The 144,179-nt window shown below is 40.8% G+C and overlaps 6 protein-coding genes across 9 annotated transcripts in view; 3 read left to right on the top strand and 3 right to left on the bottom strand.

Moving 5' to 3' along the window:
- pdca (phosducin a) overlaps nt 1–2,893 on the bottom strand; it is a 6,672-nt gene extending 3,779 nt beyond the window's left edge. The window contains exons 1-2 of the mRNA XM_072691423.1: nt 2,840–2,893; nt 615–763 (exon numbers count right to left, since the gene is read on the bottom strand). Coding sequence (XP_072547524.1) covers nt 615–763; nt 2,840–2,885 — 195 coding nt within the window. The 5' untranslated portion in view covers nt 2,886–2,893. The remainder of the gene's footprint in view (nt 1–614; nt 764–2,839) is intronic.
- Nucleotides 2,894–41,815: 38,922 nt separating this feature from the next.
- Nucleotides 41,816–46,557, bottom strand: ptgs2a (prostaglandin-endoperoxide synthase 2a). The gene is made up of 9 exons (XM_072691422.1): nt 46,404–46,557; nt 45,522–45,638; nt 45,277–45,420; nt 44,632–44,942; nt 44,433–44,516; nt 44,034–44,280; nt 43,345–43,631; nt 43,079–43,226; nt 41,816–42,543 (listed from the first exon to the last, which is right to left on the bottom strand). The coding sequence occupies exons 1-9, from the start codon at nt 46,468–46,470 to the stop codon at nt 42,131–42,133; spliced, it is 1,818 nt and encodes a 605-aa protein (XP_072547523.1). The 5' UTR covers nt 46,471–46,557; the 3' UTR covers nt 41,816–42,130.
- A 2,160-nt stretch (nt 46,558–48,717) lies between these two features.
- On the top strand, nt 48,718–83,286 carry pla2g4aa (phospholipase A2, group IVAa (cytosolic, calcium-dependent)). Its single transcript, XM_072691421.1, has 18 exons — nt 48,718–48,782; nt 51,367–51,498; nt 52,379–52,460; nt 52,602–52,750; nt 53,509–53,622; nt 55,138–55,175; nt 55,731–55,875; nt 57,163–57,299; nt 60,035–60,257; nt 64,436–64,550; nt 65,840–65,977; nt 68,479–68,568; nt 71,571–71,639; nt 72,359–72,598; nt 75,486–75,670; nt 76,573–76,762; nt 78,872–79,029; nt 81,577–83,286. The coding sequence occupies exons 2-18, from the start codon at nt 51,466–51,468 to the stop codon at nt 81,739–81,741; spliced, it is 2,271 nt and encodes a 756-aa protein (XP_072547522.1). The 5' UTR covers nt 48,718–48,782; nt 51,367–51,465; the 3' UTR covers nt 81,742–83,286.
- Nucleotides 83,287–85,786: 2,500 nt separating this feature from the next.
- arpc5a (actin related protein 2/3 complex, subunit 5A) lies at nt 85,787–92,534 on the top strand. Its single transcript, XM_072691415.1, has 4 exons — nt 85,787–86,018; nt 87,699–87,770; nt 88,347–88,523; nt 89,232–92,534. The coding sequence occupies exons 1-4, from the start codon at nt 85,878–85,880 to the stop codon at nt 89,292–89,294; spliced, it is 453 nt and encodes a 150-aa protein (XP_072547516.1). The 5' UTR covers nt 85,787–85,877; the 3' UTR covers nt 89,295–92,534.
- Nucleotides 92,535–93,513: 979 nt separating this feature from the next.
- Nucleotides 93,514–122,841, bottom strand: LOC140565484 (uncharacterized). 4 transcript variants are annotated; one of them, XM_072691411.1, is made up of 4 exons: nt 122,527–122,841; nt 121,350–121,556; nt 99,327–99,383; nt 93,514–98,355 (listed from the first exon to the last, which is right to left on the bottom strand). In XM_072691411.1, the coding sequence occupies exons 1-4, from the start codon at nt 122,809–122,811 to the stop codon at nt 97,177–97,179; spliced, it is 1,728 nt and encodes a 575-aa protein (XP_072547512.1). In that variant the 5' UTR covers nt 122,812–122,841; the 3' UTR covers nt 93,514–97,176. The 4 variants fall into 4 exon arrangements, with proteins under 4 accessions (XP_072547512.1, XP_072547515.1, XP_072547514.1 ...); XM_072691414.1 differs by having other exon boundaries at nt 121,350–121,477; nt 122,527–122,600; XM_072691413.1 differs by lacking the exons at nt 121,350–121,556; nt 122,527–122,841 and adding an exon at nt 110,655–111,057.
- A 12,641-nt stretch (nt 122,842–135,482) lies between these two features.
- The window catches only part of ivns1abpb (influenza virus NS1A binding protein b), a 12,771-nt gene continuing 4,074 nt past the window's right edge, over nt 135,483–144,179 (top strand). The window contains exons 1-10 of the mRNA XM_072690953.1: nt 135,483–135,621; nt 138,594–138,741; nt 138,845–138,965; nt 139,791–139,963; nt 140,732–140,807; nt 140,933–141,106; nt 142,124–142,249; nt 142,650–142,754; nt 143,332–143,452; nt 143,950–144,174. Of these exons, the coding sequence (XP_072547054.1) occupies nt 138,855–138,965; nt 139,791–139,963; nt 140,732–140,807; nt 140,933–141,106; nt 142,124–142,249; nt 142,650–142,754; nt 143,332–143,452; nt 143,950–144,174 (1,111 nt within the window). The 5' untranslated portion in view covers nt 135,483–135,621; nt 138,594–138,741; nt 138,845–138,854. The remainder of the gene's footprint in view (nt 135,622–138,593; nt 138,742–138,844; nt 138,966–139,790; nt 139,964–140,731; nt 140,808–140,932; nt 141,107–142,123; nt 142,250–142,649; nt 142,755–143,331; nt 143,453–143,949; nt 144,175–144,179) is intronic.

The following is a 144,179-nucleotide window of genomic DNA, read 5'->3' as shown; positions in this document are numbered from 1 at the left end:
AGTATAACAGTATGAATAAAGTGGATACCGTCCAACTAACTCTAACCCTGGTCCTAGCCATAATTAGAACCCCAACCCTTGCCCTTATCCTAGCCCTAACTCTAGGCCCTAACTGTAGCCTTAGGCCTTACTTTGTACCATCATTATAACATGACTTTGGCATGACTTTCAGTTAGCAAGTGAAAGAAAAACTGTCATGATATCACATGGACACCTGTCATAACCTGTTAATGGCATGATTATGTCAGTTTTATGTAGCAGGGTTCAAGTGAAGTGTTACCCAAAACTCGATAGACTATATCCGGCCTAAAAACCTATCCACGTCTATTAATTACAAATGATCACTGCTGGGTCTTGCTGAAACTCATGTGATTTACTGGTTTATTGTGAGATTTAATTTGATAAATAATTGACACAAATCCGTTTAGCCATATTGTCTGATTCGTTTGTTTGATCGGATTTGTGCTCAGGGAAGCTTACATACAGTATAGACATGTATGGACAGTTTCAGGCATTAATGGTTTAAGCTGTAGATAAAATTAGAACTTTAGGACATTATTAAACTTTCTGAGACCACTACACCTACTTCTGTGATGTGGTGCAGGCCCACTGACCTTGCGGTTAACTCTCTCTGGATCATCTTCATGGTTGGGTCTGGGGTTGGACATCTGTCTCAGGAGCTCTCTCCGTTTCTGGGGCATGCTTTCATGGTCCTCACTTTCTAACTTAAATTTCCTCCAGTCGTGGATCACTCCTTTGGGGCCTGTAGGAGCCACAGGTTGACATATAACGTGACGTAAACCCAGGTAGGGATAATCTGTGTTTCCCTTCTGAACACTGATTCACTGAAACCACTGTGAATGAAATCTAGCCTTAAATGGTGTGTTTTGGACACTGGTATGCTGATGACACACATGATCACACCGACACGTAAGAGCTCAATCAACCAGCTCTGACCCGCATGGAATACATACTGATTTTTATGTCATTCCCTGGAAGTGAAATCACATACACCACCTCTCCAAAAATGTAAAGAATGCTTTGCTTAACATGCCAACACCCCTAGTAGTGAATACCAATGGTTGTGGAAAGCATGGACAGAGCAATGCCTCTCCAAAGTGAAGCAACCACAGGTCTGCAACCACTGGTCGTGGTATGATGTGTAGCTCCGGCCATCCCCATATGTTTCAGTGACAAAACAGTGACAAAACCCCGCCCATTTCCCGTCTCATTTCCCTCATCTAAACTGTCTTTCCATCTCCAATGTCTCCAAACTCCAACAGTTAGTCTCCCTGTGCTGATATCCATTTTTAATTTCCCCCCAGAAATCAGTTTTTAACCCATACTCTGCTCTATCATAAGAAGGCGGGGCTACACTTAGGAATGAAGTGATTGACAGACAGACAGCCTTGGCTGGAAGAAGCCGCTCGTCTGCAGCAGGACCTGCATGGCGCCCCCTTTCTGTTCAGTACATGGAGGAGCTGAGCTGAGCTGAGCTCTGCTTCAGTGCTGGAAGCTCAGTGAAGACGGTCTGAGACACTGAGGCTGGGTCTGGGTGAAGGGGGTGGGTCTACCAAATGAGTAGGCGAGTCTGGTTTTGCCTTTGGCCTCTACTGCGGAGACTCTGAGTGCTAATTTGACAAGATGGCGGACAGTTTTGGCTTTATTTCTATAGAACGGAAATGAATAGAACCACCATGTCCATGTTTTCTAGTCAATGGTGAATACAAACTACTTAGGGATTAGCATAGATAGCAAAGATTAGCTCCCCAGCATTGAGCTCTGGAGCGGTAGAACTGTGTTCTCTGGAATGATGGTGGTGGTGCTCCATCTAATACTTTAGTTGGGGAGTTGGGGAGTTGAGGATGAGATAGGGTGGTGATCAGCCAACATACTGACCTCAGTAATGCTCTTGTTGCTGTATGCAATCAATTCCTCACAGCAATGGTAGAAATCTAGTAGAAATCTGCCTTCTCCTGACAGAAGCAGGATAGAACCAATCTGTGATGTTCTAGATAAACGACCATCAAAACATCTCCACCAAAACATCACGCAGGTCTTGTGGGGTGTTCCCAGTATGCACTGGTCAGTACCTACCAAAAGTGCTCCAAGGAAGGACAAGTGGTGAACTGGAGACAGGGTCCTGGTTGCCAAAAGGCTCATTGATGCTCATAGAGGCCCTGCCCACCTCACAACATCCTGATGCCAGATACTACAAGACACCTTCAGAGGCCGAGTGAAGCCCATGCATTGACGAGCCAGAGCTGTTTTGACGGCATGAGGTGGAACAGGTCTATATATTTTTTTCCTAATAGAGGAAAATGTGGTTTCTGAAGCTCCTAATATGGTCACAACTCAGTCTGGATAATGATGACACCTATACAAAACCATGAAACAGCAATAACCCATGGGCCTTTGGACGTAGGCCTGTGTTTCAGTGAAGTGAAGGTATCCTGCAAGCTATGCTGAGATTTATCACAAGCAGCGCAGCATAGTGGAAAATAGGATTGGAGTTATGAGTAATAAAAGATAAGGCTTATGGTTGCTGTGTGTGATGTCCACACTGCAGTCATTCATTATACGTTTGTACTCTGGGTGTTAGCTAAGCACGGTAAAGAGAAGTCCAGCATTACGTAAACCCATTCTTGGTGTGTGTGATAGGCCGAGACTGCACACTTTCTTGCCTGATGGTGATGTAAACACACCAATGCCAAACCTTTGTGTTCATCAGGACCATTTGAATGCAGCAGCCTCTAATGACCTAAAGGCCGTCTGGCATGTGTGGACCTGTAGACTATGATTCAGCAAGGTTTTCAGACGTCTACTGTCTTCTTGGTACCTGTGTGTGTTGCTGGCAGTTCCTCCTCATCCCCAGAGCCTGACATCCTTATGATAAATCTGCACAGAGAAACAACAGCACTTCAGTTTTCAAGTTCCTAATGCCAGAACAGTAAAGGAAATAAATGAGGATGTTGGTGGCTGTCAGAATTTGCCCACTTCATGCAATTTCCCCTTCAGTTCCCAAAAACCAAGGAGCAGGACAAGTTTCCTTGTTGTTCTGAGAACATTGCTTCACAGTGAGCGGAATTAACCTTTATTTCTCAAGCGTCCATTTTTATCCTCTTTAGCGAGACTGCAGAACTCTGTTGTGCCCACAGCGAGTTGTTGTGTTGCTAGGTCGGATCTTACTGTTGCTAATTTCACAAGTTCAAATGAGCAGTTCAAGTACACTACATGGACAAAAGTATTGGGACACATACACATTACACCTACAGGAGCTTTTAGGACTTCACATTCTAAACCCATAGGCATTATTAATAAGGAGCTGGTCCCCCTTTGCTCTAAGCTCTACCAGCAGCAGCAGGTCTGGAGCTCTGCTGCAGTTATGGAGTCAGTTGGAGGCTTTTCTGCACTCTGAGGAGCTCAGCACTCGGCCCTGACCCCGCTCTGGTGGCTCACTGAGTTGCTCTCTGTGGTTCCTCCTAAACTCTTCCACTGTTCAATAATAACACCACTCACAGCTGATGGAGGAAGATCTAGGAGGGAAGGCCTAAATTTCACCAGCTGACTTGTTGTTGGTGGTGCAGCGGTGTCTCCTATTACATACAGAACCACGCTGGAGTTCAGTGAGCTCTTTAGAACCTCCCGTTCTTTCACTGATGTGTGTAAGAAAGGCAGACTGTAGGACTAGAGGCTTGATTTTACACAGATATGGCAATGGGATTTAATGAAACCACTGAATTCGATGACTCAGAGGTGTGTCCCAATACTTTTGTCCATATAGGGTACAGGCATGTAATGTAATTCATGGTAAACACTGGTAAATCTATTAAAAAACATACAAGGATGAACGTACAAGGATGATAGGGCCAAGGTATATACAGCTGCCCCACTTGAAAGCCCAATGAGCTATTTACTCTTTAGATGCCTGGTTTAATTAACTAACACAGTGAATAATTATTATTCAGTCCGTTTATCTGGAACTGAGCATTTCACACCAAATCCACACCCTGGATTAATATAGGCCATTTAATTTGTATATACGTTTGTGTTCAGTGATTGTTTCACTGGTATCGTTTATGCCAGGTGTCTTCAAATGGTGTTAACTTGACAACATGACAATAAGTCAAGTCAAGAGGCTTTATTGTCATTTCAGCGATATACAGAGCACACATTAAAATGTGCATACTATGTTAAAAACAGTAGAGTGCAGCACAGGTTCAGGAGCTATTTTTTTAAATAATTAACAGGTATGTGCAAAATGCAATGTGCAATTCAAGTGCAAAGAGTCCAGTGACGTAGTGAGGTAGTATGTAGTTCAATGCTTTCACATAGTCTGGGATTCGCATTGGGTGAATGAGTGTGTGTGTTCTGTATGTATGGAGCAGACCATACATTTAGTCTCTGGAGTTGAGAAGTCTGATGGCATGTGGGAAAAAGCTATTGCAGAGTCTTCTCGTATTGGACCGGATGCTGCGATACCTTCCTCCCGATGGCAGGAGGGACAACAGTTTGTGTGAAGGGTGGGTGGGATCATCCACAATGGCTGTTGCTTTGCAGATGCTACTGATCTAATTAGTTATTTTGAAATGATTGAGCCTGAGTTGTGTGCTGCTCCCTTCTGCCTGATCTTCCAGACCCTTGCAACTAACGTAGAATGCAGCGGCATGGGTCACCATGTTCAGCTTTTCTGCTGCGTTGTCTTCTCCCTGACGTCAGATTCAGAACCCTGATGCTGGCCTACAAAGCCAAGACTGGACCAGCCAGCCCCTCCATACTTGATGGCCAAAATGGTCAAAAGATCAGTTATCTGTACCAAGAAGCCCTTCCAGATTCAAGTACGGCTTGAGATGATTGACTGAAACTACTGTGAATGAAATCTAGCCTTAAATGGTGTGTTTTGGACACTGGTATGCTGATGACACACATGATCACACCGACACGTAAGAGCTCAATCAACCAGCTCTGACCCGCATGGAATCCACGGAAGACAAGCATCCAAGTGGTGGCACAAACTTTCTCTGGGTGTCCGAACAGCAGAGTCGCTCGGCGTCTTTACACTTACTGAACTTAAATCAGCCCTTATTTCACACTTAAGATTTAGGATTAAGGATGATTCTACATTCAGTCAGAGTGTGTAGAGTATGTAGAGTATTGTGGTCTCCGTGCTGACTTCTGTATTTAGTAGCATCTACACTCAGAGGGATCTTTTGGACTCTAGCGGATGCGAACTAGCTAAGGGTATTTTCTGAGTAAACAGTGAAGCACTTTTGTAAGTCACTCTGCAGAAGATCGTCTGCTAAATGCCGTAAATGTAAATATAAATGTACCGCAATGTCATATTGGGTTGGATGAGATTTAAATTTACCAAAAAAAAGACAATGTGAACATGTAATAATCAGAACATCCATGTTTCTAAGAATTTTGAGAATATTATAATTAAAGTACGAAATTAATAAATAAACCATTTCTGAAATCTTTCAATACATAATCATATATAATAAAAAGAAGTATTGGCAGCAAAACAATGCATGTGAAATTTCATTTCTAACCAGTATTTACATGTTATTGTTTTAGATTTGTCATATTAGGAAACTGTGGATTAAAGCCAAAGCAGATTTTTCCATGTTACACCTGTCCAGTCTAGCAACATCTTGGTACAAATGACTTGTGGGCAGAGCATGGGTGAATTTGACTGAAAGAAAAGAATGTGGGTTCAGTTTTTCTGTTTGTGATGATGCATGATGATGGATTTGTTTTATAAATTTAGCATTTTTTTTCAATAATTTGCAAAAAGGCCCTAAATTACTTTCACATGTGGAATTCAGAATATGTTAAATTACAGGCAAAATTGTAAAAATTGGTATTGAAAAAAAAATGGAATCTGTACTAATAAATTTGTACATGCTAAAATATAATAATATAAATAAAACTAATAAATAAATAAAAAAAGATAAATAAAATATAATACATAAAATTGCATGTCAGATTTCATATTAGATTAGTATTAGCAATGGGTCAAATTAACTGAAAGAAAAAAGTGTGGGCCCAGTTTCTCTGTTTGTGATGATGCATGATGATGGTTTGTATTTGCAAATATAGCAAGTCACAAATCAGTCTTCTTCAGTTATTTGCATTAACTTGCATGTCTTTCCAAAAAGGTCCTACATTACATTCATCTGTAGAATTTAAAACATGTTAAATGAAATTCAGAATTGTAAATCTGTACTAATACATTTGCACATGCTAAAATATAATAAATACAAATAATAAATAAAACAAATACATGTAATAAATAAAATTGCATGTCAGATTTAATATTATATTAGTATTAGCACCCAACAAACTTTATAACTATAGACTAAATAGCAAAAACCTGTTTCGACATGTTAAACTCGTCTAGTCTAGCGACAGTAGCATGGTAAGCTCTGCTATTGTGGGCAGGGTGTGGGTCAATTCGACTGAAAGAAAAGAAAGAAAAGGGTTCAGTGGCTCCGTCTGGGATGATGTAACTGCAGAGGAGTGGATTATAAATGTACTGTGCGACATGTTGAAGCTGTCAGTGTCACCTAAGCTTATCGAGTTTGAGGCAGGATTATAGGATTATACACGTGATCGAGGGTTTCAGTGGACACCTGTGGAGCGTCTATGAGTTCTTGAGCATAAACAGTAATTATGCTGGTTGGTTATTTGTCAGTTGGACAGAAATCCAAACAGGACATGATCCTGTTATGGTTATATGGAAGCTGAAGCATGTAGTAACTCTACTGTTGGGTAAAGGTGAAAGGGGAAGTCCCTGTGCATGCTGTCACATGTAAGAGGGCCAACCACTTCATGGCACGATAAACTGCACTGGCGTCTTTCTTAAAGCCACCATCAGTCATCAAAGTGTACTGACGTCAGTCTTTTTTATTGAAGCTCTTATAGACCGCTACCTCCTTTAACAATATTAGACATTTCCTATTGCGCTTTGAGCAATGCCCACAGCAAAAAGGTGCCGCTTGCAACTTGCTTTAGTAGGGACAAAAAATATGCTAAAGCAATAATAAAAAAATATTAAAAGAAAAACAAAATGTTTAATTCATTTTTTTTTACTGTTTTATTCATTTAGTTTAGAATTTTGTATTATTTATATAATAAATTAATTAATTATATATATATATGTCTTTCTTTTTAATTATTATTAGTACATGGCCATTTCCACATCCAAATGTGACATTAACATTAATAAAATATCATCAAATAAATTTGACTTGTTAATCAAATCTTTATTATTGTTAAAATTAAATTTGTGCCCTGTTTCTATACAATACTCTTATTAACAATAAAAAAGCTTATTTGTTGTGTCCCTCAGTTTGACTTACCACCCCGTCACACTAACTTGATTTGGATATAAATACTGTCCTATCGCTTTAGTAAACAAAAACAAAGGGAAAGTCACATCATTTAAGCCTCTGGAGCACCCAGGAGCAAATTCTGATACCTTTTTTGCATTGATTATTTTTCATAAGGTCAGTCAAGCTTGACTCAACCACCCCGTCACACACTATTTTTACACTATTAATGCAAAGACAATAATATTTTAAATTGATTAGCATGTGTGCTAGGTCATGAACTGGACCACATGAAAAACTGCAGCCATTTTAAGATGAGATTTACCACCCCGTCACATACCACCCTGATATGTTTTATTGTGAACATGGCTCCCATTTCTGAATAGTAATGATAATATTAATACAGGTTTTATGCATGAGATGGGGAAATATGTTCATCTCTATCATGTTGTGGATTGAAAAAAAGTGTTCTTGGTAAAAATTTTGATATGGGACCCGTTCTGTAGAGTGACTCTCCTCCCTGTTTGCTTCGTACCTACTATTATCACAATTCCATTTGTTAACTGAACCAATACAAATCCAATGTGAGTGTCTGTGTGAGTGAGTTAGCTTCACAATGTCCTGCTCTCTTGAAGACAAAGACCAGTATTCCGAGTTGCCAACCATCACAAACTTCATCACCATCTTTATCAATCAACTTTCATTAAAGTAGATCAGGTGATCAGTGACTGGAGTTCACAGAGAAGACCATCACCCAAACCTGTGTTCCTCTAACTGCGTTTTTCTAGCTGTGTCCTTTTAACTGTGCTGATCTAGCTGTGTTTTTAGCTGTGCCTTTTTAGATATGCCCTTCTAGATGTGGTCTTTTAGCTGTGCTCTACTAACTGTGCTGTTCTAACTGTGTTCCTCTAACTGCATTCTTATGCTGTGTTTTTCTCACTGTGTTCCTCTAGCTGTGTTTTTCTAACTGTTCTTCTAACTGTTCTTTTAACTGTTTTTCTGACTGTGTTTTTAGCTGTGTTCTTCTAACTATGCTCTTCTAACTGTGCTCTTCTAATTGTGTTCTTTTAGCTGGGTTCTTCTAACTACTCTCTTCTAGCTGTGCTCTTCTAACTGTGCTCTTCTAACTACTCTCTTCTAGCTGTGTTCTTCTAACTGTGCTCTTCTAACTACTCTCTTCTAGCTGTGCTCTTCTAACTATGCTCTTCTAACTACTCTCTTCTAGCTGTGCTCTTCTAACTACTCTCTTCTAGCTGTGCTCTTCTAACTACTCTCTTCTAGCTGTGCTCTTCTAACTACTCTCTTCTAGCTGTGCTCTTCTAACTATGCTCTTCTAACTACTCTCTTCTAGCTGTGCTCTTCTAACTGTGCTCTTCTAACTACTCTCTTCTAGCTGTGCTCTTCTAACTACTCTCTTCTAGCTGTGCTCTTCTAACTGTGCTCTTCTAACTACTCTCTTCTAGCTGTGCTCTTCTAACTGTGCTCTTCTAACTACTCTCTTCTAGCTGTGCTCTTCTAACTACTCTCTTCTAGCTGGGCTCTTCTAACTACTCTCTTCTAGCTGTGCTCTTCTAACTATGCTCTTCTAACTACTCTCTTCTAGCTGTGCTCTTCTAACTACTCTCTTCTAACTACTCTCTTCTAACTGTGCTCTTCTAACTACTCTCTTCTAGCTGTGCTCTTCTAACTATGCTCTTCTAACTACCCTCTTCTAGCTGTGCTCTTCTAACTATGCTCTTCTAACTACTCTCTTCTAACTATGCTCTTCTAACTACTCTCTTCTAGCTGTGCTCTTCTAACTACTCTCTTCTAGCTGTGCTCTTCTAACTACTCTCTTCTAGCTGTGCTCTTCTAACTGTGCTCTTCTAACTACTCTCTTCTAGCTGTGCTCTTCTAACTACTCTCTTCTAGCTGTGCTCTTCTAACTGTGCTCTTCTAACTACTCTCTTCTAGCTGTGCTCTTCTAACTACTCTCTTCTAGCTGTGCTCTTCTAACTGTGCTCTTCTAACTACTCTCTTCTAGCTGTGCTCTTCTAACTATGCTCTTCTAACTACTCTCTTCTAGCTGTGCTCTTCTAACTGTGCTCTTCTAACTGTGCTCTTCTATCTGTGCTCTTCTATCCGTGCTCTTCTAACTTTGCTCTTCTATCTGTGCTCTTTTAATTGTGTTCTTTTAGCTGGGTCCTTCTAACTGTGCTCTTCTATCTGTGCTCTTCTAACTTTGCTCCTCCAACTGTACTCTTCTAACTGTGTTTTTTAGCTGTGCGTTTTTTTTTTTTAGATATGCCCTTCTAGATGTGTTCTTCTAACTGTGTTCTTCTAACCAACTCTCTTACTGTTCCATGTAAATCCTAGAGTAATATGACCTCACGGTTTCAACATTGTTTGAACTGAGTACAATAATGTTTAAAAAAGCAGGTCATTCTTACCTGATGGATTTGTGTGGCTTGAGTGGACAGCGTTCGGACTGTAATGTTTTGGGCTGAGCTGGTGGAGCCGTGGCGATGGCGTGGATGGGAGTGGCCTAAGGGGCTTTTGTTTGAGTATTAGATTATTAGACATGGGCATCATGATGACAAGTCAGACATAATTTAGTGGCATGTAAGAGGATTACAGCAGGGGATTAAATCACCTTTGCGAGCCAGCCTCAGCATGGAGAGAGATGAGAGAGAGATACTGCTGTATACATCACTGTAGCTTTACTCAGAGCCTAGTGTTCAGCAGTGTTTTAGGGTAGAAAAGTGACATAGGGATGATGGGATTGCTTCATTTGTAAGGAATGTAGGGTTCATGATAGGAAGAAGGCCTCATGATAAGTGGTCCCAACCCACCTCTTATTTTCTATCTGTAGCAAATTATAGGGCTAATCTTAGGCTTAGCACATTTACTAAATATACTATAAAGTGTTTAATTGTGAAAATAAATGACATGCATTTATTATTTATTATTATTTATATATATTTTTCATTAAGACAAACAAGAATGATGTTAAAAGCATTTGAAAGCTGACCGTCCAGGTAAAAACATAACCTATACTGGTAAGATACTGACCAGCATAGTGTATGTTGCATTGGATTGGTCACACAGGTCGATCAGCTTGGTGATACTGGTGATGCTGGTTAACCAGAGTGGTGATGCTGGTCAACTAGCTTGGTCATGCCGGTCATGCTTATTACTATTGCTACTGCAACTACTACTACTACCACCAATACTACTACTATTGACACTACTACTACTACCACTACTACTGCTGCTGCTACTGCCACCACTACTCGTATCAACACTACTACTACTACAACAACAACTCTTACTACTTTTATTACCTCCACTACTACTACTACTACTACTACCACAAATACTACTAGTATTCACACCACTACTACTACAACTCTTACTATTACCACCACCCCTAATACTACTACTGCCACTACTACTAGCATCAAGACTACTAGTACTACTACAACTCTTACTACTATTACCACCACCACTACTACAACTGCTACTATCACCAATAATACTGTTATTACCACTACTACTACAGCTACTACTACCACCTATGCTACTAGTATTAACACTACTACTACTACTATAGCTGCTGCTACTACCACCAATACTACTACTATTGACACTACTACTACTACTACTGCTGCTGCTACTGCCACCACTACTAGTATCAACACTACTACTGCTAGAACAACAACTCTTACTACTTTTATTACCTCCACTACTACTACTACCACAAATACTACTAGTATTAACACTACTACTACAACTCTTACTATTACCACCACCACCACTACAACTGCTACTACCACCAATGCTACTAGTATTAACACTACTTCTACTACTACTATTACAACTACTTCTACTACTACTACTACCACCACTGTTAGTGTCAACACTACTACTACTACTACAACTCTTAATACTGTTATTACCACTACTACTACTACTACTATTGCTACCACTACTACCACCAATACTACAAGTATTAACACTACTACTACTGTTATTACTACTATAACTCTTACTACTGACACCACTACTACTGCCAGCACCTCTAATACTTCTACTACTTCTACTACTACTACTGCCACCACTACTAGTATCAACACTACTACTACAACTACTACTACTATTACTTCTACTACTACTACTGCCACGGCTACTAGTATCAACACTAATACTACAACTCTTTCTACTGTTAGTACCACTGCTACTACTAATACAACTGCTGCCGCCACTGCTACTAGTATTAACACTACTTCTACTACTACTACTATTACTTCTACTACTACTACTGCCACGGCTACTAGCATCAACACTACTACTACTACTATTACTAATACTGCTTCTGCAACAACAACTCTTACTACTGTTATTACTACCACTGCTACTACTACCACCACTAACACTAATACTACTACTGCTATTGCTACTACTGCTACCACTACTACTACTACTACCACCACTAACACTAATACTACTACTGCTACCATTACTACTACTACTACCACCACTAACACTAATACTACTACTGCTATTGCTACTACTGCTACCACTACTACTACTACTACTATTACACCACTAATACTAATACTACTACTGCTACCACTACTACTACTACTACTACTGCTACTACTTCTACTACTACTACCACCACTAACACTAATACTACTACTGCTATTGCTACTACTGCTACCACTACTACTACTACTACTACTACTGTTACTACTACTGCTACTACTACTGCTACCACTACTGCTACTACTACTACTACCACCACTAATACTAATACTACTACTGCTACTACTACTGCTACCACTACTGCTACTACTACTGCTATTACTACTACCACCACTAATACTACTACTGCTATTACTACTACTACTACTACTACTACTACCACTAATACTACTTCTACTGCTGCCACCACTACTGGAATCAACACAACTATTACTACAATTCTTATTACTGCCAGCAACACCACTCCAGTACATGCATTTATATTTTGTATAGCTGTATTTTTGTTTATTTTTTGCCATATATATGTTATATGTTATATATATGTTTTTATACAGCTCTGCTGTTGTGAGTCATCAAACCTTTTCCCCCATACCCATTTTGCCCAGAGGGTTCTTTAAAGGTTCTTTAGAAAAAAGCAAAATGATTTTTTCTATTTCACTGCTGTAAAAAACACTTTTACTGGAGGGAGGGTTTGCGCAACTCTAAAGACCGCTGCCAAGAACACAAATATAGGTCAGTGACATGTTCAGCTCAAGTGTGAAGAACGCCCAGCTTTGCAGCTTGCAGGGGAAATTCAGTGCCACTCCGTTTGCATGCCAGTCATTAGCAGAACACACAGCTGTCTCTGCCCAAAACAGAAAGCGGCCCAACCTTTCTGTGGTCTAGCAGATCCGACCACTTTCAGACCACGTCTTATGTTCCCACGCACTGTAGAAAACAAGGTGGAAATGGTCAGATACAGATAGTGGTCTAGGCTTCGTGCGGTGAGTGTGTGAACAGGGGAAGCGACGGGGTGAAGCAGCCGATGTTTAGAGAAACGCTGAGATATTCTAGTTGTCAGTAATGCATCTCTGCTCATTACTTCAAAACAAGAGTAAAAAAGGGTCTTAAGGGTCTACACAAAGGAAAGAGGCACTAACAGTGGTCCCACTAATGTTTGAGTATCAAGGAATCAGTTATACTATTATTTCTGGTTCTTATTGGTGTTTGAGCACTGTAAGCATACATAATAAGGTCATACATGTACCCTGCTGCTGTCCAACTGGTCAGAAGTAAAACATGCCAGAAATAGAGCCACTGACGCTAGGAGAGCTTTGCATGCTGCAGAATCTCACTTGTTGGCCGTGAGACTCACAGAATTAGCTGTAATCTCATGCTTTCACGTCACTCTCCCTATTTCTCAGAAATGATTCCCAGATGAATTGAACTACTGATAAAGTTTCCTACAGCTGCTGCACCAGATTTCAGTAATTACACACACTCTGGACCAGCAGTGATGGCCTTCTAAAGAAGATTAAGAAGAGCTACCCTCTCGTCCAACAACCCCCCCCCCCTCCCCACCGGTCTGTCATCCAACTCCATAATAGACAGTTGCTACCACTAGTGTACAATGCTAAGCCTACTGGGGTCGTCAAATTTAACTGCATAATTTTTTTACAAATAAATAATTACAAATTATTAAATTATTACTTTTCTCAAAAATTAGGTTCTGCCAATAAACACACCCGTTCACAGCTCCCCCTAGCACTAGCAACGCTCCCAAACGTCTCCTCCGATACATGTGAAACCAGCCACCGGCTCTTTTCAAACAGCTGCCGATGCAGCATCGCCGGGCAGCCGACACGCTCAGAGGAAGGCTCCACCGCACCAGCTAACAGACTGCTGTCCCGAGTGGCATCGTTTTAAGAGTGACGAGGGGAGAGAGCACCATCTACCCACCCTGAGGGAGCACGGCCAACTGTGCTCTCTCAGGCTCTGTCTGCTGATGGCAAAGCAGCACTGTGTAAGTGTAAGTATTTATGCTCAAAATAAATGAACAGATCAGCAAAAAATACAAACGATATAAACGATTGATCACTGACCCCAGACGATCAACCAAGACACCAAGACAGCTAAATACTGGGCTGAATTTTTGATTGGTGACAGGGTAAGTCCAGTGTTTGTTAGCAGCATTAGCCTAGCATCACCCGTTGTTAACTAAAGAAACATACATCAGATACTAAACACGTCTAGGCACACAGTAAGGTGTATTACTCAGTAACTACAGGGACGTCTGTACAAACTGGTGGGGCTATTCTCTGGTAATAGACTTTTGTAATAACAAGTTCGGCCCACCTGCGGACCACAGACTTTTTAAGGGGATAAGCCACCTGAAACACAATTGGTGGGCAGTTTTTATTGTCTGAATTCTGAAGTCTTGTGTTATTAGTTTGTGTATTTACTGTATTTGTGTACAGAGGAAGTCTGAACTGTACCCATGTAATCATACTCGAACGATAATGCTTCCACACTGCTCCACCTGGTGTGGCCCTTCTTTCTCAAGATGATCACTAGATGGAGGTAAAAGCCATCTAGTGTTTTATGGGATGGCTAGGCTTTCCCTGTGGCCAAAGAAGAGAGAGAGAAAGGGAGCGAGCGAGAGAGAGAGAGTGATAGACATCTCTCCCACATGTTTTCTGTGTTTATCTGGCCTGAAGGATCTTCCTCTGGGAGATATGAGTCTCCTTCTGAGTCACACTCACCTGCCAAATTCCTTAGAGAGTGTATTCCAAACATGCTCATTGAGGACCACCACCCACACAGTATTGCACAATCCTGCAAGATCATATTTTTCCTTCTGAGGGCGGAAATACCGCCTGTCTGTGGTCAATGCATCTGGCTGCATGTAAAGGTTTGAGTTTGGGTCTGGTCAGAGTTGAAGTTATTATGCTGTTTTTTGGCAAAGTTGTAATGTTGCTGATGTAACCCTGTTCATTCATTTATTGCTCAATCATCAGTGTATGGCTGTTGTTTTGTGCCTTTGTTTCTGAAGGGTCATCACTCTTTTCAGGTGGAAGAGAAAGTTTCTCCTAGTTTCACTTCCTCTAACCCTCTATCTGACCTGGCGTGCTTTCTGCCATTACATAAGCATCGAATAGAAAAAAATCTGTCAGCATTTAAAAATCAAAACACCAACTCTAAAAGCCCAGCATGACTGACAGTCGTATATGTGTGTTCATACTGGTTTGGTAAAAGTGATGATATTTCCACTGTGTCAGATATTCTAAACAGAATGTGCCTTTTTGCATGCATGCACAATGCAGAAACTGTACTATAGTGAAAGTATGGTACTGTATCCCAATCTAACTCAATTAAAAGAGCTGAAACTGTACTATAGTGAAAGTATGTTACTGTATCCCAATCTAACTCAATTAAAAGAGCTGAAATTGTACTATAGTGAAAGTATGTTACTGTATCTCAATCTAACTCAATTAAAAGAGCAGAAACTGTACTATAGTGAAAGTATGGTACTGTATCCCAATCTAACTCAATTAAAGAGCTGAAACTGTACTATAGTGAAAGTATGGTACTGTATCCCAATCTAACTCAATTAAAAGAGCTGAAACTGTACTATAGTGAAAGTATGGTACTGTATCCCAATCTAACTCAATTAAAAGAGCTGAAACTGTACTATAGTGAAAGTATGGTGCTGTATCTCAATCTAACTCAATTAAAAGAGCTGAAACTGTACTATAGTGAAAGTATGGTGCTGTACCCCAATCTAACTCAATTAAAAGAGCTGAAACTGTACTATAGTGAAAGTATGGTGCTGTACCCCAATCTAACTCAATTAAAAGAGCAGAAACTGTACTATAGTGAAAGTATGGTACTGTACCCCAATCTAACTCAATTAAAAGAGCAGAAACTGTACTATAGTGAAAGTATGTTACTGTGTCCCAATCTAACTCAATTAAAGAGCTGAAACTGTACTATAGTGAAAGTATGGTACTGTACCCCAATCTAACTCAATTAAAGAGCTGAAATTGTACTATAGTGAAAGTATGGTACTGTACCCCAATCTAACTCAATTAAAGAGCTGAAATTGTACTATAGTGAAAGTATGGTACTGTATCCCAATCTAACTCAATTAAAAGAGCTGAAACTGTACTATAGTAAAAGTATGGTACTGTATCTCAATCTAACTCAATTAAAAGAGCTGAAACTGTACTATAGTGAAAGTATGGTGCTGTACCCCAATCTAACTCAATTAAAAGAGCAGAAACTGTACTATAGTGAAAGTATGGTGCTGTACCCCAATCTAACTCAATTAAAAGAGCAGAAACTGTACTATAGTGAAAGTATGGTACTGTATCCCAATCTAACTCAATTAAAGAGCTGAAACTGTACTATAGTGAAAGTATGGTACTGTATCCCAATCTAACTCAATTAAAGAGCTGAAACTGTACTATAGTGAAAGTATGGTACTGTATCCCAATCTAACTCAATTAAAAGAGCTGAAACTGTACTATAGTGAAAGTATGGTACTGTATCCCAATCTAACTCAATTAAAAGAGCTGAAACTGTACTATAGTGAAAGTATGGTACTGTATCCCAATCTAACTCAATTAAAGAGCAGAAACTGTACTATAGTGAAAGTATGGTACTGTATCCCAATCTAACTCAATTAAAGAGCTGAAACTGTACTATAGTGAAAGTATGGTACTGTACCCCAATCTAACTCAATTAAAAGAGCTGAAACTTTACTATAGTAAAAGTATGGTACTGTATCCCAATGTAACTCAATTAAAAGAGCTGATACTGTGCTATGTATGTAGCACAGTATGTAATTGAGTAAAAGTAAAAGTATGCCTATTCAATTTTAGTAATACTTGTGTAAAGTACAAATCTTAAAATGTATACAAAATAAAGTACTGCAACCAGGTATTTCTACTACTTATAATAATAGTTATAATTATAATTATAATTACAATAATAATCTGGCCTTGTCCAAGGACACAACTAGGTGCAATCAGTCAGTCATGGGATTTGAACCCACTGTCTAACCTCTTTTATTGCTAGGAACTCAGCAGAAAAAGACTTGAAATAAAACAATCAGGAACAAGGCAAAAGACTGAAGCAAACAAATATGTTTTACTAAAGAAAATATGTCCATAATAAATTACCCTTTCATTTTCTGTTTAATTATTTTGATTACGTCTAATTCCGGAATCACGGAAATGTTTATGTAACTGTGGTTAAAATCCCGCTCAGGTCGGATTTGGCTGGGATTTTGCTGCGAGATGTGTTGCTCATGCCTCTTAGTTGTTTTTTGGCCAGTACCTGGCACAGCACAGCTAAGGAATGCAGGACGGTGGGGTTGTGTAAGAAAAGAAAGTCTGAGGAAGTGAGGCTTTAGTCTACTCACTTGGAAATCTTTCATCAGTCCCCTCTGTGTGGCGTGCTGGTCTGTGATGGAGTTCATACAGGTTTTGGCCCTAAACAGTTTAAGGAAATGACGCACTAACTGCGTTTTGTCTCCTTTCTCTGGTGACCTCACTGCTTCTGGCTGACTGGACGCTCTTCACCAAGCAATGATCCTGTGGTTTCTTACCGGAAATGACTGGAAATAACCGGTTTGTTGATGTCCGACATACAGCGTGGAGGAAAGTCATCTTCAGAGCCGTGAAACGTCAGCAGAGATAAATACAAACAACAGTGATGTTCTAATGCTAAATCAAGTAAAAGCCATTTGCGTCCTTACAACCCAGTACAGAAGTCTGAGAATCTGCCACTCAGCTCAGCAGCCTGGCTCTCCAAAATCAACACCTAACCATCTGGAACCAGTTCGTTCCTCATCAGCTTCAGGATATTTGTTTTGCCAGGATAGAATTAAATAACTGATACGGTAATTAATTCAGATTGTGGCTGTGGTTGCTCCCAAAGCAGTCTGATCAGACATGGCTGCAGCCCTTGTCTTGGACAGCGCTAAGGCCGACAGTGTCCAGAAAGAAACCCTAAAAAAAAAAAGCAGAAGAAACACTGAGAGGAACTGAGACTCCAAAAAGGAAACCACCCAGGCAAACACAGGGACATGGCTGCCCCCCTTAAAATCTGGGCCTTTTCCTTTATCCAAGAATACAGCTTGAGGTTTTAACCTACAGACTTCTGGTAGCAAGTTAGTCCTGGTGGCACTTAGAATCAAGTGGGTGCGCCAATCATAGACTAGCCAATCACAGAGTAATCTATTTCAGGCAAACCAATCGAAAGCTTATCAATCACAGGCTGATTACTCACAGGTTTACCAGTCACAGGGTAATCGATCATAGGCTTATCAATCACAGGCTGACTAATCACAGACTAACCAGTCACAGGGTAATCAACTAAAAGCTAATCAATCACAGGCTGACTAATCACTGACTGACCAGTCACAGGGTAATCAACTAAAAGCTAATCAATCACAGGCTGACTAATCACAGACTAACCAGTTAGAGGATAATCAACCATAGGCTAATCAATCACAGGCTCACTAATCACACACTAACCAGTTATAGGATAATCAACCATAGGCTAATCAATAACAGGCTAAGCATATCACAGACTAACCAGTTACAGGGTAATCAACCATAGGCTAATCAATCACAGGCTGACTAATCACAGACTAACCAGTTACAGGGTAATCAACCATAGGCTAATCAATAACAGGCTCACTAATCACAGACTAACCAGTTATAGGATAATCAACCATAGGCTAATCAATCACAGGCTCACTAATCACAGACTAACCAGTTATAGGATAATCAACCATAGGCTAATCAATAACAGGCTCACTAATCACAGACTAACCAGTTACAGGGTAATCAACCATAGGCTAATCAATCACAGGCTCACTAATCACAGACTAACCAGTTATAGGATAATCAACCACAGGCTAAGCATATCACAGGGTAACTAATAGCAGGCTAGATACATGCTAACCAATGCGGGCTAAGCAAGCACAGGCCAACCAACCATATAGTCATCAATCACAGGCTCAACCAGGTATAGACCAATCATAGTCTAACTGAGCATAGGCTAACCAATCACAGGCCAACTTATCACAGCTAAATCAATCATTGGCTAATTAATCACAAGGCAGCCAATCACAAGCTAACCAGTCACTCATCCAAGTTTACTAATCATAGACTTACCAATCACAAGCTAACCAATCAGAGGCTAATCAATCAATTCCCATACAGCAATAAATCACAGGTTAATCAATCACAGTCTAATCAATCACAGTCTAACCAATCATTGATCAGGAAATTACAGGCTAACAAAACACAAGCAATGATATGAAGCCTGTGCTTTGTTTGTGGTTTACTGTTGTATGGTTGGCCAGCCTGTGATTGATTTCACTACGATTGATTAACCTTTGATTATAATTATTTTGTTTATAATTCTGGGAGGCGTAGCTGATTCAGTCAGTCTGAAGGCCGAGCCTTGAGCCCTGGCAATGCTAACTGCGGCAGAAAGTGGCAGAAAGTCACGTGAGCGAAGGATAAGTCATCTCTGTCTCTGTCTGCATGTCCCAGCACGTCTGCCCATCCTTCTTAGCGAACGTAAAATAAACACATGAAGTGAACCGAGCTGGTCTGATGTATTGCGCTTATTTTCCTTCTTAAACCAAGCAAACACTCATAATCCTTACTTATATTTCAGTGCATCAGAGAAAGACAAGCCAATATTTTGCTGACTTCACTGTCGGGGCTTGAGAACGCTCCGATTTCAGATTTCACAGAGTCTCTTTATTTACCAAAAATAGGGCCTAGGGCTCAACTGAGGAACGTACAGCTTTTCTTACACACACAGACCTCATACCACCTATACACAACAGTCCACTATATGCCAATCAGCCATAACATTAGTACCACTGACAGATAAAGTGAACATATTGATTATCTTGATCTACATTGGCTCCATCTATCAAGGGTTGGATACATTAGGCAGTGAGTGAACGGTCAGTTCTTGAAGGTGACGAAGGTGCTGAAGCAAGAAAATGGACAAGAGAAAGAACCAAATTGTGAAGTTCTAGATAAATGAGTCAGAACATCTCCACTAAAACATCAGGCAGGTCTTGAGGTGGGGTGTTTTCCCGGTATGCAGTGGTCAGTACCTACCAAACATGCCCCAAATGGGTCATGGGCACCTAAGGCTCACTAATGCAGTCCATGGAGGTCCCACCATGGATCAACGTACAGGACTTAAAGGATCTGCTGCTAATGTCTTGGTGCCAGATTCCACAGGATGCTTTCAAGGTCTTGTGGAGTTCATGCCATGAATTGTCAGATCTGTTGTGCCAGAATGAGGGGGGACCAATCAGTGGACACTTTCACTTAAAAATTAAAATTACTTACAGGTACAAATATGTATAGAATTTGTATTAAGCAGAAAAACAAAAATGAAATTAGATAAGAGCAGAAAAGAAGTAATAAAAAGTAATGTAAAGTGCATTTAAATATCAGTGCAATAATTTACAGCATGTGTGACTTACAAAATATACCTACAAAATTCCTTTTAACTTTAATTTATGGTAAAGGTTTAATTTCAAGAAAAAAATAACTTTTTTAACCATTTTCATTGGTCCGCACATCACAAACTATAAGAGCGATCAAACAAATTCCCAAAGAAAATTTATTTTTTTTAAATTTGCCATTTTTTCCCATTATCCACATTCCCTATCAAATTCAGAAGACTAAAATTAAAGCTACAATAAAACTAGAATAAAACTAGAAGCTAGATTTAACGTCAGAGTACTCTACAGTGAATCATTTCACACCAAACTCACTTGGAATTTTTGCATTTTAACTAAATTATAAAGAAAATGTGACAATTCGCCAGCTCAATAAATATGAACAAATTGATTGTGTACAATACATAAGACATTGCTTTGCAGTAGTTTTACCTAATAACGTAATAGAGTAGCGGTACAGGCAGGGCGTTGTATGGCGAAATTGTCCGCAAAGAAAACCTATTTCTTTAGATGTATCCATATTTTAATAATAACAAGAGCAGCTGGAGGCGTCAAATGCTGCAAATGAATGATGATGTATTGATATGACAGTACGTGGCACACCTCGAGGTGCGAGTGCAACCGAATGCATTGCTTCAACTGTAAATAAACAAAGATGTAAACGTGTTCTGGCCTGTTCCATTACGCAGTTATTAGGATGTACCCTGTAGACAGTATTGTCAAACTCCAGCCGTGATTAAAGTATGTCACTCCTGCCCAAGAGGGGGTGTCATAGTCTGCTAATGCAGAGTGACTTGTTGAGCAGCTTGTTGAGCAAAGTGACATCCGTAAGGGTCAGGTGACGTGCGCCGGTAGTTCTGATAGGGTGGTATCGCTTTCCCATGGGGAGTTTCAGTACAGGTGAGTGTCAGGATGTGGTCACTCTTTCACAAAGTACTGTCACTCTTTCAGCTGTACAGTCATGCTGTACTGACGTGAGGCCTTTACTGTTGAAACTCCTGCAGTGTACTTTCATATTCTAGCATTATGTGAGCATTGGTGTTTTTTCTCCTGGGCTCCCCCTAGAGTTGGGGCGTGTAATTCACCTTTACTCCAAAGCAATAAATACAAATCACGCTGTGAGTGCCCCCTCCTGATCAGCTGTAGACATGCCTTTCTGGACAAGCTGAGGACTCCAGAAGGGAAGAGGTGATATAGTAATACTACAGGATTTTACACTAATATGACTAATATGAATAATATGGGTTACGCAGCGTTACGCTAACAGTTCTGGAGAGAGGTTCTCCTCCTGCAGCTCCACCAGTGCAGCTCCATAGTGCAGTAGCAGCAGCATTCCAGCCTATAGTGGGAATGACGGAGACGCCGTTCTCCACCTGTTACAGTCAGTGGAGCATCAGCATGATTTTGAAGGCAATACTTTAAGGTAAATTGCTACACTATATGGGCAAAAGTATTGGGACACCTGCTTATTCGTTGTTTCTTCTGAAATCAAGGGTGTTTAAAAGATTTTATTCTGTCTCTACTGTTCAGGGAAGGAGGCGGTCTACTAGATTTTTAAGAAGCTCTGCTGTGAAGATTTGGTTTGCGTTGAGTGTTAATGAGGTCAGGATGTTGGATGATGATCATCACCCCACCTCATCAGTCCCAACTCTCCAACTCATCCTAAAAGTAAAGGATCGAGGACCGCCATCATTCCTGAAAAGCAGTTCTTCCACTGCTCCACAGCTTAATGCTGGGGGGCTTTATACCCCTCTAGCCCACGCCTGGCATTAGGCAACATGGTGCCAATAGGTTCATGCTCATCTGCTCCAGAGAGTCCTATTCTATTAGCACTACTTCTTTACAGGGACCAGATAAGCTACATTTGTCAGCAATGGGTGCAACTTAAAGAAGCTGAATGCATTGATTAGAGGGGGTGTCCACAAACATTTGGACACTTAGTGTATAAAACTGGTTTCATTCACCACCACTGTAAAGAAGTTCATGTTGGTAAGTTTTTTCTATAATGAACCATTTCATGACTGAATGACCACTGATGGAACAGTGGTCAATGATGAATTTCTCTTTAAGGTAAGCGAATAATAAGCTTGGAGGTGAAGGGGTCAACTATAGAGAGACTGGTAATTATTTGTAATAGTGGAGACTGGCCTATACTGGTCAGTAAATGCCATTTTAAAGTAAAAGTCAACTTTATGATTTGAGCTTGACTCACTTAATGATACAAACATGACTCACAGCAGAACATGCGTCTATCTCAGTGGCTATATTCATTAAAGCTGAACTCCTGCACAGTATTTCAGCATCATGGACATTCACAGCACGGCTCCACTGCCTTCTGTATGTTTTCTCCTTTCCGCTTTAGCTCCTGACTCAGGGAAAATCGGAAGCCCAGCTGTGAGCCAGCTGCTTTTCCACTGCCAGCTATTTGCATTTGCGCAGTTAGCAGAATTCCTACGGTGCATCCGAGCATTCCGGTTTCAGACAGAGGAGGAGGCAGGGCCTTATTCAGAAGCTCAGATAATAGAAAAATAAAAAATAAATAAGAACCAAACACGGCAGGCCTCAGTGAATCAGCCGGCCTGCTGTGACGGTACTGTTTCAACAGTAGAGCTTTACTCACCCCTTCTTTACAAACACACAGCTGCTACATGGCTGTGACTGGCAAAAAGCTGAGGTGACCGATGAGTCAGTGGGAACGTGCAGTTGTGGTTCAGGGAAAGTGATTGTGGGTTTGGTTTCTCTGGGTTTTTACTGGTCACCATAAGATTTCACACACAGTAAGTAAAAAAGCCACGTCAATAGAAGTTACAGTAAGGCCTTGTCCACATTTTGTCCACGTATTTGGATACCTTTGGACACCACGTATAAGGCCCTAAAACGTTCCAATCCCTGCGGAAAAAACAGCCTGGCCAGCTCAAGCTGGTCAAGATAGTTAAGCTGGATGGGCAGCTTAGCTCTTGACCAGCATAGGGTATGTTTTTGTTTGTGTTTGATGGTTTAGCTGGTCTACAAGCATGATCAACCTCACCAAGCTAGACCACCAGTATGAACTAGCTTAACCAGCATGATCATCATGACCTAGCTGGTTGAGTAGCATTACTAGCATCACCAAACTGGCTGACCGGCATAGCCAGCAAGTTCATACTGAATGGCCACATGACCAAACATGAGCAAAATCAAATGCAACACACACTATGCTAGTCAAGAGCTGGTTAACTATCTGGATTACCAGCATAAGGTATGCCTTCATGTAGATAACCAGCTTTTAACCACCTTGACCATTAAAGACCAGTTTGGACCATCTCAAACCAGCTACCAACAAAAGCTGGTCTTGAGCTGTTTTTTTTTTTTTTTTTTTTTAGCAGCGATAGTATATTGTAGTGCAGTGGGTAACAACACCACCTTTCCAATGGCAGTCTAGGGTTCAGTTCGCTGGGTGGGCAAATACAGCACTCTACAACAGTAAGAGTTTGTTAGTAGCAATAAAAGTAAATTAAGCTATAAAACTTTGATACAAACAACTTACAATTTACAAACTTTATCTGTATAAAAGCAGTGTTGAACAGTGTTGAAGTGTTGTGTTATTGCACTTTCGTCTGCAAAAAGTCCCTATAAAGCTTTCCTGTTCATGCCAGCCCAGCAGGGGACACTAACAGCTCAAGAAGTTTGATGTCAAATTCCACAAGAAGCAGCGCCATTGGCCAAAACAGACCTAAATACAGCAGAAACATTAAGCTACTTTTTCTATGACGCTTTCACACTGTTCAAACAGCAGGTCTCAACACTCCATCTCACACACACTCAAAATTCGGTTTGTACAAAGAAAAATCAGGGGGAAAAAATCTACGGTGAGGTTTTTACACTGGCGTGGAGAGTACAATCAAACCATGTACAAGTCAAAGCAGCATTATGTGAGAATTGTGTTTTTTGCTTCCAAGCTCCCCCTGCAATTGTGGAGTGTAATTCACTTTCACTCCTGAAGCGGCCCCTTCATGGACAAATGTACAACAAGATGCTTGATCTGAAGGTGGAGAAGCATGTGGACTGTTGAGGCAGTAGAGTAATACTACAGGATTTTACACTAATATGACTCTATGGGTTACGCAGTGTTACACAGCAGCAGTTCTGGAGAGAGGTTCTCCTCCTGCAGCTCCACCACCAAAGCTCCATATAGTGCAGTAGCAGCAGCAGCGTTCTGGCCTGGGGTAGGCCCTGTTACAGTTAGTGGAACATCAGCATGATCCTGAAGCGGCTGATTTAAGAGACAAATGCAAAATAATGTGGTTCTGAAACATTTTTCAGTTCTGAAACATCTCTACTCTGGAGAGTGATTTATATTTGGGATTCGGGTGAAACAGAAAGAATAGTATGAGTGTCCAAATCTTAGAAGGGCAGATCATGTAATCTATGAATCCAAAGGTTTAAATAATTAGAAAATGTAATAAAAGCTTAAATCCTTCAATTCCTCTGAAATATAAGTAGATCATTAACTAAAAGGCTAGACCCAAATGGGTGAACCTGGCGTGGAGTTCACTTCATTCGTCCTACAATCTACGTCGTCCAGAGAAAACAAATAAACAGAGCTGCTTAGCAACCAGCTCCAATTTCAAGAGGAGGAAAGCCCAAAAGTGGGTGTCCCCATAAAAGTCCCTCACATCCGCTCTGAACTCATCCAGCTCCCGCCTCTCACCACTGCTAGTGCTTTAGTAACAGTATCAAATACTACTAAATATTTACATACCCTGTTAACAGTGGGCGGCGTATAGAGTAAGACTTTACCCTGAAAGCATGGATATTAAAAACCTCTACCTTTTATTTCCATTGACTGGCCACTTTATTAGAAACCCCTAGTCTGTGCTTCCACTCTCTGGCCACTTTATTAGAAACCCCTAGTCTGTGCTTCCACTCTCTGGCCACTTTATTAGAAACCCCTAGTCTGTGCTTCCACTCTCTGGCCACTTTATTAGAAACCCCTAGTCTGTGCTTCCACTCTCTGGCCACTTTATTAGAAACCCCTAGTCTGTACTTTTAATCTCTGGCCAATTTATTAGAAACCCCTAGTCTGTACTTTTAATCTCTGGCCAATTTATTAGAAACCCCTAGTCTGTACTTTTAATCTCTGGCCAATTTATTAGAAACCCCTAGTCTGTACTTTTAATCTCTGGCCACTTTATTAGAAACCCCTAGTCTGTACTTTTAATCTCTGGCCACTTTATTAGAAACACCTACCTTGAACTTCCACTCTCTGGCCACTTTATTAGAAACACCTACTATGTACTTCCACTCTCTGGCCACTTTATTAGAAACCCCTAGTCTGTGCTTCCACTCTCTGGCCACTTTATTAAAAACACCTACTATGTACTTCCACTCTCTGGCCACTTTATTAGAAACACCTACTATGTACTTCCACTCTCTGGCCACTTTATTAGAAACCCCTAGTCTGTGCTTCCACTCTCTGGCCACTTTATTAGAAACCCCTAGTCTGTGCTTCCACTCTCTGGCCACTTTATTAGAAACCCCTAGTCTGTGCTTCCACTCTCTGGTCACTTTATTAGAAACCCCTAGTCTGTGCTTCCACTCTCTGGCCACTTTATTAGAAACCCCTAATCTGTACTTTTAATCTCTGGCCACTTTATTAGAAACACCTACCCTGAACTTCCCTCTCTGGCCACTTTATTAGAAACCCCTAGTCTGTACTTCCACTCTCTGGCCATCTTATTAGAAACCCCTAATCTGTACTTTTAATCTCTGGCCACTTTATTAGAAACACCTACCCTGAACTTCCCTCTCTGGCCACTTTATTAGAAACCCCTAGTCTGTGCTTCCACTCTCTGGCCACTTTATTTGAAACCCCTACTATGTACTTCCACTCTCTGGCCACTTTATTAGAAACCCCTACTATGTACTTCCACTCTCTGGCCACTTTATTAGAAACCCCTAGTCTGTGCTTCCACTCTCTGGCCACTTTATTTGAAACCCCTACTATGTACTTCCACTCTCTGGCCACTTTATTAGAAACCCCTACTATGTACTTCCACTCTCTGGCCACTTTATTAGAAACTCCTAGTCTGTGCTTCCACTCTCTGGCCATTTTATTAGAAACCCCTAGTCTGTGCTTCCACTCTCTGGCCACTTTATTAGAAACCCCTAGTCTGTACTTTTAATCTCTGGCCACTTTATTAGAAACACCTACCTTGAACTTCCACTCTCTGGCCACTTTATTAGAAACCCCTAGTCTGTGCTTCCACTCTCTGGCCACTTTATTAGAAACCTCTAGTCTGTACTTTTAATCTCTGGCCACTTTATTAGAAACCCCTAGTCTGTACTTTAAATTTCTGGCCACTTTATTAGAAACACCTACTATGTACTTCCACTCACTGGCCACTTTATTAGAAACCCCTAGTCTGTGCTTCCACTCTCTGGCCACTTTGTTAGAAACCCCTGGTCTGTGCTTCCACTCTCTGGCCACTTTATTAGAAACCCCTAATCTGTACTTTTAATCTCTGGCCACTTTATTAGAAACACCTACCCTGAACTCCCCTCTCTGGCCACTTTATTAGAAACCCCTAGTCTGTGCTTCCTCTCTCTGGCCACTTTATTAGAAACACTTACTATGTACTTCCACTCTCTGGCCACTTTATTAGAAACTCCTAGTCTGTGCTTCCTCTCTCTGGCCACTTTATTAGAAACCCCTAGTCTGTGCTTCCACTCTCTGGCCACTTTGTTAGAAACTCCTAGTCTGTACGTTTAATCTCTGGCCACTTTATTAGAAACACCTAGTCTCTACTTCTACTCTCTGGTCACTTTTTTAGGAAACACCATAGGATATTGTTCTTCCGCTAACTGGCCACTTTATTAGAAACCCCTTCCTTCCTTCACAGTTTCTCAGGTGCACCCTACTTTCTGACCACTGGACCATTGCTGACCAGATATTATTTGGGCAGTGGACAGGTCAATGTCACTGCTAGGTTGAGAGTGGTTCCACCATCCAAAAATATCCAGACAAGAGTTGTTCTGTGGTCAGTAAATGACCTCTGATAAAGGGCTGGAGGATGACTAACAGAAAATGCATCAGCAGATGAGCTACAGTCTCTAACTGCACAGCTGCAAGGTAGAGCTTCATTGTAGGTGTTTCTAACAAAGTGGCCAGTGACTGTAAGTTGTGACAGTTTTACAGTATGACCCATTGCAGCTGGTGTGTTGTGTAGTGTACAGCTACATGATTCATGGTTTGACTCATGTCACACTGGCTGTAGAGTAGAGTGATGTGACACCTTAAAAAAGGTGAGAATCTGACGTGACCCATTTAATCACACGCCGCGCAAACACACTCTCCCTCGTCCCGTTTCCTGTTCAGTTGTTTTGTATTGGGTGTTCGACCGGTTGCCATGTAGGACATCAGTCACAGTGACAGTGACAGACGTTTTGCTCAGAATCAGCCCATGTGCCACCGGCTGGGTTCAGGTAGAGGTGATACCTGAGCTGGGTTGTTCCTGGATGACTGTCAGAGGAACTGAGTGGGTTGATTTATTGAGTCTTAAGGGCAAAACAGCAGCCTGCCCTCCTCAGGGTATTATTGCATTATGACTGTGCATATCTATACTGGGATATATGGGGATGGAAGGGGCGAATGGAATTTTCCAAGGGAGAGGCTTTCAGCCTATTTTTTTTTTTTTAGCAGGGTGTGGTGTCCCATCACCTCCACCTTCAAATCAGTCCTGGGATGTAATGCATTTTAAATAGTTTATCACTTACCCCAGAGGCAGTAGATCAGCCAGGAGATGTTCAGTATCTTCCTCTTATTTATACCAGGCTACTAGATAAATACTATATACTGTATACTGTACACTGTAAAATGCAAACTAAATCAAAGCCAAACAGACAATATGGTTCCTATCAGACAAATCAGACACTGATATTGAATCTGGCTGGTCTTTCATCGCACACAGTGGTAGCGTTTCCCAGAGGGCAGGAGGCTGAACAGTCTATAAGTAGGATGGGTGGGGTCTCCTGAGACTATCCTGAGAGCTCTGCTGAGGCAGCGTGACCTAAAGCGTCTATATCAATATAAAGGTCTTTAGGGAACTACATATGGTTCTTCTATGGCAACATGCACCTTTAGCGGTTAGAGCGCCGGGATATCGATAACAGGGTTGTGGGTTCGATTCCCGGGTTTGGCAAGCTGCCACTGTTGGGCCCTTGAGCAAGGCCCTTTACCCTCTCTGCTCCCCGGGCGCTGGAGTTGGCTGCCCACCGCTCTGGGTGTGTGTGTGTACTCACTGCCCCTAGTGCACTAGTGTGTGTGTGTTCACTACCACAGATGGGTTAAATGCGGAGGACACATTTCGCTGTACAGTGTACACTGTACAGTGACAAATACGTGCACCTTTACCTTTTACTTTACCTTTATTTTAACAGTGTATTCCATAGCAACCACCTGGGATACCATAGCAACTGCTTAGAAACAGAACTGCAACCACTTGAATCACAGCATGAATGACTAAGAACATAAGCATGTTGCAACTGCATAGCAACCACCTGGGGTACCATAGCAACTGCCTTGCAACAGCATGGAAAAAACTTGAAACAGCAGTGCAACCTGCCAGCAACCATCTAGAAGCCTCCTGCCTGGGAATTGCCAAATTGCTTCAGCTGGGCAATCACTCTTTTCTTCTTCACCTCCAATCATTTCAGGCTTTTACTGACAGCCTGGCAGAACTGCATGACCCGGGACGTTCTTTCTCTTTCTCTTTGTAGCTTCATAGCAGAACATTTCAGTTCTGGTTCATTTCAGTTTATAGCCAAACAAAATATTAATAAGTCATGAAAGTGATTTATTGGAGAAGGTACAGTGTGGGAAGTTATCTACTCTTCTTGCTGAGAACATGGAGTTAGCTTACTTAACAATGAACAATAAACAATGAACGTATCTCTGTGTGTGTGTGTGTGTGTGTGTGTGTGCATGCATGTAACACCAGCAGTGGTTTAACCCCCTCAGTGAGGTGAAGCTTGCCCCATAAGTGACCTCTACTATAAGAAATCACTATTTTTCTCAGCTATTCTGAGATACAAGTTCTTACACTGAGGTTTACCTGAGGGCGTCTAGGGTCATAATGCTTACATTGGCATCCTCTGTGAAGGTAATCATCATAATCATCATGATCTTCAGTTGGACGTAGGCGACACATCTCGAAAGATCTTTTTGGAGCAAAGTAAATGACTCTTTATGAAGCCATTGTGAAACGGAAGGGAGAGGGGGAGGACTAGTATTTGCAGCAGCAATCTTTATCAGAGTACCAATCCTTCCTTATCTTTGGACAAAGTTGCTCCATGACCACTAGGGGAATGTAAACAAAATGAGTCACATTGTACGTGAACATTTGGCTCTTGTTTGACGTTGAGTCGTGCATACATGCACACAAAAGGCCTGGAAAGTAAACTGGCAACTGCCAAAGACAGTTATGATCTTTGATAAACATCCAACAATCAGTACAAACAGGACATAAACATGTTTGAGAAGTTGAGTACAGGTTGGTGTGGCTGGAACCAGAATTGCGTCTTTTTGACCTATACAGTGGTTCCAACAGGGACCTCCCATACCCCGTACCTCCTATATTGCAGTTAAGGCACACAAAAGCACACAAAGTATAGTCATCTATAGATCATACTGCAACCAACCAGCAGAGGTGCTAGACCTGTGGTTGCTTCAACTTCTGTAGATTGTTGTGCTGTCCATGCTTTCTACAGTCATTGGTACAGATGCATGTTGAGGTATTTACAGTGCCAGTGCAGTATTACAGTATTTTGTATTAGTACAGAAGACAGTACAGTACTGTTTGTAAGTGCATGTGATCTGTGCAACATAAAGCAATACTAAAATAATGAGTAATAAGTGACTACAGACAAGAGTCCGGCTCAGATGATGGTACAGGCGATGATGCATGGATGAATAAATGAATGGAGGCAGGCTTCCATAGCTAAAACGCTCCCTGAGGAGGCCTGATTGCTCTCTTGTGTGTAAGAGATGTTTATGTAATACACATGGCTGGCAGCACGGCAGCACGTGAGTGACGGAGGGTCAATCAAATCAAAGCATCCGTTGCCACTCCTTGCTAGTGCTGAATCAAGCCATTAGTGACTCACGTTTTTCTTCCTTTCCCTTATAATCCGACTGATCCCTCCGTCCCTCCCTCACTCAGCCGGCTTTTGCATGCAGCATCTCTATTATATGATTAAGGGCTTTGCAGCTACACCTCTTTATAAGCTTCCCAAAAGTGGTAAGGGCTGTAAAGGCTTGCAGCATACAGCAGGCAGGTTAGTGCATGCATTGTGCAGGATGGTCTGGGCTGGGCCCTGTAATTTTAGTTACTTATGAGAAACTCTGCCTAAGCTCCTGCACTGAGGAGCCAGGCATGCCTTCGCTTTAATGGACTGTGTCTAACTGCAGTTTCTGGCCAGAAAGGCTTCTGAACACACCAAATCTTCTTTATTCTTCTAAACACTTGGCCCATGACAGCGCTATTCTGCCTGACCTGTTTGTTTGGCTGTTATGAAGCCACGGCCAGCCCTTGTTGGCTTCACAAAGCTGTGATTAGTTCTGTCACAACAGGACTGTGGAAAACCTAGCAGAGCATTAGGTTTGCATTTGGTTCATCACCAAGCCGTCCTTTTATTGAGATTTGATGAATCCCAAACTGACAAGCTGTGAAAAGATGTCTGCATACATTAATCTCTAAGTTCCGCCTCATATGCAGCAGAGAGTGACCTTCAGTGAGTTCATCTCCAGTCAACACAGCCACGAAGTCTAGGTTCTTCACTGTTCAGGTAATATTTCTGAGAAGATCAGAAAGAAGATAATCTTCTTGAGTGGATTTCACAGAGAAGGTGGGACTCCTACGTCCATGGAAGACCTGGTAGACCACCATCAATGATGCCCCCATGCAACTTTCATCTTTGAAATGAGGTGAAATATTACAGGAAATGATGAAAAATCCTGCACTGGCTACAAATAGGGCTCAGTCCATACCCTTCACCCAGCATTCTAATCACCCACTACATTACAACCTCTTGACCAGGGTAATCAGCATGACATGTCCTTTTGTCAGTGCTTCGCTGAAAGAAGCCCACCTCAACCGCCAGGTACTTAGACCAATTTTGCATTTCATGAATAAGATTTACATCATTATTACAGTTCTTACTAGATTCAAAGTTATGGTCTGAGACTGACTTGACAAATATCCAGAACGGTTCAAGGTCCATTATCTCTACCACTAAGTAGTAAGTAGAAGACGACTCAGTGCTGTGAGTCTGAAAGTCAATGAGAAGCTCTTACTGAGAAAATCACACTGCTGAAGCTGCTGTTGCTGTTGCTGCTGTAGCTTCTGAGACCAATGGACTGACCACCCTAGACTCCAGACCTCAACGTCGTTGAATGTGTCCAGAAGGCCTTAAAAAGTGAGAAACAGAAACTGCTCCCACTTCTAAGACTGAACTTTGCAGGTGTGGAAGAATCCCCTGCATATTTCAGAACACCCCCACCACCATGTTTAACAGATGAGGTGGTGCTTTGGATCTGGGACAGTAGGGGGTGCTTTGTATCTGTGAGAAGATATACTGAAAGTGAGTCTTCTGAAAATAAAGACAACGGTGGAGGCTCTAAACACTCAAACTCTACCTGTGCTTTTTCTCATTGGTTTATTTGACTGGAAATGAAAGAAACCAATGGAGAGCTCTGCCTTTCGCGGAGGAAGGTATGTGTAGATGTAATATATGATATATATGGAGGTTATGTCCACATCTCTGGATCAATTTATCACTTTGTATAATATATACTGGACGTTTCTTGTGCTTTTATAGTTAAGGTGTGTAGTATGAGCTGTGATGCTGTTTAAACCCTGCTTGGCCAGAGATCGTGTGGAATGGAAAATGCAGTATTAGCGCAGGCAGCTGTTTCCCCAGTTACAACAGCAGCACTTACCACACTTGGAAATGCAAAAAGGCTCGAAGCCAGGCAGGCCCAACCCTGCAGATCTGCCCTTGATTAAAGTTTACTTCTAACTTTCACACACTTCCAGTTTTGTAACACCTGGTGTTTTTGATTACGGCTGGGAAAATGACCTGAAATGAACTGGTTCTCTGCACTGACACATGAAAAAGCACCGTACACTCTAAACCTAGTTTTTAGACTGGAATCAACTCAAAACTTACTGTTGAACTGATCTGCTTAGAAGCTAAAAACAGTAAACACCTATTTAAAAGAATAGTTTGATATTAACATGTTGTTCACTTATTATAAACGATTGCATGCAAACTGCGACCTCATGAGATAATGCTAATCAGTGATTATTCAATATAAAATGATGATGCAACCCAGTTTCTGCACCCTCAATCCGATCTAAGTGTATTATTGCTGAATCCAATCCGATCTTTGTGTTTTCATAAATAATATGATGTGCGTATAATAAATACTGAATTAAAAGTTTTAGTAAAAAGTTAATGAAATGAGACTTATTATGAGATTTATTTAGTATTTTTTAAGTGGTGAAGCAGCTCTGCTGGTAAGTAACAGGGGAATATGGAGTTTAAAACAGTACATGTTGAACTGACGAGGTGTCTTGGTCAGTAAATATGTAAATTAAAGTAGATGTGTGGTAACTCTTGTGTGTATTGGGTCAGTTGGAAACAAGTGCAGCTTTACTGTGGAGCTCATTGAGGCAGTTTTAGGTCAGACTACTGGAGCAAACTGCTGAAGGCTGGCTGTGTCCAAATACTTTGCCGAATTGTCCTCTTCTAGATTCTGCTGATCTGGAACTCATGTGGATCCATAAGCTAGTCAGCTCTGCCAGTGCATTTACTGATGCCATAAGATTCAGATCAGCAGAGTCAAGGAGAGCAGACAGGAAGGGAAGGGTCAGTGAGAGTTTTCAGTCGCAGACATGAGAAAGCAAGTGGATGTTATGGGGAATCTGTTGTGTCTGGTGTAAACTGAGATGTTTACAGATCCAACTCTAAGACATACACAGAGAAATGTGAATAGTGCTCATACTATTAGTGTCTCAATTTGTATCTGTGAAGCCAGGCATTCACTGTGTGATTTGGGCCTATTTGTAAGACATGATTTTGGAATTTCAGGATTGGTCAGAATTTTAGCTGATGTGCGGTGTGAGAGAGGAAGTGATGTCCGATTAACTACCCAAATGAGCTCTGATTAAGCAGTCGGACAACTGTACGGACAACTGTTTTTTTTATCTCCAAAATTTTTTATCAGTTTTCTCACAGTCTGAGCAGTCTCCCAAAGCAATTTCTTACCATTAAAAGCTGTTTTCCTGAAATTCACAGACGAAGTCCATCGGTCACAATGTACACAGAGCGAGTAAAAACGCTCTGGACACCGCTAAACATGCATGCAGACAACCTCCAATTCTCTCTGCAAAATGGACAAACTGTTTGGGGCAGTTGTGACTCAGTGGTTAGAGCACTGGGCTGTTGATGACGGGGTTGTGGATTTGATACCTGGGCTCGGCAAGCTGCCACTGTTGGGCCGTTGACCAAGGGCCTTCACTCTCTCTGCTCACTGGGTGCCACAGTGATGGCTGCCCACCGCTCTGGATACACAAGATAAGATAAGATAAGATAAACCTTTATTAGTCCACAGTGGGGAAATTCACAGTGCCACAGTAGCAAAGGGATAGCAAGTCACTCTAAATTACACTATATACCCAATATAAATATAAATATTGTAAATAATAGAAGTCAAGGCATGTACAATAAGACAAGACAAGACAAGCATTTTAACTATTTGTGTTGGACACAGATGGACACATGTGCCCATTGTCACTGTGTGTGTTTGATGACTAGTGTATGTGTGTGTGTGTGTGTGTGTGTGTGTGTGTTCACTGCATGGATGGGTTAAAGGCGGAGGCCAAATTCCATCTGTGTCCAACACAAATAGTTAATATGCTGTCTTGTCTTGTCTTGCCTTATTGTCCATGTCTTGCAGCCACCTGCGGGTGCATGTACATCTCCTCTTTTCATATGCAGTACCATATTCTGCCATGTTCTGCTGAACTGAGTGCTTGTATTAAGGCAGAGGTTCGCCTGGGGGGCAGGGACACTGTATGGGGAGAAAAGTTAGGACCATTTTAATGGCCTGTGGTGGACAGGAGCCCTAAAAATGTAATAATTGAGTTCTTATTTAACAGAACTGTTAAAGTTGTGGGGCACAGTGTAACTACTTTTCATATGGCCCAAAATCCCAAGCGGTGCATGGACCACCCAGGTTGCAGCATATCAGTCGAACTACTTTCGTACAGTGGAAGCATATGAATCACCTTGGGAGAAGAAAGAAGATTTCCAAAATTGCACAGTCTACGCGTGCCTTTAAGTGTATTATCTGTTCATTCCTAATGTGGAATGGATATTCGCTCATGTGCCTCATTTCCGGTGGTCTAATTCCACCCTGTCCTGTTTCATTATAAAAAATCAGATTAAACAGATGCTGGTTCGGCCTCCTTCAGTTAACATCCAACTCGAGCCGCGGGCCAAGCTACATTAACAAAACACAGGTTCAGAGTGGCTGAGGGGGTTAAAAGGCTCCTCATATCAGCGTGGAATGCTGCCACTCCCAGTGAGCTTATTTCTACATGCTACAACTCTCCCGTGGTCCCGGCTTTGTTTGGCCCAGGAACAAAGTTCCAGCCTCTTTTTTATTCCTCCCCTCTTCCAGTAATTCATACATCCTAAAGTCTTTCCCAGAAAGTAATGCCTGTCTCGCCTAACGCAACACACACACACACACACACACACTACAGGTTTATTCACAGTGTTTTGATTTGCTTTTCAATTATATGGAGGGTAACAGGATCTCATGAGTCAAGCCAGCTCAAAGCTTTGGGGAGAATTCTTCTGAGTTTTCACATTAGGTAAAGATAAAAGGAGGATTCTTTATTTCCAAGCAGCTTAATGTTTTTAATATTCCTGCTCAGTCATGGTGCCAGTCAGCGAATGTTCCTCAGAACCTCTCTAAAGCTCACAGTGTTGCAGCATAGAGACATCTGTGATGTTGTTTGTTAGACCGTTTTGGGAGTGGGTTGCCCAATTTTCTCCCTCATGTAGCTGTGTCCATTTCCACTCACTAGGTCCAGAGTCTTCTCACTGCCAGGAACAAGGCCTGTAGGAGCTCAGAGACTCAAGATAAACCACTGTAGATTAACTGAACAGGCCCATTAATCTGTACAGATGATAGAAGAAATCTTATCTGTCCATTAGCCCACTAGACTAAACTCGGGGGACCACCCAGAGGTCCAGGAACCAAGCTTGCAACAATCGAATCAACTTCCATTAAAGGTTAAGAGTTTTTTTTTTCACTCCTGCTGTAAAGTTGCTGCTCTGGAGTTGCCATTTATACTATATGACAAAAGTATTGGGACACCTGCTCATTTATTCATTCGTTTCTTCTGAAATCCAGGGGTATTCAAATCAGAGTTTATCCTGCTTTTGTTAGGGTAACTGTCTCTACTGTCCAGCAAAGAAGACTTTCTGTGAGGATTTGATTGCATTCAGCGACAAGCAAGCATTTGTCACGTCAGAATGTTGGATGATCACCATGGGCATGATGATTTGGATCTCATCCCTAACTCTCCAGTTCATCTCAAAAGTATTGGATGGAGCACCACCATCATTCCACAGCTCAATGCTGGGGGGCTCTATACCCCTCTAGCCCACACCTGGCATTAGTCATGGTGCCCATATGTTCATATTTATCTGCTTCAGGGGGTCCTATTGAATTGGCAGTACTTCTCTACAGGGACTAGACAGGTTGTGTGTGTGCATTTGCACATCTAAGTGAGCAATGGGTACCTTGAAGTAGCTGAATGCATTCATAAGAATGGGTGTCCACAAACTTTTTTTTTTTAGCCAAATGCTTTTGCATTGTGTCAAATCTCCCTAACAAGTGGACCAGTGGAATTCGAACCAGCAATCCTCGGATCATAATCTGCTCCGGGTTTTCTATGACAGTGTAAAGAGCTTTAGATGGAAGGATCTCGTTTGGAGAGTGTAAATTGTCCAAGCAGTGTCCCAAAGAAAGCTGAACTGAGGTCATTAGAAGTGGTTTAGACTTGCACCTTATCTACGTTTTCGAATATGCATGCTTTCCCTGCACCTTGTGAGTAAACTTACATAAGACACATCCTAGTCTGCCTGTCTGCTGTAACTGAGTGAATTTTCCAGCCTCAGTGAACTTGTAAGTCTGGGTGCTTGAATATCCCACTGTATTCTGCTGTTTTGGCTCAGGAACAGAGTCCTGGTTTCTGGTATATTCCATCCCTCTTCCAGTAATTCCTGTGGCAAACGTGTGGTTAGTATTAGTATGACATTTATAATGGCCCTGTTTCCAGCCCTTCTACCTTCTGTACTTTTCCATTCCCTACTACATCCACTCTACTAGGTGCACCAACCTTCACCTAAAGTACCGAAAGTCACTGGCCAATCTCATACCCATTGTGTTAGTTGTGTGTTTATTCAACCATTTCCAGTGCTCTCCAGGATAAAGGCCACTATTTCCAGTTCCCATTCAACACCTACACACTTAAAAATAAAGGTGATGCCCGAGAAGCACCACTTTTGGTTTCATAAAGAACAATTTTCAGAATATTTTGGAACTTTTGAAGGTTCTTCACACTCACTCATCTCTATCACAAGCATAAAAAGTGGTTCTTCAATGGCATCACTCAAAGAGTTTATCTAATCAGCCCATCATTACAGTACATTAAATGAGATGCTGGTCGTGCAGTACTGTGCCCCGGAGTAGAGTTTTAGGCTTTTCCACCACCCAAGACTATTGAATGTTACCGCAAATCTCTAAATGTGATGTGAAATTCTTTATTTCCATTCCTCTGCAATTCCGACAGCAATTTTGGAGCTCTGACAGCATGGAGATTTCCAGTAGGTGCTGAAAATGAAATGTGGTTTATACTCATAATGCATCATTTCAGGCACAGACTGTAATCCTGCATGCAGTTTCTCATGTCTTCTATCACAGGGTTAGACTGTAATTGGATGTGAAAGCTGAGTTCGGAAATAATGTTGTGGCACTTGATTTGAAATGGTGCCTCAGATTTACATGGTTGCAAATGAATATAATGATTTAGCAACGTGTGTCTAACCAAAATATAGAAACTAAGCAATTTTGTTGATGTAAAATGTCTTATTTGTGTGCATTTAATGAAATACAGATATTCTGGATTTTAGTGTCTGTATTCAGTTCCAGTAGCATTGTAAAAGGCCAGTATTCAGAATTACAGTTACATTTACCTTTCATTGGTGCATACTGTCAGAATATTTTAATATTTACTATTTACTCACTAAATTTAATTTTAAAAAAGACTATCATCAAAATGAACACCATCAGCACTGGCCTATTAACTGTTTAACCAGATTATGGTCTGTAGGAAACTCATTTGTTAGATAGACCCTAAAAACAAACAACCAGTTTCCGGTTCCAGTTATTTATTTCTTTATGTTTTACTGAACTCTACTAAAGCCTGAGTAGACTGATAAACCACTGTGCTTCCTGTAGTTGATCAGTTATTTATCTCAGTGTTACTGAGCTCTACTAAAGCCTGAGTAGACTGATAAATCACTGTGCTGATCAGTTATTTACCTCAGTGTTACTGAGCTCTACTAAAGCCTGAGTAGACTGATAAATCACTGTGCTGATCAGTTATTAATCTCAGTGTTACTGAGCTCTACTAAAGCCTGAGTAGACTGATAAATCACTGTGCTGATCAGTTATTAATCTCAGTGTTACTGGGCTCTACTAAAGCCTGAGTAGACTGATAAATCACTGTGCTGATCAGTTATTGATCTCAGTGTTACTGAGCTCTACTAAAGCCTGAGTAGACTGATAAATCACTGTGCTGATCAGTTATTTATCTCAGTATTATTGAGCTCTACTAAAGCCTGAGTAGACTGATAAATCACTGTGCTGATCAGTTATTGATCTCAGTGTTACTGAGCTCTACTAAAGCCTGAGTAGACTGATAAATCACTGTGCTGATCAGTTATTTACCTTAGTGATACTGAGCTCTACTAAAGCCTGAGTAGACTGATAAATCACTGTGCTGATCAGTTATTGATCTCAGTGTTACTGAGCTCTACTAAAGCCTGAGTAGACTGATAAATCACTGTGCTGATCAGTTATTTATTTCAGTGTTACTGAGCTCTGCTAAAGCCTGAGTAGACTGATAAATCACTGTGCTGATCAGTTATTGATCTCAGTGTTACTGAGCTCTACTAAAGCCTGAGTAGACTGATAAATCACTGTGCTGATCAGTTATTAATCTCAGTGTTACTGGGCTCTACTAAAGCCTGAGTAGACTGATAAATCACTGTGTTGATCAGTTATTTACCTCAGTGTTACTGAGCTCTACTAAAGCCTGAGTAGACTGATAAATCACTGTGCTGATCAGTTATTGATCTCAGTGTTACTGAGCTCTACTAAAGCCTGAGTAGACTGATAAATCACTGTGCTGATCAGTTATTTATTTCAGTGTTACTGAGCTCTGCTAAAGCCTGAGTAGACTGATAAATCACTGTGCTGATCAGTTATTGATCTCAGTGTTACTGAGCTCTACTAAAGCCTGAGTAGACTGATAAATCACTGTGCTGATCAGTTATTAATCTCAGTGTTACTGGGCTCTACTAAAGCCTGAGTAGACTGATAAATCACTGTGTTGATCAGTTATTTACCTCAGTGTTACTGAGCTCTACTAAAGCCTGAGTAGACTGATAAATCACTGTGCTGATCAGTTATTGATCTCAGTGTTACTGAGCTCTACTAAAGCCTGAGTAGACTGATAAATCACTGTGCTGATCAGATATTTATCTTAGTGTAAAAATAGGCATATTCCTGATTATGCCTATTTTTCTATTTTTAATATATAATAAACATATTATAATTGCATTACTTTTAAGTATTGTATTGGAATGTTTCTGAATACTTTTTGGACAGTGTACTCAGTATTCAGCTATCACTACTCTTGCCTGATTCATGTGCTACCACTTGATACATCTGATTTATAAACATTTATTTCAGTGTATCAATGTACATGAGCGACCTCTGGTCACTTTATTAGAAACCCCTTGCTGGTGTAGCGTAAGAAACTGCTGCTCCTATGTTGTTTTAGCCATCCTCCAGCGATTTCCAGTAGGTTAAAAAAGTACAAATCTGCTGTTTTAATTGTCATATATGTCTATAATTTTCAGTGTTTATACCTGAAGGCTCAGATGCAATTGGACATAAAAGTGAGTCTGGAGTTTCCAAACAAACAGGCAGTTTTTAAGTGCATCATCATACTGTAAATACCTTAATTGCTACACACAGTGTTTCAAGTGATACCTTTCTCTCCTATCTAATTATGGTCATTGTGCTGCAGTGCTTTTCCTGGTGAGTTTTGTAATGCTTTGTTCTCAGATCTGTGGAGTAACTTGCTCCTTTTGCTCAGTTAGTCCCACGTTCTCGAGTAAAATGTTTGATTGTATTTGTACTTTCCTGAGGGTTCTTAGGTGCTAACACCTTTACTTGTAGGTACATTAGTGAATGAATCCCTCATCAACTTTAACCTGAAGGAGCTTGCAAGGATATGCCAAGAGGAATGGATGAAAATGTCCAGAAGCAAGTATTTCAAGCTCATAGCTTCTTTCCCAAGATGCCTTAAAGCTGTAATTGCTGCCAAAGGTGCATCAACCAATAATTAGGCTATTAATATTAGGATGTGTATAGATATGTAACCCTTAAATAACTCACTTTGTAATTATTGGCAGGTGTGTATAGATGTTCGTAGATGTTTAAGGCAAAAAAAAATAACCTCAATCTATTATAGAAGAAAGGGGTGTGCAGACTTTCCAGCTTGACTGTACATGAACTGCGATAGACAGACATTGATGTTTGATGAATGTCCAATCACAGGTTAACCAATCACAAGCTAGCCAATATAGTGTAGATCCCCCTTGTGCTGCCAAAACAGCTCTGACCCATCAAGGCAGGGCCTCCACAAGACTTCTGAAGGTGTCCTGTGGAATTCTGAATGCCAAGAAGTTAGCAGCAGATCCTTTAAGTTCTGTAAGTTGTGTGATGGGACCTGCATGAGCATCAATGACCCTATCGCAGATTTAGAGCACTTTTGGTAGGTACTGAGCACTGCATACCCGGAACCACCCCACAAGACCTGCCTGATGTTTTAGTGGTGCTGTTCTGGCTGAGTTGTCTAGAACATCACAGTTTGGTTCGGGTCAAAGTTTGTCCATTTTTCCTGTTTCAGCACCTTCATCATCTTCAAGAACTCACTATTCACTTGCTGCCTTGACAGCAGCCATTGTAAGCATGGTCATTCTGGTCAGGCTGGTCATTTAGCTTGTTCATGCTAGTCATACCAGTCAAAAAAATTGGTCATTCTGGTTATTTAGATTGGTCAGGTTAGACATGCTGGTAGATCGGTTATATCTGCAAACATACCCTATATGCTGGTCAAGGTCTTGACCAGATTAACCAGCTGGAACTGGCCAGGCTGTTATTTTTTTCAGCAAGGATCTTTTCAATTGGCTCCTGGCATCCTCTATTGTTTTGTTTCTCTTATTAGCTGTGAGGCTGGGTTAGTGAATTACAAGTGATTTATGTAATTTATGCAAGTCACTTTGATGTGGTTTATGTTAATTGGTAAATATTGTTCAATCCAGTCTCTTAGAAGCTACTCATCACAGTTGTGTGGGACCACTTTACATAACCTGATGTTTCCCAAAACTAAACAAACTGTGTCTAATGCCAGAGGCCGGTGGTTTGGAGCTCTTCTAAAGGGTTGGGTAATCACAGCAGGAGTGAGTGCATTAGCAGGTCATAAACAGCATCGCTGTTGTTTATATTACTGTGAAAGCGTCTTTTAGTAATCTTTTCCACATTTTGTTGTTTGTGTACAACTCATCAGATGTTGGATCCTCTGAAGCAGCAGCTGGATCCGATCAGTACCCATACTTTCACTATAGTACAGTTTCAGCTCTTTAATTGAGTTAGATTGGGGTACAGTACCATACTTTCACTATAGTACAGTTTCAGCTCTTTAATTGAGTTAGATTGGGATACAGTACCATACTTTCACTATAGTACAGTTTCTGCTCTTTTAATTGAGTTAGATTGAGATACAGTACCATACTTTCACCATAGTACAGTTTCTGCTCTTTAATTGAGTTAGATTGGGATACAGTACCATACTTTCACCATAGTACAGTTTCAGCTCTTTAATTGAGTTAGATTGGGGTACAGTACCATACTTTCACTATAGTACAGTTTCTGCTCTTTAATTGAGTTAGATTGGGATACAGTACCATACTTTCACTATAGCACAGTTTCTGCTCTTTTTGTGTTAGATCGGTTAGATTGATTGATACTCTTTATATAAAAAACAAAAAGACATTTTTATTGAAAAATTTCAGCTGGATTTAATAACATTAATGAAATGGTCTTAAAAAATTCATAATGCATATATCAGAACAGTACATATCATGAACTTGCATGTCGCAGAACTTCCTTTAAACACTTGCAACACAGAACCCAGAAATAATTTAATAAAATAAAAAAAATAAATAAACAGGAGGTTCTGTCTGTCAATAAATAAATAAATAATTACACAAATAAATAATATAATAAATACACTTAATCATACATTTAGGAATAATGCCATCATTAAACAACCTGTGTAAAATCCTGCAGGGTTGTTGTTCATTGTTTTTACAGCTCAGAAGTCCGTTCTTTCAGTAAAACAGTGGGACTGATCTCGCTGTGTCCGGAGGGGTCTGAGCTGGCATTGCCACTCGCTGCGCTGGGAAACTTTACATCAGGCACTTTGAAGGACACCATAGGGCAGGGTCCTTTAACATTGAGGCACACCAGCTTCTTCAGCGAGGCACTGTTGACTATATCAAATCCCACTTTGCCACCAAATGTGCTGGGCATCCAGTACTCAGGGGAGCAGATGGGATTTCCCAAAAGGCCTTTCAGGGAATAGGGGGCACCCATCTCCACCATGGTCTCTCCGAACACGGCGTTGGGCCTGGGCTTTTCCACCAGCAGCCCAGAGTACAGCTCCACTGAGTCTATATCTCCATATAGTTTCTCCAGCTCTGCTGCAAGCTCCTTATTACCTAAAAACAACAAAGATATAAATGCAGATTATTATTTAGGAACCTTTATAGTTTTACGTTTTATGCACTAAAACAACTGACCAGATGGGTGTAAGATGGAAAATTGGTATATGTTATGGTATTTATTCATATGAGAACCTGTATGTGGACCTAGATTGCCAGTTATTCGCTACATATGTTAAATATTAGTTCCATAGTGTTTCCAGTATATTACACTTTATTAAATCTACTAAATAATAGTAGATATTGAAAATACTGGATACTTAATAGTTCATAGTAGACAAAGAATAATTCATACTGGGAACTGAATCATTCTTAGTAGATACTGAATCATTTAGAACAGATACTGATAATTCATAGGGGATACTGAATACCATATAGTAGATACTGAATGGCTCATAATGGATACTGAATAATTTAGAGTAGACACTGAATAATTTGTGGCAGATAGTAAATAATTCATAGCGGATACTGAATAGTTTATAGAAGATACTGAAAAATGTATAACGATACTACATAATTGGCCATGTCTCACCTGTCATGTCTTCAAAGGACGTGTAGGGTCTCAAACCGAAACGTTTCCTGTAAGCATTGAAGGACTGATAGCGCATCTGTCTGCTGTGTTCCAGAACCTTAGTTGCCATTACCTGCACTGGAGGAGGCAGGTTCCATCCACCAGAAATCTGAGGAGATACAAGGTCAGGTCTGATGAGTATATATGAATGTGTTTGTCGTAATGAGACCTGCTAAAGGAATATTTCCGACTGTGAAGTCGTAAAAGACACGAGCAGAGGTACTCACCCTGCCAGCAGTTTGCTTGGTGAAGGACTCCACCAGGTTACTGATGCCGTGCTCGGTCACTATGGAGTTGTTGAAGAAGAACTGAGGGTACGAGTAGACCTGATGCTGGATGTGAAAAGTGTCAGGCATCAGCGGGTGCCAGTGGTATAGCGTGTTGAACTCAGAGGCGATGCGGTTCTGGTACTGAAACCTCTGGCTGAAGAGGAGCTCTGGGTCGAACTTCAGCCTAAAGTGGTAGCCGCTCAGGTGCTGGACGTAATCCTCGATCACGATTTTGATCGTCTCACCTGGGGGAGAAGGAAGGAGAGCATTAATCTCAGTATTGTTACATTATTAAAACCTTGTTGTTCTAGTCTTATTGGATCCCAGTGTTTTATTCATTCTCATAAGCGATCATCATAAGAGAGAGTTCTTCCCTACTGTAGTCTGAGCTTAAACTGAGGCTTGAATTACTCTGAATCATTGCCAATTTGAAGGATCCAGCACATATTTTGCAGATAATCTGTATGTCTGTATAATTTCGTATTCTGTATTGTAGCCAGATTTAAGAGAAAAATGGCAAAAATGGAGATATGAGGTTTTTGTAGTTATAGTATATAGGAATAGTTATTTCCAGTGTCCTTTACTCATTTATCTTTGTATTTTATTAAACATAAAAATTTCCCAATGGTCTCCAGAGGTCTCCTCACCGATCAGAATTAGCCGTGTGGTCTGGAAGATGCGCTCATCTTCCCAGTCAGGATGCTCCTCCTTCAAAATGTCACACACACGGTTGTGTTCCCTGAGCCAGATGGTGGCATACATCATCAGGCCAGGGACCAAGCCGAAAGCCTCGTGACCCACAGCGAAGCGGTGCTCCTCAGGAACATTCGGAGGGTAATGCATCTCCACCTGGACATCTTTAACCAGCGGGGGGTAGACCTCGCCATCCACAACCTGCGTGTCCAATACAAAGTCATTACAGTCAATACACTTTCCCATGGTTACACTATAACAAAAGATCACACAAATGAAGACCAGGTGACATCTCATGATGAATGGACCAATCGAAATGTTATAAGTCATCTGTTAAGACCTAAGTTTTATACCTGAAATTTCATCTTTCCGTCTTTAAAAAGCCTCAGTTTGTGCTGCCTCTCCAGAGATTCTCCATACACATGACTCAGATCCACCTGAAACGGGTCAGAACAACCAGGTTAGATAACTCAGCCCCAAAGAACTGCAGCAGCCACCTGAAACAGGTCCATGTTTAAGGTCACTCCCCATATATATGTACACGATACTCACTCCATGACCCAGAGATCTGGTGAAGGCTGCTCCTTTCTTCAAGTCGGATTTGAAGAACTGGTGGGTGAAATGCTGGGCGAAGAAAGCGAACATCAGGCTCGTTCCCTGCGGATCTGGAACGAACTGCCGTCTCAGGAGCACCTTCTCCACCACCTGCTTGGCGTCCGGAAGGGCTGCGGTTCCACCAGGGCAGTGTGTGGGCAGTGGGGGCAGGGTGCGGGTGTAGTAGGACAGGTTGGAGTAGGCCTCCCAGTTTTTGTAGCCATAATCAGCGTTGTATGTTGGCGGGCTGTCGACCAAATTCGACCTTGCTGCAAATTGAAAGATCAGGAGAACAATTATTATTGTGTATGCTTAGGATACATTATTCCATAGATTTTCCAGAGTTTTCAGATTTTTCCATGTTTTTCTATATAATTCAGACATAAACATCAGTCATAATGTCATATACTCCTGAGAAACTACAGTCAGTGGTGTAGATACCTAAACCAGAGATCTCCAAAAGCTACATTACTCAGGCTTACTATACGCAATTTATATGGAAACACTGCCTGAGACATTTTTTACACTAGTTTTTAGATGAATTTAGTCTAAAATAGAAACAACAGCCACCACATTCGCATACTCTGCAATAATTCAACGTACATGTGAGCACGTAGCGCATTATAGCGTCCCTCAGGAAGGAGATGTTGTTGATGATGTCCCATATCCATTTGTAATGCGTCAGAATGTGATGCACGGTGTTCGGACTTGGCTTCAGGATGGACCTGATCCTCGTGGAAAGTTCAGCTAGAGACAACAGTCAGGCAAACGCAGCATTAGTGTCAAAAGCTGTGGTGTACAGGGGACAGCTGACCATCAGTGGACACAGAATGCAGATGGCTACTTACGAGTGGTGCAGTTTTCTCCATAGTACCCTGTTCTGGTACAGTCACACTCATAGGAGTCTGAACCTTTGGACACACACAGTCCACTGTTCTGACATGGCTGGGCACAGCAGGGGTCCACTGCAAAAGTCAAACACAGAGGAAATGACTTATTTATGTATTCAATATAAGATACAATAACAATCAAATTATGAAGTTATGTTACAAATTCATATTTTGGGTGTGTTTGAGGTAACAAGATGGAATACAATATATTATTTCTGCAATATAATATAAAATTAGCCATTTGGATGTAGGGGAAACAGACATAAACGTATGCAAAATTTTAAAACAACATAAATAAGAAAAATAATAAAAAGAAAAAAATATATACATTTGGTATATTATAAATATTTTTCTTACGCTTTGTTTCTACAATATAATATACTTTGAAGTTTTTTATAAAGGTTTTTTGAAGACTATGATATTTCTACTGTATAATATCATAGTATAATATATAGTATAAGCTTATTTCTACAATGTCAAAAGTTCTTACATAAAGGTTATTTGGGACAATAAAACATATTTCTACTATTTAATATCAATTTAAATGCTTTATAACGATTTTGTTTTGTATGTTCTACTACGTATAGTAAATATAGTATTCATACAGTAAAATATATTATATACAAAAAGTAATATGTATAGTAAAACAGTCTATATAACTATATATCAATATATTTTTTGAAGATTTTAGGAAAATAACTTATACAATATAATGTACATTCAGGTACACACATCCTGAAACTGCTGACAATATCCTGAGCTCCAGCAGCGTCAGTGCTTGGACCCCTAAAACTGCCCTGGTCTCCTCTACAGGTTTTTAAGCACAGCCGTTAAACTTACGTCCACAGCAGGAGAAGATCTGCAGGTTCACAAGAAGAAGCGAGAAGAAGCAGGCGGCCTTATTCATCCCTCTATGAGCTTTAGTCGAGCTGAAGAGCTGCTTCTCTGGGTCTCTGAGCTGGGTCGAAAGTTGCCTTGCTGCTCTCTCTCACTCTCTCTCTCTCTCTCTCTCTGTCTCTCTCGCTGGTTTTAAATCTCCAGAAAGTGGTGACGTCATCGGCGTGAGCTCACTCAAAATTCTGGTATGTCGATAAACACCCCCCTCCCCCTCCCCACACCCCCCCCCTTTTATCCTCTCTCATACACATTTACAGCAGTGCAGTAATAACTGATTTCACACCAGAACAATGTGATGATGCTGATGATGATGATGATGATGATGATGATGCAAATGATGATGATGAGGAGGAAGAGGATCATCATCAGCATCATGATAAGGATATAATAAGACATGGGGGTGCTGCCTAAAATGTATTGTTCTCCCAAAGTTTCCTAAGCGACTGGAATTTTAATAGGATATAAGGAGATGTCAGCACTGTGTCAGACGGGGTGCGCCTCACTGTGGTGAAAAGGTGAGGTGCAACCAGGGATGAGGCCATTTATTTATTTATTTATTTATTAATACATAATGTACATTTAATGACTGCTGTGAATGTTATACATTAACATAGCCAAGCCTTACTGTGCATTAAACACACACATATATATATGGACAAAAGTATTGGGACACTTACTCATTCAACGGATCTCCTGAAATCAAGGCTATTAAAAAGAGCTGATCCTGCTTTTGTTGGAGTAACTGTCTCTACTGTCCAGAGAAGAAGTAGAGCTTTCTGCTAGATTTTGGAAGAGCATTGTTGTGTGGATTTGATTGTATTATGTGACAACAGCGTTAGTGAGGTCAAAATCGGATCAGTAGGCCCGCCTCATCCCCAACTGCCCAGCTTGTCCACTATCTATCATTCCAGAGATCACAGTTCTTCCACTGCTCCACAGCTCCTCAATGCTGGGGGCTTTATACCCCTTCAGCCCATGCCTGGCATAATTAGGTTCATGTTGCTCTGCTCCAGAAAGTCCTATTCTATTGGCAGTACTTCTCTACAGGTGCTAGTCAAGCTGTTTGCATGCATTTGCACATCTGTGTCAGCAGCAATGGGTGCAACTTAAAGTAGCTGAATGCATTTATTAGAAGGGGTGTCCACAAACATGTGGAGTTGACTAATGTAACCTGACTATCGCACCACTATCCCACAGTTACTCAGCTGTTTTTACGCCCCCTGGTGTTCTTGTTTTGTGTAAAAAAATCCCCTAAGTTCAAAGCTGATAAATAAAAAATAGCCGGCAAAAATACAGTCAGCAGTTAAAAGAGGTGTAGTGCAAAATCCTGTTTCCTGTCATGATATAAAGACTGGGTGGTGCGAGGGTGGAGGCTTTTCCTAATCAAAACATTATTTTCCCCATATCAGAGTTTTTTGGAGAGTGTAATCTACAGTGTATTACATTGTTTTATATTTTGCACAATTAATATTATATATATTATTATATATTATATATATATCATTCTTATTATTGTAGTTTGTTTTATGTTTTGAATAATTATATATATATATATATATATATATATATATATATATATATATATATATAGAGAGAGAGAGAGAGAGAGAGAGATAGATAGATAGATATAATTTTATATTTATATATATCCAACCAGGGATGAGGCCATTTATTTATTTATCTATTTATTGATACATAATAAACATTTAATGACTGCTGTGAATGTGAAACATTTTATTTTATTTCTTAGTCACTAATTTAAATGAATGATGAGGCTATTATGAATGAGGCTATTATGAATTTACCTCTCTTCTGATTGGCTGCCTCATTCAGAAAGCACTCAGAGCTGAAACACTGCCTATAACTTCAGCATAAATGGGCGGGGCTAATCTTCCATAGACTTTAATAGGCAGATATATGCAAATACATCGTTTTCTATTTCCCATTTCAGTTTAAAGTCATTCAGCTTTATTGCGGTGGTATCTAGCATCTTATTGGTATCTTATTGTGGTGGTATCTGTGAACCAAGACCACACCACAAGATTGGTATTGGAGATGCCCTGATCCAGAAGCCTAAAAACACACCAACTTCATCAGTGGTTGGTTTTAATGGCACCTATTCCTTTAACAGGAGTGTGAGGAGTGTTGTGAGGAGTGTCATGAGTGTGGTAAAGAAGGCGGGTGAAACAGGGAGGGAGGAGTTAGAGTCAGGAGAGGTTTTTTTTTCTCTCTCTCTCTCTCTCACACTCTTTCTCCAGTTTGTGAGAGAGTGCTGAGGGGAATGCTGTCTACTGCTGGTCATGCTTTCACCCTTTCATAAAGGTAAGCTTTCTTAGGGTTTCTAAGAGCTGGATGTGAGTGAAGTTTGGTAGAACATCTGTGTATGACCACTGGGAGCTGTGTATGCTGTTTCGAGGAGGTTAGGATAGCCAGAAAATGAGTTAAACATCTGGACGAGGCTGCAGTTAAGATGTTCTCCTGAGAATTTCCCGTTCCACCTTAAATGGTGCAGCAGTTAGAATGTAACTTAAGCCAACTTAAGCTTCAAGAAAGCAGTTAACCTTAATAAATGACACCAGAAACATTCCCAGAAGTGAAGTTGAACAGCTTCTTCACTTTATGGTCCACTCTAGCTTCTCGTTTCTCTGCTTGGAGACCTTCTGCCTGCTCAGTTCCGCACTGAACATGCCCACCAGCAATTATTTGCACCTACTTTACTGGCTCACTGCTCCCCTCTGCCTGCAGTGAAACACACTGAAAAACAACAAACCCTGAATTTCCTTCACAACAACAGCCTTTGGTGCTCATGAAGGCTGTTTAGAGTAGTGCATCTCAGCAGGGAACATGTTTAACCTGTAAATCCTGTAGCTAATTTCTGTAAACCGGCCATTCTGTTGTTTTCTGGAGATCTGGAGATATAAGGTAGAAGATCCACTTCCAGAAGAAACCAAAAGTCAAAAGAAACTTTACCTTTTACCAACAACTTAGTAGACCACCAACAACAACAGTACTCCTCGTCTTTTATCTTTGAGAGAGGACAAAGTCAAGATCTTGCTTCAGATCTGGGACAGGTCTTTGCTTGTGTCCATGCCTCCTCTGTGAGAAGATAACTCAAGCAAGTGGAGCTGATCAAGAAAAGCCACTGCTGTTCCCGGAACGATGGACTGACCATCCAGAACCGCTCCAGACCTTAACATCATTGAATGTGTTTGGATGACTTGGCCGGTGAGAAGCAGGAAATGCTTCAGAACTTGGAAGACTGAACTTTGGAGGTGTGGGGACGTTTCCCCCCAGATATCAGAACACCCCCACCACCATGTTTAACAGATAAGGTGGTGCTTTGGATCTTAGACAGGCTGGGTATGATCTCTGGCAGATTTCAGATTTCCTGATGAGACTGAATTTTGGAGGTGGATTGTTCAGAAGCTAGAAAGTGAAGAAGCTGGGCCTAGTGGCTGTTTTGGCTGGAGGTGTTATTACAGTAAAGGCCACTGCAGTAATTGTAGGGTATTAAAGTTACAGTACAGGACTGTAGTGTAATTTCCAGTACTGTGCAAAAGCCTGAGTCATGAAAATGATACTGTATGTAAAGCTATTTACTGTAGTTGGGTTTCTGGAAAGCGCCCTTAAAACAAAGGATTATTTAAAGTGCTTGGTCTGCCAGTGAGCGTGGGAGACTGGGGTTCAATTCCCGGCCTGGGTGACTGTGCCGAGCTACACTAATAAAAGTCCTTGGGCAAGACTCCTAACACTACATTGGCCCAGCTCTGTAATACAAGTAACCTGATCTAACCCTCAGATGATTTCTAGGGGACTGTGCTTAAGCAGTAAATGTTTTGAGATATAAAATACAAGTCCATTGTGATGGTTTAGGGGATAACCGTCTTAGCTTAACCACTTCCAGTGCTCTCCGTGAGGAAGGCCTGTTTTCTCAGTTCCCATCCAACACCTAGTTTATCTAATTAGTCAATAGCTGGTGGTGGAATCGAATAAATCCAGTGTCTGGAGTTTGCGAAGAAGATCAGCAACCAAACCTATGTTTTGGCTGTGCTTTTCTAACTGTGTTCCTCTTCTTGCTGTGCTCTTCTGCTCTATCTGTGCTCTTCTGACTGTGCTCTTCTGACTGTGCTCTTCTGCTCTATCTGTGCTCTTCTGACTGTGCTCTTCTGTTCATTTGTGCTAATCTAGCTGTGTCCATCTTTGCTCTTCTGACTGTGCTCTTCTGTTTTATCTGTGCTATTTTAACTGTGTTCCTCTGTGCTCTTTTGACTGTGCTCTTCTAAATTTGTACTCTTCTGACTGTGCTCTTCTTGCTGTGTTCTGTTCTGCCACCGGTGTTCTTCCAACTGCGCTCTTCTACGCTCTTTTAACTGTGCTCCTCTGTCCTTTAACTGTGTTCTGCTGTGTTCCTCTAACTGCATTTTTCTAACTGTGTTCTTCCAACTGTGCTTTATTGCGTTCCTCTAACTGTGCTTTGTCAATTGTGCTCTTCTGTGTTCCTTTAACTGTGTTCTTCTAACTGTGTTCTACCAACTGTGTTCTACCAACTGTGTCCTGCCTATTGTTCTGCCAACTGTGTTCTTCTGTGTTCTTCTAACTGTGTTCTGTCAACTATTCTGCCAACTGTGGTCTTCTGCATTCCTTTAGCTGTGTTCCTCTACCCTCTAACTGTGTTCTGTTGTGTTCTTTCAACAGTGCTATTCCAGTGGTGTTCCTCTTCCCTGTCTTCCTTTAACTGTGTTTTCTGGTGGTCCTCTAACTGCATTTTTCTAACTGTGTTCTTCCACCTGTGTTCTTCTAACCAACATACCAATAATTTTGCTGGGTCATGTTACACTATGCAAGTTTTTTTTTTCTGTGAGAATTTCCTCTTCTCCAATTCATTGCATAATCTTCTCTTTTTCAGCTTCTACAGAGCTCACAGATGCATCCCAGGACAATCAGCGGGGGGCTTTTCTGACCCCTAGATGTGTTTCCTCGCTGTGATCTCTCATTTCCTGACAGAATGTCTGCCATAGACCCCTATCAGTACATTATAGTAAGTTGACATTGACCTGACATTTTCTTCATGGCCTGCTCAAAACTTTCCCTGCTCTCTGACTGATTGTGGAGTGGACCTAATTTCACTGGAAATTAGGTTGTGTGACGTTGTTGTGGATTAAACAGCGTCCAGACGCACTCAGAAGGACAATGCTAATTTGCATATTTGATTGTATCGCTGGAGTGCGTAATGTTTACCACACTATTGGGTCTAACACAGGACAACAATTTCCTATGAACTTGGAGTAGATAAACATAGAGACAATGATCTGCTGGCCGGTTCCCTTGAATCGGCTGTCATGTGAGTCCTGATTAATTCATTGTGACTTCTTTCCTTGGTAGAAGAGGTTGCTGAAAAATGCTTGCAACACACACACACACACACACACACACAGTTGTATTTTTATACAGTCTCAGAACCATATATGTGTCTCATATGTATGTATATTATCGTCATGCAAAAAACCTGTATCTCCATTTTTGCTTCATTTTTCACTTGGACAAATTTAACCAGGCAGTTGGTCTTTATATTGTATCAGAATTTTATGATGAATGGACCAATAGAAATGCTCCAAAATAACAAAATATTGTCTTCCATTATATATATGCATATATATATATATATATATGAATGTAGTACTAATAACTTAGGCCCCTAATCCCATCACTCGAACCCCCGTCTCTCAGCAGTGAGAGGGTTCTACTGTAGAAGCTCCAGATCCCATCAGAACAGATAAAGCGGACTGTACGAACTAGTTGGGCTATTAGCACTTTTGGCCTGCTGCCCGGCCTTTTCTGACCATTTCTGTGTCTCTATAGTTTCGGGTATCTATAGTTGAATTCAGTAATTCATTAATGTGTGTGTTGTGTGTTTCCAGGTAGAGCACCAGTATTCTCACAAGTTCAGAGTGACCGTGGTGAGAGCAGAAAATGTCACAAAAGGAGCGCTCGGGGACCTGTGTAAGTGCACACATCTGCTTTTTGTTAGTTTAATATTTTGCAGGTGTGTAACAATGATGTGTGTGACTTCATCAGACTTTGGTATGAATATATATATATATATATGTGTGTGTGTGTGTGTGTGTGTGTGTGCGTGCACAGTGGACACGCCAGACCCATATGTGGAGCTGTCGATTCCGACTGCTCCAGAGTCGAGAAAACGAACACGGCACATAGACAACGACATCCATCCGAAATGGAACGAAACCTTCGAGTTTCTGCTGGACCCCCAACAGGAGAATGTGCTGGAGGTGGGCAGATCACACTCAGGCCGACACATGATGAGAAACAGGGGCTTCACATGTCAGCCAGAGCATTTACAATACAATAGGGATGAGCTAATGGAACCATTTCTTCACTGATGCCGATAATATACTCATAATTAGGAGGATTTATAAAACAATATGAGCTGATACAGTGTTATTAAGTCAGTTTTACTGACTGATCTGGAACCCATAAGGTCTGAAAACAATGCTGCTGCAAATAACTTCAGAATTAATATTTTTGCTCTTGGGCTCCCCCTACAGTTGGGTAGTGTTATTCACCTTTTGTGCTGAAATAACATTTACCAATGCTTTATTCATAATGTGTAAACATTATATATAATATCAGCCAGCTTAATTGATCGAGTGATCAATATCGATTGGGCTGTGTAACTACTGTGACAGTCATATAGATAGACATGCAGCATAAGGCTGGGCGATATGGTAAAAATACTACATTACGATATTTAAATTATTTTTAGCGATAGTCCATATTCATCACGATCACAGACTAAAAACGTCAGTAATGACAAATTCAACAGCTGCTGAACTTCATCTAATTAAACCAGTCTAATGACACTGTTAGTAATGAAACCTGCAGCTGATCAGTGTTCATTAAGCACTAACAGTATTAATCTTTAACTGTATCACGATGTGATAAAATGTATCGTCATATTGCCCAGCTCTAATTCATACACTACTGCCGATGTGGTCCTCAACGCGTTCTCACTTCTCTCTCCTCTCAGATGACGTTAATGGACGCTAACTATGTGATGGATGAAACTCTGGGCACGGCCACTTATTCCACCAACAAACTCAAAATAGGGCAGCCTGAGATGGTGACGATGTCTATCGGCAAGGTAACCATGGGGTTTCTGAAGGGATTAAACAGCCTGAAGTGGTGCAGTGGTACTAAGTGGTAATCATGATCAGTTGCCTGTATTGTTGTCGCTATTTTATTAGTAATTGGGTAATCATCTGATTTTTTTAACGAAAAATGGTGTGATTGATTGTCGCTTTTTTAAGTAGTTGGGTAATCAACTGGTTATTTTGATGAAAAATGGTGTGATTGATTAGCGATTTTATTAGTAGTTGGGTAATCAACTGATTATTTTAATGAAAAATGATGTAATTGATTAGCGATTTTATTAGTAGTTGGGTAATCAACTGATTATTTTAATGAAAAATGATGTGATTGATTAGCGATTTTACTAGTAGTTGGGTAATCAACTGATTATTTTATTGAAAAATGATGTAATTGATTAGCGATTTTATTAGTAGTTGGGTATTTATCTGATTATTTTGACGAAAAAATGGTGTGATTGATTATCGATTTTATTAGTAATTGGGTAATCAACTGATTATTTTTATGAAAAATGGTGTGATTGATTATTGATTTTAGTAATTGGGTAATCAACTGATTAATTTGATGACAAATGGTGTAATTGATTATCAATTTTATTAGTAATTTTGTAATCTGCTATTATATTGACAAGTAAAACCATGGCCAATCTGTCCTTATACTGAACAGCAGGTAAAAACACCAAAGCAGGCTGAACATGAGATCGAAAGTAAGGGTAAATTAATTTCTAGGGTTAATTGTCTTTATTGTTCTCAGCTGAAACGGGACAGTTCTGGGACAGGATTTTTTGCTGATAGAAACAAATAATAGGCCTACTGAGTACAAAGCTGAATAACACACTGTTCGCACTGATATCGGCATTGGTTTAGAACATCTTAGAAGTTTCTCTCAGCAGTTTGAACACAGTAACCTAGAAACGTCTGTCCTGATGTTCTTCAATGGTTTCAATAGAGAGTAAAGGCCTACTGGTTAAGTCTGCCCTTTTCTACTACGGGCTAGTGCATCACCTCAAACATGGCGAGTGACCAACAATAGAGGCATGTGGGTGTGTTGAGGCGAAAGATGACGTACTGACTGATCTTCTGTGTTTTAGTGGGTGGGGGAAGGGTCTAGATTCCAGTACAGAGCTGTTTTTTATGAAGAACAGTCTGACAGTCTGTGCGTTTGCTAGAGGGTAGCTGGTAGTGGGCCTAAGACATTGCTTTCCATTTAGTTACTGGTTAAAAACACTTAAGGAGTGATAGGCCTGTGTAAGTCAATCCAAGTTCATTTTGGAGCATTTCTATTGGTCCATTTATCATGACATTTGAAGTATAAAGAAAAACTGCCAGATACACCAATGCCACACAACTAAAACAGTGTTGGTATATACATAATGCCTATATATGCTCTGAATAATACTCTGAATAATTCATGTTTATTTCACTTACCCAGGTATTGTTTTTGAGTCTAGCTTGGCTTCGAATCTCCATAGTTTCCAAAAACCTAACTAGTATTTGTTATTACCCACCAGACCACCAAGGTGTACCTAGAGCTGTTGCTGGAAGTGTGGTAAGTACATCATAATAACAGTACTGTACAAAGTTTTAGGCTTCTGTAAAAATCAGATTGTAAGAGCTGTTCATCTAAGCAGCACTAATAGAACTTCTACAGAAAGTGGTGGTGGTGGTTCTCCATCACTGTGTTCATCATTAGAACATCTCCAAAGTTCTCCTCATGGAGTCTAGTATTATTTAGAGTTCTCCTCAGATCAACACCTGGTTTGGTGGTAAATCAGGGCTTAATGATGGTAAATCAGGTGAGCTGCTGCTGCTGCTGCTGCTGCTGCTGATGGAGGTGAACACATCCTCCACGCTGTGCTGGCTGGACTGGGGGGAACCAGGAGAAACCTGGAGGAACCGAGCTCTGTTCTTCAGACTAGCTCATGGATTTATGTTCACCTGCTTTATCTGTTCTGATGGGATCTGGAGATCTAGGTCCACTGAGAGAAATAGGTTTAAAAGTACTGTATGTCATAATCAGAGAGGCCTCGTGTAAAACAGGCATCAGTGAGGTTGCTGTCATTGTATCATTGCCGTTATTAATGGACTCTCTTGCCTGCTGTAGTTCGTCCACTGACCTGCGCTTCAGCATGGCCCTGTGTGACCAGGAGAAACTCTTCCGGCAGACCCGAAGAGACAGAGTCATGCTGGGCATCAAAAAACTCCTCAACATGGAGAATCCTCGCTTCCTGCCCAGCTCGCAAAAAGAGGTGAGCTCAAGACGTGTGCCGGTCAGTCTGTGCATGCATGCGTTCGTTATAATTGGTTATGTAATATTTATTAAAATAAGACAACAGTTAAAGCAGCCCTATGCAAGAATTTATGTTTTTGCTCCTGGGAGAGTAATTCACTTTTGCTCCACTGCTGCAAATACAAATTGCACTTTGAGCGCCCCCTCATGGACAGCTATACACATGCATTTCTGGACAAGCTGAGATTGAGAAGCAGCATCCGAAGGTAGAGAAGCATGTGGACTGATGCGGTACAGTAACACTGCAGGATTTTACACTAATATGAATAACTTGGGGTACGCATCTCGTGCAGCTCAATCAATTTTATGATTCTGAAGATAATATTTTGAAATAAATTTGCTAATTAATGGAGCTTTATGGTCTGTTATTTACAATTTACAGTTGATGCATTGAATCATTTCCTAAAGAATCATTATAAAATATAATCATTTAGAGATCAACACCATATTTGCAACATGTTTGTATCAAACTATGCCAGAACATTGGGAACATGAATTTCCCCACTGCGGGACTAATAAAGGACTATCTTATCTTATCTTATCTTATGAATGGAAAATTGCATGGAATCTCATGAACGTGATAAAACTTCTGCGATATAAACGCAGTTGCTGTATGTCTCTCTGAACAATATACACATTATATGTCCAAAAGTTTGTGGACACCTGCTCATCTGTTCATCTAGGTTATTAATTGATGTTTTGTTCCATCTCTGCTGCAATAACAGCCTCTACTCTTCTGAAAAGTCATTACACTAGATGTTGGAACATTGCTGTGAGGAGGATTGATTTGATTGCACAGAGCCTTAATTGAACCTCAAGGGTATCAGTGGGGTCAGGTTCTGATGTTGGATGATTAGTTCTGCCGCTATACTCATCCTAAAGAACTAGTTCTACTGCTGAACAGCCCAATTCTGGACCCCTCTTTGGGCACGCTGACCTTAGACTCCAGGCCGCTGTTTCAGAGTGTCCTTCTCAGTGTGCAGTTATTTTCAATACAGATAATACAAGCTGTATGTGCACACCTGAGTGTCTGCACCTCAAAGCAGCAGAATTCACTAATGTGAAGGGGTGTCTGGATACTTTTGGACACGCTATACAATACTTTGCAATAGATGAATCATCCCTGTTCTTCCTAATAGTGAAGAATTATGTAGATTCTTAGTTATTGCATGTTTTGTAATAAAGGGAGGAAGTTGCGTTTGCAGTTGTGTGGACCGTGGCTTATTGCAGCTGTCTGTGTACTCAGGTTCCCACCATTGCCATTGTGGGGTCAGGAGGAGGTTTCAGAGCCATGGTGGGCTTCTCTGGGGTCATGAAGGCTTTGTACGAGTCTGGAGTGCTGGACTGTGCGACCTACGTGGCTGGACTGTCGGGATCAACATGGTCTGTATAGTGATGTTCATGAGGCCAGTTTCCCGCACCAGAGCTCTTTTTATTTGCTTACACAGTAAACACAGTAGAATACAAACAGACTGTATTTGGTGTAACAGCATAGGGGAAACCGAGTGTATAGGGGATGGAGGGGGGAGCCCCTAGGGGCTCTTACAAAGGACTTTGACCCAAGCATTGAACATTTGAGGAATAACAACACTAAACAATGACGCATTCATTAATGAAGGATTCATATTAATGCTAAATCTGAACTGGCGGGGCTGAAACTGAGCGGGGCTGAAACACCACTGATATTCTGGTTGGTCCCGGAAACCGTCTTAAAAAGTCAGAGAGTGTGTGTCAATGCTCAGCCAGATAAGTGTGAGAAGACATATTCTGCCTCAGTCCTCAGTCGATAAAGGTGATGTTATCAGTGTTGTTACTGCATGTAGCCCTGCAGCTTACTTCCTCTTTCTCACCAGTGTGGCGATAAAATAATGATGTTGCGTAATCCTCTTTCGTCCCTTAGGACATTATTGAACCAAGCTGACAGACTGCTGTTTCAGATATATCAGAATCAGGAATACTTTATTGATCCCAGGAGGGAAATTGCAGTAGTTAGAGTTGCAACTGTTCGTGTAGGAATAAACACTTTATTAATAAAAATAAATAAATAAATTAAACAAATTAAAATACAAAGAGAGACAAATTAAATATATATATGTGTTTAAATGTATGTATATATATATATATATATATATATATATATATATATAGGAAATTAATGCACCAGAATTATTGCACACATATTAAATTCAATTACAATTTCATATTGAGTCAAGTTTTTTTTATTATCTGCCATGTATTGACAGTTGTGTCATATGGCAAGCTATTTTAGCCTAAAATGCCACCAGTGGTACAACTAATTCAATTGCAGAATTTAATAGTAGATATTTTAACTCATTTCTGTGACATTTTTACTACTAATACTATAAAGCCATTCTGAGTGGTCATATTGTCAGGACAACATATCCATAAGGTCATTTTGACTAGTCGTATGTTTAAGTTGATTAATGTTAAATAAAGTTAAATAAAGTACCTTTCTAATTTCCATGGCATTCATAATCAACCAAGACAGAGAGCCAATCCATATCTGGCCACACAGACAGACATGCATTCACACACACCAGGGCAAATTTTAAGTCAATTTAGAGTACCCAGTTCACCTGATCTCCATGTTTTTGGAGTGTGGGAGGAAACCAGAGGCAATGTAGGAAACTCACACGGTACGGAGACAGGGAAAACATGGAAACTCCACCCAGAAAGTGTGGAGTCCTGAAAACAAGACTCCATCACTGAGAGATGAATTTGCTAACAATCAAGAACACTGTGCTCCATTAACTGAACATAGAATCTCACGCTATCTTTTCTACAACTACATTTTACTGGTAAAACTCTAATTACAGAGATCTAAAAATACAGAGATCTACAATTCCTTTTTTACTAGTAAACATTGTATTGCATATTTCAGATAAACTGTATTTGTGACTAATAAAAGTCCAGGTCCACATATCTGTAGATAAATTCTGACCAGATTTGAATTTAAAGTGTCTCTAATTTAGTTTTGACTGGTTGTGATATGGATTTTGAATATGTGCAGTTTCAGATCTGTATGTAAAATTTAATATATGACTAGTCAGAATAGTCTAAAATTATTATCTAAAATGTTGTTCTAGTCAGAGTAAAAGTGTAGATAGCATTGCAGAATTGATAATAGTACAAAATAATTGTAGATATTTGTAATTGAATGTTTTAGTATAAAATGTAATATCTAAATATAGATCAGAGAGAGTAGTGTTCCTAGTAAATCAATGGTAATATGACCTGTCAGAATTACATTAAGGATTAAGTTGTTCTGGCAATATGACTACATTGTTTAATAGATCTGTAGATATGATATTATTACTATATGGATTTTATTGAATTATTTTATATAAAATATTGTATATACGTATTATATATAATATATATGAATTTTTATTACTATAAAAATTCATAGTTTTATATTTTGCTACTAAAAATTATGACTTACATCACTGGCGGACGCTCTGACTCTAGTGTTTCTTAGAATTCACACCTTTCACACATTTGTAGGGAGCTTCAAAAACTGAATGTTAGACATAGAGCTAGGTAAATTTTGATAAATTGCGATAAATTTTCTTATTGTGATACCCAATATGTTTTTTTTTTGATTAAATAACACTGATCAGCTGCATGTTTCATTAAAAACAGTGTGATTAGTCTGTTTTAACGGAATAAAGTGCAGAACATTTCAATAAAAATCACAGTACTAAATATGTTTATGTGTTTGGATGGTAGTTTTTAAAAATCCATCACTACTGATGCATTTTGTCTGCGATCATGTCTATCCTGATGAATATCACGCATCATAAAAATATCTTTAAATATCGTGATACAATATTTTTACCATATCGCCCAGCCCTAGTCTGATGTGTACATGTGTTATTGAGAAAAGCTGTAATACTGTAAGAACTGAGTTTTAATATTTTATATTTATTTAAAATCCAGAATTCCTTGGATTTAAAAAGTGGTGATAAAATATTGAGACGTATAATAGCAGGAGATAGCTATAACTACGTAACTGGTGTCTATAAATGCATTTTTAATAGTAGTTTGCTATTATTTAATGGTACTATATTTCTGACCAGTCCTGGCTGTGTTTACAGGTACATGTCCACTCTGTACTCACATCCCGAGTTTCCAGCCAAAGGCCCTCGAGAGATAAACGAGGAGCTGATGAAGAGTGTTAGCAGCAGTCCGCTCAAACTGCTGCTGCCCCTGCACATCAAACGCTACATTAAAGCTCTGTGGAAGAAGAAAGCAGGCGGACAGCCCGTCACCTTCACCGATATCTTCGGCATGCTAATTGGAGAGACACTCATGCCAGGGGTGAGAAATGCACACATATGCACACATATATATGCACATATATGTGTGTATAAGTAATAAGCTCTGGGTCACAAACAGCACTTCAGCTCATCCTAGAGATATAGGGTGCAGCTCCGTTGCTCCACAGCCCAGTGCTTGGATACTTTATACCCCTCTAGCCCACCCCTGTCATTGAAATTATGTGTTACCACGATTTTATCAAGGGAAAGAAAGTTTAACTGACACTGGAACCAAATAATCAATGCTATTTACTTCACCTGTCAGTGATTTTAATGTTATGGCTGATCTGTGTATAGTGACCTATAGCTAGGTGGAGCTCACCAAATGGCCAGGGAGTAAACGTACAAGGTAGAGAAAGTGGGCAGTAAGCATTGCAGTAACGTACAGCCTTTAATGGCGTATTGCTTTAAAATATAAATAATTAAAATGAAAACTACAGAATACATTACAATTAAAATTCAACTAGTAAAAAAGCAATAGTATTGTCAAAAGTAAATGTAGAAAAAGAGCCCTGTGGAGCCCTGTAGAGGATCTTTTTGAGCAGTGTGTAGAAGCGGTGTAACGGCCAAAACAGACCTAAATACAACGCAAAGCTGTAGCCCATTTTCCAACTACACAGATTAGCTCACTGTGTTCAAACAGCAGGTCTCCATAACTCTTTTAATCACAGATTAAAAACCTTGATTCATACCAGGAAAAAAGGTTTAAATCAGGAATGGCATTGTTGTGATGAAGCCGTTTTCTTGGAATCAAGAAAAAAATACACATATTTTGTAATACTGAATATTTACACATTAACTTATACTATACATATACACACATTATACACACTTCATACACACTCTCTATTTACAATATTGCACTGGTTTAAAGCAGTTTAAATATACAGGTTTAATATAATCTGAATTTTTATATTATTTACAAAAGACACTGGATGGGTGAGAATATAGATGTAGTGTGGGTGGGGGAAAGTCTTTGTGGGTGCAGTGTGACTGTGCATATGGTTTCCAGTCATAAGTGCAGGGTGTAGAGTGTGTTTGTATGGGGAGGAGGTGTGATGATAAAGATGAGGTCCACAGTCCACAAAGTATTGTACATTCAGCAGCCTAATTGCTTGAGGATAGAAGCTGTTTCTGAACCGACTGTCACTGATCGACTGTCACAGTCTAATGAAACAGCAAACCCAGTTGTTAGTCGTTAACAACAGTGTGCTTAAGTTAACCCTGTGATTTCATCATTTTCAACAATCTGCATCCTGGAGAGCGTTTTTCATTAAAGTGTGAGCAAACGCAAACTTCACAGACATACTCCTTGCTAGATTTGGCTTAAACAGGTGATTTGTCTGACATAAAAACATGTTATGTCAATAAATGACGCTTTTGCGGTTGAAACCTGGAAAGTGCGCCCCCTTGAGGTTGAAAATTCAGTTCTGCTCCACCACAATTGACAATAAACTCCGCCGTAGTTGGCAGTTTTTTCTCCAATCAATTATGTAGCAATTAACGGCGACCTTCCAAATGTTAGCGCTCCCACCGACCACTGTTTATTATGCATTAAATGCATTATTATGCATTTTTCGAACTTACTGAGAGGGCGGGACACCTGCTGATATCGGGATGGGTGTACTTTTTAATGTGGGATTAATGCACACATTAAAATCCAGCAAATTTACTGCAGCAATTTTTCCAGTTGAACAGGGAGACGTTAAAAGACACTTACATGAGGAACAGACAGTAATCATTAGAGAAGCAAAGTGTAATGACACTAATAAATCTAATAGGACTGTTATGTTATAAGTTATGGCCCAGTCTGGGATTGAATCGAGGGAATGCTGCTGGGCAGGATCTTTTTAAACAGGATTTATGGATTGAGGAAGTTTGGAGTGAAGTGGGAAGAGTTATGAAGAGGGCGGAGGGGATTGTCCGGGATTGTCTTTGTCCGGGATCGCTGACAGCTGTGCTGTTAATCATGAACCGGCCCTTTGCTGTGTTTGTTATTGTAAGGTGGTTTCGGGTGGTCAGGGTGGTTGAAGCACATGTTCGGTAACAAGTAATGAAAGCTTGTGCTCAACCAATTATCATGGTGGCATTAGCAGGCCTAAAGCAGCTCACACTATCTCCAGACTGTGTGGAGCAGTTCAGTCAATTCTAATAGACTTGCTTATGTGGTTTCCGACTGTAGTCCATAGATGTAGACTAAAGTACATTGTATAGCAAATACTGCTATTAAAAAAGAAATTAAAAATGGCTAATACATTATACTATCATAAACTGTTCTAAAAAGTGAGGTAATTATTGTGAGTTTACGTTTTTATGAGCCCATGTCTAGCCTCGTTGCTACAGTGCAAAACTACTGAAGCAAATTTTAGAGGCCACACCTGTCTTAGCTGCATTAGAAATGCCCAAACTGATCCACTACATCCAGCATTGAGGAGCTGTGGAGCAGTAGAAGAACTGTGTTCTCTGGAATGATGGATGGTGGAGCTCCATCCAGTACTTTTGGGATGAGTTGGGGATGTGATGGGGTGGTGAACATTCAACATTCTGTCCTCACAAATGCTCATGTCACTGAATGCAATCAAATCCTTACACCAATGCTCCTCCAATATCTAGCAGAAAGTTTTTTTCCTTGTAGAGACACTTACAACAAAAGCAGGATCAGCTCTTTTTTAATATCCTTAATTTCTGAAGAAACCGTGAACAGTGAGCAGCTGTCCCACCAAAGGTTAGAGATACAGGCTTGGCCGACAGGTATTGGGTCAGTAAGGGGAGTGAAGGAGCAACACTTTCTCCTCCCTCAACATTCTTCGTCTGAAGGGCCTGTGAGCAACGTACTAAGCCCCCCAGTTGCACCCCAGACGCTAATCTGACACAGCGGTAAAAACAAAGGGTCGGAGCTGGACCGATCTTAAACTAGCTGATATCTGATTTATTAGAAATGCCCCAAATCTGGGGGGCTTTATACCCCTCTAGCCCACGCCTGGCATTAGGCAGCATGGTGCTAATAGGTTCATGATGTTTATCTGCTCTGGAACTCTGGAAAAGTAGCTGAAGGGGTGTCCACAAACATTTAGACATCTAATGTAGACTGTTTTCATCCAGCCTGTTCATCCATACCCTGGTAATGACGGCTACATGTGTTGTCATTGCTTTACAGGTCTGACAGCTATGAACTATGATTGTTGCAATCTGTACCAGGTCATTGTTTCATCATCATCAGGTCAGAAGAAGGGTTTAGATGTTTTCTCTCCTGGAACTTGAGAAAAAGAGGCACACCCATGACGTGAACTTATAAAACCATGTGCCACAAGGGCTGTCTTCTGTGTGTTTAATTAGAGCTAGAAAAACATTCTGCATTCCTGCCCTTCACCCATCCACAGGCTGAGGTTAGCAGATGCGTGTGCTTTAGGCCGTATCTCTCAGCATTGCTGGCCCACACTGTTAATGTTTCCTGCCATTTAATGCCCTTGCACAACACAAAGTGTGCTTATCGCTGCCCTCCACCAAAGGAAACCCTGTATCTCCAGAAGAAAGCGCAGTGTGCTCTGCTCTGACATGTTCTTTAGGAAGCGTTGAGGTATTTTGAGTTTTCTTACAGCCGTAAATTAACCAGAAACCACAAAGTGGAATGCTGCTTCACTAACGATGGAAAAATGTGGTGCTTATGAAACTGGAATGACAAAGTGGAGAGGTTATGCTTGTGTGTATGAGAGAGAGACAAGAAAAGCTGAGGAAAATGGGTCCACATTTTAAAACATCCAGGTTTTATATGCAAAAGTTTGTGCACATTTTAGTACACCATATACTGCTTATTTATTTTATTTACTTATCACCACCTCACATCACCCCCAACTCTCCAATTCATCCCAAAAGTACTGGATGGAGCTCCACAACCACCGCTGCTCCACAGCTCCTCAATGCTGTGGGGTTTTATATACCTCTAGCCCATGCCTGGCATTAGGCAGCATGGTGCCAATAGGTTCTGCTCTAGGATCCTATTCTATTGGCAGTACTTCTCTACAGGTACTAGACAAGCTGTTTAATCTCACCGTGTTTATAGCTTACCCAAATGACCCTAATTCACCTATATATATATATATATATATATATATATATATATATATAGCATGACAAATTTACTGTTACACATAAATACTAACACGTGTGTTGTTTTGACAGCGTATGGACACGACATTGAGCTCCATGCAGGAGAAGGTCAATGAGGGTCAGTGTCCCCTGCCTCTGTTCACCTGTCTGCACGTTAAACCCAGAGTGTCTGAGCTCATGTTTGCCGGTAAGAAAAGCACTCTTGTACAGAACTCACTCTACAATATACACATGCTTTTGTGGCGACGTTCACTTTTATGGCTCTAACAGGCCACAGCTATTATTGTCATGTTTAATGCATATAGTTTATCATATTAAGTCATTTTGCATAATAGCATATCTCCTCTTCCACTTAAAAGACTCCTCCACAAAAGGTAACGCTGTACTGTCACTACATGTGCATTCAGTATTTATGATATTTTGTAAACAGTAACACTACTGTCCCGTTACATCAGCATTTGGAAAACTTCATTAAGCACATTAATATTAATAGCACATATGTATTTGAACTTAATTTCTTTGAAATGTTTACTACATTTTAAATATGTGGTGTGCATTATAAAGTTTTTCATCTCACTGTGTTTATAGCTTACCCAAATTACCCTAATTCAACTGGTTAAGACACAAAACTGACATAATTTATTTTATAGTTTGTGAATACTGCATAAATTCATATATAAGTACACCACATATTGTAATTTTCACAGATTTCACATCGGTTCTGCGTATTTTATGACCATTAACACTAAGAACAGCGATGAATTGTGAATATTATAGGTTATCCATCATTGTATCTAGACGTATACACAATGCACATGAGTGCACTTTGAGCTCATGGCATTAAATACTCAGTGGAGTGACTGTAGTGGAGTGTCACAGTACTGACTATTCTTTAATATAGCATTAAAGAACATGAAAGAGAGTGCAGAACAGCATTGTATGTAGTTACTTGATGCAAATAACTGTAATTACAGTACTGGAGAGAGCTGCAGAGAAGTCACAGAAGCCATTGCTGGGAGCTAGGCATCATTTGCATTGTTAGCGCACACTACAGCCATGCACAGCGCAGCGAACAGCACCCTGAAGTGAAAGTCACTGGTGAAATAGTCAATGTTTATCCAGATATTCAGCCGTGTATGTGGGGATATGGAGACGCAAGCCAAACACATTTGTTTAGATTTGTTTAAAGTGGTGGCAGATATGCAAATGCTGTTCCCGGCTGCAGGTATAATGATTGGCCCTGTGTCTCCATTAAGATCCACTTCAAACCAGGATTGTGTTTTAGGACTATATTTAGTTTGGACAGTTTGTCACACGTCACTTCTGCCTAAACAAAGCGGATTGTTACGAAACAGTGCTTTAATATCCAGTGATTCATGAAGGTCTAGTTCTGGTGAATTGAATATTTCTGTGTCAACGAAGCGAAGTGAGGAGTCAATGAAAGGCTTATTCAGACCCTGTATTTCTCCGGAACAGACTGGGTGGAGTTCAGCCCGTATGAGATCGGCATGGCCAAGTACGGCACCTTCATGCCCCCGGAGCTGTTTGGCAGTAAGTTCTTCATGGGCAGCGTGGTGAAGAAGTATGAGGAAAACCCTCTGCACTTCCTTATGGGTAAGAGTCCAGGCACATCCTTACAACAATGGCGCTCATGTTTGACCTTTTGTTTGCTGGTGTCCTGACCACAGTGTATGAAACTCAAACATTGGCCTTGATAAAGGGCCCGTATCCTTTGTATTAGTATATGTAATTTCCCTCCAGTGTTCACTCATAACATCTGTGCACTGATATTAGAATAAACACTAATAATAACACTCCTACAGAAAGTGGTAGAGGTGGTTCTCCATCACTGTGTTCATCATTAGAACATCTCCAAAGTTCTCCTCATGGAGTCTAGTATTATTTAGAGTTCTCCTCAGATCAACACCTGGTTTGGTGGTAAATCAGGGCTTAATGATGGTAAATCAGGTGAGCTGCTGCTACTGCTGCTGCTGATGGAGTTGAACACATCCTCCACGCTGTGCTGGCTGGACTGGGGCAGGGGGGCGTCCAGGAGAACCCTGGAGGAACCGAGCTCTGTTCTTCAGACTAGCTCACCGACAAGATCTCACTACTTTCTTTCTTCAGAATGTGAAACTCTTGTTTCTCCTTTTTACTGGATTTATCTTCACCTGCTTTATCTGTTCTGATGTAAGCTGTGTGTGCAATGGGTGCTTTGTAATGTTGCTGAATGAAAACACCCATTTATTATATATTTATAATATAAAATATATATTATATTAAAAAAATATATATATACTTTTTTTAGGGTAAAAGTAAGGGTAAAAGTATGTCAATTTAAACGTGTGCTTGTCCTCACACCTCCCCCCTTAGGCCATCAGGTCGAGGTGTTTGGACATCCTGCTGCTTTAGGAGCCATTTCTTCTGCATCCTGTAAAGACATACAGAAAGCATGTTTATAAACAGCCCTCAGCACCAGCCATGGTCGCATTACCCTGGACTAAACAAGGCCGTCCAGGTCTGCTTTCAAGGCGCCCGTGCCCTGCAAGTGTTTGGTCCAGCGGTACACAATATTACCTGTCTGACCTACGTACCTCAAGCTTCAAGCCTAGGACGGTGTTCTAAGTTTAGCAGATGTACAAAGGAATGTACAGTTTGCTGTAGGGTGAAAGGAGAGCTGCTACTGTACTGATAGTGTACCTGAACCTGAAGGGCTAACAGGTATTAATATGGTAAATGCGCTGGTCCAGCGCTGGTAAATGAGCTCCCTATTGAACGCTGTTTATTTACAGTACTGATTCTGTAATGCTTCTTCATTACAGCACATTCGGAGGTCAGTAATGTCTTCAGTATGATCATAAAATTATTTTCTAATTGAGATCAATTATTTTGTAAGCACACCTTATACCCAAGACATTATAGCAGTTATGCTTGCCTGCACCTGTAAAACAGAAAGTTGGCAACGATCCAGCATTTGTATTAATGTGATACGATGGGATAAACTGAAACACCAGCTTGGTTGACATGACAAATGGCTTAAGGTTGCGCCAGTAAAACCCCTGTGGAAGAAGCTGTATGTGAAGCAATACAGAACAATACTATACACAATCATATCCATATAATCTAAGGGTAGAAAGTAAAGACAACATGCTATTTTATGCAATGAGAACTGTGTCTAGACACATGTTTGTGGACACCCCTTCCAATGAATGCATTCAGCTACTTTAAGTTGCACCCATTGCTGACACAGATGTGCAAATGCACGCACACCAGGTGTGGCCTAGAGGGGTATAAGGCCCCCCAGCATTGAGCTGTGGAGCAGTGGAAGAACTGTGTTGTTGGTGCTCCATCCTGTACTTTTGGGATGAGTTGGAGAGTTGGGGATGTTGAGGTGGGGTGGTGATCATCATCCATCACCCTGACCTCACTAGCACACTGAATGCAATCACATTCTCACAGCTATGCTGCTCCAAAATCTAGTAGAAAGCATTATTCCCTAGAGAGTAGAGACAGTCACTTCAACAAAGCATGATTAATATAATCTGTGTATGTAAATTATTAATTACAAAGAGTAGTGTTTTTGAGAATTGGTTACAGTAATGTATTAATTAATATTCAATATATTGATATTTTCTAACACCCATTTTCTTCCAATTAGCTACTGTATTGCTGTGTTTCATTCATATTTAATTCATACAGAAGCTTAATGCCAGATTTCCACTGTACATTTCTTTTTTTGTGCAGTAAACTCACTGTTGTCAGTTCTCTCTATCAGTAATAAGGCATCTAATTTTAAAAATGGTGTATTGTTGATTAGAGGGAAGTTATTATTAAAGGTCCATTAATTCATCAGCAAGGCATCAATACTTGCTAATAGTGTCGAACACTGTTACTGTTCATAGTTTGTAATACTGTAATATTATAATAATCAATACAGTAATCTACAGCATTGGGTCCCATACACAGTGTCACTCTCATGTATACTATTTACATGCTCTGGTCTTTCAGTAGTGCACACTTTCAGTAGGTGTTGTGTAGAGTTGTAGATGATTTTTTTTTAACTGTTTGTGGTATGTGTGTGTGTGTGTGTGTGTGTGTGTGTGTGTGTGTTGTAGGTGTGTGGGGCAGTGCTTTCTCTATCCTGTTTAACCGGGTGCTGGGAGTGAAGGAGACTGCGGACTGCAGCACTATGGAGGAAGAGCTGGGTGAGCAGCAGTTTGATCAGGAGTTCTTGTCTTTTTGGAGTTGTTTAGCTTTCTGGTCTAAACTGGAATCCTGTCTCTGAGATGCCAGTCAGTAAAACACTCCTGCTTGTTACTCCAGCTGGCTAATATCTAGGATGCTTACAGTACATAATAAAATATTATACCCCCCAAAAAATTATAATTTAAATATATATATACACATCCAGTCTAAAACACTCCTTATAACTTTAGAGTGGATAGGCGGAGCTAAACCACTGTAGGCCGATTTTAGCAATATAAATCTTTGGTCGGTAAACGGATGAACATGTGGAATTGTACGTGTTTTTGACGCTTTATAAAAGAAGCTCCATGCTGCATTTATTGTTGGATGCGGTGTGAAATTTTCTAACAAGTGTGAACAAACATTCAGAACGCAAATTAAATTGCTATGGAAAAGCTGTTTACATAAAGATATGTATTTAATTAATACCATAGTAACCATAGTATCTTTTAATCATAGTAACAATAGAACAAACAAAAAAAGCTCCATGCAGGTGGACCCAATGGTAAATTCCCTGGTTTACTTTAAGTAAACTTCTTCCCCCATTGGGTAACACTGTTAGAGCAGTATTCTCTAAATATGAAACATTTGGCAATATAGATGCTCCTCATATCACTGTGTGTTTATAATAAAGTGGTATCTGTGTGGTATGTACATGTACAGGAATGCACAGACATGCAGCTTTTATGGCTCGTGTTAGACCTCAGGTGTATATCTGTACTCCTGAACATGCTCGCACCCCTTCCTGGGTCTGTCAGGGAAATTCATTAATGTTTATGGCTACATTAAATAAGCTGAAAATCCACTGGTTGAATGTGAAATATTGCAAAGGTGTGTGTTTGCAGGTTTTACACGGCCCTGAGGAATTCCTGTTCACGTGTTTGCATGTTTAAAACATACATTTTTGACACAGACTAACTAAAAATGCATAAACTTTCAAAAATACAGCAATAACAGCATCAATAAATCATATTAGAAATCAAAATCAAATCATGTCAAAACGTTTATTTGTCATATTTATAGTCATACATGGTAGAACCACCACCAAAATGCTTTGATGACTGTCTGATCATCAAGAAAATGAAAGTAAAAAAGACTTATTTATTTATGTAAAAAAACACAAAAGAAAATTAACAGGGAATACAAAATTGCAATAATTAATAAAACATACACATTAAATGTATAGAAAATAGACATATAAGTATATAAGTATAAACAAGGAGCAGATTAGGAAGCTTTGTAATGGCCTTAAAGACTTTAAGACACTGCTGTACTGTTCAGCCCTCTTTTGGCTTTTACTGCAGGCAATCAGATATAATCAGCTGTCTATGAAAACTCTCCTGTCCTTCCTTTTATTCACACTCTTCTATACACTGCTGATACTGGTTCTGCAGGAATGTCCCATTGACAGAGATAGCAATGTGCTCTTTTAAGCAATGCTTTAAAAATAGCATGGGTGTGAACAGCGCCGTAACAAGTTCCTCATGAAAGCTTATTATTACACTTATTAGAAAGACTAAACACACACACACACACAAATGTATTCATTTATTTGTTTCCCCCATGTTATAGTAAGTGTCTTTAATAACTGTGTAATTACACACTACAGTCCGGATAGCCAGCACTGTAACTACTGGAGGTGTATTTACTGTTACAGATGGATTACAGGAGTACAGTAGCTACTTCAGATATCAACTTCAGATTTACTCATTTTATTAAACAAGTGTATCTCGGTAGCTACAACGGCATATTCTCTCTTATGTGGTTATAAACGTGTAATAAGATGAAGGCTTTTATTATATTACATATATATGTCATAACTAATAATGACATACTGAGACTGTATTTACATCTTAGTATTCACTTTTTGACAATATCAGTGTTCCTCAAGTTGCTGTTGTTGACATTAGAAGACCTGGTGCTTTACTTTCCCTCACGGGGTTCAGCTCTACAGCAGCACTTCTGCTTTTGGAATCTGGAAAATGGGACGCACTTAACCCCGATCCATTCTGCACTGGAGTACACCTCTATAAAGTGCTGAAAATGGGTTCTTTGACCATTTTGGGTTGTTTGTAGAGCCCTTTTTTTTAAAGTTCAGACAAATAACCCAGTTGAGTGCAGTTGAATGGTTTGCTGTGTGAACTACTGTAATCCATCTGTAACAGTGAATCCATCACCAGTATTTACAGGGTTGTTATTACATGGATTGTTAATGTGTAACTAAGGTAAAGGTGCACGTATCTGTCACTGTACTATATGCAGCGAAGTGTGTCCTCCACATTTGACCCATATGTGGTAGTGAACATACACACACCCCTAGTGAACTAGGGGTAGTGAGCACACACACACCCAGAGCCTTGCTCAAGGGCCCAACAGTGTATCGAACCCACAACCCTGTCATCAATAGCTCGGAGCTCTAACCTTTGAGACACCACTGTCCCACAAAAAACTGCACTAAAGAGAATTAGAGAAGCGCTGCTGGGAGCAGTGGCTAATTTACTGGGGGTCTCTGCAAAAGACAATACGATGATAAAGAGCCGATTAAAAGCAAGTGTAAATGTGTAAAATCCAAAAAAAAACTTGCCGGATTCATAAAACGGACAGCTCTGAAAGGGATATATGGTAACCATTTATAAACTAAGAACACTGGTGTGCTTAACTGCTTGTTTACAGTCTGGCACTACTGCAAATTCTCCTCATTTGCATGCGACATTACTGATTCATAAACCACACCGTCACGCCAAAAACATGTGGGAGGACCTGATGGTAAATTACATTTTCCAGTAAGAAGCTGAAATGGTGTCACAAGCATGTCTTGTTACACGTACACACACACACACATGCTGACTATCCCTATATATTTAAAAGTTCATTCTGATCTGGAGGAGTCAAGGGACTGAATCGTTTTATAGGTTCTGTAAGAACAGTGTTGATCTTTGTTCTGTCCTGTGTCTCATTTTAGAGCAAATTAGAGCAGATTTGGACCAGATTGTTGGAAATGACGCAGATAATGAAGAGGAACCTCGTAGGGGTGAGTCAGTCTCTCTCACTTACATTGTAGTTTCTGGCTCTATTGTATGAGCCTGCACTGCATTATAGAATTATTCACTGTATTATATTATATGCTACAATATATATATATATATATGTAGTTAGTACACACTAACACACAGTAGTTACACACTATATTATATAGTTTTCATAGTTAGGCACTATATGAAATATTAATATGCACTATATTGTAAAATGTGGCACTATATTCTATAGTTATTTGCCATTTACTTATATAAAAATGGCATTTTATTATATATAAAAGGCATAGATCTCACATTTTGCTCTCTATGCTGCCACAGGAGGTCATTCTTATCTGTGGCCATCAAACCCTATAACTCCTCCCTTAATGTGGCACTATGGTTCATCTGTGAAATACTGAAATTATCCTGTTCATATGTGAAATAACTCAAGATGTCCAATATTCAAACTGCTTTACACAGCATTTTCTATATTCACACAGTTACTGACACTGTGCCACTTTATTATATTCATATAATTTATAAACATGCACATATTTCATTCTTTCTCATTTGGTTTTACATTTTTTAATAGAGTGTTTATTTTCTAGAGTGTTTATTCTGTAACTGTAACCTCTGCAGTTTCTCTCCTGTGATCAATAAAGTAATTCTGATTCTCTCTTCTTATTTTCCTTTTTCCATCATTTTTCACATTTGCTTCTATATTTCTTTCTCTCAGCCGGTACAGAGAGTGCGGAGGTGGAGGACGAGCGTCAGCGTAACGCTCAGGCCAGTTGGGTTCAGCGCATGTTCTCCTCTATGGTGGGCGACTCGTCTCTGTTTAACACGCGCGAGGGCCGAGCAGGGAAGGTTCATAACTTCATGCTGGGCCTGAACCTGAACTCCACCACGCCCTTCGCAACCAGCGGCTGCCTGATGCGTGAGACCTCCATCGAGGAGGAGGTGGACGCCATCACAGGTGTGAAACTCTAACGTTAAGAGAATCTCGCACTGATAATTAACATGAAGAGCACAGTTCACATCCCTATGGAAACGCTCACTGATCTTTCTGTTTCATCAGAGTCAGAATAAAAGACCTATCTGTCCAAATGTTTGTGGACACCCCTTCTAATGAATACATTCGGCTGCTTCGGCTGCACCCATTGCTGGCATAGATGTAAATGCACACAAATGAAGTACTGCCAATAGAATAGGACTCACTAGAGCAGATAAACATGGACCCCTCGGCACCATGCTGGCTAATGCCAGGTGTGGGCTAGAGGGGTATAAAGCCCCCCAGCAGTGGAACTGATTGTGTTCTCTGGAATGATGGTGGTGCTCCATCCTTTGGGATACTTAAATACAAAAATCTAATAACATGGCTGCAACACCCATGCCTTTATATTATCTGTCAGATCAGACTAAGTTACAGAGTTTACCAGTACGTACATCTAAACATTAACAGTGACATTAAAAATATATATATATATTAAAAGGGACTACAGCAGCAAACCATAAAACACAACTTCAGTCAATCATAACCTGTCCAGTTTAACCACAATGCAACTCAATAAGGCTGTCCAGTCTTATCCACAGAGGGCCGGCAAATTTCTTTTTTTTTAAATCACACCTGACTCCACCTGTTTAATGATTTGAGCATAGTTTTTAAACTGCAGTCTAATTATATGAGGTGGGGTCCTGCTTAATTGTAAAAAAGGCCTGCAGCCATACTGATCTTTGCAGATAAGACTGGACACACATGCGTTACACAGCAGTGGAAAGTAGACAGTAAATGCATGCCACCAAGCTTTACTTTGTTGTTTTGTGGCAAATATTTCACATATTTTATTATTATACTCAGTTCTAACATTCCAGCACTGATACCACAAATTCACCACTGCAAGGTGCACTTGTACTGCCTTACATTATGATGTTGGAGATGTTTTAGCATCACAGTGCATTTTTCACCCCTCATTAGCACATATAGTTCAGGTCCAGAAGAGCGTAGTATTTGAATAGGTGGGTTGAAGCAGGCGTGGGTGAAAAAACCTGAAACGCAGCTTTCGAGGAATAGAGAGATACAAGAGCAGATTGTTGGTAGTGTCATTACTGGGTGGGTCAGTATTTAAAGGTCAGTCTTTGACTGTGTGAACTGACACATCTAACCCCTAATGCTTACTCACAAAGCTGACCTTTCTGCTGTTTAACCTCTCCTCCTCTTTTAATGACGTGATTTACACTCACAGAACATGATCAGTCACAAATATGTAGATTTTTATTTTGTGTCACAAACTGCCTTTTAAATCAAGAAATTCATGAACATCTTTTCATGCAGATCTGTGGCCTCTGATGAAGCAAAAATAAGCGTTTCCATAGAGAGCAGAATTGTTCTGATTGTGTGTACAGCATCCAATCACAGGGTATAGATAGGTATGGGTGGGCATTTGTTTTAAGGGTATAAATAGGAATGGGTGGGCATGGGAAGGTATAGATAAGTATGGGTGGGCGTTGGAGTGTGTAGATTGGTATGGGTCGGGATGGGAGGGTGTAAATAGATATGGGTGGACATAGGAGGATGTAGATAGGTATGGGTGGGCGTAGGAGAGTGTAGATAGGTATGGGTGGGCATGAGAGGGTATAGATAGGTATGGGTGGGCATGGGAGGGTATAGATAAGTATGAATAGGCGTTGCAGGGTATAAAAAGGAATGGGTGGGCGTGGGAGGGTGTAGATAGGTATGGGTGGGCTTGGGAGGGTATGGATAGTTACGGGTGGGCGTTGGAGGGTATAAAAAGGAATGGGTGGGCATGGAAGGGTGTAGATTGGTATGGGTGGGCGTTGGAGTGTGTAGATTGGTATGGGTCGGGATGGGAGGGTGTAAATAGATATGGGTGGACATAGGAGGATGTAGATAGGTATGGGTGGGCGTAGGAGAGTGTAGATAGGTATGGGTGGGCATGAGAGGGTATAGATAGGTATGGGTGGGCATGGGAGGGTATAGATAAGTATGAATAGGCGTTGCAGGGTATAAAAAGGAATGGGTGGGCGTGGGAGGGTGTAGATAGGTATGGGTGGGCTTGGGAGGGTATGGATAGTTACGGGTGGGCGTTGGAGGGTATAAAAAGGAATGGGTGGGCATGGAAGGGTGTAGATTGGTATGGGTCGGGATGGGAGGGTGTGGATAGTTACGGGTGGGCGTTCGAGGGTATAAAAAGGAATGGGTGGGCGTTGGAGGGTGTAGATAGGTATGGGTGGGCGTGGGAGGGTGTGGATAGTTACAGGTGGGCGTTGGAGGGTATAAAAAGGGTGTAGATTGGTATGGGTCGGGATGGGAGGGTGTAAATAGGTATGGGTGGGCATAGGAGGGTGTAGATAGGTATGGGTGGGCGTGGGAGGGTGTAGATAGGTATGGGTGGGCGTTGGAGGGTGTAGATTGGTATGGGTCGGGATGGGAGGGTGTAAATAGGTATGGGTGGGCATAGGAGGGTGTAGATAGGTATGGATGGGCATGGAAGGGTGTAGATAGGTATGGGTGGGCGTTGGAGGATGTAGATTGGTATGGGTCGGGATGGGAGGGTGTAAATAGGTATGGATGGGCATGGAAGGGTGTAGATAGGTATGGGTGGGTATGGGAGGGTGTAGATAGGTATGGGTGGGCATGAGAGCATATGGGTGGGCATGAGAGCATAGTGGCCAGTCATCATGGCCACCATGGCCATCATGGCCATCATGGCCACTATAGGTATGGGTGGGCATTAGAGCATATGGGAGAGCATATGGGTGGGCATGAGAGCATAGTGGCCAGTCATCATGGCCACTATGCTGGTTCCCCTTCACTCAGTGGAGTGTGTTTCCTTGTCTCGTAGACCCAAATGAATTCAAGGACATCTATGAACCTCTGGACGTCAGGAGTAAGAAGATTCATGTGGTGGACAGCGGTTTGACATTTAACCTCCCCTACCCCCTGATCCTGCGTCCACAGCGGGGTGTCGACCTCATCATTTCCTTCGATTTCTCAGCCAGACCTGGAGACTCCAGCCCTCCATTTAAGGTCAGGGCAAAGCCTTAAGAGCAGTGTCAGCTCTTTTAACTGAGTTAGATTGGGATACAGTACCATACTTTCACTATAGTACAGTTTCTGCTCTTTAATTGAGTTAGATTGGGATACAGTACCATACTTTCACTATAGTACAGTTTCAGCTCTTTAATTGTGTTAGATTGGGATACAGTACCATACTTTCACTATAGTACAGTTTCTGCTCTTTAATTGAGTTAGATTGGGATACAGTACCATACTTTCACTATAGTACAGTTTCTGCTCTTTAATTGAGTTAGATTGGGATACAGTACCATACTTTCACTATAGTACAGTTTCAGCTCTTTAATTGAGTTAGATTGGGATACAGTACCATACTTTCACTATAGTACAGTTTCAGCTCTTTAATTGAGTTAGATTGAGATACAGTACCATACTTTCACTATAGTACAGTTTCAGCTCTTTAGTTGAGTTAGATTGGGATACAGTACCATACTTTCACTATAGTACAGTTTCAGCTCTTTAATTGAGTTAGATTGGGATACAGTGCCATACTTTCACTATAGTACAGATTCAGCTCTTTAATTGAGTTAGATTGGGGTACAGTACCATACTTTCACTATAGTACAGTTTCAGCTCTTTAATTGAGTTAGATTGGGATACAGTACCATACTTTCACTATAGTACAGTTTCAGCTCTTTAGTTGAGTTAGATTGGGATACAGTACCATACTTTCACTATAGTACAGTTTCAGCTCTTTAGTTGAGTTAGATTGGGATACAGTACCATACTTTCACTATAGTACAGTTTCTACATATCACAGTTAAGCACTGTGATACATATCTTTTATGGTAAAAATGTCTTCAAATGTTTGATCTGTGTTTTGTCTTTGTCATATCTCTCACTGTTCATATCAGGAGCTGCTGCTGGCAGAGAAATGGGCGCGCATGAACAAGCTGCCATTCCCCAAAATTGACGTAAAGGTGTTTGACAGGGAAGGGCTGCAGGAATGCTACGTTTTTAAACCGACGAGAGGGGAGAAACACTGTCCCACCGTCATCCACTTTGTCCTGGCCAACATCCACTTCAGAGACTTCAAAGCTCCAGGTGAGGAAACTGTTTGTTCCTTACGAACACTGATGTTTTACATACATAGTCTAATATAAAGTCCTTTGTTTTAGGTACATACTTATATAATTAGGGCTAGGATTTATTAAATTCAATACATAAAGGACAGATGGTCTAAAAGTACACATAATCTACACTTATCACACTTAACCTACAGTATTTCAGTACCTTAGGGCAGTGGTTTTTAAACTGTGGGACTCAACCCATTGGTGGGCTGTGTAGGAACAAGTGGGTCTCAAGTAAGCTGCATAAGAGCACAGCTAAAGTCAGGGTTCCCACATTTTTCAGAAAAGTGGTTCCAGAACTTTTCCAGAACATTTTCCAAAACTTCCATACGTGACAACATACAATTAGCGTCTTCAGCTTTTCAGTATAAACTGCTTCCACCTCCATGGCTACTAGATATACTATTCAACATATTATACCTTCACAAACAAAGTATCTTCACTTTTGCCATTTGTAACTGTTTTAATCTGGAGTGATGTAAATCTGGCAGTTGTTCTTTATATTGTGTCAAAATGTCACAACCAATGGACCAATAGAAATGATCCAAAATTACTTGGAATTAAATCTTTTTACATTGACTTCCATTGAAAGTCTCAGTTTCAGCAGATAAAAGGTTTTAGCGTGACAGGAAGGATGTACAAACTCTTGTCAGTTCTGGTTTTAGGCTCAGTAATCAGCAGAGATCAGAACACAGAAGCTTGTGAGAGGTTTTGAATTTGTAGTAAACAAGCGTCGCTGTTAACAGGGCAGACAGAGCCTGAGGACACGTTTCCATGGGATAGCAGTTCAGCTCAAACATGCAAAGGCAGGCTTCTGGATTTACAACAGCAGCTCTGTCTGCACGAAAAATGCTGATCAGGGTGCAACACATTCACTTTCCCACAAATTCACTAAACCCCACAAATCACGACCTCTCAAACTGGTCATTTGTGTGTGGGCGTGTCCATCGCAGAAGCCACGCCTCCTTCTCACACAGCACTTGTCTGACGCTCTTATCCAGAGCTTCTTACATGTGAATCATGTTAGACACGTAAGAGAATGGAGAGTTAGGAGAACTCTTATGGGTGTAGAGTGGTGTTTATCTTATCTTATCTTATCTTATCTTATCTTTCTTGAATTGAACCCTAGTCAGCCACAGGGGAAGTGATCTTATTACCCACTACACTAAACCACACCAACCACCAACACCAAGATACCTAGGTTAGATCGCTGACGGTGGTTTCCAAGACGGACAGTAAATGAGTGGCGCTGGGAACCTCGATGTTGCCCAGTGTATTTACTTTCCTGTTTGTTTCCGTAAGAGGATCAGCAGCAGTATTTTAGCCAGTCCTGCTCTCTGTCGGAGGCGGGACTCAAGTCTGTGAGCAGCAGCGCCACCTGCTGTGTAGAAAAAGAGTGCAATGTGTGCAATGACCGATGCATCAATACCGAACATGCAGAGCAGACAGGTGAAGACGTGTTACTCGAGGCTTAATATTCCAGCCAGACAGTTTGGGTGGACTTGGTTCCACAGCTGTGGGATTATTTTGGCAGAAAGAGCACATTAACGTGAAGAAGCCGTATGTTGACTTTGTAAAAAGCAGTGATTTTAATTGTATCATTTTATTATATTACATTTTATTTTAATATATATATATTTTTTATATTTACATGAATATATATTTGAATTGTCTTCAAATTTCCAATGTCAGAATGTTTGTAATAATTAAAAGTGCATTGCACTCGGTGTAAAAAGTGTAACTATTAAAGGGTTTTATAATTATTATATGATACTTTTTTTTTTTATCATTATATTAGTGGCATAAAGTGGTCCTAAAATAACAATAACAACTTTTATCGCAATCATTTCTGGGACATTATGTTGACAGGCCCATAGCTATTAATGTAGGATAGCTTTAAATAATAGCTATAGTCTACCGTGTTCTTTTGGGAGAGGGTTATTGGTTCATGTGTGTGAGAACACACCTTTTCTACAGCAGATTAAGTGGTGTCTTATCCCTAAAATCTTTTATTTTGAAAAATGCCTTTAGAAACTTTTCTAATGTTGTTTTTTTTCCTCTGTGACCTTTTCCGTAATTATAGGAGTTCCCAGAGAGACGGATAAGGAGAAGGAGTTTGGTGAATTTGATATATTTGATGATCCTGCGACTCCTTACTCCACCTTCAACTTTCAGTACTCCAACCAGGCCTTCAAACAGCTGCATGACCTCATGGAGTTCAACACTCTCAACAATATCGAGGTTTGCTCATCTCCACATTCATTTCTTAAAAAGAGGAATAATTTGAAGGAAATTATAAATAATAACCATAAGCCCTAAGCCTTTATTAAGTTCCACCCAAAAAAGCATCCATCCATCCAAAGACATGACTGTGTTTACTCTAATAGCATGTACCGTGTACATGATGGTGTAGGCTGAAAGGTCATAGCCTTCACAAAGGTCAAGCCATAGCCACAGGACTCAATCATTACCCGTTTCAACTCAGTGTAGATTCATACTGGATTAATATCACTCCACAGTTATTACTGTCAGACTGTACACACTACTACACACACACTGCAGATTCATACTGGATTAATATCACTCCACAGTTATTACTGTCAGACTGTACACACTACTACACACACACTGCAGATTCATACTGGATTAATATCACTCCCCAGTTATTACCGTCAGACTGTACACACTACTACACACACTGCAGATTCATACTGGATTAATATCACTCCACAGTTATTACTGTCAGACTGTACACACTACTACACACACTGCAGATTCATACTGGATTAATATCCCTCCACAGTGATTACTGTCAGACTGTACACACTACTACACACACACTGCAGATTCATACTGGATTAATATCACTCCACAGTGATTACTGTCAGACTGTACACACTACTACACACACTGCAGATTCATACTGGATTAATATCACTCCACAGTGATTACTGTCAGACTGTACACACTACTACACACACTGCAGATTCATACTGGATTAATATCACTCCACAGTTATTACTGTCAGACTGTACACACTACTACACACACACTGCAGATTCATACTGGATTGATATCACTCCCCAGTTATTACTGTCAGACTGTACACACTACTACACACACACTGCAGATTCATACTGGATTAATATCACTCCACAGTTATTACTGTCAGACTGTACACACTACTACACACACACTGCAGATTCATACTGGATTGATATCACTCCACAGTGATTACTGTCAGACTGTACACACTACTACACACACTGCAGATTCATACTGGATTAATATCACTCCACAGTGATTACTGTCAGACTGTACACACTACTACACACACACTGCAGATTCATACTGGATTAATATCACTCCCCAGTTATTACTGTCAGACTGTACACACTACTACACACACACTGCAGATTCATACTGGATTAATATCACTCCACAGTTATTACTGTCAGACTGTACACACTACTACACACACACTGCAGATTCATACTGGATTAATATCACTCCACAGTTATTACTGTCAGACTGTACACACTACTACACACACTGCAGATTCATACTGGATTGATATCACTCCACAGTTATTACTGTCAGACTGTACACACTACTACACACACACTGCAGATTCATACTGGATTAATATCACTCCACAGTTATTACTGTCAGACTGTACACACTACTACACACACACTGCAGATTCATACTGGATTAATATCACTCCACAGTTATTACTGTCAGACTGTACACACTACTACACACACTGCAGATTCATACTGGATTAATATCCCTCCACAGTTATTACTGTCAGACTGTACACACTACTACACACACACTGCAGATTCATACTGGATTAATATCACTCCACAGTTATTACTGTCAGACTGTACACACTACTACACACACTGCAGATTCATACTGGATTAATATCACTCCACAGTTATTACTGTCAGACTGTACACACTACTACACACACTGCAGATTCATACTGGATTAATATCACTCCACAGTGATTACTGTCAGACTGTACACACTACTACACACACACTGCAGATTCATACTGGATTAATATCACTCCACAGTTATTACTGTCAGACTGTACACACTACTACACACACTGCAGATTCATACTGGATTAAAATTACAGTTTGTAAAAAGTTAAAACGATCAAACTAGTCCAGCTCCAGCAGAATACCACAGAAGGGCAGTATTCAAAAGTTTGGGCACCTTTGGTCAAATGACATCTACTGTAGTGTAAAAAAAGTCACGTCCTGTACAGAGACGCAATTAATGCATAGAACATGACGTGCAAAGATGTGACAAATATTATATGCTGTGTTTAATTGTTTTCCAAATAAATTGAACTAATGAAATAGGTAACGTAAAATATTTACATTAATTACACTTAACAGAACGTCAACAACACTTTCACTGAACCAAACGGACTTGACTGATATATCACATGCAGAACATTTGCACTATGATTATTTGCACAGCTGTACAGATGTTAATGTTCTATAAATATTTATATTATTATATCTGTACATAATAGTTTTTATAGCTCTTTATTACTACTTTTTTAACTTATTATTCTTTATTCTATTTATTGTTTAGTGTATTTTTTTATCTCTCTCAGTGTAATACTTGGTAACAGTCTGTGTGTTTGTTACTTGTGTCATACTTGTGTCTGAACATGAAGGAGTGCTCAAACTTTTGCATATGAGTGAACTGACTGTCTGGATTTTAAAGGGTTAAAGAGCTGAGTTTCTCTTTGTTATTCTGCAGGTTATAAAAGATGCCATCAAAGACAGCATCCTGCAGAGGCGAGAGAACCCGGCCCGCTGCTCCGTTTCTCTGTCCCTCAACGAGCTCAACAACAAGAGGTTCCTGAAATGCGACACCAACAGCGTTAAAAGGTTTTGCCGCAGAGATAACCCGAAAAACAGCTAAACCGCGGCCTGCAGGGGGCTGGCAGGGGGGCCGGCAGGGGGGGCCGGCGGTGGTGCATTAGCCTTCACTGGACAAGAACTTAATGATGTACATTCCAAGCATGACTGGATACACTCCCTTCAGACGGAGTTTTACCTTTTTGTGAATTTGTTGGGGTGATGCAGCCTCTCCCAGATGTCATTACCCTCCTGCTTTCATGTTCCACATCTGTAAAGCCATTCCTGGACATGACCAGACATACGCACTGCACTGCACATCTGTGTGAAGACATACAAGGACATTTAAGAGAGAGAGGGAAGAAAAAAAAAACTTGTTTTAATGTTTTAATGAGTTTTAATGACATGGGTGGGGGTTCCTAAAGGGCTGAGCGCTCTCTCTGAGGCAGCGTATATAAATACAGTTTATATACGCTATATGGACAAAAGTATTGGGACACCTGCTCATTCATTGCTTCTTCTAAAATCAAGGGTATTAAAAAGAGCTGATCCTGCTTTTGTTGGAGTAACTGTAATCTCTACTGTCCAGGGAAGAAGACTTTGTACTAGATTTTGGTGGAGCATTGCTGTGAGGATTTGATTGCATTCAGAGACAAGGTCAGGATGTTGGATGATGATGATTACCACTTGATCCCAAAAGTACTGGATAGAGCTCCACCATCCATCATTACAGAGAACACAGCTCTTCCACTACTCCACAGCTCCTCAATATTGGGGGGGCTTATACCCCTCTACTAGCCCACGCCCGTAGGTTCATGCTTATCTACTCCAGAGAGTCCTATTCTATTGGCAGTGCTTCTCTACAGGGACTAGATAAGCTGTGTGTGTGTGTGTGTGTATATCTATGTCACTAATAGCTGCCATGTAAAGTAGCTGAATGCATTCATTAAAAGGGGTGTCCACAAACATTTGGACATGTGGTGTATGTTAATCTGGCCACTGATCCCAAGCACATGAACAGTAGTATATCTTACAGTCTTCGTTTTCCTTTACCTGTTGAATCACTGGAGCGCCGTCGCTTGCTTTGTGTTGTGACCTGGATTCTGAAGAGAAGAAAGGATTGAATTACCCCTACACCCACACCCACCGCCCCCGAGGGATGACTGGGTGAGAAGAAATGCAGACGGACACTGTGAGCACCACCCCTTTTTGGGATGGGTCGAAAGTGATGGCGTGATGTGGCATGTTTTACACACTTCCCCGCCTGCCTGCTATCCTCCGTACTTCTCATATCTCATATCCTCACACACTGACGCTGCAGTTACGAGACCGGTGGCTGATAACGTAGCGGCTGCATGTCACCTTTTTATGATTAGTTTTATGATTTTTCATTTAATTTCATTTAGTTTCCTAGCGACGGAAGTTGGTTGATACTGTAGACTGTTACTGAATACCCTCGTGTATGTACCCTAATTAATAAATTAGTCCTATTTATGAATCAAGCATGTTTAATATTATCTGTTAAATATTTAAAATCTGTCTGTGATTATTTTTTTTATGTTTATTCCATGATCGTATTATTAATGACCAGAATAAACTGATGTATGAAGTCGTGTTTTCTTCTTCTTCCTCATGGCAGAATGCTCTGTCTAAATGATCCAAGGCTCAGTCAAGCCCCCTTTAGGTACGAAAATTAAGATGTCTTGTGTCAAAGGATGTAACCGTCACTGCCCACATACTTCTATGCGTCCTTTACGCTGGCATGAATGTTATGCAATACAGCAGTGCATCCACTAGAGGGCAGTTCAGAGTCAAAGATTTCTGACAAAGGTGACAAATACAGCTGAAAAACGCTGGCTGCGTCCCAAATGCGTACTGCACACTAGGCACTTGTACTATATGGTCTAGACTATATACTAACAGGAAGTGAGGAAGTGCTGCTATGCTATGCACAACATACCAACATCGCTGCAGGTTCTCCAGCCACCATTGTCACTGCACTTGCATGATTATCCACCATTTTTAATAATAAGGTCCATTGGTTCTGAGTGAGTATACTACACACTTCATACTAGGAAACTACTTGCGGAACAAGGTGCGGTCACCATGACCAGAGGATCGCCAGTTCAAATCCTGGTCATGCTGCCTTCTATCAGCAGCCGGGATCCCGAGAGAGTACACTTGGCCTTGCTCTCATCAGGGTGGGTAGATGCCACTTTCTCCGCACATCATTCCAGTGCAATGGTGGCCGGCGCTGGCTGGTTCGGGTACACAAGGCTTTCCTCTGAGCGCGTAGGTTGCCTGGTGATGGTGTGTCTGCGGCAGTTCGGTAGAAGAGACTGGCTGCTCACATGTCGGAGGAGGTTAAAAATGGTTAAAAATCTGAAACAAACACTATTATTAATAAATAATAATTAGTCATTAGTATGCACTTAGTTTTCTGCCTGAGCTTTTTCTTCGTGTCTCTATGGAAGTGGTCCTGTCTCACTTGAAATATTGGCAACACTGCCCCCCACAATTTCCTCCGGTACTGTTCTGTTCCATCCGTATCAGTAAGCTTTCAGAAAATGTGCACAAATACGGACAAAATGAACAGAGAATACGGACAGAGGGCTCCGGCCGTATCCATATGAGCATAAATAAGCCTTTGCAGTCTAGACCACACTGCAGTAATGCTAGCTAAATATTAAAATTTACATATAAATTTACATACAATCCTTAAAACTTAAAAAGTCTACTGCAGCGTATCGATTTTATACTACTGTTAGCAAAGAGTGGGGCTTAAAATACTTGCACACAATACTTAGGAAGTCTGTCCAGATACCTTTGGCCTTCTAATGGGTCTTATAGAAAGATATATCACTATTTGGACGTAGAAGCCAGTTTCTACATAGTGTACACTTCAATTTAGGCAGTATGAACCCATTCAGATTCAGCCACAATCACTGGTTGATGGTTATTAGTAATTATGAAGCTAAAACACTAAAACGGAAAGGTGCTGTTTAAGAGACCCTGGAAACCAATGCAGCTTAAATGTACAGTCAGCTGTACTGCCCCTGATAGTGAACAAAAGCGCTTTAGCACAACCCAGTGGCCAAAGAGTGGTATTGCAGCTGCGATACCGATAAACAACCAGCAGATGGCGCCTGGTTGTCTGCGTATCAGCCTGTGTAGCAGCTTAAATTCAATAAAAAAAAAACACCTCACATCTGATAATGATGTGTCTTATTGATGATTGAGATTAAAGAGCATTCCAAATGAAAGGATTTAACCCTTTAAAGTCAAGTGTATCATATTTATACATATTTGAGGTTTTGAGACATCTGCAAGATCAGTGTGATCATTAAAGGATCATCTTAAATTATAAATGGACTCTTAAATATTTGCCACTATTAATATCACCACCATTAACCATCATTACTCTGTCAATCACTGCCATGACTATATTAAGTTCTACTACACCATGATTATCATATTATGATTATGATCAGAGCAGTTCAACAGTTTAGATGGTTTGGTAACTGTTATCAATAACGGGTCAGAACCCCCTTGTGAGTCTTGGATCCTCCCAAGGTTTCTTCCTCCAGCTCTGAGGAAGGTTTTCAATGCCACTGTCGCCGTTGGGGTCTGCTCACTGGGGGTCTTTTTTTTCTGTCTTTTACTAATTACTTATTATATAAGGCTGCCTTGTGACAACAACAGTTGTAAAAAGTGCCAAACAAATACATTTGACTTGACTTGATAAACCATATATAAATAAATTCTAATTAAATACATAAATAAAGAAATAGATACACATTTCTCTATTTGTTTGAAAGTGGTTAAACAATTTAATGTTTAATGTTTTAATAGTTGGTCAGAATGTCAGAATAGAATTATTGGCACTTATTTGAGGGCTCATGTACTAAAGGATTTATCTGTTGACGTTATGATCAAGTATGTATGTAGTGCACAGAAAGGTAAGGGGAACAAACCCAGCCACGTTTCACACTCAGCAATGAAGCAAAGCGCTTTAGCACCGCACAGTGGTCAGCATGTGGTATTGCAGTTGCGATACCACCAAACGGCCAGCAGAGGGCGCACTAAAGGAAACTCATTGCGGAAGCGCCCAGAGGAAGAGAAGTGAAAAGTCCTGCAGGCCCGGCGTCCGCGCTCAGACTTACGAGGTTTTTATTCAACATATTTATAAAACATTTCATCATGTCGAAGAACACGGTGTCGGACCGCTTCAGGAAGGTGGACGTGGACGAATATGATGAGAACAAGTTTGTGGACGAAGAGGACGGCGGAGAGAACCAGCTGGGTCCGGATGAAGCGGAGGTGGACTCGCTGATCAGACAATATCCTTTAAACCGGGGCGTTTCTGCTCCCAGTCCGACCTGGATTCATTGTGATTTCAGTTGATTGGTGATTTTCTGTGATTATTCAGCTGTAATACGTGTTTAAATGCAGTGCGGCTGTGATGGGTGTGGGGGAGCCGCCCTCATTCATTCACTGCCGCTTCCTGCCGCTTCCTGTCGCGCCCATGTGGCGCCGATACAGACTTTTATTGTGTAAAAGGGAGAAACTGTGAGTTAGCGGGTTTGTGCAGGCGGTAGAAACGGGCCCTGGTGTTTATTTCGATGCTGGTGTTCAGGTTTCTGCAGTGTTTTGCGCACCGGCGGTGCAGCAGGTTGATTAGCCGTGACTCGGTTATAAACAGGGCTGGGCGATACCGCGGACTCTCGATACGATTCCCCGATACCTGATCCCGATACCTGATCCCGATACTGATCCCGATACTGATCCCGATACCTGATCCCGATACCTGATCCCGATACTGATCCCGATACCTGATCCCGATACCTGATCCCGATACCTGATCCCGATACTTGATCCCGATACCTGATCCCGATACCTGATCCCGATACCTGATCCCATTTACATTTACGGCATTTAGCAGACGCTCTTATCCAGAGCGACTTACAAAGTGCTTTGCTATTTACCCAAGAAAAGCCTCAGCTAGTTAGAATAGGCTAATAATACAAAAGATACCTCCAAGCTTAGACATTGCTAAACACAATACAATAAGGCGATCCCGATACTGATCCCGATACCAAATCCCGATACCAAATCCCGATACTGATCCCGATACCGATCCCGATACCAAATCCCGATACCAGATCCCCGATACCACATCCCGATACCTGATCCCGATACCTGATCCCGATACCTGATCCCGATACCTGATCCCGATACCAGATCCCCGATACCAGATCCCCGATACCAGATCCCCGATACCTGATCCCGATACCTGATCCCAATACCTGATCCCAATACCTGATCCCGATACCTGATCCCGATACCAAATCCCGATACTAAACTGCATGGAGCTGAGCTGGATTAATGTATAAGGAGAATGTCTGCTATATATATAATAGCAGACATATATTATATTATATTTTATATATAATTATTTTTTCACGTCTCATCAGGAATAATATATAAGGAAATGCAGAAAGGCTATGAGTGAATCTCAATTTTCATACAACACTGGAGTAAATACGTAAACACTGGATGTTTTGGACGCTGCCATTTTCACAAGCTGATGATTTTATCAGAATAATTATTTGTATTTATTTCTGTGACCTAAAAAAACCTCTCGGCCGTTAATGGTCAGACGGAAGCTTGACCGTATCTCTGTCTGTGTAGTGCTTCACTCCCACTGTACAGATTACAGCTCTTGCAGCACGATGCTGCTATAAAACACCAAATAAACCAACCAAATAAATCCATATGATCTCGCTCTGACGCCAGCTGTGACTCCATCAGCATTTACTGCAAATTACAAACTATAAAATACAAACGTAAATATTCAGAATTACTCTTTGGGATAAAAATACTTTTTAATGATGTCATTTCCTGCAAACGTACTGATGGTTATTACTGAAGAGTGGATGATGAATGTGTTCGAGTTTAGTTTTAAAGATCGTAAATCTGTACTTGCTGTTGGATTTGGGTTTTTCCTGAGTGATGCTCACAGGAAACCTGATGGGGGCGCTGCAGGCTGTGCTGAAAAACCCACCAATCAACACCAAGAACCAGAATGTGAAGGTGAGTCAGCGTCTAGAGCAGAGCAGCAGGATCACCAGAGAAATCTCACTGGTCAATCGTGATGAAACCTTGTATCTCCAAAACAGCAGCATTACAGCTTCATAACTTTCAATGGAAGTTAATGTAAAATATTTTATTCCAGGTCATTTTGGAGCGTTTCTATTGGTCCATTCATCATGAAATCCTGATTAAAACAACTGCCAGATTCACCACAAACAGCAGAAATGAAGATACTAGGTTTTTTTACATTTAAGAAATGCATCAAAAAGTATAAAATCAAGTTCCTTTAGTTATAATCCAACTCAAAACACAAGAGATTAATCTTCAAGAGCTTGAGATTAGGCCTTTAAGCATGACATGGCCACTTTATTGGAAACTCTGATTCAATGGAAGGAACAACCAGATTCACACAAAATTGAGATACAAGGTTTCTGCAGATCAGCAATGATTTCTAACATTAATTCAGTTGACATTGAAGTTGTGTGGTTACGTAATGAATTGCACCGGATTGGATTTACTTAATTAGAAATGCTCTTAATTTCCAAATCAATGAAGTCTGTGTGTCTGTGTGTACAGGATCGGGCTGAGGGTCTGGTATTAAAAGTGCTCACAGCCTTTAAGAGCAGTGATATCGAGAAGGCAGTGCAGTCCCTGGACAAGAACAAAGTGGACCTCCTCATGAAGTACATCTACAAGGGCTTCGAGCGGCCCTCAGAGAACAGCAGTGCGGTCCTGCTCCAGTGGCACGAAAAGGTATCGCAAACTGCGTGTGGTTAGACTGGCGTACAGCATCAAATATGAAGTACACTATATGTCCAAATGTTTGCGGACACTCTCTATTTGGACACATTGCTGACACAGATGTGCAAATGTGCACACACAGCTTGTCTAGTCCCTGTAGAGAAGAAGTACTGCCATTAGAATAGGACTCTCTGGAGCAGATAAACATCATGACCCTATTGGCACCATGCTGCCTAATAATGCCAGGCGTGGGCTAGAGGGGTATAAAGCCCCCCAGCATTGAGGAGCAGTGGACGAACTGTGCTCTCTGGAATGATGGTGGTGGAGCTCCGTCCAGTACTTTTGGGATGAGTTGGGGAGTTCATCATCTAACATCCTGACCTCTCTAAAGCTTTTGATGCTGAATGTAATCAAATTCTCACAGCAATGCTCCTCCAATATTTAGTACAATGCCTTTCATGGACCGTAGAGACAGTTACTGCAACAAAAGCAGTCAACTCTTTATCCTTGATTTCAGAAGAAACAAAGCATGTGTAGGTGTCCCAATACTTTTGTCCATATGGTGTATAATAAGAGCCATGTTCTAGTAATGGACTGTGTTTTTCTTTAAAAATGTATTTAGACTTAATCCCTCTTTGGAATGATATTAATAACAATAATAATTTATTATTATTATTCTTATTATTATATTTTTAACTCTTATGCCCTTTGTGTGTGTAGGCTCTCTCAGCAGGTGGCGTGGGCTCTATTGTCCGTGTGCTCACAGCCCGGAAAACCGTTTAAACCCACCTCACCCAAAACACCTTGGCAGCGCTGGCACAGGGATTGGCTGGCACAACCCCAGGCAGCGCCTGGCCCCCACCTACACTGTGGAGGACGTCCGGTCTCACATCTCTCGCTTTCTTTCTTCCTTCTCTCCTGTTGCATTGCTTTCGTTTTGGGTTTCTCACAGACAGACGACAAACGGCTGCAGTTCATATCTCCGGTCCAAACGCAGTGGTCTTCGTCCCTGGACAGATCTGTGGTCCGTCTAGTAAACCAACATGCTCCACCTCTCACTCTGCTTACAACCCGACGGACTGTTAAGGTGGCTTTAGATATATTATGATCATCATGATAATACAGTATTGTAGATATGAGTATGGACTTTCTTCCAGTGTCGCTGTGTACAACGATACACCCCTACACTCTTCATCCCTCAAACTACTGTCTGGTGCAATTTATCAGCTGACATTGGGTCACTTATCAGTGTTCGCAGCGCCACAGCTCCTTAACGGTACGGGATTACCCTTATTTCAGCTGTCCCACTGTCCCAGTGAGGAATACTCCAGTGTTTTTCAGCTGCTTCCAAACCTGCCATTGGCTTCTACTGTAGGTATCGGTATCAATGGGTCATCATTGGTCTGTAGTAATCAATCATACACCAGTGAGCCAAAACAGTTATGCCTAATATGCTAATATGCTGACCGCTTGCTCTGAGGACCTCTGAAGGTGGTGTCTGTGGTATCTGGCACCAAGATGTTACCAAAGTCCCCTCCAGTTTAGCATTTGTCCTCCTTGGACCACTATCAGTAGGTATGCGCAACTGCTGACCAGGAGACCCCACATGATTTCTTTGAAAGTCTCCAGCTCATGGTCATCTGACCTTAATGATTTGGGCCGTGTCCAAGAGACCCAGGTCTCCCACATGCAACACCCCTGAAGGTTGGTTTCTGTGGTATCTAGCACCAAGGCGTTACACAAGATCCTTTGAGTCCTGTAATTCCTGAGGGGGACACCCTGTTGCCAGTTCATGGCACCACTGCCTATAGGTCATCTCCACAAGCCTTTTGGAGAAGGTCCAACCCTTGGTCATCTGACCATAGTGATTTGGGCCTCGCTAAAGTGGCTCTGGTCTTTACGCTTGCCCATGTCCCCCACAGCAAACGCCCCTGAAGATGGACACCCTGCTTCCAGTTTAGGGTTTGTGCCTATTTGGACCACTGCCTATAGGTAAAGGCTCTCCATAAGCCAAAACAACGTGGGCCCAGTGGCTCAGGTCATCACCACCTCAAGTTTAGAACATCACATGTGCCAGTGTTCCCAGATAATCCCTGTTTGCTTCATCTGTGGGTGGTCACAGTGTTTTGGCTCATTGGTAGACGCAGGCTGAAGGTTGCTGGAGAATTCCTTTATCTTGATGGTCAATGTGGATAAAATCTGGCCTGAATCACTTTTGTCCAGAAATCCTAGATGCCTTGATTTGTCCAGATCTAGAGCTTGATATTGTGACCAGTAACATAAGACATGTAACATAAGCCATCGGCCACCTGGCAGGCTTTTAAAGCATGTTGGCACGTGTTGTGACCCTGCAGGTTCCCGTGCCAGCTTTATGTCTTCGAATACAATGAATCAGTGGACATCTCACACCTGGTTCCCTGCTGAACATGCTGTTGGCATTCATTATGCATTCCAGATCTTAACCACAGGCACTGCTGTGTGTGTGTGTGTGTGTGTGTGTGTGTGTGTGTGTGTGTGTGTGTGTTCATTCTGCCTTAGCACCGCTTTCTGTCTGACAGTGTCCATCTTCCGAACACAGACGAAGATTACCTTGTCTTCTGCCACACTTCCTGGGCTTTGCTGACCACTTACTTTCTCCCCTCCCTTTCTTCAGACCAAGGTTTCGCTCAGCTGCTGCCAAAAAGCAGCTACCTGACTACAAACATACTCACTGGCCACTTTATTAGAAACACCCACTTTGTACTTCCACTCTCTGGTCACATTATCAGCTCTGCCAACCTACAGCCTACATCTGTTGCTGCACTGTTTACCAGCTCCCTTCTACCCTGTTCATCACAGGTCCGTTCCTGACCACCTGACTGCTGTTGACCAGTCATTGCTAGATTGAGAGGAGCTACTACATCCAAAAATATCCACTCGAGAGTGGTTCTGTGGTCAAAAATCGACCACTGCTGAGAAGCTAGAGGTTGCTTAACACAAACCGGGCATCAACAGAAGGCCTACTGTTCGTGATATACCAGCAGAGTGGAGCTACGAGGGAGGAGGGGTTTCCGATAAAGTGGCCTGTGAGTGTCTAGTCATGCTTAAAGGCCTAATCGCAAGCTCTTAAAGACGTAAAAAAAAAAAAAAGGGAAAGCTTACCTTGTTTTTTCTGCCAAAAATGGTTTGATTATAACTAAAGGAAACTGATTTTATACTTTTTGATTCATTTCTTAAAAACGTACGAGTGCTGATCTACCGCCGTCACAGGCCCGCAAAAACCTAGTATCTCCATTTTTGCAGTTTTTCATTTCACAGTATGAACCTGCCAGTTGATCTTGACATTGTATCGGAATTTCGCGATGAACGGACCAATAGAAATGATCCAAACTGACATGGATTTTTACGTTGACTTTTTCTTCTATCTCCTGTAAAGCTGCTGTTTTGGAGATAAGAGGTTTTTGCGACTATAATACTGTTCATCAGGACGATCCAAGATGAGCACTACTGTCTCATCAGTTGAGGCCACTAAGCATTGTGCTGAATGTTGACCACAAGCTTCTACATACTGTATCTTCCTCACTGTTTAGGCCACTCTTCTGTAACAGGGTTGGTACTTCACTCGTTTAAGGTCCAGCTGGTCACAGCTGGTCACTGTTTCATGTGTAGTAGGTTTAGCAGCCTCCTAAGAGGCCTATTTCAATTGGAGTGGGTGTATGCGTGCAGTTTTTCCATTCGTGTGCTGCAATGTAGGGAGGGCCCGACCTCCCTGACCCAAGTTTGTATAACGGTGGAGCTGACGTGGGGTTTCTCGCAGCGTAGTGCAGCCTCTCGGTGGTCCACTCAACAAGCCATACATGACTAACTGACTGAGGCGGGCAAATCTGAGCGATTGTCACTGTTTGAGAGTGTGTGGTGATGTGTGCATATTACTCATTCGATCAAGTGCAAATATAACAAACCAGTTTACCAACTGCCTTATGAAATATTCCTTTTATAATGTGTGGTCCATTTGGAAGCAATAAAAAAACTGTTATGATTGAATTTGGTTTGTTTTTCTGCAACAGTAACATATTCAGCAATATGATGAATAAGAGCACCTGTAAAGGTAAGCCATAATAAATGGAGAATTAAAAGGACAGTTCATAGCATTAATGATGTTTATCGTCCCATTTAAGCTACACTATATGGACAGAAGTATTGGGACACACCTCTTAATCATTGAATTCAGGTGTTTGATTCAGTCCTGTAGCAAAAACAAGCTCCTAGTCCTGCAGTCTGTCTTTCCTCCACACACCAGTGAGAGAACGGGAGGTTCTGAAGAGCTCACTGAACTCCAGCCTGGTTCTGTATGTAATAGGAGACACCGCTGCACCAACAACAAGAAGTCAGCTGGTGAAATTTAGACCTTCCCTCCTAGATCTTCCTCCATCAGCTGTGAGTGGTGTTATTATTGAACAGTGGAAGAGTTTAGGAGGAACAGCTCACAGAGAGCAGCTCAGCCACCGAGTGTCTGTCAGACCACGTAAAGTTACAGAGCGGGGTCAGGGCCGAGTGCTGAGCTCAGAGCAGAGTGCAGAAAAGCCTCCAACTGACTCAATAACTGCAGCAGAGCTCCAGACCTGCTGCTGCTGGTAGAGCTTAGAGCAAAGAAGGGGACCAGCTCAATATTAATAATGCCTATGGGTTTAGAACGGGACGTCCTAAAAGCTCTTGTAGGTGTCCCAATACTTTTGTCTGTATAGTCTCCATATTAGTATGAAGCTGGATGTGACCATTAGAGGACTAAACTAATTAGCCAGATGATTTGGTCCCAATGTCAAGCCTGTCCAATCAGATGAGAGCTTAGGATAATGGCTCAGGTAGGGGTGTGCAATATTAAACTCTTAAAAAATATCATCACTATGATCATCATCATCATCAAGATAGAATTACACCTCAATACATTTCTCAATGCTGAGCATACGGCACACTTCAATTGGTCAATAAAAAAAAAATAGTATTAGGATTGAAACCGGTTTATTTTCTGCAACAACAAATGTGTCAAGAACTGTAAAAAAAAAAAAAAAAAAAAAAAAACGATTTCTGAAAGTGCACCTTTACAGGTAAAACTAAAGGCCAGTCCGTAGCACCAATGACAATGTGTCTCTCCCACATGTAAAAACAGAATACCAGGGTCCGGATGTAGTAGGGATATCAGTTGTAGGCTGAGATCAGATAATGATATCGGCTACTGAAGTGCTGGATGGGATATCGGAGAGGGGGGACCAAAAAAAAATTAATTAATTAAAAAAAATAAATTGAATCCGATGGACCTGATGGACAAATCCATCCTAAAACGGCAGGTGCTCACGCTGTGGTGAGAAGTTACCTGTGGGTTTTATACTGTGTGAGCTAGACGAGTGTTTAAATAGTTAAGATGCTCATTTTAAGCAAAGTGCTTCAATTAAAGCCAGCTCATTTCAAAGCTTACTAGCTTATAAAGGAAATAGACAAACAGACAAGTATCAAAAAAGGAAAAGTGGTACCGTGCCAACTCTAGAACAGATACTACTGATAAAGCAGCTATGAGCAAAGATTACAGCTCTAGTATATAGATTTGCTCATGTAATGATTGCATACACAAAGCAGGAAAGGTAGAGTATAGAAGGACACCTAGAAAAAGTCAAAGAAATGCAAACGTTACCATTCAAGAGTCACTGTTTTAAGGCCACAACTGATTTACAGTTTAAAAATGGTTCAGAAACATCAACAGGTAACAGCATGCAAACTGCATCTACAACCGGGACGTTCATGGCACTCAGCCACTCGGCCCATTGGTCCTTTCTCGTACTGGACGAAACACTTAGTTTAAGCAAATAGCAAAAAGTGAGTCATTCTGGGCTCTGGGATCGTAACTTCTGCCTAATTGCCCATAAGAGGCAGGGTTGATGATTCGATCCAGGACTTAGGACAAAGGATCGGTCTTAACTTTTGGCTTGAATCATCCAGGTGACGGAGATCATGCTCTGCAAAATGTTCCTCAGGTAGGGATGGGCAGTATAGGACAGTCCGATATCACAATGTCATGCTGGGGTTGGCAATGGACCATCACCAACCATGGTGCTCTCAAATAGTTCGAGATAAAGTAGCCACTTTTGGTTCCATGAAGAACCAGGTCTGTATAAAGAACCTTGCATTTAAACCTTTTAAAGGCCTGAAGAACCATCGTCACTGATGTGAAGATGCTTCCCACTTACAAACAAAAGTGGTTCCTCTATAGTTCTTTGGGAACCCTTTTAAAAGGTCTGATGAACATCAGGGTCTTTGAAGGGTCTTCACACTTAGATCTCCAAGACAAAGCTGGTTGTTCATGAACTCAAAACTCTGGTTGTTGTGGTTCTGTACAGAACCATTGCCTTTACTAAAGAAGGTTCTTTTTTGAAGAGTGTAGCTCTAAGTACAATCTTAAAACTTTTGCGTGCTACCATAGAAAAAACACTTTTGGTTTCATAAAGAACCATACTTGTAATTAAGAACATTTTCTTTAGACTTTTTAAAGGTCTAAAGAACCATCATGTGATGTAAAGGTTCAAAAACTGTACTTAATGGATTTTTTTTTTTAAAAAAAAGGTTCTTCTAAAGGTTCTTTAACTTCTTGTGGTTCTAGACAGAACCACTGCCCTCACTAAAGAAGACTAAGTGCAATATTAAAAATAAAGGTGCTACAAAAGGTTCTCTGAGCGATGCCATAGAAGAACCACTTTTGGTCCCATAAAGAACCATGTTTAAAATAGAGATCTCTACCACAAACATGGTTCTTTATGGAACCAGTAGCGTTTCATCTACGGTTCTGCAAGTTATGGTTCTATATAGAACCACTGCCTTTACTAAAGGAGACCCTTTTTTTAAGAGTGTTGCTCTAAGTGCAATCTTAGAAATACATTTAAAATGTTATTTGAGCGAGACCATAGAGGAACCACTGTTGGTTCCATAAAGAACCATGTTTTTAACAGAGATGTTTGAGTGTCAAGAGCCTTTTAAGTGCTTAATAAATCTCCTAATCTCCACCTAGCTTCTACACCTTCATACATCTCTACCACAAACATGGTTCTTTATGGAACCAGTAGTGTTTCATCTACGGTTCTGCAAGTTACGGTTCTCAATAGAACCACTGCCTTTACTAAAGAAGGCCCTTTCTCAAGAGCTTAGCTAGTTTTTTTTTAAAGTGCAATCTTAAAATGGTTTTGGAGTGAGACCATAGAAGAACCACTTTTGGTTCCATATAGAACCATGTTTTGTTTGTTACAACGGACCTTTTCTTTGGACATTTTAAAGACAGGTTCTTCACACGTTCTTCTGCCTGTTAGAAACATGGGTCTTCATTGCATTATGTGCACTCTTGAAAATAAAGGTGCTACAAAAGGTTCGAGTGACGCCACAGAAAATGAAAAAACACTTTTGGTTCTTGCATTTCTGTAAGTGTGACATGTCAAAGTGAAGACCCTTTTTAAGGCTTAAAGAACCTTCTCCTGATGTAAAGTTTCTTTACCAATTTAAGTTCTTTAAGTTCTTCACACACACACACACACACATCTCTCCATTACAAAAATAGAGAGGTTCTTTATGGAACCAAAAGTGGCTCTTCTATGGCATCACTCAACAGAACCATGTAAAAACCAGCTCTGCAATACATCCAATTACACATTCAGCCAAATTAATTACACAATGTAATTAAACATTTAGTCAATTAGACATTGATTGACTAAGTGTTTAATTGGACGTGTTGCAGAGCTGGTTTTTACAGTATTTTTAAATGTGGCTGATTCTTTTTGGCAGCTCAGAAAAAATAATTATGCAAACTGTGCATCATTACATCGGCCCTCATTCACCAATTATTATCTAATTTTCATAAACTTTCTTAAGGAGAAAGGTCCAAACAGAAAGTCTAGGTCAGACTGATGATGTGTTTAAAGAGCCGACTTGTTTACAGCTCTGCTCTTCAAGGTAAAGGTAAAGGTGCACGTATTTGTCACTGTACAGCGAAATGTGTCCTCCGCATTTAACCCATCTGGTAGTGAACACACACACACACACACACACACACACACACACACACACACGTGTTAGGGGCAGTGAGTACACACACACACACACCCAGAGCGGTGGGCAGCCAACTCCAGCACCCGGGGAGCAGAGAGGGTAAAGGGTAAAGAGCCCGGGAATCGAACCCACAACCCTGTTATCGATATCCCGGCGCTCTAACCGCTGAGCCACCACTGCCCCTCACTATCTTATAGTGATGAATCCCACTGTCCTCCTAAACTGAACACATCCCACATAGGAAAATACTGGAGACTGTCAGAACCTTTGTGAAAACTGGGGTTAAGAACTGTAGGTGAATAAGGCCCATCAAGTCTTGCGGTTGTACTTTGGCAAAATGACGTGTGGCGCTAAGCTTTTCTGAGCATGACGCATGTATCTGCAATACTCACAATGCAGGGAACTACATGCTTCGTTAAAGAGAGCGTAATTGGTCCCCGAATTTGTTGGATGACATTGTTTTCATCAAACGTAGCACTATTAATGCGTTGTGTTCGAACCAACAAATTTAAAATATATGGAAATAAATTGTGACGTGTACCTAAAGTACCGTGATATCGTATTTCTACATGCTGCCCAACCCAATCCTCAAGGCTCTTCACAATCAAGACAACTCGCGGCTTTCCCCATTTTCCTGCTCTTCATTCCCCAAAACTCGTTTGGGACGACCCCTAGGCCTTAAGGGGTGTAGCTTCTTTTTTTTAGTTTTTGGAACAGAATTTTCCAGAGCGCCTTCCACAGGAGGAGCAGCTTCGGAGCTGTGGTAGCGCAGGACGTGGCTCTTGAGGCTGACGTTGTGGTTGAAGCACTTCTCGCAGAACGTACACTTGTAGGGCTTTTCTCCCGTATGCAGACGCATATGGGACTTGAGATGGCCATCCTGGCTGAAGGAACGATCGCACACCTCACACCTGAAAGGCTTTTCTCCGGAGTGGATCAGTTCGTGCCTCTCTAACCGGTCCAGGTGAGGGAAGCCCTTCCCGCAGGTCTTGCAAATGTACTTCCAGGGGCCTCGGTGAGATCTCAGGTGGCGGTTGCGCTTCACGATGTTTCGGAACTTCTCGGGACAGTCCGGGCACAGGTACGGCTTTTCCTCTTTCGGGTGATTCTCCTCGTGCTCCAGTTTGGCGGGCCTGTTGCGGAAAGGCGTGAGGCAGTATTTGCAGGGGTGCACCATGTTGCCGTGAAGTTTCTGAGTATGAGCTTTTAGGCCTTTCTCAGTCCTGAACCTTTTGTCACAGTTCGAACAGACAAAGTGTTTCGTCTTGTACTCGCATACATGCTCCTTCTTTCCGTTCGCTTCTGTGGGTTTCATGTAGAAAACGCCGCACTCCTGACATAGCACGCGTTTGGTCGTGACTCCGTGCTCCTGCTCGGCGTGAATCTGAAAGTTGTTGTAGTCGGCAAAGCGAACCAGCAGCTTCTCGAGGCAGCGAGTGTCTGCGCCGTCGCCGGAGACGCACTTTGGGCAGGCGAAGACTTTTTCATGCCGCAGTAACGAACACTGCAGTCTGGCTTCGGAGCCGCATTCTTCACAGCCCACCACTGGCATACTGCCGTCATCTGCCAAACCATTGGAACCATCAGATTCTTCATCCTCCTCCTCCTCTACAGACATTTCGGAGTTTTCAGAATCCTTAGCGGTTCCTTGTGCTGGCGGCTCCCACTCGTCTGAGCTGCTGTTCCTTTTGGTTTTTTTGGTTTTCTTCTTTTTCTCCTCCTCTTCCGGACTTTCATATTCACTTAAAAAGTCATCAGAGGATAAAATGACTTCCATCTCCTCCTAGGAAACAGAAAAAAGACCTTTTGGTTAGAATTTAAAAATTCTGATGTGACCAAGCATCTCTGGACTGTGGTTGGAGTGGCGCAACAAATAACACCACTACCTGCCTGTGGGAGACTGGGGTTTGGATTCCCGGTCTGGGTGCTGAGCTACACCAATAAGAGTCCTTGGGCAAGACTCCTAACACTACATTGGCCCACCTCTGTAATACGAGTAACCTTGTAAGTCGCTCTGGATAACAGCGTCAGCTAAATGCCATAAATGTAAAGGTAAATGGACTGGGCCCCTGGGAACCTAAATTACTTTTCTTTCTAACAAAGTGAATCTGGCTCCTCAGGGCCTCCAGTGTAAATGTACAAAGTCTGTGTACTAAATATATCTTCCCAAAGTCTAACAAATGTCTGCTGTATTTCACCAGTATTGCTCTCCTCTTAATGTGGAATGGGCGGTCCTAAAAGTGGGCGGCTCTTCACAAAATTAGCATAGCTCCACCATCTTTTCAAGTCTGAGCAACCTGGAGAACTAAAGCTCGAGCCGTGACTGGGGGAGCACTTCACCACGGGGCGGACAGGAGCCGGGGACTTCCGCTGACCACCACCCACCCATACATCCAGTTGCGGCTCGAGTATATCTGTATACGGGCTGGTAGCTTGGTTAGAGATATCAGAACCTCTGTAAAGCCTAAAGGTCTTATCTGTGCCGAGTTTCCAACAGCTTCCAATAAGGAGAGACGGTTTCTTGCGATGCTTACTCTACTATTTATCAATGTTTATTGTGCTAGGAGGTTTATGGGAAACCCTACTATGGATATCTGAGAGTAATATAGTATTAATTATATAACACTAATATGCTGAGTCAATACTTTTATTTTTCCTCTTGACTAATGCCTTACAAATCTGAATGCTGAAATGCTCATCTCCATTGGGTTAAATATAAAAGGAAAGTCAGAGGGTGAGGAAGGCAATGCTTACATATGCTGGATCTTCCGAAGGCTCGTCTTTGGTGGAGAAGTCAATGGGTTCCAGAATCTAGAAATAAACAGGACATTTGGTCAAATTATGAATTACGACCATGTTAGTTACGACCATCTGCCAGATCACACTGACCTCACGATTCATTGTTGGCAAACATTGTTTAATAACAAGCATTCCAACTTAATATAATCAAAGGTATCAAACGTATTGACATTCATTTCTCAAGTAAAAGTGGATATAAAAGGTTTTAAGAGACTTCTATAGAAGCTGAAGCATCAACTTAAGCTTTTTACTCCAGTAAAAGTGTAAAAGTACTGGTTTCAGAACCACTTCAAGTAGAAAAGTAAAAGTAATGTATATAGTGTACTATAGTGCACTACCCCCCTCCCCAAAACCCCATTTCTCTAAAAGTCATAATGAGGAGAATGATCTATTAAAATGTTGATGTTAAAAATGTTGGGCTGCACTAGGCTCCTGTTTCAGCTGCAGATCTGCCCATTGAAAATGAAGCATTTCAGTAATATCAGCTCTATTAAAGGAGCGTCTCTGTGCTCTACTGAGCATTAACATGAGCTTCATGGAGGAAAATATGAGGAGTCGTTGTCTAGAAGTTCTGTAAAGCTGCAGAAAGTCAGACTTCAGAGGCGTGTGATCAATAAGCTTTATTGGAATGTAAATGTGGGGCTCAGTCGGGACGTTTCACTGCAGCTCTCTTGAGTCTCTGCCACGGACACAGTCTTCATACTAGACTACAGACGTCTGCTGTGAGCTGCTGGAGAGGGACGGGACGTGTGCAGGTGTGATGGATCTCTTATAAACCAATAGGGAGTCAGAATGGTGTCTGTTTATACTTCCCATCCAATCAGGATCAGACTCACAGGATTTATCTGGAGAGGGTTTTTTATTGATGACGAGCCGGAATGAAAACTAAGGGAAATGAAATAGGAGGAACGAGGCTGTTTTTAAAATGTAAGGAGGAGAAAGTTCAGATAATTGGGGGAAAATGTAAGAAGTAGAAGAAAAAAGTCTGAAAAATAAATAAATACTCCAGTAAAGTTTAGATAACCAACATTTCTACTTAAGTAAGATACAGAAGTATTACATATACAATACATATATAGAAAATCCCACTCTACAGGAAATACAGACTGGCGCGTAAGAGGCCTTTGCTCACTTCTGCTCAAGAATGAGGAGAATCTCCTCTAGGCTGGGATTTCTGCCACTGCTAGTAGACCCGTATGACCATATGCTTCTATACACCTGCAGATTCAGCTACTTCCTTCACACTGTGGTCTTCGGCCACACTTCACTTTTTTTCTAGAATTCAACATAAAATCTTTTAATGACTACTGCCTTTTGCTGTTCTGACCTGCTGCAAACGTGACGCATAGCCAGACCCCAGCTTCTTGTAGGGTTCCTGAGGAGTCTCAGCCCATTCCTCATGGGCAGTGGCCTCCAGTTCACTGATACTCTTGGATTTGCTGCTGCTGCTGCTGCTGCAACTGTCTTCCTCAAATCCCACCAAAGATTTTTATGGGGTTCAAGTCAGACGACTGTGACGGCCACTCCAGAATCTTCCAGGACTTCTTCTGAGATATGCTTGGGATCACTGTCCTGTTGGAAGGTCCAATGATCCATCTTGCCCTTCCACACACTGCAGGTTTCCAGTGGCAGAGGAAGCAAAGCAGCCGGATCCTTCTCCCTGTTTGTGGAGGCAGTGATCTCTTCTCTGAACTTTCTGGACAACTGACTCTTGATCCATGCAATCAAACGTCACAGTCAGCAAACCCTGAGGTTTTTTAGGGGTTCTACATCAAACACAACAGATGCAACTAATGACCGGCTTGATTTGCCACCTGAGTTGCAAATGTGTGCTCTTATTAGAGATTCTATTCTACAAGTTTCGATTTCAATGGCATAACATACTAAATAACACTGCTGTCCAATAAAAGCCATGTATCTCCACCTCTCTCCATTTGTCCATGGTTTAAACCCTGTAGCTTCTCCTGCACATTATCTAAATAATTCTGGATGAATGGACCAATAGATGTTCTAAATTACTCGGAATAAACTCTTATTTTACATTGACTTCCATTCAGAGTTAAGACCATTTTTAACCTTCTATAAAGTCACAATTATGGAGATACGCGTTGTTCATTGGACAGCGATGATATATTTATATTTTATTTAGCTCAAACCGGCTACGAGAGGGTCAACATGACGTCACTACAGGTTTGGTACAACCCATATAGACGTCATTCTCTCGATATGCAGAAAACACAACAGCAGAAAAGGAAAGTCCCCGACAGCACGTCCACGCCATCTTCAGCCACAGGAGTTTTTGTAGAGTTCAAGTTCAGGCTTTACTGTTTCAGCTACAAGAACACAGTGAAGAAACCATGCTGGACCCTCACACACCGGCCAGGACCATCACGCACCGGCCAGGACCCTCACGCACCGGCCAGGACCCTCACGCACCGGCCAGGACCCTCACGCACCGGCCAGATGTTCTCAATGAAAAAAAATACAAACCCCACAGACAGAGATCAACACACTGAAACTCACTGCCATGGATGAGACTGCAGTCGAGGTCACTAGGGTGAGAGTGTTTTCACTTGGCGATTGCTATCATGTTGCTATCAAGTGGCTGCCATTGTGTTGTTTAGTGGTTGGTTATGGTATCCCAGGTGGTTGCTAGGCAGTTGCTATGGTGTTTGCTATGGTATGGTGATTGGCGAGTGGTTGCTAAGTGGTTGATTGTTTAGGTATTCCAGGTGGTTGTTGTCGTGTTCCTACGATATTGCTTAGTGGGATGCTGCTGTTGTGTTACTAAGTGTTTGCTAGCTGGTTGCTATGAGGCCGATTAGTGGTTGGTTATTGTATCCCAGGTGGTTGCTAGGCAGTTGCTATGGTGTTGCTTGGCGCGTGGTTGCTGTTATGTTGCTAAGTGTTTGGTAGCTGCTTGCTACGGTGTTGAGTAGTGCTGGTTAGTTATGGTATCCCAGGTTGGTTGCTAGACAGTTGCCATGGTGTTGCTTGGTGAGAGGTCACGGTTATATTGGTATTTCACGTGGTTGCTACAGTGTTGTTAAGTGAGTGGCTGCTGTGTTTGCTAGCTGGTTGCTATGGGGCTGATTAGTGGTTGGTTATTGTATGCCAGGTGGTTGCTAGGCAGTTGCTATGGTGTTGCTTGGCGAGTGGTTGCTGTTAAGTTGCTGTGGTGTTGCTTAGTGGTTGATAGTTATGGTATTCCAGGTGGTTGTTGTCATGTTCCTACGATATTGCTTAGTGAGTGGCTGCTGTAATGTTGCTAAGTGTTTGGTAGCTGGTTGCTATGGTGAGTAATTGAGTAGTGCTGGTTGGTTACGGTATCCCAGGTTGGTTGCTAGACAGTTGCCATGGTGTTGCTTGGTGAGAGGTCACGGTTATATTGGTATTTCAGGTGGTTGCTGTATTTTTGTTACGTGGTTGCTACAGTGTTATTAAGTGGGTGGCTGCTGTTATGTTGCTAAGTGTTTGCTAGCTGGTTGCTATGGGGCTGATTAGTGGTTGGTTATTGTATCCCAGGTGGTTGCTAGGCAGTTGCTAGGTGTTGCTTAGTGGTTGTATTGTTAAGGTATTCCAAGTGGTTGCAGCATTGTTGCTACATGGTTGTTCAATGTTAGTGCTTAGTCAGTCGCTGATCTTATATTGCTAATTGTTTGCTAGCTGATTGGTATCCCTGCTATCCCAGATTGGTTGCTAGGCAGATGCTATGGTGTTGCTTAGTGGTTGATAGTTATGATATTCAAGGTGGTTGATGTATTGTTGCTACATGGTTGCTACGGTGTTAGTAAATGAGTGGCCGCTATGTTGCTTGCTAGCTGGTTGCTATGGATGTTAATTAGTGGTTGGTTATGGCATCCCAGGTGGTTGATGTATTGTTGCTACATGGTTGCTACGGTGTTAGTAAATGAGTGGCCGCTATGTTGCTTGCTAGCTGGTTGCTATGGATGTTAATTAGTGGTTGGTTATGGCATCCCAGGTGGTTGCTGTATTGTTGCTAAATGTTGCTACGGTGTTGCTTAGTGAGTGGCTGCTGTTATGTTGCTTGCTATGGTATTGATTAGTTGGTTGGTTATGGTACCCTAGGTGGTTGCTAGACAGTTGCTATGATGTTGCTTGGATACTGCTGTTATGTTGCTATAGTGTTGAGCAGTGGTCGCTCAGTGGTATTTCAGCTGGTTGGTTGGGTGGTAGAAACACACACACACACACACACACACACACACACACACACACACACACACACACACACACACACACACACAGAGCGGTGGGCAGCCCACACTAGCAGAGTTGCCGAGCCCGGGTATAAAACCCACAACCCTGGCACCAACAGCCCGGAGCTGTAACCACTGAGCACCACTGCCCCCTACTGGTGCACTCTAATAATTGCAGTGGGGGTAAACAGTTGCTATATATATAAGCTTTGACATAATATATGAATATTTTTTAAGTAATTAGATAGTCGTATATGTTATTTATTTTATTTAATAATTACAGATAAGATGTTGGAAAGATCCTCACCTCACATTTGTAATAATACATTAAATGAAGGTTAGATACCTGGTTTTCGCTCGGGTCCGTTTTCCGTTTCTTAATGAATAAAGAAGGGATCGCGGGTTTCTTTAACATCAGTCTGGGAGGATAACCCAGTAATTCTGCTTTCAGGTCTCTCTCGTAGTCCTCCGGGGTGAAGTGCTGGCTGCACACCCGCAAATACACATAGTTTTTCCGCGGCGTGTTGACATCCCGTCCTATCGCCGCTAGCCACTTTCTACACAGCTCGACATCTTTCTCTGGAAACCGGTGGAAAATGACACCTTTAGCTCTCGCCACTTCGTATTTCTCACACCCGGGCACACTACACTCTGCGGGCATTCTTCCGCCGAGCTACGAGCTTGATAAACAGCGTAGAAGAGAGCTCCAGGCCGGTTAGCAGCTCGGATGTAGGCTTGAGACTACAAATGAGAGGACACGATTGGTGGATCGCGGCGAGGGGTGTATGGCGTGCTGCCGCAATGCACGCTGGGAATTGTAGTTCGCTATGCGAATACAGCTTAATACCGACCGCTGTTCGAGCGCGGAGAGATTTAAGTTTATATTATTAAAATTAACAAGCATATGAGTATATGAAACACTAGTATAACAAAATAAGGTATTTTTTTAAACTTTTTTTGTTTACTTAAAAATACCAGAGATCAGCATTGTAAACATTAGACAAACCCACATTCCCAGAAATAAATTATTTTATTTATTTAATTTTAAGTATATTTATCTGTTCCTTCAGAACATTATAAAGAAGAACAACATTACATACAAATAGCAGGCAAACAAATGTAGTGGTTGTGCAGCTTAAGTGATTCCCACATCCAGTGGGAGCAGTTGCTAGGCTGTTGCTATGTGCGGACTAGGGTGCAAGTCTATATAAGCTATAGTGCTGCTAAGTGGTCACGAAATGTGCTGTGTTATAGTGCTGCTGGGTGGTTGCTAGCACATTGCCAAGTGGATGCTTCTGGTACCCCATGTGGTCGGTCGGGTGTTACTACATCTTGGCATCCAAAAGCTGCATACAGGCCCGAATCGCCCAATCTGTACAACTGCGGCGAGCAGGAAGCATCTCAGAATGCTCAGCATGTCCAACCTTGAGGAGGATACTGAGCTACAACAGCAGAATACAATGCCATGCTCCACATCTTTCAGCCAAGAACAGAAAGCTGAGGCTGCAGTGGCTCAGTACAGGCTCACCAACACTGGACAGCTGAAGGCTGTAGAAAGGTGGTGCAAGTCTGCAAGTGTTCTCCCTGTGTGTGCACCAAACCACTTATCAGAGCACACAGCAAACCTGTCTGTATATATCTTCAATTCAGAGCTGTTAGAATAAGGGCTTCATTTATTTAAAATGTAAACATAGACTAAAGTAACTTACCATTGAAACAATGTCAAAGATTACAAAGCATAAAAATAATGAAATAAATAAATGCACCTATGATGCATAACATTAAAACTACTGAGAGGTGAAGTGAATAACACTGATGATCTAGTTTCAGTATCGCCCGTCATCGGGGTGAATATATTAGACAGCAAGTGAACAGTCAGTTCTTGAAGGTGATGCTGTTGGAAGCCGGAAAAAAACGAGACCAACAGTGATGTTCCACACAACTGAGTCAGAACATCTCCAAAACATCAGGCATCAGTCTTGTGGGGTGTTCCCGGTATAGAACCCAAGCACCCAAGGTTCATTGATGGTCATAGAGGCCCTACCTCACAACGTACAGGTGCCAGATACCACAGGACACCTTCAGAGGTCTTGTGGAGTCCATGCCTCAACGGGTCAAAGATGTTTTGGTGGCACGAGGGGGACCTACACAATATTAGGCATATTTCAAGATTTAATGAAAACATCAAATTGACAGTGGTGGTTAAAAAAAAACAACACATAGTAACATAAATTAAGAGTATAAATGATGCACAATTTCACACAGTGCACCAAATCCTCTCAACGAGGACTAATGACGGTCCCTCTGTACTGAAACATGTTATTAAATACTGACGATATCTACGATACGATACACACGATACTGAAGGAGGGCTGGGCGATATGGTAAAAATACTATTTCAAACTATCTACATGATATTTATCACAATACATATAATCACAGACAGATTCTTATAAGCTACTATTCAGATCCTCTCCTGTACTGAATACAGTGATTTATACTCAACATCTGCTGCTCTTCATCTAATGAACCCTTCAGTCTAATTACACCATTACCATAACGAAATTTATCACGATACGATAAAATATCGTCATATTGCCCAGCTCTACAGTGAAGTCATTTTAATATGATAATGTCGAAAGGTCTGTCTGCCTTTACTTCTTGCTCAATGAGCACCACTGCACCAAAATAGCATCTCCTAACAGACTCAGGCTCTCCTAATGGGAATTATGAGGGCCGTACAAACGTTATATGTACAGTTCCCACTTGTAGTAATAGTGTTCAGGCCAGAAAGCTCATTTAAAGGCAAATTCCTTCCATTTCGCACGTCTGCATACAGCTTAATCATCCAGATGTAAACAAAGTCATTCGGAGTGCAAGACTGGTTTGATGTAAAACGCTCCACTATAGTGAAAAATTACCATGTCTGAATTGCTCGCAGTGGTGGTGTTAGGAATCAGACATCTGAAGAGTTTAATGGCTCTAAAAGTTCCCTCACCGAAAGTTATTACAAGAAATGCTCGAACATGCTGCCTGACCAGAATCCGAATCACTTTGCTTGGCTGTGTGTAATGTAATGGTAGTTACTGAGTGAATCCAGGCCCATAAGGATTTGGCCTAAAATACATTTTTAAATACTTTCATGGTCAAGTTGTATAAGAATGACACTGAAGAACAAAACTAGGGATGCACCGATACCACTTTTTCTTTTCTGATACCAATACCAGCCGACACAGAGCTAGGTCATATGCAGTTACTTACTATGGTATTCCAGGTTGCTAAGGTGTTCCTAGGTGGCTGGCTGGAATGTATAGTATATTTCTATGACATACCAGGTGGTTGCTAAGATGTCACATCTACTAGGCAGCTGTTCCAGGTGGTTGCGAGGCAGTTGTTGCAGTATACCAGATGCCTGCTACGGTGTCAGGTGGTTCCTGTGGATCCCCATGTGGTCGGTTGGGTGTAACTAGTGTATTTGTATCACTGGTTGAACAGCTTAAGTGGTTCCCACGTCCAGGCAGCGGCTTTGTGGTCACCAAGATCAAAATGTTTTTGCTAAGTGGTTACTGTGGTATCTTAGGTGGTTGCTAGATTGTTGCTAAGCAGTGTTATGGTATTTCTGGTGGTTGTTAAGGTGTTCCATCTGGTTGCTAGGCAGTTGCTATGTTTGTTTGCTACAATGATGATTTGCTATAGTGTTTCTATACTATACATGCTTTCTATGACATACCAGGTGGTTGCCATGGTACTTAAAAAGTTTGCTATGTTGTCACCAAGTAACCCCATTCCATTCCAGGTGGTAGCTAGGCCGTTGCTATACAGTTACTTACTATGGTATTCCAGGTGGTTGCTAAGACGTTCCTAGGCGGCTAGATCACATGACATACCAGGCAGCATGCTATGTAAGGTGGGATTACTAGTCGGTAACTAGTGGGTGCTCTGGTGTTGCTTAGGTGTTCCTGGATGGTTGCTCAGGTGGCATCTCAGGTTGGCCAGCTGCTATGGGATCTCGGGGGGTCGCTATGGCAAGAGTACTGATACCAATGCCAACTCTGACTTAAATACTCGATAGATGGCTATAAATCCTGATACTCCTTAAAAAAGAACAGCATGTACTGGTTGAGAAACTGCACATCTGAAAAGTTTCAGAGCTGTGAAACGATGAAAATCGCCTGAATGCAGTAATCAAGTAGGGAAGCATAATATTGCTAAGCTCAACCAAACAGCTTTTTATCTAGTGGTTAAAATTCACATTTCATTACAAGAACACGTCTCTATGTACAAAGATACTAAACGTCAGTGTGTGGCTTTACAACAAGCTGCTTAAACACAACACCACAAACATCACAGAACACCACAAAACGTGCCAAAAGTTGCATTAAATGTCTGTTTAATGGTAATAACTATTAACTATAACTATTAAACTATTAACTATAAATATTAAAGACTGTCTGTTTACTGGTTGCTTAAACGTTTGGCTTCATAAAGTATGCAAACCAAAATTTTCAATGTAAAATAAATAAATAAATAAATAAATAAATAAAGTGCGGCTTCATAGTATCGGTGCTCTCTATTGCCGATACCGATACTGTGTGTAAGTGCCAATATCAGCGCCGATACTGATTTAGTATTGGTGCAACACTAAACAAAACAGTCCCCCAAAAATTTCCACTATTTTACCCTCAACAACCTCACATATTAACCTCGGTCAGTTTACTGGTGTGTTTGGACATTAAATAATAAATAATAAATGAATGTAAAAAAGCTGGTTGTGCAGGCTGTGGTTCCCACTTTCATGCATTCGCTTAGTGGTCACTGCTGTGAAACTGTTTTTGCCCAGTGGTCGCTATGGTATCCAAAGTAGTTGTTAGGTTGCTGCTGAGCAGTTGCTATGGTATTCCTTGTGGATGCTAGAGTGTTGCTCTAGCATTTTAGACGTTTGCTAAGGTGTCCCAGGCGGTTGCTATGCAGTTTCTGTGGTATGCAGGTGGTTGCTATGGTGTCTCAGGTGGATCCTTATGTACCCATGTGGTTAACTGGGTGTTACTAGTGTATTTGTACCACTGTGACATAAGAGGGGTGCACAAGTGTTTGTACCCCATTCATTCCTATATCAGTTAATTATGTGTGCTTTGCAATGTGCAGCCAGAATTGCTATATTTGCACTGCAGACGTCATATCACCACCGCAAGGGAATCTGAGGAATACCATAGCAACTGCATAGCAACAAGCTCGCAAAGGCAGTTTCCAGAAGAAATCACAAAATGGTTGTACAGCCTAAGTGGTTTCAGGCCGTTACTTTTTGAAATAAAACCTGATTTTGGTGGTTACTACGGTATCCCAGGTGGTTGTAAAATTGTTGCATGCAGACGCTTCGGTATTTCTGTTGCTTGCTGAAGTGTTCCAGGTGGTTGCTATGGTATTTAAAAAGTTTGCTATGGTGCATCAGGTGGTTGCTAGGGTGTTGGCAGGTGGCTGCTGTGGTACCCCATGGGGATGTGAACTCTGCACCCCGTTCTATCCTGTCCTAGGTGCTTGCTCTATCGTTACTATGCAGTAACTATAATATTTTAGATGTGCTAAGTGCTAAATGGGTGTTTGGGATAAGATGGCATTGCTAAGGTATTTCAGGTGGTTGCTAAGGTGTCACATCTACTAGGCAGCTGTTCCAGGTGGTTGCGAGGCAGTTGTTGCAGTATACCAGATGCCTGCTACTGTGTCAGGTGGTTCCTGTGGATCCCCATGTGGTCGGTTGGGTGTAACCTGTGTATTTGTATCACTGGTTGAACAGCTTAAGTGGTTCCCACGTCCAGGCAGCGGCTTTGTGGTCACCAAGATCAAAATGTTTTTGCTAAGTGGTTACTGTGGTATCTTAGGTGGTTGCTAGATTGTTGCTAAGCAGTGTTATGGTATTTCTGGTGGTTGTTAAGGTGTTCCATCTGGTTGCTAGGCAGTTGCTATGTTTGTTTGCTACAATGATGATTTGCTATGGTGTTTCTATACTATACATGCTTTCTATGACATACCAGGTGGTTGCCATGGTACCCATTACCAATCCATTCCAGGTGGTAGCCAGGCCGTTGCTATACAGTTACTTACTATGGTATTCCAGGTGGTTGCCAAGATGTTCCTAGGTGGCCAGATCACATGACATACCAGGCAGCATGCTATGTAAGGTGGGATTACTAGTCGGTAACTAGTGGGTGCTCTGGTGTTGCTAAGGCGTTCCTGGATGGTTGCTCAGGTGGCATCTCAGGTTTGCCAGCTGCTATGGGATCTCGGGTGGTCGCTATGGCAACCCAGAGTCAGTCAGCCAGCCTCCCCACAGAGAACCGGCTCACTCCGAATGCCATGGTTTACATCTCATGCGGCAACTGATGGGGAATCCCACCACTTTTCAAAGCTACAATGAAACAGCTCATTGTGGAGCAGCAGGACTGACTCAGATTGCTTTACAGTGGTGCTGGTGATGGGAACCATGTGGCACCGCTCCTGAAACGCAATATAAACACCACATATATATATAACACAGCCATTTTTTTATAGGAAGAGTTTTTGTATGAAATATTAATAATAAATTGGGAAAAAATTAGAAATATGGAAAAATGTAAGAATATGCTATGTTTGAGCCGTATTGGGGTGTATTATATAGTTGGTTTTCTGTGTGGAGCTTTTTCCGAGAGGCTTGCACATCTGGTTCCTATCACCGGCGCCAATTTGCGCAGATCTACCCGCTTTTAACGACTTTGTTTACATCTTAAAACACTTCCAGAAATCGGTGGAATTTCTTGTTAGATATGGGAATGACTCCCAAATGAACTGGGTTTAGCGAATGGTTGGGTTAAAGGAAGAAACTGAGGTTTAAACTGGCTTCGCGTTCAGAACTCTCCGTTCCACCTTAAATAGTGCAGCAGTTGCATTCAGGCGCCTGAGGCGCCTGAATGCAACTGCTGCACTATTTAAGGTGGAACGGAGAGTTCGAACGCGAAGCCAGTCCCAGCCGCGTCAAACGAGCTAACGGCTAACCCAAGATGATGCACCGCACCGTAAACGCCTGCCTTACCTCTCTGGGTGAAAAAGCCAAGGAAGGGACGGCTGTTTTCTTAAGCAACCTGCACTGCGAGATATCCGCGGTGGGGTTTTTGACGGGCTTATTGTAATCGTCTTCGCAGAAATGGTCGCTGCAGACCCTGACGTTGTAGAGTTTCTCGTACGGTGTGTTCAGGTCCATGTTCAAAACGACCAGCCACTGCTTCAGGATCTCGGTCTGCTGGATCGGTAGACGGAAAAAACGGACCGGCCTGTACTTCTTCCATTTGTTTCCACAACACGGCACGGCGCAGTTCACTCCCATTTTAACTACTGCGGGCTAATATTTGTGATTTAGGGCTGGTGCCTCTGCCTCTGCCTCTCTGCTGATGAACACCAGCAGCCTCAACTTTCACGCGAGTTTCTTGACACCAAGCCCCGCCCACAAGGAAAAATAGCTCGCGAACAACTGTTTAGATAAGTGTAGTGCAGACATTCAGCATCCACTATGAATTATTCACATGCAGCAAGTATTCAGACTACACTGACATGCCAGGTATCTGCTATGAACTACTCTGTATCCAGTATGTATTAGTTAGTATCTATTATCAATCATTCAGAATCTACTATGAACTATTCTGTATCCACTATGTATTAGTTAGTATCTATTATCAATCATTCAGAATCTACTATGAACTATTCTGTATCCAGTATGTATTAGTATCTATTATCAATCATTCAGAATCTACTATGAACTATTCTGTATCCACTATGTATTAGTTAGTATCTATTATCAATCATTCAGAATCTACTATGAACTATTCTGTATCCAGTATGTATTAGTATCTATTATCAATCATTCAGACTCTACTATGATCTATTTAGTATCTGCTATCAATCATTCTGAATCTACTATGAACTATTCTGTATCCAGTATGTATTAGTTAGTATCTATTATCAATCATTCAGACTCCACTATGATCTATTTAGTATCTGCTATCAATCATTCAGAATCTACTATGAACTATTCTGTATCCACTATGTATTAGTTAGTATCTATTATCAATCATTCAGAATCTACTATGAACTATTCTGTATCCACTATGTATTAGTTAGTATCTATTATCAATCATTCAGACTCCACTATGATCTATTTAGTATCTGCTATCAATCATTCAGAATCTACTATGAACTATTCTGTATCCACTATGTATTAGTTAGTATCTATTATCAATCATTCAGAATCTACTATGAACTATTCTGTATCCAGTATGTATTAGTATCTATTATCAATCATTCAGAATCTACTATGAACTATTCTGTATCCACTATGTATTAGTTAGTATCTATTATCAATCATTCAGAATCTACTATGAACTATTCTGTATCCAGTATGTATTAGTATCTATTATCAATCATTCAGACTCTACTATGATCTATTTAGTATCTGCTATCAATCATTCAGAATCTACTATGAACTATTCTGTATCCAGTATGATTTTTTTAGTATCTATTATCAAGCATTCTGAATCTATGAACTATTCAGTGTCCAGTATGAATTAGTTAGTATCTACAATCAATCATTTAGAATCTAAAATGAACTATTCTGTATCCAGTATGAATTAGTTAGTATCTGCTATCAAACATTCAGAATCTAATATGATCTATTTAGTATCCACTATGAATTAGTTAGTATCTGCTATCAATCATTCAGAATCTACTATGAACTATTCTGTATCCAGTATGTATTAGTTAGTATCTATTATCAATCATTCAGACTCCACTATGATCTATTTAGTATCTGCTATCAATCATTCAGAATCTACTATGAACTATTCTGTATCCACTATGTATTAGTTAGTATCTATTATCAATCATTCAGAATCTACTATGAACTATTCTGTATCCAGTATGTATTAGTATCCATTATCAATCATTCAGAATCTACTATGATCTATTTAGTATCTGCTATCAAACATTCAGAATCTTATATGATCTATTTAGTATCCACTATGAATTAGTTAGTATCTGCTATCAATCATTCAGAATCTACTATGAACTACTCTGTATCCACTATGAATTAGTTAGTATCTATTATCAATCATTCAGAATCTACTATGAACTATTCTGTATCCAGTATGTATTAGTTAGTATCTATTATCAATCATTCAGACTCCACTATGATCTATTTAGTATCTGCTATCAATCATTCAGAATCTACTATGAGCTATTCTGTATCCACTATGTATTAGTTAGTATCTATTATCAATCATTCAGAATCTACTATGAACTATTCTGTATCCAGTATGTATTAGTATCCATTATCAATCATTCAGAATCTACTATGAACTATTCTGTATCCACTATGTATTAGTTAGTATCTATTATCAATCATTCAGAATCTACTATGAACTATTCTGTATCCAGTATGTATTAGTATCTATTATCAATCATTCAGACTCTACTATGATCTATTTAGTATCTGCTATCAATCATTCAGAATCTACTATGAACTATTCTGTATCCAGTATGATTTTTTTAGTATCTATTATCAAGCATTCTGAATCTATGAACTATTCAGTGTCCAGTATGAATTAGTTAGTATCTACAATCAATCATTCAGAATCTAAAATGAACTATTCTGTATCCAGTATGAATTAGTTAGTATCTGCTATCAAACATTCAGAATCTAATATGATCTATTTAGTATCCACTATGAATTAGTTAGTATCTGCTATCAATCATTCAGAATCTACTATGAACTATTCTGTATCCAGTATGTATTAGTTAGTATCTATTATCAATCATTCAGACTCCACTATGATCTATTTAGTATCTGCTATCAATCATTCAGAATCTACTATGAACTGTTCTGTATCCACTATGTATTAGTTAGTATCTATTATCAATCATTCAGACTCTACTATGATCTATTTAGTATCTGCTATCAAACATTCAGAATCTTATATGATCTATTTAGTATCCACTATGAATTAGTTAGTATCTGCTATCAATCATTCAGAATCTACTATGAACTACTCTGTATCCACTATGAATTAGTTAGTATCTATTATCAATCATTCAGAATCTACTATGAACTATTCTGTATCCAGTATGTATTAGTTAGTATCTATTATCAAGCATTCAGAATCTACTATGAACTATTCTGTATCCAGTATGTATTAGTATCTATTATCAATCATTCAGACTCTATGATCTATTTAGTATCCACTATGAATTAGTTAGTATCTGCTATCAATCATTCAGAATCTACTATGAACTATTTAGTATCCACTATAAATAAGTTAGTATCTGCTATCAATCATTCAGAATCTACTATGAACTACTCTGTATCCACTATGAATTAGTATCTATTATCAATCATTCAGAATCTACTATGAACTATTCTGTATCCAGTATGATTTTTTTAGTATCTATTATCAAGCATTCTGAATCTACTATGAACTATTCAGTGTCCAGTATGAATTAGTTAGTATCTACAATCAATCATTCAGAATCTAAAATGAACTATTCTGTATCCAGTATGAATTAGTTAGTATCTGCTATCAAACATTCAGAATCTAATATGATCTATTTAGTATCCACTATGAATTAGTTAGTATCTATTATCAATCATTCAGAATCTACTAGACTATTCAGTGTCCACTATGAATTAGTTAGTATCTATTATCAATCATTCAGACTCTACTATTATCTATTCAGTATCCAATATGAATTAGTTAGTATCTGCTATCAATCATTCTGAATATACTATGAATTATTCAGTGTCCAGTATGAATTATTTAGTATCTATTATTAATCATTCAGAATCTACTATGAACTATTCTGTATCCAGTATGAATTAGTTAGTATCTACAATCAATCATTCAGAATCTACAATGAACTATTCTGTATCCAGTATGAATTATTTAGTATCTATTATTAATCATTCAGAATCTACTATGAACTATTCTGTATCCAGTATGAATTAGTTAGTATCTACGATCAATCATTCAGAATCTACAATGAACTATTCAGTATCCAGTATGAATTATTTAGTATCTATTATTAATCATTCAGAATCTACTATGAACTATTCAGTGTCCACAATGAATTAATTGGTATCTATTATCTACAATGAACTATTGAGTATCCACTATGAATTAGTTAGTACTTATGATCAATCATTCAGAATCTACAATGAACTATTCAGTATGCACTATGAATTAGTTAGTAACTACTATTATTCAGACAGTGAACTACTGTGATCTACTGTGAACTATTCTGTATCCAGTATGAATTAGTTAGTATCTACAATCAATCATTCAGAATCTACAATGAACTATTCTGTATCCAGTATGAATTATTTAATATCTATTATTAATCATTCAGAATCTACTATGAACTATTCTGTATCCAGTATGAATTAGTTAGTATCTACAATCAATCATTCAGAATCTACAATGAACTATTCTGTATCCAGTATGAATTATTTAGTATCTATTATTAATCATTCAGAATCTACTATGAACTATTCTGTATCCAGTATGAATTAGTTAGTATCTACAATCAATCATTCAGAATCTACAATGAACTATTGAGTATCCACTATGAATTAGTTAGTACTTATGATCAATCATTCAGAATCTACAATGAACTATTCAGTATGCACTATGAATTAGTTAGTAACTACTATTATTCAGACAGTGAACTACTGTGATCTACTGTGAACTATTTTGTATCCAATATGAATTATTTAGTATCAATTATCAAGCATTCTGAATCTACAATGAACTATTCAGCATCCAGCAAGTATTCAGACTATACTAACATACCAGGTATCTGCTATGAACTATTCAGTATCCAGTATGAATTCTTTAGTATCTATTAATAATCATTCAGAATCTATTATGAACTATTCAGTGTCCACTATTAAATTATTTGGTATCTATTATCTACAATGAACTATTGAGCATCCACTATGAATAAGTTAGTACTTATGATCAATCATTCAGAATCTACAGTGAACTATTTAGTATCCACTATGAATTAGTTAGTTTCTGCTATCAATCATTCAGAATCTACTATAAACTATTCAGTGTCCACTATAAATGTATTGGTATCTATTATCTACAATGAACTATTGAGTATCCACTATGAATTATTAAGTATCTATTATCAATCATTCAGACTCTACTATGGTCTATTCATGATCCACTATGAATGAATTAGTATCTATTATAAATCATTCAGAATCTACTATGAACTATTCAGTATCCAGTATGAATTATTTAGTATCTTTTATGAACTATTCAGTATCCACTATGAATTAGTTAGTAAATTCTATTGTTCAGAATCTACTGTGAACTATTCAGTATCCACTATGAATTATTAAGTATCTATTATCAATCATTCAGAATCTATTCATGATCCACTAAAAATAGCTTGCGAACAACTGTTTAGATAAGTGTAGTGCAGACATTCAGCATCCACTATGAATTATTTAGCATCCAGCAAGTATTCAGACTACACTGACATACCAGTGATCTACTATGATCTATTCATGATCCACTATGAATTAATTAGTATCTATTATAAATCATTCAGAATCTACAATTAATTATTCAGTGTCCACTATGAATTATTTAGTATCTGCTATCAATCATTCATAATCTACTATGAACTATTCTGTATCCACTATGAATTAGTTAGTATCTATTATCAATCATTCATAATCTACTATGAACTATACTGTACCCAGTATGGATTAGTTAGTGTTTATGATCAATAATTCAGAATCTACTATGATCTATTCAGTATCCACTACGAATTAGTTAGTAACTACTATTATTCTGAATCCACTATGAACTATTCAGTGTCCACTTTGGATTATTTAGTATATATTATCAATCATTCAGACTCTACTATGAACTATTCAGTACCCACTATGAATTATTCAGCATCCAGCAAGTATTCAGGTTCTACTGACATACCAGGTATCTGCTATGAGCTTTTCATTATCTACTATAAGTAATTCAGTGCATACCATCATTCAGAATCTACTATGAACTATTTAGGTATCTAGTATGATTTACTATCTACTTTGAATAATTTAGTATGTACTATGAATTATTAATGATATGATATGAATAATTTATTACGTGCCATCATTCAGAATCTATTATTGATTATTCAGTATCTGGTACTTATTAATTATTCAATATCTACTTGGAATTATTAAAGTCATACAGCATCAGCTACGAATTATTTAATATCTACTAGGGATTGTTCATTATCCACTATGAATACCTCAGTACGTTTTCAGTATTTACTATGAATAATGTTTAATGAGAGTTTAAAGGGTTAAAGCAGCTTCAATCGCTGTTGTGTCGTATTTAAAACAGGAATGGTTAAGTAACAACATCTACTCCAGAGAAAACGAAAGTGAGGCTACAGGAGCTAAAAGTGAACGCTTGACCAAGCGGAGAAAGGCAGACCCGAACTAGCTACCCGGAGAAGCTGGGGGACTGGAATCCTGAGGGAACCCTAGTTCTGGAGAGAGGTCTCATGCAGCTCCACCAAAGTTTCATAGTCCAGTAACAGCGTTCCTGCCTGGGGTGGAAATGTCAGTGGCACATCAGAAATATTCTGAAGCTGCTATTTTAATAATAATAATTTAAAAATTATATAAAATAATAATAAAAAATTACCAATTTTGTTTAAAATGTGATTATTATTTTTTCCCTTTTTCAGATTTTAAATGTTTCTTTCAAATATATTAAATTTAGAAAATAATTTAAACTCCAATAACCTCCAAGATATGGCAATATTTCAGACCATACAAGCTCTGTGTGTGTGTGTGTGCATTTGCACATCTGCATCAGCAATGGGTGCAACTTAGCTGAATGCATTCATTAGAAGGGGTGTCCACAAACATCTGGACATATAGTGTGTGTGTATGTGTATGTGTGTGTGTGTGCATTTGCACATCTGCATCAGCAATGGGTGCAACTTAGCTGAATGCATTCATTAGAAGGGGTGTCCACAAACATCTGGACATATAGTGTGTGTGTGTGTGTGTGTGTGTGTGTGTGTGCATTTGCACATCTGCATCAGCAATGGGTGCAACTTAGCTGAATGCATTCATTAGAAGGGGTGTCCACAAACATCTGGACATATAGTGTGTGTGTGTGTGTGTGTGTGTGTGTGCATTTGCACATCTGCATCAGCAATGGGTGCAACTTAGCTGAATGCATTCATTAGAAGGGGTGTCCACAAACATCTGGACATATAGTGTGTGTGTGTGTGTGTGTGTGTGTGTGTGTGTGTGCATTTGCACATCTGCATCAGCAATGGGTGCAACTTAGCTGAATGCATTCATTAGAAGGGGTGTCCACAAACATCTGGACATGTAGTGTATGTGTGTGTGTGTGTGTGTGTGTGTATGTGTGAGTGTGAGTGAGTGTGTGTGTGTGTGTGTGAGAGAGAGAGAGAGAGATACATACACACATACACCTCCACCCCTTAACCCCTCACTGCCTGCATGGCTGGATGCCTGAAGGTGGGCGTTACCTCAGCTCCAGCCTCCCGGGCAGGACGCAGCAGCAGCAGCGCCGGTTTAGGCAGGGCGGATTTCTTTAAGCACTGCAGTTTGCGGGTGGTTTTTCTCGTCGTTTCTGATAAATAATCTTCTTCTGAGAAGTGAGCTCCACACACCCGTAGATCCGCAGCGCGCAGCGCGCGAACCGGAGTGTTTACATCCATGCACAGAGCCGCCAGCCACGCACGCAGCATCCCCGGCGAGTGGAAAGGGAGGCGATGGAAGCTAATTCCGCCTACCCTGTTATTCTTATTAGTGCAGTTTGGGAAAGCACACGGGCGACCCATGATTTATTCTTTAACTGAGATTTCACAACAAATAGTTTAGCCTTAAGACCCGTCCCGCTCATCCCAGGCTAAAGCAATCGAGCTCACTCGTGTGCGCGCTGTGTGCGCCCGGGCCTGACAGTCGATAGCAGATACAGCGATGTGTCATCTTTGAAGAGGCAAATTAAAAGCCCCAGAAGAAGCGGGGCAAGATACATTTCTAAGGATCAGAGATGAACATATATGAGAAATATATGGGGGGAAAAATATATATATATATAAAAAAAATAAATTGCATATAAATACACACACACACACACACATATATATATATATATATATATATATATATATATATATATATAAATAAATTGCAGTAAAATACACTATCATTAATATAAGCCCACTACATGTATTGCTGCTATAGTTATACAAATGCTGTTTACGTTTGTACTTAAACAAGGCTCTATATATATATATATATATATATATATATACACACATATATACATATATATGTATGTATATGTGTGTGTGTGTATATATATATATATATATATATATATTTACATTTACATTTACAGCATTTAGCAGACGCTCTTATCCAGAGCGACATACAAGGTTATTCATATCACAGAGGTGGGCCAATGTAGTGTTAGGAGTCTTGCCCAAGGACTCTTATTGGTGTAGCGCAGCACAGTCACCCAGACCAGGAATCGAACCCCAGTCTCCCACATGGTGTTGTAACTCAGTGGCAGGTAGTAGTGTTATCTGTTGCGCCACACCAACCACCAAGTATTATTTTTAATACTTATTCTGTTTCTCTCTATTTATAGTGATATTTATATGATTATGTCGGTAAATAGAGGAACCTCAAAGCAAGAATTTCATTGTACAGTATTAACTGCTTGTTTCTACTGTGCATATAACCATAAACTCTTGAATCTACTTTATAGATGTCTGTAAGAGTTTGAAGAGGGGAAAGCAGCAGACACTAAAAATATTGTACAGCATATAATCAAAGCTCTGTAAATCATTTTAACATTCAACAAGCCCCACAACAATCTAATTTAACCCTGTCCTAACATTATAAAATCATATCAAACCTGGAAATATGTGCAGGGCAATGCTCCTAGTTTGCATGCATCAAAGTTGTGCAAATCATTGCCAACATTACCAAGCTTTCTTTAAATGTATGAATACAAAGTTTGGGCACCCAAGTTTGAGTTCAGTTGATTTTGTAAGTAAATAAAAGTTGATAAATCCTCTATAGGAACGTTTAAAATAGTAAAAAATGCAGTTAATGTTCTGAACTTAACATATTGAAAATGGTGTGATAAATAAATTCAACATAAAAAAAACAACATAATATACTTTACTGTTTTTTCACGTCACATTTTTGCAGCATGTTAAATTAAGCTGTAAAAATGTACATTAGGGAACATGTAAATTGGGACCAGGGTACCCAAACATCTGATGTATCATATAGAGACACCAATAGATTATATATAACAAAGTATTCACATTTATGCAACTTTTCGACGCTGTGACGCAAAAATCCTGCATTTTATCTTAGCTTTACACTTTACAGATTTTAAATAGTGGTTATTTAAATTGTGCCACAATCTCATGATTATTGGACCAATAGTACTTAGTGCTTAGTACTTAAGCATTGCTAGACTGATCATATTTCTGGAGATAACAAACCCCAAAATATCTTTCTAAATGGCTTAATGGGTAAAATTAATTGGGAAATAATCTGCTAAAATACTTGATTTCAGGTCACAAGCAATAAATAAACAGAATAAACAGAATCTGAGACAAGCAGCAAAAGCCCAGTCTGAAATGAACTAGTGCTAAAAGCCTCTCCCTGTGGAGAACAGTAAGCTAGCAGGTTGTTGCAGCGCAGTGTGCAGTTAACTGCATTCACTGGACTTCAAAATAAAGAATATCACTGTCCAATGTAAAATATCCCACTGCAAATGATGTTTTTAGCAAAATGTTCAAACATTCAGCAATGAATGCAATAAACCAATCAAACCTGACCAACTTAAATATCACCAAAATTAATCAAATGTGATTTCTCCAAATTCAACACAAAATCCCACTTTTAATGACCACTGCAGTCTCTGAGTTATTCAACCCCTTCATCACAAGTGTCTCTAATAACTAATAGAACCCCCCAGCTGCTGCAAACAAGATGCACAGCCAGACATCAGCTCCTGGTGGCGTTCCCAAGGAATCTTAGCCCATTCCTCATGGTTAGTGGCCTTCAGTCCACTAGCTAATATTCTTGGGTTTGCTGCTGCTACTGCTGCTGCTGCAACCGTCTTTCTCAAATCCCACCAAAGATTTTATTATGGGGTTCAAGCCAGGCGACTGTGGCGGCCACTCCAGAATCTTCCAGAACTACTTCTTCTGAAACCAAGCCTTAATGGACTTTGAGGTATGCTTGGGATCGTTTTCCTGTTGAAAGGTCCAATGACACTCAAGCTTCAGCTTTTTCCTAGAATCCTTCCTTCAGATTCTCCTAGACTTTCCTGATACAATCAAGTATCATCATGCCTTCTGTGAGGAAGCTGAAGCTTGAGCGTCATTGGACCTTCCAACAGGACAATGGTTTCCACCAGATTGTAACTCTATGCCCTCCATCAGCAAATATCATCTTAACATCGAATTAAAAAAACATCTGAAGGTCAGAATATCACCATTAAATCCACAAAGACACACTAGACAGCCGCCTGCTGGATGCTAAACGAGTGTGCAGGTGTCCTTCAGTGTAATATTGTAGTACTTATAGTACTGGTGTCTGGTAAGACTTCTGGTTTTCCTCCAATTGTACATGACGTATTTGCTTGCTTACCTCATACTGACTGAGCTTGGCTTGTGCAGCTGGTCTGGCAGAGTGGGTTCCAGGAAGTGGCCTTCTGGAGGTGCTTGTCGTTGGCCTTTCTGGGCTTATCAGCATTACAGTGAGTTGTTGGTCCCAGTCTGTTGGGTCACAATCTGTCTTTTGTGGGGGGGTCACAGGCAGCGTCGCTGAAGTACCATATTCATCACAGGCTTGGACCTTATCAAATTAAGCAAATAATGCTTAGTCAATGTTGTACATTATGGAAAAGCAATGGGTCATGCTCTTATAGCAAACAGGATAACAATTTTTAATTTTTTTAATTAAGCATGTTTATCAAGCATGTTAGCGGCATTAGGAGAAATACCAATTGATAATGTCTTCCACTTTCCACTGCAGATGAAAATTCAGCTCCAGAGCAAGCCCCAAATAAATGGGTTAGTGTGACTCTATATAATACACTATACAAAAGTATTGGGACACCTACTCATGCATTGGTTGTTCAGAAATCAAGGGTATTAAAAGAGTTGGTCCTGCTTTTGTTGGAGTGACTGCCTCTACTGTCCAGAGAAGAAGACTTTCTACTAGATTTTGGAGGAGGAGCATTGCTGTAAGGATCTGACTGATTGCATTCAGCGACAAGAACCTTAGTGGGGGACGATTACCAACCCCGACTCATCCCAAAAGTTTTGGCTGGCGCACCACCATCATTCCAGAGAACACAGTTCTTCCATACCCCTTCAGCTCATGCCTGGCATTAGGCAGCATGGTGCCAAAATATGTCCATGCATATCTGCTCCAAAGAGTCCTATTCTATTGGCATTACTTCTTCTCTACAGGGACTAGACAAGCTGTGTGTGCATTTGCACATCTGTGTCAGCAATGCCACATCCATCAAATCACAGAAAGGCTTCTTCCCAGGACAGTAGAGACAGTTACTCCAACAAAAGCAGAATCACCTCTTTTTAATACCCTTGATCTCTGCAGAAACTTTAAATGAGCAGGTGTCCCGATACTTGTGTCCACGCGGTGTCCCTCAGTACACGTGTATTTGTTTACAAGCGGGCCTTGACCGTTCCAAGATGGAGGACGCGCCGACGCACAGCAGCTAAGGCTGCGTTTACGTACGGATACTTCTGACCAGCAGAGCCCTGCTCGTGAGGCCGGAGAGATGTGACCTAGACCTTACCTCGAGTTCACTCTTTATCGTGGGCAGACGTTTACTTGGAACAGCTGTAGGTTTCAGAATATCCCGCTTTCCCCCCTCCTTGTAATCGCCCAGGGAGAAGTGGTCACTGCACACACGCAGGTTCTGCACGATGGCTTTGCTGAACGGCACTGCTGCCAGCTGGTGGTTCATCACCAAAAGCCACAGTCTGCACGTCTCTGCATTCTTAGGGAAGCGGTGGTAATACACCGGGCTACACGTGGAGGTCCTCGTCCTGTTTACACACAGCGGGACGCAACACCTCATTCTCCTAGCTGTAGTCCAGATCTACAGACATGAAGCCTCAGCAAAGCCAACAAACAAACTAATGTGATCCTCTAGTGGATTTGCAGGAGGTTGTCAGATCAGTCTCGGTGCATCACTGCCACTTACTGGACTGGAGAGGAGAGCACTGAAAGCTTACAAGGAAAGGTGCTAGAATGGGTTCTTTGGTTTAGAGCCCCTGATGGATCAATGTCTAAAAATAATATTTGGAGATTTGAAATGTTCCCTCGATTTAATCACTTGTTCCCTCACGTTATTTAAACTGTTAACGTAACATGACCATGCTGGTCCTCCACACCAGTCAACCAGCATGACCAACATGACCATGCTGGTCCTCCAGTATGACCAGCTTGACCAAACTAGTCAACCAGCATGACCATTGTGACCATGCTGGTCCTCCAAAACTAGTCAACCAGCATGACCATTGTGACCATGCTGGTCCTCCACACCAGTCAACCAGCATGACCATTGTGACCATGCTAGTCCTCCAGTATGACCAACTTGCCTTGACCAAACTAGTCAACCAGCATGACCATTGTGACCATGCTGGTCCTCCAAAACTAGTCAACCAGCATGACCATTGTGACCATGCTGGTCCTCCAAAACTAGTCAACCAGCATGACCATTGTGACCATGCTGGTCCTCCACACCAGTCAACCAGCATGACCATTGTGACCATGCTAGTCCTCCAAAACTAGTCAACCAGCATGACCATTGTAAACATGCTAGTCCTCCAGTATGACCAACTTGACCAAACTAGTCAACCAGCATGACCATTGTGACCATGCTGGTCCTCCAAAACTAGTCAACCAGCATGACCATTGTGACCATGCTAGTCCTCCACACCAGTCAACCAGCATGACCATTGTGACCATGCTAGTCCTCCACACCAGTCAACCAGCATGACCATTGTGACCATGCTAGTCCTCCAGTATGACCAACTTGCCTTGACCAAACTAGTCAACCAGCATGACCACTGTGACCATGCTGGTCCTTCACTACAGTCAACCAGCATGACCAACATGACCATGCTAGTCCTCCAGTATGACCGCCCGCATTGACCAAGCTAGTCAACCAGCATGACCAACATGACCATGCTAGTCCTCCAGTATGACCAGCTTGACCAAACTAGTCAACCAGCATGACCAACATGACCATGCTGGTCCTCCACACCAGTCAACCAGCATGACCAACATGACCATGCTAGTCCTCCAGTATGACCGCTAGCCTTGACCAAGCTAGTCAACCAGCATGAGCATTGTGACCATGCTAGTCCTCCAGTATGACCAGCTTGACCAAACTAGTCAACCAGCATGACCAACATGACCATGCTAGTCCTCCAGTATGACCAGCTTGACCAAACTAGTCAACCAGCATAACCAACATGACCATGCTGGTCCTCCAGTATGATCGCTCGCCTTGACCAAACTAGTCAACCAGCATGACCAACATGACCATGCTGGTCCTCCACACCAGTCAACCAGAATGACCAACATGACCATGCTAGTCCTCCAGTATGACCGCCCGCATTGACCAAGCTAGTCAACCAGTATGACCATTGTGACCATGCTGGTCCTCCAGTATGACCAGCTTAACCAAACTAGTCAACCAGCATGAGCATTGTGACCATGCTGGTCCTCCACACCAGTCAACCAGCATGACCATTGTGACCATGCTGGTCCTCCAGTATGACCAGCTTGCCTTGACCAAACTAGTCAACCAGCATGACCATTGTGACCATGCTGGTCCTCCACACCAGTCAACCAGCATGACCATTGTGACCATGCTAGTCCTCCAGTATGACCAACTTGACCAAACTAGTCAACCAGCATGACCATTGTGACCATGCTAGTCCTCCAGTATGACCAACTTGACCAAACTAGTCAACCAGCATGACCACTGTGACCATGCTGGTCCTCCACTACAGTCAACCAGAATGACCAACATGACCATGCTAGTCCTCCAGTATGACCGCCCGCATTGACCATGCTAGTCAACCAGCATGACCATTGTGACCATGCTGGTCCTCCAGTATGACCAGCTTAACCAAACTAGTCAACCAGCATGAGCATTGTGACCATGCTGGTCCTCCAGTATGACCAGCTTGCCTTGACCAAACTAGTCAACCAGCATGACCATTGTGACCATGCTGGTCCTCCACACCAGTCAACCAGCATGACCAACATGACCATGCTAGTCCTCCAGTATGACCGCCCGCATTGACCAAGCTAGTCAACCAGCATGAGCATTGTGACCATGCTGGTCCTCCAGTATGACCAGCTTGACCAAACTAGTCAACCAGCATGACCATTGTGACCATGCTGGTCCTCCAGTATGACCAGCTTAACCAAACTAGTCAACCAGCATGAGCATTGTGACCATGCTGGTCCTCCAGTATGACCAGCTTGACCAAACTAGTCAACCAGCATGACCATTGTGACCATGCTGGTCCTCCACTACAGTCAACCAGCATGACCATTGTGACCATGCTAGTCCTCCAGTATGACCAGCTTGACCAAACTAGTCAACCAGCATGAGCCAGCTTAGTCAGCTTGGTCATGCTGGTCAACCAATTAAACCAATAAATGAAGCCTCATATGAAAACCTATGCAATTCTGGTTAGAATCTAAGCTGGGTAAACCTTATTAACCACTTTGCTTAACAGCATTGGTTATGCTTTCATCTGGCTGACCAGCTTTTCGACCACCTTGGCCATCAGAGACCAGCTAAGACCATCAGCAGGGTACGGATTAAGTCAGTGCTAACTGTCTGTCAAGTCTAAAACCAAGCAGGTGTTCTTGCATCAGATAAACGACAGATGGCGCTATTGTGCCAGTTTTATGAAGTCTGCCAGTCGTGACCCTGCTGGAAAATCTCAAGCAGGTTAGGAGCTGGTTAACCAGCTAACTTACCAGTATAGGGTATGTTTTCTTGTGGGCCAGCTTTTGAACCACCTTGACCATCAAAGACCAGCTTAGACCATCTAAAAAACAGCTACTAGCTAAAGCTGGATGGTCTAGAGTGGCAAAAGTAATCATCATTCAGCAATCAACATCAGTACCTGACCTCACCGGTGCTCTTGTGTGGCTGAATGCAATCAAATCCTCCACCCAGCAATGTCCCAAGAGTGTTAAGCATTCCCAGAAAAATGGAGGCTGTTGCTGCAGCAAAGTGGGACAACATCTCTGGAAATACCCCTGATTTCAGACAGAACACTGGACAAGCAGGTGTCCACAAACATCTGGCCATTTAGATGATTCAGTTATGACTCATTATTTGCTAGTCACTCTCTCACAGTGAGCCATAACATTAAAACCACCGTCAGATGGTTCTGATGGCATCCGTCAAGGGGTGGACATATTAGGCAGGAAGTGCACAGTCCGTTCTTGAAGGTGAAGTGTTGGACCAGGAGAAATAGGAACCCAAACTGTGATGTTCTAGACAACTGGGTCAGAACCTCTCCAAAACACCAGTCGGGTCTGGTGAAGTATTCTCGGTATGCAGTGGTCAGTACCTACCAAAAGTGCTCCATGGAAGACATTGGGTCATTGGGGCCTAAGGCCTGTTGATGGTTGACACGTACAGGACTTGCAGAATCTGCTGCTAACGTTACTCTTGGTGTTCCAGATACCACAGGACGCCTTCAGAGGTCTTGTGAAGTCCATGCTTCGATGGGTCAGAGCTGTTCTGGCAAAACAAGGGGGACCTAAATACTCATTAGGAATGCTTTGTAAACACACACAGACGTGTGACCTTCAACACTGAAACTAAAGACGGCACTACTGACACTTTTAAGGCTCGTACTACTAGGACCACTCTACTAATACTCGGCTGGGCCTCCTTTTGTTCTTAAAACTGCCTCAATTCCTTGTGGCATGGATTTCACAAGCTGCATTGTTGGATCTTACTGCCAATCTCCCGTTCTACTATGTCCTGACGATGTTTGAGAGCCCTTTGCTTCGAGACCCAGTGCATAATCATGCTGGTAGTAGCCGTTAGAAGATCGGGTCAGCTGTGGTCATGAAGGCATGCACATGATCAGCAACGATACTCAGATAGTCTGTGTAGTCTTCACGTGATGATTGGTTGATATTAACAGACCTAGTTAGTGTGCCAAGAAAACCCTCCCCACACCATTACACCACCTCCACCACCAGCATCGGACCAGGCTGCGGCTCTTTAGTCTTCAGCTGTCCAGTGTTGAGCTGGTGAGCCACTGCAGCCTCAGCTTTCTGTTCTTGGCTGAAAGAAGAGGAACCTGCCGTGGTTCTTCTGCTGGTGGAGCTCTGTATCCTCCTCAAGGTTGGAGGTGGTGGTGGTGTTCAGTCTGAGCTGCTTTTCTGCTCTCCACAGTTGTACAGAGTGGTCAACTGAGCTACTGTAGCCTTTCTGTCAGCTCTAACCAGGAGTTTTAACCAGAAATGAGCTTATAGCCGTCCTATAGATGTCCTGATGCTCAAAATGTGATGCAGATCTCAGCCCTGTTGTCCTGGTTCAGCTCGGTTCAGGGCCTCATTATAAGGACTTGGATTCAGAGGTTTATTCACCTGTCAAAGGCAGCCGTCAGCTTGGTAGAGGCTGTTGTGTTCTTTAAGTGCTTGCTTATTGTGTCCTAAGCACTATTGCTATGTCCTCGATTGTGTTCGCTTAGAAACCCACCATGGAGACACTGGGTGAACACAAGCTTCACAGGTCGTCTACCCACTTCATCTTAAACAGTCTTCACAGATCTGATGACAGAACCAGTTCAACCGCTCTGATGTACAGGTATACAGCAAACGTAGACTGCTGTCTTGGAGAGAGGAACATTAAAGGCCTACAATGTGCATACGCTATATGGACAAAAGTATTGGGACACCTGCTCATTCATTGTTTCTTAAAGGGCATTAAAGAGAGTATCCTGCTTTTGCTGGAGTAACTGTCTTTCTACTAGACTTCTACTTCCACTCAGTGGATGAGGCCATGGCTATAACGTCACGTGCATACCCTCTATTACAGGATTTTACTGAAATATGACTCGGGTTATGCAGCCTAACGCAGTACATTTACATGTACTTATCTAGAGCGACTTACAAAAGTGTTTTGCTATTTACCCAAGAAAGACCTCAGCTAGTTAGAATAGACTAATAGTTCAAAGATACCTCTAATCTTAGACTCTACTAAACACAAGTCAAAAAGGTGACCACTGTACTATTCGCCCAAGTCCTCTCAGAAGAGGAGGGTCTTCAGTCTGGGTTTGAGGACAGCGAGTGTTGGACTGCTGTTCGGACACCCAGGGGAAGTTCGTTCCACCACTTCGGTGCAGGACAGTAAAAAGTCTGGACGCTCGTCTTCCGTGGATCTTAAAGGATGGCGGGTCGAGCCGAGCCGTACTTGAAGCTGGAAGGGCTCTTGGTGCAGATCGGCTTTTGACCATCGCCATCAAGTACGGAGGGGCTGGCTGGTCCAGTCTTGGCCTTGTAGGCCAGAGTCAGGGGTCTGAATCTGATGACCTGGGCAGCAGCTACAGGAAGCTACAGTGAAGAGAGAACACAGCAGCAAAAGGAGGAGCTGAACATGGCATTGAAGATGACCCGACCCGTGCCGCTGCATTCTGGATGAGTTGCAGGGGTCTGATGGTGCGCAGAGGGAGATCAGCCAGAAGAGAGTTGCAGAGGTCAATTCTTGAAGTGACGAGAGACTGAACGAGCACCTGGGCGACTCTCTAGAGTCTGCTGTCCTGTCGGCTTCACCAGAGTTACATAGTGCAGTTAGCAGCAAGCCTGGAGTAGCAATGATAGAGACGCTATTCTCCCTGTTACAGTCAGAGGAGCATCACACTGATTTTGAAGCTGTAAAGGTAAAAATGTTATATAAAGTTGGTGACATTTCAAATGCAATGAGCTAAACAGTGCTGAAGTTCATTTTAACTGTTGAACTTTTCTTTATAAGTGTCCGTAAAACTGCAAGCAAAGAAACTAAATGAAATCCAGTATGATCCTATTCCTATTATAGCTTTGATTCAGTGTGCTTAATTCCACATGGACGTGAAAATAGGGGACATTTAGGAGCCTAATTGTTTTATTATGCGTAATTGATTCATGTGCTGCTGATAATTGGATAAAAATAGAACAGAAATTTAAAGCTCCTGGGAACATCATATCTCTGAGCATCTGGACTTTGTCACCCAATGTTAGAAGTAGTGTTGTTGATATGTTTGAAGATAAAAGCTTCAGTAAGATCGTTTATACCTTTTATACCTGAGGTTTGATTGATCTTACAGCAGAGTTATTAATACATTGTATAGTGCCGAGATCACCTTCAGCACATTCATTGATTAGAAAGTAAACAAGTCGATTAATTAATGAATTAAACTCGATCTTCTCTATAAAACCTGCAGCCACTAGTTTGGCAGTTTACCTGATTTTTGAAGCATATTCTAAATTAGTTTATCAGTTTCTCTGACAGTAAGAAACAGAGCCTGATTTATACACTCAGCAATATGCATTTATTTTTATACATTCTTTTATACATTCCTAGTTTTTACCCACCAATAAATGACTGAACGTTCTGCATGAGTTATTGTTGCTCAGTTAAGTCTGTTTTCATTTTTAAAAAACTGATTAAAGTGATTTGTCAAAATAAATTCTAGATAACCAAAGAATAATAACTAATATAACTGATAGTGACAGCACTAGTGTACACACATGCAGCAGCTCATGACCATGGTAATTATAGGAACATTAAAAACATCAACAACAACAAACACACATACAATGAGAGCATATCATAATTTTCCCCCTTTTGACATAATGTGAATCTGGCTGTTTTCCTTTATATTGTGTCAGATGATGAACGGACCAATAGAAATGCTCTAAATTAAATCTTTTTACAGTGACTTTTATTGAAAGCTATTTTTAAGATACAAGGTTTTTGTGCAAAAGCAACAATATGTGGAATTTCATTCCAATTCCATTTATTACAACATTACAAATAAAAAAAAAATCTATCTATCTATCAATCTATCTATCTATCTCTCTCTCTCTCTCTCTCTCTATATATATATATATATATATATAGAGAGAGAGAGAGAGAGAGATTTTTATTTATTTATTTGTAATGTTATTAAATATGTTACAAATATTTTGTTGAAATGTGGAAGGTACAGTTGTATTTGTTGTGATGTAAATATAAAGATGGTTTTAAATGTTAAATTCAGTAAATAAACTGAAAAAAAAAATGTGTTGGAAAATGTTTCAAAATATCCCATATTTAAGTTGTTTTGTTTAAAGGATAACTATCAACAAAATGTGTCATTTGAACAAGGGCACCCAAACTGTGGATATATGTACTGTATATATGGAGAATACATACACAATACATACAGTACATGCAGGTATACTGTGTATATTTCTGTACAGCTACATACAGCAGACATGCATACTGTACATTTGAAAGGCTGTGCATGGTTTGTTATTGATCAGTTAAGACTATTTTAATTATGACCTTTAAAAAAACTGATAACATAATTAATCATCAATATTGCCTAATTTACAATTATAATCAATAGTGACAGTCCTGTTATAGTGGCATGACCTTCACCTGCCGGTTCAAATGTCCTTTCTCTGTTTGCTTTGCAGGCATTTTTACCATAAACACGTAGGCTAGAGCCGCTCAAACACACACACACACACACACACACACACTCTCTCTGAGATAGCACACCTCAGTGAAAAGGCAGGACAGGTTGAGGCTATTAATATACAGTATATTATGCTGTATATATTATACAGTATATTGTGTAATAATGTTTTGTGTGTATGTGTGTGTGTGTGTGTGTGTGTGTGTGTGTTGGCAGGCTGTTGACTCAGTAAAGCTCATTAGATCTGCTCAGTCTAAACGCTGGCTTTGTGCTTCAGAAGGCCTTTGCCACAGCAGGCCCTGAATGACAACAATGAATCTGCTGGCGATAACAGCTAATACTGGGAAGCTGTCACATGGAGCTGCTGGTCAAACAGCGCTGGACTCTGGGAAGCGTCGAGATTTTAGAAAGTGCAGACAGGTTGCTCTGACCAGCAAAACAAAGCAGTGGTCAAAGCAGCCACAGTGATCTACAGAGGCCTCAAACTCAGATGATAAAAATAAAAATAATACATATGTTATTGTAGATGTATAGTTGCACAGGGCGAACCACATTTTCATTATTTATTTAGATATTTTTCTGACAGATTTTTGTCTGCTAACTCACCTGCAGTTTATCCTGAAGAAGACTTTCTACCAGATTTTGGAGGAGGAGCATTGCTGTGAGGATTTGATTCCATTCAGCTACAAGACATTAGTGAGGTCAGGATGTTGGATGATGATCACCACCCCACCTCACCATCCCCAACGCCCCACCTCATCCCAAAAAAGTACCGGATGGAGCTCCACCAACACAGTTCTTCTACTGCTCCACAGCTCCTCAATGCTGGGGGGCTTTATATATACCCCTCTACTAGCCCACGCCTGGCATTAGGCAGCATGGTGCCGATAGGTTCATGATGTTTATCTGCTCCAGAGAGTCCTATTCTATTGGCAGTACTTCTTCTCTACAGGGACTAGACAAGCTGTGTGTGTTTGTGTGCATTTGCACATCTGTGTCAGCAAAGGGTGTGACTTAAAGTAGCTGAATGCATTAATTAGAAGGGGTGTCCACAAGCATTTGGACAGATAGTGTTTTTATGCGCATAGTGTAGCTCAAGCTCCCTTTTTAATGCAAGGGCACATGTTATTAATGCCAGGAGGCCTTGGGGTATTCAGATATTGGGCAATTTGGTGAGAAATAGGAAAGACGCCCACTGCCTTTAAGGTGTAGCAGCATAACGAAAGGCATGATAGCAATGGATAAATAAGCAGGCAAGTCTGTGAGGCTCTCTCACTGTTTCCCATCAATAACAATACGTACAACAGGGTCACAGGAAGCCACATATGGGTTCAGAGAGTGATAGAGGCAATAAACTCAGCTGGAGGTCGTATAAACGTCTCAGCGTGGCCTTATCTAATGTTCAGAACATCTCCCGGGACAATCTTATAATGCAATCTTTCTGAAGGAGCATATTCATGAAATTGGTCCGTAGGCCGTGATCTCTTGTGTGTGCTGTTCTCTTCGCTCCTACTGCTCTGATTCCTGGAAGCCTGTCAATCATTTCAGATTTACAGCCTCGCTGACATACTTTACTTCTGCACTATTAAAGCTGTGAATAAACCCTGTTCAACTTCAGCAATGTTCGCAGTACTCTGTCCATCTGATGTGGTTCAGCTACATCTGTTGCTTTAGCAACAAGTGGGTCACTTCATAACAACTGTTGCTAGGTTGGGCAAGCTTTACAGAACTTTGCCAGCAATCCCAGTCATCCCGAGTCACCCGAAACTATGGCACATGGCATGTTTGCAAACCATGGCCATAAGGGCCATAACCGTGGCAGAGGCCTTTAAGGGTCATTTTATGGGTCATACTTGCACTCTTGTAATTGGTCAGTTACCATGGCAGTTGCTAGGCTGTTGCTATGTGGTCACTATGGTCCAGATGGTTAGTATGGGATTGTTAGATAGTTGCTGAGTGGTTATATTGGCATTGCTAGGTGCTTGCTATGATGTTGCTTCATGGTTGCTATGGTATCCCAAGTGCTATGGCTTCACAGGTGGTTTCTATGGTGTTGCTAGGTGGTTGTGAGGTGGGTACTGTAGTGTTGGTTGGTATGGTGTTGATTGTTGCTTGCTAAGGTGATGCCATGTGGTTGCTATGGCATCCAAGGTAATTGTTATGGAGTAACCAGGTGACTGCTGTGGTGTTGCTAGGTAGGTACCATGGTGTTTCTAGGTTGTTGCTAGGTGGTTGCTTTGCAATGTATTGCACCTTTTATACAGAAAAAGGAGGGCTTGACAGGGGTGAGGAATGGAACCAGGAGAAGGTAGTTGCTTGGTTGTTGCTAGGTGGTCACTAGGGTGAAACCTGTGATGTTTTTTTTCCAGATGGTTACTATGGGGTTGTTAAGTAGTTGCTGGGTGGTTATATTGGCATTGCTAGGTGTTTGCTATGATGTTGCTTCATGGTTGCTATGGTATCCCAAGTGCTATGGTTTCACAGATGGTTTCTATGGTGTTGCTAGGTGGTTGCAAGATGGGTGCTTTAATGCTGCTAGGTGTTTTTTTATGGTGTTGCTAAGTATTTGCTAGATGTGTTGATTGTAGTGTTGGTTGGTATGGAGGTGGTGGTTTGGTGGTGTTGCTAGGTGGTTGTTTTGAAGTTGCTAGGTAGTTGCCATGTTGTTGCTAGGTGGTTGCTTTGCAACAAATATGACATTTTATACAAAAGGGGTGGCAAGTGGAACTAGGAGAAGGCAGTTGCTTGGCTTTTGCTACATGGTTAATACGGTGTAAGTGTTTTGGATAGGTGGTTGCTATTGTGTTGCTAGGTAATCACTATGATATGTGCTAGAAATGACTATCCAAACCCACCAGTCAACCTCACACGTGTCTTCTGAGTTTTATATGTGATGGTTATGATGGTAAAATAGTGGAAGATTAAAAAGGAAAAAAAAGAAAACATGTATCGCTTGCTTTGTGAAAGGGTGTCTCCTAAAGACATTGTTTACTTCTTCCTATTTACAAACAAAGCAACTGTAAACAGTGGTGGTTGGTGTGGTGCAACAGCTAACACCACTAGCTGCCTGCGAGACTGGGGTTCAATTCCAGGTCTGGGTGACTATGCTGCGCTACACCAATATGGGTCCTTGGGAACAAGACTCCTCTGTAATACGAGTAACATTGTAAGTCGCTCTGGATAAGAGCGTCAGCTAAATGCCATAAATGAAATGAAATAAATAAACACATCTAGAACTGATATCTGTCCTTCATTACTCATCTGTTATTAATTCACTGAACACTAGTTAAAATATAAACCTCAGCAGGGCATCGCCCTTCCTTCCTAAACCACTTCCTTCAGTGTTATTCAGTGCCAGCGTTGCCATGCTGTTGTTCTGAAATCTCATGTTTTGGCTTGAATGACCGGACGGCGAGCATGAGAGAGACCATAAAAGTATAAAAAGTCTTCCAACAGCACATTCCAGATAGCGAAACAACCCTCAGAGTGAGTCACGGCCTGGCTGCTAGTAAACCCATACATTCCTTGGCTGAAATATTTGTGTACACACTGCCAGGACTCATCTGTCCTGCATGAATGGACCAACAGAGGCAGCGTGGCTTGTGCATTGTTCATATAGGCTGGAGGGTTTAGTATAGAATAACATGCTTATATGAGTAAAAGTATTACATAACCACCATTGCTCCAGGCATACATGACTTTAATGACTGTATATACTGTATCAGACTTTGTTGAGACACTTAATCATTATAGTTTGCAAGCAAAGCAATTTGCACCAAAGTTGTTAAGAAATTGCCACCCTTCCAACCTACAACAGATTGTTTGGTCTTACTGTGTGATTCGAGCTTGTGTACTGCCTGGATGTACAGATTGTTTTCCTTAGGAGTGAATGAGGGGGCAAAAGAGTACCATGGCAATTGCCCAGGAGCCACCTAGTACCATCCTGGCATTCACTAAGCCGCTCCATAGCAAACATCAATGCCTATTATTTATTTGTCAAGCAGGATTTCTCAGTTTAGCTGAATGCATTAGCCTGCAGTTAAGCTTAAAATATAATATTATATTAAATAAATAAATTTTATTATTTAATTATTGTATTAGTATGTGTATCTGCATCTGAATTAGAGTCATGTCTACTTGTTTCTATAGTATCTGTCTATCCATCTATCTATCTATCTTGACTATATGTGTGTGCGCCCTTTCTGAGTACCCTAGAAATAAATCAGGGCTGCGTTCCAATCTGCACAGTTGTGTTGTAATGACATTCTACATTTTTGTCTTATGAAATATAGCTGAAAATACATTTTCTATGCCAATATATTATTGTCACTATGTCTGTCTACTATATATCTAGTATGTAAACAAACAAGATGAGACTATACGTAAAGCAATATTCTCTAGCTAGCATACCATAGCAAATAAGATAAAAAAAATAAAAACAGAAAACACTCATTTAAATCTTCTAAAGCACTTTATTAATAATATATTATTGATGAAAAACCATGGTGTGCAGCGTTTACTTTTCCACAGAATCTAACTATCCGTCCATCTATCTATCTGGACTGTATTTGAGTGCGCCCTTTCCAAGTACCCTAGAAATAAATCAGGCTGTGTTCCAATCTGCACAGTTTTGCTGCAATGACGTTATAATTTTTATTCTACATTTGTTTTAATGAAATACAGCTGAGAAGACATGTTCTATGCCATATATAAAAATAATACAACCCTGCTATATTTAAAAATAAAAACAGAAAACACTCATTTAAATCTTCTGAAACACTTTATTAATAATATATTATTAATAAAAAACGCTTTTCCACAGAATCTAGCTAACTTCTATATTGTAGGATAACATCATCCCAAACGCTTTACTAGCAAGCTTGCTAGCTACTTGGCTCGGCTCCGTCCCTTTTCACTGTCTACTTCTAGCTAAAGTCTGTAGTGTGCAGCGCGCTAGTGGCTAGATACATATTGGGACACGCCCCAAGCTCCTCCCCTTCCCGGCTCTGCGTCGATAAACGCGGGCTGCTGTTCAGCTGGCGCGCAGAGCTGTTGGAGGCTGGGGTCGGGGAGAGGGTGTTGGTCTGCCGGTTTCTGTGAATTTTGAGTTTCTATCGCATTTCTGGGATTATTAAATCATGTCTGCCGCCTCAGAGAGTCAGAGATACCCGGTAAGATGTCTGTTAAATGTTAGACGTGCTGAGTGACCGTCTGTGTGTGTAGCTCAGCCGGGTTTAGTGATTTTAGGGGGGTATTAGGCCAATATTAATATCATTAGATATTAAATAATTCTTCAATATATTACAAATGTGCTGACAGATAATTTATAATTTATTAGACAGGCAAGATAAGGTGTTTTTAATTATATTTATTTATTTTATTAACATTATTATTATTATTATCACTAATATTATTATTATTATTATTATTCCCATATCACACAGATACAGACATATCAGACAGGGTTACTAACAGGTGCACACACAAATAAAGAAAATGCCTGTACACCTGACTAGATATAATATAAATATATTATATATTATATATTATATATAATTATAAATATTATAGAGTTGTCCAAAAGTGTATGGACACCTTTAGACTAATCAGATCCAAGTGAGAAACCTGGCCTGACTGAATGAGTGTATGAGCAATAATAATCAATAAGGGCAAATTCTTATTTTTTATTTGATGTGGTTAAATATTGGCCAGCTTTCTCTTAGACTTAATTAATTGACTTACAGGTTTGCATGCATACATGTTGGCATACCCCACAAATGCTCACCCAGAGCTGTGATTGGTCTGGGCAGTCACAGCGCTGATTGGTTAGGATGATTCTGTATTTGCATATTGCATATTCTGTAATATCAGTATTGCCAAGGCCAGCATTACAGTAACAATGCACTGCACACAATGTGCTAGATCGGCCCTTTCAGCATGTAGATCACCGTATCTTTGTTTATTCGGCTCATTGTGATTTACAGTAGATTTAAATGGGTGTAAAACTAGTGGACAGTTAAAAGGAATGGGGCTAATTAGTTTCTGCAGTGTGTAGATAAATACATGTCGTTAGGAGTGCTTTAGAGGCGTGAATTGAAGATTTGAGTGCCTCTAGAAATTCCTAATGGAAAGGTATTACACTAAAGGACTGTAGACGTGCTGTCTGGTACCTGGTACCTTGTTTTATGATATTTTTAGGTTAAACCTTCTGAAAACTGTGTTTTTTAAGGTTTAAATGGTGGAGGGAAGCATGCAAAACGTTACGAGGTAAAACAGTCCCCAACTAAAACTCTTATTTTCACCAGAATTTCTGCTATTTAAACCATCAGCATTCAAATAACATATCTGAACACCTGTAGGTTGACTGGTGGGTTTGGATAGTAAATAAAATGGCTATATTTGTATATATTTGTATATTTGCTATAGTTGTAGGTTATCTGCATTCATACAATACAGAACATTTAATGAAAACGATACAATAAAATATTAATTTCATAAAGAAAATCTACATTATTGAACTGTTAATACATGAACCTTACAGAATTATTCTAAGTCTAATGCATCTAAAAGCTGAATTAAAGAAGGTTGGCGTCTCCATTTCACCATTTCACACCAACCCCCAATCTAAATTATTTTAATTATCACTATACAGAAGTTTGGATGACTGAAAATTTGTGGGATTCCTCCTTAATTATATTCCTTTATTACATTTCCTGGGATGTTCGAGCTGTGTAATGATGGAGCGTTCCAGGTAGAGGTCCAGTTAATGCTGTCCTCTGGGTTAAATCCATAAACCAATTGACCTGGATCCTCACGCCTCCAGTCGTGTGCTGATAGTAGACTAGTGACGTTGGCGTTCAGCTTCAGTACCTGTAATTAGTGAATGGACTGAGCGCTGTCTGGGATGCCGCAGTGAGCAAATCCGTTTTTTCACGCTTACTGTTACTCTTCTAATAACGGTTAAGACTAAAAGTAACGAGAACATTAGTCATTCGACCGAAAAGCTAAATTAGGAGACCCCTTGAAAACCTACGGGTACTATTATCCCACAGTACAATGTGAAGTGGAAAGGGAAGAGCCAGTCACATATGGGAAAAGTATTCGAAAAATTAGCTGCTAACAATTTAAGAAAGCTTGCCGTGACAAATGGCCAGATCTGAAGAGCTCTCTGAGGCCTTCAGAAAGATGGATGCAGAAATCTCACATTTAGAAATCGTCCGTTTCACTGTACTCATTTCATTTACAAGTGGAACAGCGGACCAACACGGCCAGGTCAGGACGTCCTAGCAAGTTCAGTCCAACGGCCTACAGCGTTTAAACGAATATCTCTACGCTGATGGGCGCAGTGGTCTGGAAATGAGGGGTGTTCAGGTCAGTTTCTGGAGTATTGCTGTGTATCTCAGCAGAGGAAAACACAGCAGGAGCTCCACTGACTGAAAACAGTCTAGACAGACGTCCGTTCGTCTACAGTCAGACGTCCGTTGCTATCTCAGCAGTGAATTGTCAACACCGGTGCGTGCAGCCTTTTGAAATAGCAATCCGCCAAAGTCAGACCGCACCTGGCTCTCAAAGAGAATGGGGAGCGTCATGCTGATTGCGCCCAAAATAAACACACCCATAATTAATTAAGAGACTTAGTACATGACTTTTGTGCGTTTTAAGCCGCGCAAGGTGAACTTTCCCCGTCGTTACCATAGCAAAGACGCACTAAGACGCCCTAAATCAACAACTTGTCAATAGATGGCTAAAATAGGGCCCTCATGATTTTCATGGGGTCTTTTTTCACAGGACTGTACGGACGTGGCTTATAAGTAAGGCTGGGTCTTTTTGTGTCACGATACCTGAATACGTGTTAATGATAAATAGTATTATATTCACAATATTGAGTTTTTCCAAGCTTCACGTTGGAACAGGTGAAAAAGTACCACTGGACCACATTTGTAAACATATAAATGATCAAAACTGCCTTATTATGTTCTATTTGTCATAAAACAAAAACATGCAGTTGGTTAGTATTTGTGTTCTAATCTCCACAACATTCTCAGAAACCTGTTATGATAACATCATTGCATTGTATATGTATAAGTGTGCGTATTACTTGAAGACCGATGTATTTTCAGCATGCTTCTTGTTTTATTTTCAGGTCATCTTACATAATCAAAACTCTAAAGGCTGTGTTCTTTAACCTACGGAGTTGAAGTGCTGGTGCTGACGTTGCCTTTGGACCACTAGCGCCACCTTTTCCGTGCCTTCGCAAGAGACTAGACCACTTAGACTTCAGTCATTACTTGGTGGGTAATCGGACACTCCCAAAACTCTCAGATGTTGTGTATTTGTGGATTGTGTAGTTGTCTAGTATGGTTATCTCACACTGCTTGTACTTGTCCATTACAGAGCCTTCAGAATGATTCCCAACGGCTGTTTGGTTTTTGAAGATGAGAGCTTTCTGGACTCCACTGTGGCGAAGATGAACGCCCTGCGGAAGAGCGGCCAATTCTGTGACGTCAGGCTGCAGGTGAATGGCACTACTGTGGAACAGTGGAAGTTACACTATGCAGGTGTATCCGGCACAGCAGGGTTGCTAAAGCTATGGTCACACTGGGTTTCTGTCTGCTGATTTTCTTGCATTTCAGTGAGATTCACAGGGACCGGGCAAATAAATTTGGACAAAGTTCATTTGTGTCCTCGACCAGTAGCACTGCGGTTCTGGCTGTGTGACCTATGCTGCATGCTGTATGTCTCTGCTCTGTATGTCTGAGTCAGTATGGAGGAAGCGCTGATTATTGCAGTTTCAAAACAGGAGATATTAGACAACTCTTTCCGTGTGGATTACAAAATACAACCCTGTGTGAGATGACAGTGTGCTTATCTCTTCTACTGTTTTTGTTTTTTTACCCCGCTGATTTCCGGCCCATCTCACAGCCATGCCCATTTCATGAGGTGACGCAGTTGGTCCACCCCCCACAATATCCATGCAGTCGCAACCTATGCATCAAAAATAAGTGGGCTATCTATTAAAGTGGCAATAACACCACTGTTCCTTATACGCTCGTACCAGCGACACACACAATACCATGTCTTACCATATCAGTCCCAGAGCTGAAAGTGGTCTACCACTCAAATAGTATCTGGGCAGTCATGGTCGTATGGTGGTCCCTTTCCATTGATGAGCAGAAGCTCAATTAATTTAATAGTCATTAGCTTCATACAGACTTAATGAACCTGTATGTTTGGTGTTTCCGATAAAGTGACCGATATGCTGACAACAGTAGGCATATCCATCAAACTGGTAACTCTTGTAAGATTCACCACCTACTTGTGGTTGTTTGTTATTGTTTAGGTTTGTGGTCATGAGCTAATGGCCCACCGTGCAGTCCTGGCCTGCTGCAGTCCTTACCTGTTTGAGGTGTTTAACAGTGAAGCGGAGCCTCAGGGGGGTGTTTCTCTGGTGAAGTTTGATGACCTGAACCCAGAAGCTGTAGAAATCCTGCTTAACTTCGCCTATACTGCACAGTGAGTCTTAATACGTGCACAGTATGTTATGTAAATTGCTGATTAAAGAGGTTTTTGATATTATTATTAAAATTATTGGATGATTTGACGAATTCATCTAGCTGTTTATAGTGGCAAACAGACAAAAACTTTTTAAAACAAAATTTTATGTCTGAAAATAGCCACAGAATTAAATTGGGATTTCATGTGCACACTCTCATTACATTTATTTACATTAAGGCTGCATGATATTGGGGGAAATTACATTGCAGCAGTTCTTTTTCTGCAATAAATGTATATCAATATTAAAAATATACAGGAATATCAGATTTGCTGGATGATCCAGCATGTCACAATATGAATAATACATGTATCTACGTACCGAAAATTTAAGTAAAAAGAGTAATTAGAGTATTAGGCAGAGATGTTCCATCTCTGGTAGATATATTGTGAAAATTGAGAACTATGAATTTTCCTTTTGCATTGCACAGCGAAAAAGTTCTTATTAAATATTATTAATTCATATTAAATATTATTACATTAAACTTGCCTTACATGGAATTGGGCATACCCACATTATGATGAAGATGCTAAAATGCTATATTTTGCAGCCCTAATTTACATGTATTTATAAGTATTTGTTATAATTTGGTTTAGTGTTCAAAAATTAAGGTCCCTGATCCTTTGGAGTGTAAATCTTATTTTTGTCTTGTGAGACATATCTAGTGAACTTGCCATGAAAGCTCAAGGGTGATTTAAAAGAAATTGCCTTGCTTTGTCCTTTTACAGACTCAAAGCTGAAAGAGATCTTGTGCGGGATGTCTACTCGGCGGCGAAAAAGCTAAAAATGGAAAGAGTCAAACAGGTGAGTGTGACACCATTGTTAAACCTGAATAGGGGAGAGTGTTTGGTATCATTGTAAGGAGCCCCTGCAGCTTTCTCCCTTAACCTGAACCTGCTTTCTCTGTTCTCTTCCCTCCTTTTATCCAGATCTGTGGAGATTACCTGTTGTCAAAGATGGACTGCCAGAGTGCCATTGCATACCGTCATTTTGCCAGCAGCATGAACGACGGACGACTGTTGGGGAAGATTGATGGCTACATCCAGGAACATCTGCTGGATATCTCTGAGAAAGACGACTTCCTCAAACTTCCTCGACTTAAGGTGAGTTTGCAGACGATTTCTAATGGACCAGTTATATTAAGAGACAGAGTTTCTATACTGGGCCTCTGCTTAGGGCTGGGCGATATGGTCAAAATATTAGATCACAATATTTAAAGACATTTTCACGATGCATGATATTTCACGATAGACGTGTTTGCAGACAAAATGCATCAGTAGTGACAGACTTAAAAAATATCATCCAAATACTAATATTTAAAATGTGCTGCACTTCATACAATCAGACTAATTACACTGTGTGTAATGAAATGTGCAATTTATCAGGGCTCTTCAAGCACTGGCCAAATCCTTAATATGCTAAGAAAAGCATATTGTGTATTATCACGGTAATATTTACGTCTACTCACATCCACAGTGGCAAAGTCATAGCCATTCCTTGTGTGAAGAGGTGCTTTTGTCTGTTTAATTAAACAATAGTCAGGTTTCCATCCACTGTCTAAATATAAAAATGTTGTGTAGCTTCTCCTCACGGTTTGTTTCACTGCATTTAACATCGTAAAAGTGCAGCGACATCAAAAACATTATGGCTTCATAATGTCAGCAGCAGCTCCTACTTGCATTCAATACTTGACATGTCCGTCAATTCTTTCTTTTGTTTAATAAAGCAAAATATACATAATGTTTGGATGAAACCCTTACTAATGACTGAAACCAGGATTACGCTTGCTTAGCCTTATGCAAATTGCATCATGGTAATTGGTGCATCTAGCTCCAGCCAGGTGAGCATATGTGGTCGACAATGAAACAAAGAAAGAAGTGGAACCACTAAATCGCCATTTGTGCTGCACACATTGACATTTGTCCCCACATTTAACCCAAACGTGCAGTAAACACCAGGGCCCTTCAGTCATGTCCTGTGGGTCCTGTCCCAGCAACCATCTGGTCTAAAGTCTGCTTCTCTAACCTTCACGACTGTCCCGTGTCAATATACTCTTAACAGAAGAGTTAAATGTGAAGAGGTGACGAGTTCTTAAACTGTGTCCTTGTGGCGTTTGCTAGTTGGAGGTGATGCTGGAAGAGAACCTGAACCTGCCGAGTAATGGAAAGCTGTACTCTAAGGTGATAAGCTGGGTCCAGCGCAACCTCTGGGAGAGTGGAGACCCGCTGGAGAAACTGATGGATGAGGTCAGTATAAACATCCTTACCTACAACTTCCAGCAATGTGAAGCTTCCTGTTGTTAACTCCATGTTTTTTGCAATTGCTTTGTCTCTCCTGTTGTTGTTTTAAGCATACTGTAGGTCTGCTGTTCTATGTAGGTCTATAAAAGCTACTCTAATTGGGGAAAAGGAAAATGTTAAAGACAATAATTATATTTATATTTATTGATATTTTATCTGAAAAAAATACTTTTTTCATCTTCACAGAAGCACGTACCAGTATATATATATTTCATATCATGTTGTTTATATACCTCATGAGGGTGTGTGCACTGACTGCTGACTTCTCTGCCTTAATAGACTGGACTAAAGCCTTGTTTTGTGAAAGGAAATGACCACATAGAGTTTTGTTACTGTGTTGTTTCAGGTGCAAACACTCTACTACTCAGCAGATCACAAACTGCATGATGGTGGAGTGGTGGAGGAGGCTGAAGTCTCAGGCTCTGAGGATGACCATATCCAGTTTGTACAGGTGCAAACTTTGTGAGCATGGTCATTTACAAATGGTCATTTATGAAGATTTCAGAAATTTAGAGCCAGACATATTGACAGGTTATGTTGACAATAATAATAATAGTAATAATAATAATATAGACATAATGTATGTATAATTAACATATGCATACTGTATATATGATCTACATGCAATACTCTATAAGGACCATAATAAACAGAGTGTACTTTTTACATAGTGTTGCCATCTATGGCAAACCCTAGAGTTGTGTGGACATGTGGAGTAGTTTCTCCCTTTCCTCACTTTCATTAGACATCACTTAGTCACTTTTATTAGACACCCCACCCCAATTTAGTCATGGCCAGTTTCCACCCACTTGTTTTGCTCTCCTCCTATTACACACATGGTGCTGCCAAGCTGCAAGGGTGGAGGTTAGCATTTTCTTCCTCCTTTATTAGCCACTTGTAACCAGAAACATGGTTACTGTAGGGCATGGAGAATGCAGTAGGCCCTCTAGATCTATTAGAGGTTCCTGATTAGGGAGAAGTCTGTTCAGGCGGTAGTGGTTTGTAACTGTCCGCTTTTGGTTTTGCAGAAGAAAGCCCTTCGTGAAAATGTGCAGAAACAGACGAATGCAGCCTCCCCCTCCTCCTCTAGCCCAAACGGCCAGCCCAACAAACATGAGTGGAAATACATCGCCTCTGAGAAAACCAACAGTGAGTCTGACTTCCTTCATTCCTTTCTGATTTTCCAAAGCGGTTACAAGCATCCACAATATTCCAAACAGATGATCTTGCACCTACTGAGTCAGTAATGACACATAAACTGTATGTCCAAATGTTTGTGGACACATGAAATGTTTGTGGACACACCCAAGTACCACCTATTGCTGACACGGATGTGGAAATACACACACACACAGCTTGCCTAGGCCCTGTAGAGAAGTACTGCTATTAGTTTAGGACTCTCTGGAGCAGATCAACATGAGCCTATTGGCACAATGCTGCCTATTGCCAGGTGTGGGCTAGAGGAGTATAAAGCCCCTCAGCATTGAGCTGTGGAGCAGTGGAAGAACTGTGTTCTCTGAAATGACGGTGATGCTCCATCCAGTATTTTTGGAGTGATGTTAGTTATAATATTTATACACACACACACACACACACACACGCACTGTAATATTAACAAGCAATTATCTACTTGTCCTGTGTTTCAGATAGTACGTATCTGTGCCTGGCAGTCCTGCGGGGTGTGTTGTGTGTGATTTCTTTGCATGGCCGCAGCAGCCCCCACAGCTCTCCCTCCACCACGCCCTGCCTGCAGAAGAGCCGCAGTCTGGAGGCCTCACCTAGCGAGCTCACTGACAGGCTGCTGAGACCCATGCACTACGCCCGTTCTGGACTGGGTACCGCCGAACTGGACGGAAAGCTCATCGCTGCAGGTAGA

The sequence above is a fragment of the Salminus brasiliensis genome, chromosome 11 (genome assembly GCF_030463535.1).
Source record: "Salminus brasiliensis chromosome 11, fSalBra1.hap2, whole genome shotgun sequence".
Taxonomy (NCBI): domain Eukaryota; kingdom Metazoa; phylum Chordata; class Actinopteri; order Characiformes; family Bryconidae; genus Salminus; species Salminus brasiliensis.
This window is presented reverse-complemented; position numbering and strand designations above follow the sequence as displayed.

Coding starts and splice junctions, on each gene's coding strand:
- ptgs2a (XM_072691422.1), bottom strand. CDS start 46,470: ATGAATAAGGCCGCCTGCTTCTTCTCGCTTCTTCTTGTGAACCTGCAG. Junction 45,639..46,403: donor GATCTTCTCCTGCTGTGGAC/GTAAGTTTAACG, acceptor TGACTTTTGCAG/TGGACCCCTGCTGTGCCCAG. Junction 44,943..45,276: donor AATGCGCTACGTGCTCACAT/GTACGTTGAATT, acceptor TTCAATTTGCAG/CAAGGTCGAATTTGGTCGAC.
- pla2g4aa (XM_072691421.1), top strand. CDS start 51,466: ATGTCTGCCATAGACCCCTATCAGTACATTATA. Junction 55,876..57,162: donor TGCCCAGCTCGCAAAAAGAG/GTGAGCTCAAGA, acceptor CTGTGTACTCAG/GTTCCCACCATTGCCATTGT. Junction 65,978..68,478: donor CCCTCTGCACTTCCTTATGG/GTAAGAGTCCAG, acceptor TGTGTGTTGTAG/GTGTGTGGGGCAGTGCTTTC.
- arpc5a (XM_072691415.1), top strand. CDS start 85,878: ATGTCGAAGAACACGGTGTCGGACCGCTTCAGGAAGGTGGACGTGGAC. Junction 86,019..87,698: donor TGGACTCGCTGATCAGACAA/TATCCTTTAAAC, acceptor GTGATGCTCACA/GGAAACCTGATGGGGGCGCT. Junction 87,771..88,346: donor CCAAGAACCAGAATGTGAAG/GTGAGTCAGCGT, acceptor CTGTGTGTACAG/GATCGGGCTGAGGGTCTGGT.
- LOC140565484 (XM_072691411.1), bottom strand. CDS start 122,811: ATGAGGTGTTGCGTCCCGCTGTGTGTAAACAGGACGAGGACCTCCACG. Junction 121,557..122,526: donor CGATAAAGAGTGAACTCGAG/GTAAGGTCTAGG, acceptor TAATTTGATAAG/GTCCAAGCCTGTGATGAATA. Junction 98,356..99,326: donor CTTCGGAAGATCCAGCATAT/GTAAGCATTGCC, acceptor TCTGTTTCCTAG/GAGGAGATGGAAGTCATTTT.